The sequence below is a fragment of the Crinia signifera genome, chromosome 1 (genome assembly GCF_055691185.1).
Source record: "Crinia signifera chromosome 1, ASM5569118v1, whole genome shotgun sequence".
In the NCBI taxonomy this organism is placed as follows: domain Eukaryota; kingdom Metazoa; phylum Chordata; class Amphibia; order Anura; family Myobatrachidae; genus Crinia; species Crinia signifera.
The window spans coordinates 359,701,562-359,845,740 of NC_139217.1; the positions used below are offsets into that span (position 1 = coordinate 359,701,562).

At 42.1% G+C, this 144,179-nt stretch overlaps 2 protein-coding genes across 4 annotated transcripts; both read left to right on the forward strand.

Annotated features, from left to right (window-relative positions):
- Positions 1-286: 286 nt before the first annotated feature.
- On the forward strand, positions 287-71,672 carry ZDHHC8 (zDHHC palmitoyltransferase 8). Its single transcript, XM_083149802.1, has 11 exons — positions 287-583; positions 44,674-44,795; positions 46,125-46,282; positions 48,478-48,650; positions 49,803-49,905; positions 50,817-50,908; positions 52,652-52,784; positions 52,873-52,990; positions 59,727-59,836; positions 60,824-61,857; positions 69,986-71,672. Exons 1-11 carry the CDS (start codon positions 480-482, stop codon positions 70,164-70,166), a joined length of 2,328 nt encoding a protein of 775 aa, XP_083005928.1. The 5' UTR covers positions 287-479; the 3' UTR covers positions 70,167-71,672.
- A 44,044-nt stretch (positions 71,673-115,716) lies between these two features.
- On the forward strand, positions 115,717-139,207 carry PGAM5 (PGAM family member 5, mitochondrial serine/threonine protein phosphatase). Of its 3 annotated transcripts, none has more exons than XM_083149835.1 (6): positions 115,717-115,825; positions 130,584-130,762; positions 132,542-132,667; positions 133,550-133,638; positions 133,737-133,870; positions 138,530-139,207. In XM_083149835.1, the coding sequence occupies exons 1-6, from the start codon at positions 115,752-115,754 to the stop codon at positions 138,678-138,680; spliced, it is 753 nt and encodes a 250-aa protein (XP_083005961.1). In that variant the 5' UTR covers positions 115,717-115,751; the 3' UTR covers positions 138,681-139,207. The 3 variants fall into 3 exon arrangements, with proteins under 3 accessions (XP_083005961.1, XP_083005942.1, XP_083005951.1); XM_083149816.1 differs by lacking the exon at positions 115,717-115,825 and adding an exon at positions 115,832-116,038; XM_083149825.1 differs by lacking the exon at positions 115,717-115,825 and adding an exon at positions 115,832-116,038 and having other exon boundaries at positions 133,740-133,870.
- The last annotated feature ends 4,972 nt before the right edge of the window (positions 139,208-144,179 follow it).

Below are 144,179 nucleotides of genomic sequence, written 5' to 3' on the forward strand. Positions count from 1 at the left end.
GAGGTGCGTGCGTGTGTGTGTGTGTGTGTGTGTGTGTGTGTGTGTGTGTGTGTGTGTGTGTGTGTGTGTGTGTACATGTGGGATAAATGAAGTGAGATGCGTGTGTGTGTGTGTGTGTGTGTGTGTATATATATATATATATATATATATATATATATGCATGTGAGGGATGAACGAGGTAAGACGAGTGTGTGTTTGTGTAGAATATGATGACACAGAACCGTGTAACTGTAACTATCCAACTCTACCTTAAGCCGGCAGCTCCAGTCCCCTCTCGCAGTGGGCTGGGCTCAGTGGGGTGGGATTTCCTGTGCGAGCAGGTCAGCTGTTCTCTCCATGTCTGTCTCTGCTTCTCCCCCCTCCCCATTCACTCTCTCTCTCCCTGTCTCTCCCTCCTCCGTGGATCGTGCGGTCAGTGCCCCTCTCTCCCCCCTGGTGCCTCTCTCTTGGGATCTGACTAGTGATGTGTAACCTACAGAATGCCCAGCAGCACTGGAAAAAGGTTTAAACCTACAAAATACATCCCTGTCTCCACTGCAGCTGCCTTATTAGTGGGATCCACCACTTTGTTTTTTGTTTTCACGTAAGTACATTATATTTTATTCCGCTGTACAGTAATTGGGGTGGCCCGGCCGGTGGCCCCTTCCCGTGGATGGGTTGCTCGCAGTTTCGGGTGGGGCGCTGCATTAGTATTAGTGGGTCGCTATATATAATGTGGCGATAGCAGAGAATGTAGGGCCATAGGCCTTGGTTTAGGATGTGTGCTCTGCCGGTAGAGCTCCTGTGTGACTGCTGCTGATTCCTCTCTTGTGTCATTTATTGCTGTATTAGGCCATAGATTACCTTCATTAGGCCACATGCATATACAGTGTCAAGTATCTGAAGGTGTTATCCTGAAGGAACAAAAGACCCTTATTATAGCACTTCAAGGCCCTGTGCACTGGGGGAGGGTTTATAGAGGGCTGCTTAAGGATTATTGAAGCCTGAGTATCTGTGCTTGCATTGCTTATTACTGTCTCATTCCTTATTCAACTGTATGTTATTGTTGCTTGTGTAGTGTGCTGTATGTTATTGTTGCTTGTGTAGTGTGCTGTATGTTATTGTATGTTATTGTTCCTTGTGCCCCCTCCCCCCCCCTCCAAGGCAAAGTAAGAAGTTTGGGCTACAGTAGATGGTTTGTTGTGAATAAGGGGAGATGGTCTATTCACATATACAACACACAACTGTATGGCATTTATTCACTATTACATTGTCCATGGTGAATTTTGGGTATGTTCTATGCTTTCATGTAGAAATACTTGCTCCGTTCCTATATTCTGTCAAATTTATTTAGATGTACATTATAGAGTGCTGTTTAGCTATGTCCTTTCCAGCTCCCCTGTGTTGCACTTGTACCTGCCCTCTATTCCCTGGATTGCTCCGTTTTCTGTATTCAAATAGTTTCTTCATGCTGCATGCCCTTACCATAGTACACAATTTCTTGGGATCGCTTTTGTTTTTTGTTTGTTTTATCTGTGTAATTAGTTATTGTATGGTGCGGTCAAAATAGAAGATACATAACTGTAAGCACTAATGTCGTTTTTAAAAGCCCCATTGTGTGTTTTGTACTATAATAAAACATGTATCACATTAGCTGCTGTTTACATTCAGTCTGACAACAGCCCATCTTTTGTGTCATGAACAATACACATTGAAGCTGAAGGACTGTTGGTTTATTTAACTTGTGATCTTGATTTATAGTATCGGGTTAAGTTTTTTTTGTTTTATCTGTTGTAATATCAGATGTGTTCTGTAGATTATATTTAAAGATTTTGCTTGAATAGTACAAAAAGTTATTATCTAGTGATGCTCAAAATAGTATATTTTGCAGCTTATTCAGGTCTGTTTGCTCGAATGCGAGCTCGATGTTTATGAACTATGCATGCGCCGGGTGCGTGTGTACCCGGCAAACAGATTGTTTGCCGGGTACATACACCCAACATTGTGGGTGGTGGGTAGGGGGTGTGTGGGATGGTAGGACTGGGGACTTTTGCCCATGGGAATGCTCAGTATTTCATGGGCGTTCCCAGATGTCAGCTGCCCGCCCATTTCTTCCCAAATGTGCACGCATATCTCAGTAATTTGAGTCACTTTTGATATGCGTGCATACACTAAATCTTTTGATGGTCGGTGAACATCGAAAGATGTGGGAGCTTCCCCCTGGCCTGCGAATGGATTTTTATGTAAAACATCCATTCGCAGGCCGTGTGAATGAGCATGGCATGCTAAGGGGGGGGGGGGTCGTGCTACTAGGCATTGGCAGGGCGCCATGGGGTGGACTTACAAGCTTGCAAATATGCAGCCTTGCGAGTCAACCAAAATAGGGTCCTTTGGGTAACAGATGAAGACAAAAAGGGAGAGATACTGTCAAGCAAAGTGACTAATGTTGGTGTTGCCGATGTTTTTTCCAAATGGTCCAATTGTAAAAGTATGGTCCCTGTTACCCTAACTAACACACATTTTGTAACATTGTAACTCTTGAGCCAGTGGTTCCCAAACTGTGTGCCTAGGCTCCCTGGGGTGCCTCAGGACACTTGCAGGGGGTGCCTTGGGTTGGTGGACCAGGATCAATTCATATTATTAATGGTCAATGTAATAGGCAAAACCAGTGCTGGTGGCTGCCAATCATAATATATGTGGACAAACAGGAGCAAATCCTGTCCCTCACCACATAACTGTGACATATACACACAATGTTCTTAATTTCATTTTTTTTTCTCTCTAAATTTCTCAATAAGGAACATTTGGCCTAGGGGGGTGTCTTGGAAACATTTTGATGCTCTAGGGCACAGGTCTTCAACCTGTGGCCCTCCAGATGTTGTGGAACTACATGTCCCGGCATGCCCTGAGTTTTTGTTTTTTTTGCAAACTGTTATAGGAAAAAATGTGACAATGCATGTTGGAACATGTAGTTTCACAACATCAGGAGGGCCACAGGTTGAAGACCCATGCTCTAGGGTGACGTGATTCAAAAAAGTTTGGGAACCCCTGTCCTAAGCAGTGTTAAGGCTAATACATACAGGGCGACTAAATGTGCGGAGCGATTTAGCCTAGTCAGATTGCACAGCACACATGGCTTGCTAAATTGCCCATACATACGCCTAGCACTGTGTGTAAGCAATCTGTGCTAACCAGTGTTTTCAGTTTAGATCAGTTTGACTAAATGTATTCAAGATGTGATAGGGTGACATGCGGTACAGTGCATCTCCATCGCTATATGGCATACACACACAGCAATCCGTGCTTAATTTCGAAGTGATCTAGTCAGATAGCTTAGCTAATGGGCTGTTATCATCCAGTGTGTATGCAACTTGCTCAGTTATTTTATTGTTTATATGTTGTATTCTTTCATCTGTTCTGTGGTGAATGGTAGAAATCTCCAAGCCAACTGACTTAGTTTACAGTCTGTGATTTCCAATAGTGTGTCTATCTGCAGCCATAGTGTGTGACCCAGCGGCGCACACCGTTGCATGTGCAGGACTAATGACTCTGTCTTGCACACTGCTGGAGCATCACATACATAAGCGGGAACATTAGGTGCACATTGACAGCTTTCTGAGCAAACCACTGCTGTCTCAGACACAACAACGTTCAAATTCACAGTGGCTGACTATGGCTCACCCAGAAAAAAATAGTTTTGAAACATCTGCACTTTTCTAGCCAACCCACTTATACCACCCCCACTGCTCCCTTTGCCAATAAATCCTTGGTGCATCTGCAATCACTACTCATTAGCTGCTAGAAGGGCAGTGCGGATTTGGCACATGTGCAGTGGCAAAAAAATTGCTCCACTGCATCCGACATTAACATTGTGTGTATCTCTGTATCTGACTTACAGTGGGGATCGAAAGTTTGGGCACCCCAGGCAAAATTAATGGTACTTCTTTACTTTCACGGCGCCACTAGATAGGACAGGTAGGATACTAGATAGGATACGATTTTGTATGCGATTTGACATAAGATATCGCATAAGATATAGGATAAGATTTACTATCCATTTCATTACCCCACTAGGGCGTGGAGTTGATTTTATATAGTGTGGCGAGCGCAGCGAGCTGACACGGATGTTGTTTCAAAGCAAGTCCCCAATATTGCATGCCATTTGCATGCAATTCCATAAAATACATTCCGTGTCCCCTCGCGGGGCTCGCCACGCTTCGGGCTCGGTGGCTCGCTGCGCTCGCCACGCTATATAAAATCAACTCCACGCCCTAGTGGATAGTGGGGTAATGAAATGGATAGTAAATCTTATCCTATATCTTATGCGATATCTTATGTCAAATCGCATACAAAATCGTATCCTATCTGTCCTATCTAGTGGCGCCGTGAAAGTAAAGAAGTACCAAATTAATTTTAATGCGCAAAAAGAAGCCAAGGAAAGATGGAAAAACCTCCAAAAAGGATAAAATTACAGATTATACATTCTTATAACATGTCAAAAAGAGTTTGATTTTATTTCCATCATTTGCACTTTCAAAATAACAGAAAACAAAAAATGGCGTCTGCAAAAGTTTGGGCACCCTGCAGAGTTAATACATTGTACTGCCCCCTTTGGCAAGTATCACAGCTTGTAAACCCTTTTTGTAGCCAGCCAAGAGTCTTTCAATTCTTGTTTGAGGTATTCTTCCTGACAAAAGTCTTCCAGTTCTTTGAGATTCCTGGGCTGTCTGTGACGAACTGCTCTTTTAAGGACTATCTATAGATTTTCAATTATGTTGAGGTCAGGAGATTATGAAGGCCATGGCAAAACCTTCAATTTACGCCTATTGATGTAATCCACCGTGGATTTTGTGGTGTGTTTAGGATCATTATCCATTTGTAGAAGCCAGCCTCTCTTTAACTTCAGCTTTTTCACAGATGGCATCATGTTAGCGTCTCCAAAATTTGCTGGAATCTTATTGAATCCATATTTCCTTCTACTCGCAAAATGTTTCCTGTGCAACTGGCTGCAATACAACCCCAATGCATGGTTGATCCACTACCATGCTTAACAGTTGGACTCTTTTCATTAAATTCTGTGCGCTTCCTTCTCCAAACGTACATTTGCTCATTTGCCCGCGAAAAAGTTATATTTTAACCTCATCGGTTCACAGAACTTGATTCCAAAATGCATCAGGCTTGTCTATATGTTCATTTTCCAATTTCAAACGCTGATTTTTGTGGTGAAGACGTAGAATATTTTTTTTTTCTTCTGATGAATCTTCCATGAAGACCATATTTGTACAAGGTATCTCTTTATAATGGAAGAGTCTACCACAATTCCAGTGTCTGCCAGATCTTCCTGGAGGGATCGTGCACTCAGTTGTGGATTTTGACTTGCTTTTCTCACAATCCTGCGAGCTGTTCTGTCTGATATTTGTCTTGGTCTTACAGATCTTGCTTTAACTTTCACTGATGACTGCCATTTTCTTAATTACATTCCGAACAGAGGATATGGGCATCCAATAACTCTTTGCTATCTTCTTATAGCCTTCTCCTGCTTTGTGAGCGTCAACTATTCTCAGTTTCAGTGTTCTACACAACTGCTTAGAGGAACCCATGGTGCTGATTGTTGGGGCAAGGTCAGATATTGTTGGGGCAAGGTCAGATGAGTCTGGTCTTGTCAATCTCAAAGGTTTTAAATCACCTGGTCTTTCCAGATGATGATTGTGAACAATCCATGACACTGCCAGGTCTCAGCTGTCCAAAGGGGGCAGTACAAGGTATTAACTCTGCAGGGTGCCCAAACTTTTGCAGACACCATTTTTTGATAAATGATGAAAATAAAATCAAACGTTATTTGACATGTTCTAATAATGTCTAATCTGTAATTTGATGCCTTTTGGAGATTTTTCCATCTTTCATTGGCTTCTTTTTGCACATTAAAATTTTTGCCTGGGGTGCCCAAACTTTCGATCCCCACTGTATAGTTTGCTGACCTGAGGAGAGTGGCCGCTGCTGCTGACATCTAAGAAGTTTGCGTTCATTTATGTGTATTTATGTGGGTGGGGTGGGGGCTCAGGCTCTGTCCCCTTCCACAAAGCCTGGGTCCAGGTAATTACTACCCCCCACCTTCCTTGACGCTCTTGCAGATGATGGTCTGGTTGGCCTCAATTGTATAGTGTGTATGCGGAAGTTGAATACCTACTGAGATTATTCTGCAACTGTTCAATGGAGAGGTTATGGTATACGGCAGAGATGGGGAATTTTTGGCCCTCCAGCTCTTGTTGAACTACACATCCCAGCATGCCCTGCTACAGTTTTGCTATTTGGCCATGCTAAAACTGTTGTAAGGGTCGAAGGTTCCCCATCCCTGGTATATGACGTCAACAATACCATGGTAGACAACATCTAGTTAGATGCCTATACTTGGTCATTGGCGTTTAGATAGACAGTGCAGAGAGATCGACGGATGGTTAGCATCGATGGGAACCTGGTGGACAATAGCAAGATCGATATGGGTTATTTTTTGGTGCCAAATGTCAGTGGACATACACAGATGTGCACAGTGTTCCCTCGCATGGCTTGCCATGCTTTGGCAACACTATTATATTTCTACTGTCCACTTGGCTAGTAGAGTAGGAACCAAGTGGACAGGCGCAAAAAACCTGTGTTGACCTTGCTACTGTCAAGCAGGTTCCCGTTGATGCTTACATTCAGTTGATATCCCGGCACTGTCTACCAAAAGGGCAAGTTTAGGCGTCGAACTCTAGTGGTCGATCATGGTATAGTCGACTTCCACACCCTTGTTCCGCTGTCCGGAGGCCGGGTGGGTGATGCACATGCTATCTCGTTCCTGACCTCCCTATCCTGTTTAATGGATCAAACTAAAGTACACAGAGCAATAAGTTTAAGTGATAATTGCTCCATTGAATCAAAGAGGAAGGGATGCACATAATCTGTAGGCGTGTGACCAGATCTAGGTAGGATACACATTTCTCAGCAGCCCTTCACACTCAGTGTCTCCAGCTGTCAGGTTTAGCTGTGCATTAATGTGTACTTATTTAGCTAGTTTTCTTGGTACTATTGAATAATTGCTTAGAACAATAAGTGAATCAGATATGATACGTTCCAAATGCAAAGCTGTTTGACTGGTTTGGAAATTTTCAATTGTTTTAATCGTATGATCTAATAAAAGTAATTGCTTGTCAATCATTTTAGTAATGTCACTTATTTACTGTAGTATCTGATAAACTGGTTGGGGAAAATAGAGCGGCATACTAATTCATCTTTTTATCTTGCGTTACCAATAAATAAACAATGAGCCTTTATTTGGTTTATATTTCACCTGCAGCTACTGTGATCCACTTCGACTGCACTGAGGATTTTTCTCCGGGTACTTCTAAGCCACCGTGAATAATCGGCTGTGCTGAGTATGCCAGAAGTAACACTGGTGCTCAATGATAAGCGCAGTAGTATTAATGCAACATAATGACATCTGTATTATTAGTATCTGTGTCCATTATGCTGCTTTCCCACTGCCTAAACGGGTAAAGACCAGGTATTTTTTAAATGGGTCTTTAAATGGGTAAGCGCTATAAAGACCCTTTCCCACTGCAGCTCTTAAACGGTACCGTTTTTGTCACATTCACATATACCCATTTAAGCAACCCATTTAAACCCATAGTAAACATGGGCTGTCATATAGAATGGACTTTTCTGCCCCCACAGGCCCACACTGATGACGTTTGGAGAGAACAAAAGGAGAGGGTGGGGAGTGGTCTGATCAGTGTTGCAATAATGGCAGACAGAGCACATGTCTCTGCTGATTTCCTGCCTGATTTTCTTCCACTTCCTCATATTGAGTGCAGACTCCAGGGGTCTGCGGTCGCAGCATGTCCTCATTAAACAGGGGTGTGGATGTTGTGGACTGGGCTGGTTCCACAGGTAGGGTTAATGTTTGTTCTGCACATGACTGTGCAGCTTCATGCCGACTTTCGGCTGCTGCCAGGCTAGATGATAATGCTACTGGATTAGCAAGTGCAAAATTCCCGAAAACCGCCATGCATTGGTCGAAGTACAACCACTCCCTACGTGCAGAGCCGTTCTGGTCTAGTACATTGTGGAATAAGCATTTCAATGCCTTCAGCTTATTTATAATTTGCGTAGTGGTTCTTATAAATCCTGATGCTGCCATCATATTGCTGATATTACGGTATTTTTTACAGCATCCTTTACCATACCGGTCATCTGACACATGATTTCTTCTTCCCCACAATTTCGAATGAGTTCCCTGATCTACTCCTCTGTCCAACTGGGCATGGTAGCAGAATGTAAACAGCAGTACTGCACAAAAATGTTTTAGCTCTTCTCTGTCTACTGTCTGCTGTGATTACTTCCTGGATGTGGTGACTGTACAGTCGTCACAAGCAAGAAGCCAATCATGTTCTTAACCTTTTATTATTATTACTAAATACCATTTAAGACCCTTTCCCACTGGAAAAAAAACGGCTCTTAAATGGGTAAAACTCTGATTTTTACCCATTTTAAAAAAAATGGTATTTTTAAAACGGGTACAGCAACCTGGAGCATTCCCACTGCAGCTCTACCCATTTAAAAAGGCAAAAAAAACCGGCAAATTGCCATTTAAGAGCTGCAGTGGGAAAGGGGTATTAATTTGCCACTGCAGTAGTAGTCCATCAGTGTCAATATACATAACTCACCCTGCTGCTTCATTCTCTAAGGTGAACTTGCTGACCATTAATATTAGCGTTATTTACTCATTCATCATTTGTTGTGAAGATTTGCTAATTGTGAGCTGGCAGTGCTTTGTCCTACATTGTCATCAGAACTGGAGAATAAGCAGAGATGTTTTGGGCCCATGCCACCACCTGAAGTTTCACTGAGGTGCACAACGGGAGAGCAGATGGTCTGGATTTTGATCTGTAGGTGGATCCTAGTAGTCTAGCTCAGGTGTTCTTATACTCCATTCACAACAGACAATATTACTGGGTTGGTCCCTGGAACAACCCTGGACTAGTACTGGTGTGAAAGGGTCCAGGGCCAAAATCCAGGAACTGATGCCCTGGGATTTCAATCCTGCTAGCTACCAGGGTTGGTCCATGGACCTTCCAGGGTTACTGGCTGGTATGAAAGGTGCATGAACATGTCCCTCCTTCCCGTGTTGCCTCTGCTGATTGGCTATGCAGGGCAACGTTTTGTAGTTGCGAATTTCCAGAGGCACTTAGAGGATCACACAGCGTGCAAGAAGACACTTGTGCAAGCTCTGTAGCACAACAGACACCAGCAGTGCTATTTACCCCTAAAAGCCTACAATGTCTGCAAAATCTCTCTCTCTCTCAAAGTCAATTTCTAATGACAGTCTCATAGAAATGCAGGGTCATCCCAGGTTGAGTATGAAAGCTGCCAACTTGGGATGTCCCAGCTTCAAAAGTATGTGTTATAGAAACCTGTTGTATAGTATCCATATACTACAAGGGCTGATAAAAAAAAGTAATGAGGCTGCTTCCTGTTTTTCGGTCCCATAGGTAGACATGGCAAGGCTATGCTGCTTTTTTCTGAAGCTCAAACATTGATGTGTCTGAACATGTGGTTTTAATTCTGTTGTCTTTGTTTGGTCACAGCGAGTGGAAGATCTTTTACCTTTCATCATGGCAGATGAGGAAGTCATCGATGTGAGATTACGTCAGAGGACTGTATTTTTTTTTGTGTGATTAGCAGCCTCTAGACCAGTGGTAGCCAACGCCAGTCCTCCAGAGCTACCAACATTTTCCAGACAACCTAGCTGCTGCACAGGTGCACTCATTACCCACTGACACATTTTAAAAGCTCCACAGGTGGAGATAATTACAGCACTTGTGATTCTGTGAGGAGACATGGAAAACATGCACTGTTGGTAGCTCTCGAGGACTGAAGTTGGCTACCCCAGCTCTAGATGGTGCCCAATGGAGCTATTGAAATGTAGCTATGTTTGGGCTGGCAACAGCATTTGAGCTCACACTCCCCGGGGGTGGCGAGCTGAAATACACAAAAAGTCACTTTTTTTAGAGGCCAAACAGGACTTTTTGCTGCACACCAATTAGTTTTGTCTGGTTTAGCCGCTGTGTGTGTCTAAAACTGACCTTAATGAGCATGGTTACAAACATCAATTGCATATCGGCCTGCAATCTCCCTTTGTACTATATACAGGAGATCGGGTGCCATATGACGAATACTTCAGAGAGATGTGTGTTAAGGCCCATACACACTGGGTGACTTTGAGCTGAAAGCCGCTCAAAACAGGAGGTTTGAGCGGCTTTCAGCTCAAAGCCGCCCAGTTTGTATGGCCCAGTGATGAGCGCTACTGCGCGCTCCCGCAACATCGCCGGGAAAGCCGTTATAACCAGCAGATGAGCGGCATTCAGGATGGCTTTGCATAGCGCTCCGCTATACAGTGCCCCCCTCTGGTGGTGCCAGGCAGGGGGACACACTGAGCGGCTTTTCCCCCAGCGATGATAGCGATCATCGCTGTCCATACACGCTGCGCATAGTCGCCCAGTGTGTATGGACCATTAAACTTGGAAAAAAGTGGAAGTGAAATGTTACAACAAGCATATGGTGGTGAAGCAATTAGCAGTGCTGCAGTATTTCAGTAGTGGTAGCACTTCAAAGATTGTAATACGCAAGTGACTGACAAAGCACATTCTGGGGGAGACAAATAACCACTGTGGTTACAAATGTCAACATTGCCAAAGCTGCAGAGATGTTGCAAAATGACAGGTTAACTTTGTGAACTTTTGGCTTTGCTTGGCTTCTCATTCGAACAGGTTCAGCGAATTGTGACAAAGGAAATTACAATTTATTGTGTATGTGCCAGGTGGGTACCCAGAATTCTCACAGAAGAGCAGATGCGATGATGAGTGGAATCCTGCAAGAACATCCATTTGAATGTAGGAGAGGATCCAGCATCCAAACAGTCCAGTTTATGGAAACATGCAAATTTTGTGTTATCCTTTCAGCGTGTAAAGTCCACCACCATCGAAATACTGCAGCGCTCCCGGATTTTTTTTTCTTCACTGCTTGCCGTAACATTTATTGCCGCTTTTTCCAAATTTAACACAAAATCGAATCCCTTGTTTCTGACGTAATCTCACAGACTTGTTCCTCCTCCAGTACCTGATTATATAATTGGCTAATTAGGCTACAGTCTAGGCCAGGCTTTCCCAACCACGGTCCTCAGTGCAGGTTTTAGTGATATCCAGGCTTCAGCACAGATGGTTAAATCAAAATATCCCCAGTACTAATTAAGTCACCTGTGCTCAAGCCTGGATATGACTAAAACCTGCACTGTTGGTGTGCCTTGAGGACCGTGGTTAGGAAAGCCTGGTCTAGGCCCTTAGGACTGGGGGGGGGGGGGGGGGGGTAAAGTTCTTAAGGCGACTGACTGCCAGATGGCTGTGTTAATGTAACTTCCTGATAGAACCATTACTTTATGTACATGCCACAAGCATTAGATCCTACATGCCAGTTGTATAACATTTGTTACATGCACGTGGACAAATGCATGTTGTAAATAGCGCCACAACACATATTAAACCAACATTAGTGTGTTGTGGTGATTGGTAACGACTGGTGGCGCTATTTAGGACACACATTTTTTTTTTTTTGTCAATATTCTTGGAGTTGTATGGTGGACGCTCCAAGTGTCTATGAGCTGCAATCCGTTTTGATCTATTCTAAGCCTTGAAAAGTGATAAAATGGGGAGTGATAAACCACCAACCAATCAGCTCCAACCTGTCATTTTTCAAACACAGCCTTTGGCATGACATATAGCAACTAATTGGCTGGTGGTTTATCACTTTCTATTTTATCACTTTTCAAGCTTAGTACATCTGGCACAATAACTGTATCAAAAGAAGACTGGTCAGTCCAACAGCATGTTCAGTAACATCGATGTATGAGCTTCACAATACCCTACGTACATAGCATTGCCACCTCTACCTATGGGACAGAAAAACAGAGGTAGTCTCATTACTTTTCAGTCAGCCCTTGTACAAAATAATTATGTCTTATACATCCCGGGTCCAGCGCTTTCACATAAAACCTGGGTCCGCCCAATATATGGCGGTCGACCCTGGTTTAACCCTTCTTATGACTTGGGTCAATTTGCCTGGTTGGTCGACCAGGGTTATAAGGAATGGTGCTTTCACACCACACCTCCATCCGGGTCTATATATCATCAACTGAGCAATAACCCAGGTCTGAGTGTTACTATCCTGCAAGTCCCCTTTTTTTGTCAGCATTATATTTCTTTTAACAACATCACCTTTCATTACCCCGTGTCACCCCTGTCCTGTACCATATCTGTACTGTTTTACTGTCTACCTATCTGGCTGTTGTAATCACCAAGTGGTGCCGCTGAATGGCTGCCTGGGTGCTGTACAGCTCAGTAACCATATGTCGCCATGTCCGTTTCCAGTGGCGGCTCTTACCGTTTTGGAGGAGGAGGTCCTGGCCACTGGTTTCCTTCATACTTACTGCACATGCGCTGGCCCAAGTCTCCATGGGCTGCCTTTAAAGCAGCCCCCGGAGGCATATTCAGGTTCCCGGGTCCAGCACATGCGCAGTATCGTCCCCAGTACTGCACATGCAAAGAAGCCGTTTTGGGCGCTGCCGCACAATTGTGCACAGAGAGGCATCCCGGAGGGAGGGAACACTTCCCAATGGGACTGCCTTGAGTGACTGGCAGGTTGGACATCCAAAAGGAAGTCACTGCCAGTCACATTGAAGCCAGAACAGTCTCACATACTGCATCTGGCTTCACTTTAGGCAGAGACAGTGGCGGATTTTACCTGGGGATTTTAGCCCATAGGTAAAAGCCGCCACTGTCCGTGTCCCTCATCAGGATGCATCTAGTGCATATCTGTAAGTGTCCTATATCTATACTGTTACTGCCTACCTATCTGGCTGATGCAATCACCAAGTGGCGCCACTGAATGACTGCCTGGGTGCTGTGCAGCTCAGTAAATGTATGTTCCTAATGTGTCCGTGTCCCTCTATATGTCCCCATGTGCGTGTCCCTCATCAGGATACATCTAGTGCATATCTGTACGTGTTATATTCATCTGTACTGTGACTGTTTTTTACGTGTTCCCACCCTGGCTGTTGCAAAGCAATCCAAACCAAATTCCTAGTATACGTAAGTATACCTGGCCAATAAAGCTGATTCTGAGTAAGAGCTGTGTTGATGAGACAGTACTGCTAGTACTTTTATATGTCTTGCATTTTAAAGAATATTTACTTTTACGTGCAATAACAGTTAGTTAAAATATCTATTGGATATGTTACTCTTGCTAAACAGAAGTCTGAAATTACCTCAGAAATCATTCTGTAGAGATCTTGCCATTGTGCAATTTTTTTTTCATGTAGACAAAATAGTACAACTCAGGGATATAAATCACCCCTCCCCTCTGCCAAATACCATTGAGAATTCACAGAGCGGTAATTCAAGGCAGTTTTGCCTTTTTAAATGCTTAAATTATGCATGTGTTACCAATATCCAGCAAGACACTCAAAATGTGATTTTTCAACTATTTTATTAGTTTCGTTTGTATATATTTCTGAGAGACTGAAAATCATGACATCTATTTAAACTGGTATATACATTGCAATTATATCATAACAATCTGTACTTTACATGGTTTGGTTTCTGGCCTTTACTGAAGTCTTGATTCTGTTTTCTGAACTCTGAAATTGTACAGCCACTAATTTAATCTTGGCAGATATGGCTGCTATATAAAGGTCTGTGTAGAGTAGAGAAAATCTTAAGGGAGGAAAAGATTATTTAAGGTAAAGTGTCTGAAAAAGAAATGAACTGCAATCTTTTTATTTTGTCTTTTTTTTTTTTTCACTCAATACATATGTACAGTACTGATTAAAAGTTTTAGAAAATCAGAAGATACACAAGATATTCTGTGTTTTGTGTTTTTGAAGATAAAAATAAAGAATCTATAAAAATAAAAAACATTTTTTAGAATATGACCATTCTTCCAGACTTTTATTGAAATTTATGAAGTTTAATTCTTCAGTTTACTCAATTTGAAGCATCGAACAAATAAACAATTGGAGAAAAAGAGATCCCTGAATAATTTTGTTAAATAAAATTGAAACTAAGTTTTTAACACTTCAAAGTAGCCACCCTTTCGCTAATATAAAAGTTTGAACGGCTTTCAGCTCAATGCCGCCCAGTGTGTATGGCCAGCGATGAGCGGTGATGCGTGCTCCTGCATCATCGCCAGGAAAGTCACTCCTCTGCTGGCATTACCAGCATATGGACGGCTTTGCATAGCACTGCACTATTCAAATCCGTCCTCCCCCCTGCTGAAAGCACCAGGCTCCCCCCCCCCCTCAGTGAGGACAGTGGTCATCGCTGTCCATACACGATGGGCATAATTGCCCAGTGTTTATGGACCTTAAATGTTTCCTCCATACATTTGATGCTGCAGTCACAACAAACCACCCTCTTGGTGCTGATTAATGTAATGTGTATACCAGTTTTTCCCAAACTGGATGCCTTGCAGGGGTGCCTTGGATAGGTGGTCTAGGACAAATTCATAATGGTTATGGGCAAAACCAGAGTTGGTAGCCGCCAATCATGAAATATGTGGGCAAACAAAAGCAAATTTGGTTATAAACAGAATTTACAAAATTATAAATTTAATATTTTTTTTCTAAATTTATCAACAACAAACTTTTGACCTAGGGAAGCCATGAAAAATATTCTGATTCTCTAGGGCAGTGGTAGCCAACCCTAGCCCTCGAGAGCTACCAACAGTTCACATTTTCCAGACAACCTAGCTGCTGCACTCATTAATCACTGACACATTTTTAAAAGATACACAGATGAAGCTAATTAGCTCACTTGTGATTCTGTGAGGAGACCAGCAAAACATACACTGTTGGTAGCTCTCGAGGACTAGGGTTGGCTACCCCAGCTCTAGGGCATGGGTCTTCCACCTATGGCCCTCCAGATGTTGTGAAACTACATGTTCCAACATGCATTGCCATATTTTTTTTCTATAACAGCATGCCAAAACTGTCAGGGCATGCTGGGAAATGTAGTTCCACAATATCTGGAGGGCCACAGGTTGAAGACCTGTGCTCTAGGGCATGGGTCTTCATACTGTTGCCCTCCAGATCAGTGGCGGAACTTGTGGGTTGTGGGCCCAGGTGCAAATATATAATCTGGGCCCCCTCCTCCACCCCAACCCAGGTTCACAATAACTCATTGATAGTTTTATGCAGCAGTGGGCCCCCGTAGTTGTCAGGGGCCCCGGTGCAATGCACCTGCTGCACCAATGGTAGTTCCGCCTCTGCTCCAGATGTTGTGAAACTACAAATTCAGGCATGCCTTGCCACAGTTTTAACACTCCCTTACAGCAAAACTGTGGCAAGGCATGCCTGGATTTGTAGTTTCACAACATCTGGAGGGCCACAGGTTGAAGACCCATGCTCTAGGGGGTTTCTGTCAATTCAGCTGTATCCAATATGAAATTGTATCATACTTACCTGTGATCATGGAATCATACTGATGTTGGACTTCTTGAAGAATAATCTCCACATTCTGATTTGCCTTTTAAATTGTGATATATTAATACATTGTGAAGTTTTGTAAAACTATTTTTATTAAGATACACATTCTTGTTCAAATATAATCTAATACGCTGGGTGGCATTTCACTTACCCTTGCGCCCTCTGATAACTATATTTTTTTCTTGCACCCCTCACTAACAGGAGGGGTTATATTAGAGTTGCTGCTATTTCCCATCCCCCTATCTTACCCCAAAGCGCAATATAGAGGCTCTTTAAACATAATAATTATTGATTAAATAGTGCAGTATAAAACACCGTATATAATGCAATAACGTTATGTGCTGTCACATTACTAGATGCTGATGGTGGGCCCCCTTTAAATAAAAAGCACAAGGTTACGAAGGTAAAGAACTGAAATTAAAATGAACTTCTGCAGGAGCTTAGTCATTTATAATTTGACTCCTACATGTTCTCTAAAGGAGTCTATAAGTATAAAGTAGAATTTCAGGTTGTTGTGACTAGGAGGTACCAGCCTATTCTTTAATTTAAACATTTTGGCCATGAATCATGTCTTGAATGTATCTTTTGAACTAAACAATGGAAGAAAATAGACCCCGCACTGCTGTACCAGGGATGTGAAATCTCATGGGTGAATAGTCTAGTCAATGGAAAGACTTTGCGGGCGATTCAGCTGAGCGTGATATATCGGACGTAGGTAATTCCATACTCCAGGTAAAGTTTCACAGCAGAAATTTTTCCATCGCACCCCCACCAATACTAATAGGGAAACCAGTTAACATCTTTTAAGAATAAACAATACTTATTGTCACTACCAACATTCTTCTTCTGTTATGTGATTTGGTACTTATGAAAAGTGTTCTGGGTAATTTCTCCACTTTTTCATGCACTTGTCCCTGGTCTTAAATTGCAGAATTAATTAGGATTGCCACTGTTCCCAGAAATGTCTATTTACAATTGAATTGTGGGAAATGCAAGAGCACACTTCCTGGAAAGTAGTTACGATGTGTGCGATATCTAGGTTACAGATTTGTTCTCCCAAGCTCTCGTTGAATTAAATTGCCCCGTTGTCAGAATTTAAAAAATATATATTTATCTATTTTTTTAGACCTTGTTAAAAAAAAAAAATCCAAAAATAAGCCCTTTATAATAAAAACGTATGCTAATGGTGTGTATGTGTTTTGAATGTTCATTGCTGTGGCTGGAGAGTTGGAAGCTCTGGAAATGTCTGTATTGAATAATACTATAAAGAAAGATGGGTATAGATAAAAGATACACAGTAGTTGCTGTTAACCTCAAACTTTGATTTTCAATATACATCTCTTAAATGGTTAATTGGTCTTGTTAATGTCATCTGGTTATCCTCATGACTTATTGTTGCTACTTTGGGCAGTGCTCTTTTGCGAGCTGTGACTGCGAGCAGTGCTGTTTACTCTCCGTCACAGTTCGTAGGTCAGTAAAAAACTGTCCCCCCCTGCACACGCTATTTCCACTGCACTGGGTTTTTACAGAGAGGTGGAAACGGCGGGTGCGGCTAAATGCAGTGGGCTCCCTGCATTCGCCACGAACCTCGCAGTTTGGGGGAATCCTTGCCATCCTCTCACAGTGAAGAGATCCCCTGGAATGTTGACTAGAGTGAGCAGCTGCTCAGGGGTTAAAAGGTGAGGGTGGCTTGTCTTCGGCGATACTCGCCGTTTAACCCCCTCGTCGGCTGCATTGAATACGGCCCTTTAAGTTGGTCAGTCTTGTATTTTATTCCATTTTCAATTAAAATAGTTAACTCAATAAAAGGCAAAACTTTGCATTTACATTTTTTTGTACTTGTGTAGTTTCACGGCGCCCGATAGATCGTATGCGATATCGGCCGATATATCGATGCGATTTTTACCTGTTCATAACCCCACTATCCACTACGCATGGAGTTTTATATAGCGACCCCGAAGCGCGGCGAGTGGATGCGGATTACTGCGCTCGCCACACTATATAAAATCAACTCCATGCGTAGTGGATAATGGGGTTATGAAAAGGTAAAAAAATTGCTTTGGATCGCATCCAATATATTGGGCAATATCTCATCCGATATATTGGGCGTTATGAAACTACACAAGTTTTTTCAACCCAGGCCTATGTTTTCTGCTTTCCAAAAATTATTTGAATCTAATCTTTATCGATACTTGATTTAAGCAACAAGTTTTAAAGTCGTAGCTTTCCAGCCACAATCCCCGTCCAACGTAAGCCTCCAGTAATTGTTTTATGAACACACTATTTTAATAATGGATTTGATTTTATAAAAGTACTGTTCTAAATTTAATTAAGATTTATACTATCCTATCTTATGATTCATAGCGGGTGATTAGTGTAGCTCTATAATTTTCTATCTTTCTATCATGTGAACATTCTTGTGCTGATATTCTGAATGTCAACTTTATGAAGATAGTCTAAAGACATGTACACACGGGGTGATTTTCTTCCAGGCATCATCAAAATCACCTAGAAGGTTAGGCAGAATCACTCCATGTGTACGCTCCGGCGTCACTATCGCCCGACCAAATAGACAGTGTAGGCAAGTGTATTTCACTAGACACTTCCTGCATGGCTTATTTGGCCACAGCTCAGGAAGGCAGGATGTAGTTTAGTGTTCATTCTAGCACCCGCCATCTTTGAAAACCAATGCAGTTCCTCTTCCCTGCCTGGAGTGTCGCTGTATGTTGTAGTGCTTCTAGCACAGTGTGGTCTGTATATCAACACTGATATGCAAACCAGACCTGTGCTAGAAACATCACAGCGACACCCCAGGCAGGGAAGAGGAACTGCATGGTTTTTCAAAGATGGCGGGTGCTAGAATGAACCCTACCCCTTTAAACTGATTTTCCAAAAAGGACAATGAGTTTTGTGTCCTCCATTGACCTCCACAATCACCAGATCTCAATCTAATATAGCACCCTTGGAATGTGGTGGAACTGGTGATGTATAGTGTGACTGTTCAGGGAACAAATATGCAGCATCGGCATGATGCCATCATGTCAGCTTGGACCTTAGAATACCGGAGGAGTGTTTCCGGAACCTTTAATACATGCTTCAAAGAATTCAGGCTCTTATGGTGGAAAATGGGAGTCCTACCCTATAATTCAAAGGTGTTTCTAATAAAGTGTCCACTGACTGTATACTGTATATGCTATAATAGGACATCATTGGTTTGTGGTTATTTTTCATCTTTTCACCTTGCATTTGTTACCTGTCTTTTATTGTAGATCTCCAGGAACTGTGATAGGCTGTATATGACATTACATGATAATCGGTGTGATCCGGAAAGTGTGTTATGTAGATAGTGTTTTTTACTTATATTATTTCATGTATTTGTATGTATGCGGCACAGACATAGGCAGACGTGTTTACTCTAGCAACTTTCAAAATCAGTGTGGTTCTTTCCTGTCTGGGGTGTAGGTTTCTGCTTTGGTGCCTCAAGCACACCTTAGTCTGTATCTCAGCATTGAGATGCAGACCAGACTGTGATAGACGCACCACAGCAGAGAGTGACAGCCCAGGCAGGAAAGAGGAACGGCACTGATTTTGCAGGGTGCTAGAATGAACCCTCGGCAAGATAAGTATAGAATCATTTTCTGAGCATTCAGTACCATAATTAGAATTGTAGGAACGCAGAATTGTATCCCTATTCTAGAGATATATAATTGTTTCTGAGTTTGGATGTCAGGTATGCATCCATCTTTAGTTTCAGCCAGTAGTTTACTATGTTTTAGTTATATATATACTTGTACACGTGTATCACTGAATACATAGAATTTCCATATGTATAACAGGGTTGCCGACCCTCCCGAAATTTCCGGGAGTCTCGCGAAAATCGGGGCTCCCTCCCGGCCCCCCCGGAAGGGTGGGCAACCCTCCCGGATTCAGGGGGGACCCCCGCAGTCCCCCGGATTGTGGCATTAAAATGCCGCAATCCTCGGGTCTCAGAGGAGGGGGCGGAGCTAAAATGACACAATCGCGTCATTTTAGCCCCGCCTCCTCCACGGAGAACACTGAATTCGCTGGTTTACCAGCATGGGGGCGGGGCTTAGTGATGTCACGCTTAAGCCCCGCCCCTGAGCGGCTACTGATTCTCTCCTCTCCGGGCTTCTCCCGGAGAGGAGAATGAGAAAGTCGGCAACCCTGATGTATAAGTGTATACGTAACACTCGGCAAGGACCAGGGCAGTTCTAAAAATGATGTAACATTCTCAATAAACAACAAAATGTAATGCAGAAAAACAAGCACAAACCTAGTGCCTTAACCAGGCTAATAGTGCATGCAGAAGTTACCCTAAAACCCGTCGGGCCTGATTAAAACGGCATATTTAGGTTATGGATTTGTCCAACATTTTTTATTTGTGCTTGTTTTGTTGACATTAAATGGGTTAGACCAGTGGTTCCCAAACCATTTTCAATCATGGCACCCTGGAGGATCAGAATTATTTTCATGGCACCCCTAGGGCAACGTTTCTCAGTGATAAAATCAGAAGAAAAATGTAAAAGTAAATTGTGTTTATATCTCATCCTTAGGGCCAGTTATGTTGTAATGGGCAAGATTCACTTCTATTTGTCTACAATCATAAATAATTTGAAGTGGCCATGGACTACCAATCCAGGACACCCCTGCAATGGACCCCAGGGTGCCATGGCACACAGCTTGGGAACCACTGGGTTAGACTGTTGCATGTGGTGTGTGTCTGAAATTACTGTACATAATAAAATTGCGTTTCAGCATGGTGCAAAATAGTTGGCCATAAATGTTTAGCAGCACGCATTGTTTTCTTTGAGATCCAGTTGGTTTCTCCCCACCATTTGTAAACTGGATTTATGACCTTAACGTTTGTGTCACCTAATTGATGTAGTCTGCTCCTACCTCTAATCTCTGACTTCACAGCTCCCTTTGTCCATATCCAGCAAGTTTGAAACAGATAATTTAGCTTTTATTTTCTATTCAGGAGTAATTTGGTCCATCGAGTGGCCTAGTGGTCGCTGGCGGTACATCATCTCAGAGGCGAGGAGTAGTTAGAGATATTGGTTATCCATCATCTATATATATATATATATATATATATATATATATATATATATATATATATATATATATATATATGCCTAGTGTCTCTGAAACACTGCCATCTGTTGGCAAGAGTGAAACTACATCTCTCTCACACGTGCACAAACACAGAAGGAAGCAGGCTAGCTTTCAAAGTTTTTGCTTCGAGTGGGCTTACTAGCATATATGTGTGTGTATATATGTATGTATGTATGTATGTATGTGTGTGTGTGTGTGTGTGTGTGTGTAACCAAAACACTGCCATCTGCTGGCAGCAAGTGAAACTTAATCTTTCTCACACACACAAACACAGAGGCAATCCCACATATAGAAACAATCACAAGGTAGCAGACTAGCTTTCGAAGCATTTGCTTGGAGCAGGATTATGCTGGCCATACACTAGACCAGTGATGGCTAACCTTGACACTCCAGCTGTTGTTGAACTACACATCCCAGCATGCCCGGCATCAGTTTTAGCATTGCCAAATAGTAAAACTAGCAGGCATGCTGGGATGTGTAGTTCAACAACAGCTGGAGTGTCAAGGTTCGTCATCACTGCACTAGACCAACTTTCATACAACCATCCAACTAGTTGGTTGGTTGGACTGAAAATCTGGTACTGTATGGGGGCAAATGTCAATAAGCAATGTGCTCACAAACTCAGGAGAATGGACAAAAACATTCAGTGAAATTGTTTAAATCAAATAGGTCCAACTACAGTACATTGTCTTAGTGACAGTTGTCCATTTTCTGATTTGGGAAACAAATGACTTAATTACAAATTACATTTGCCCAGATTTTTATTCCGTCCAACCAATTAGTTGGATGGTTGGAGGAAAGTTGGTCTGATGTTTGGCCAGCATTAGCTAATATCCACGTACGGTATGTGCTTTTTGAGGAGATCTATAGAGGGCAAGATTTAGAATCTGTTTTCTAATTTAGATTTTGTAGGAGATTACTTTAGAATAGCTACTTATTAATTTCCAAATGAAGTAGAGACAAAAAATTGACTTCTCATTCATTATGAGACACTGTCCTAACTTAATACATTTGCATGTTTAAAATAACCGTTACGTTACTTCAGTTTTGGTGTGGAATTTTGTTCTTCCTTTTATCAATTAGTAATGACTACCATTCATCAAAAATATATTGGGGCAATGCCCAGAACCTGACAGGATCTGCAAATCAGCATCTTTAACATGTTTAATTTCCCTTATTACCCACAGATCTATGTTGATCGCTTGGTCGTTATGGCCAATATCTTCACTTTTGTAAACCCACACTTAATAAATACAATGGCCATAATTAAAGCCCTCTCCTGAGGGGTTCAGCATAGATGGGGAAAAAGTTGAGCTTTTTCACATATGTTCCCTGTCACGACCAGTAGATTAGATGGGTTTAGCCACTTTTAGGGCATAGTCAGCATGACAGTGGTGCTGGAAAAACAATTGCATATTGCTCTTCCTAAAGTGCCAGGCCATACTAAAACAATTGTATCTCCCTCCTGCCCTGTATTGTGGCTGCTTTGGATATACCTTGGACCTTTTGACCTGTTGCCATTTTTAGTGTGTAATTTGGGTGAAGGCCATTATGACAGCAAAGTATTGTTCTTTTGTGCTCTCTTTGTACTGTTCTGAGTTCAATCCCTGCTGCTTCATTAACTTGATCTTCTAATTGCATAAACATCTCCCGTTACATTAAACTAATAAGTAGCTAATCCTGAGTCTAAGGAAGATAAGTAGATCACTCTGCTTTTTATAGTAGAGTAGAATAGCCAATATCCATTCAGTGAGATTATTGGTGCAAATCACTATAAAAATAAAAGTAATATCTTGTACATTGAATTTACATAAAGGGTATGCTTATATGTGCATATGTTCAAATAATTCTTATTCTGCTTTTATAATCAATCGTAGTACAAAGATTCTGCCTAATTGATAGAAAGCTTCGTTCTTCATGATATGTTAGCCAGCTACTAAATTGGACTCAATGTAAGAAGTGTTACTTCAGTCCACCCCCTCCCAGTTGTATCCTGTTTTTGATGCAGTGGCCCTCCTCTTTGGATAGCCTGTTCAGTCACTTCAATATGACAGGAGAATCAAGCTCTCATGAGCAGGGCCCTCTTCCCTAATGTGTTTTTTCCTTTCAACTTAAACCATCTTTGGCAACAAATCTTATGGTTTTCTGCCATGCTGATACTTATTCCAGTGTCCTCTGCTGATGCAGCTATATTTATGTAGCCTGTACTTCTCCTCCTACTGTATTTACCTGTAAGTGACTTTTTTTTGCTTATTCATTTATGTACTATGTAATTGGGCGCTGCAGTTCCCTTGTGGCACCATATAAATAAAAGATCATATTAATAACTCTTGTGTTTTTTTATGTTAGATGTGAGCAAATAAATAGTACTAAAGTAGTAATCCATGACAATGGACTATCGGTTCAGGATATTGGGTTGCCACCGGAAGGGAAGAGCTATTAACTAGCTCTTCAAAAAGTTTAGAAAATGGAATGGTGCAGTTCCTAGTGCAAATAATGAAGCGCAATCTGGTAGTTTGTTGGGGTGTTCAATTAATGGCGGGTATGGGGGAAATAATGTTTTTACATGGCTGTAGAAAGTATACATGAGGGTGCTAGGAAACACTATACATCTGACACACTGCTGTGTTATAAGTCTCTTCTTCTCAATCGCTTATTTAAAAAGAAGGGAAAAAAACATGCACACAGGCAGCCAAAATCTAGAAATGGTGTAGTAATGTGCATCACATACAATACAAAACACATGTTGTTATACAGCACTTACATTTCCCGGTGGGATGGGAAGCTTTGTAAAGACATCGGTGCTCTTCAAGATGCTCTTCAAGATTAGGTTACGTTGGAAAGCCTCCAGTAAGAGAGATGGCAGTCTAATGTAAAACCTTTTATAATGCACTTTTTCTGTTGACTTATTTGCCAACACACACAACAAAAGACAAGGTTCATACATCTTTGTGCTTCACTCAGTTGATTAGCTCTCTCTGTACAAGTAAAAATAGACTTACAAGTCTACAATCTCCAGAGGGTCACTTTTACAAAGGAGGAAAAAAACATCCAGAGCTTGGAAATCAAATTGCTTAAAAGCCACCTACAGTAAGCGCTTGATTAGATTGTTAATGGATAATGAATCATATGGTTAAATCAACATCTAAATGAATAGTAAACTCACATACAGCACATAAACCTTCACATGTTTTAAAAATCAACTTTCAGTGAATAAGGATTAAGGAAGGGGCTACATCACGGGGCTTCAGGGGACTCGGCGGGGGCAGGGCTACATGGGGCTCGGGAGGTGGAGCTAGAGATGACTCGGGCAGCTGCAGCAGAGCTGCTGCTGTCTGCAAAGGGAGAGGACTGGAGAGGCTGCTGCATTTCCTGGCCCATCCAGCCAGACTGCACTGTCATTTCAAAGGTAAGAGTGATTATAAATATTAGGCTGAGGGGGGTTACAAAGTGCGTCAGTGTTAGAGTGCAGGCCGCAGGGTTAGGAAGCGAGTCAGTGTGATAGAACGCAAGCCGCAGGGTGAGGGATCGTGTCAGTGTGATATAACGCAGGCCGCAGGGTGAGGGATTGTGTCAGTGTGATAGAACGGAGGCCTCAGGGTGAGGGATTGCATCAGTGTGACAATGCAGGATGAGGGATTGCGACAATGTGATAGAAGGCAGGGTGAGGGTTTACGTCCGTGTTATAGAGTGTAGGCCGCAGGGTGAGGTAGAGTGTCAGTGTGATTGAGGGCAGGCTGCAGAAATAGGGCTGCTCCCAGAAATTTCCCAGGCTAGTTTTCCATCCCAATCTAACCCTCCCTCCCTGCTCCGCAGCAATCCAGTAATGGGCACAGGGCACTTCCAGTGTGTGTTCCAGCATAGGAGGTGGGGGCCAGCAGAGATATCAGTGTATGGGGCCCCAAGAATTCTGTTGCCGGCCCTGCATGGCAGGTAGGAGGTGATTGGCTGGTGATTTATCACTCTCCATTTTATCACCTTTTTTTAAAGCTTGATACATCTGGCCTTAAGTACGGCTTACAATTGGGACGTTTCACTAACATATTTGCAAGAGTCTCCTATACATGTGTCTAATGTCAGTGTAAAGTAGAAATGCTGCTGTCCTATGAATTCACCTGTAGCACAATCAGAACATACTTGCGGACAGATTCAATAGTAAAGGCGAGATGTAATAGGGTGGTAAAGTCCCCCAAATATAGGGGATAAAACTGAGGGGATCCCCTGAATTTAAGAAAAGACTAGGGTACCCCCAAAGGAGCAGCTCCTCTCCCGGTGCTCCTATTTGTCCCACATATTTTTAGAACCAGGACTGGTCAAAGAGCCCAGTGCTGGTTTTATAAATATGGGAATCTCCATTATTTTGTCCCCCATATTTGGGGAACCAGGTTATGCTTGGGAGGGGGGAACCCACGCCGTTGTTTTTTAAATTTATTTCAATTGTTAACACACTTTTTTTGACAGAACCATGCACAGCTCGCACTGATTTGTGCATGGTTCTGTGAAACGCCCCAGTCTGGACATGGTCTATTCCTTTAGCGATGTTTAGGGTGCGATTTTCAATGTGCTATTTTTTTTCGACATGTTTCCGGAATTCGCACCCGATTACATTTGATTTTGCCTAAAAATCGCACCCTACTACATTTCACCTAAAGTATCCTGCCATTGATTTCTTGTGTTGTGTATTTATCTTCCAGTTGCTGTAGGCAGATTCTATGCGCAGCTTCATAATCTGTGGGTCAAAGTGGTCTTCTACCATTAACAATCGGAAGCCATCAGGGCCCATTCTAATGGCTGAATCTGCACCGTAGTGTCACGTTCTATCCTGTGTGACAAGTGGTTAATCATATAAAATATCTAGCTTGTCCAAAATGGTAACTAGCCCCAATTGCCATCCCACTGTTTATCCCAAACTGTAACATACCAGATTTAATTTCAATCCTAAGGCCGTGTACATACAATACTTATTCAATATCAGCAGCTGCTGGGACTCGGAAGGTTGATGCCATCTCCCAGGATGGAGGGGAGTGCTGCATTTAGCAGCATGGAACGGCTTTTGATCTAGCACAGTGGTAGCCAGCTCCAGTCCTCAAGAGCTACCAACAGTTCATGTTTTCCAGACCACCTAGTAGGTGCACTCTTTACTCACTTACAAATTACAAAGATCCACATAATTACTTAACTTGTGATTCTGTGAGGAGACCTGGAAAATATGAACTGTTCGTATCTCTCAAGGACTGGAGTTGGCTACCACTGATCTAGCAGATCGAAGTAGAAATAGACTTGTCTAGACAGTGAATCAAACTGTGTATACAGCAGAACAATTTGTAGGAGATTGGGTATTTTCCCTCTTTTTTTTTTGGTACTTGTTTCCTAGCACGGCCACAAATCTTGGCCATCGAGGATAATTTTAGTGGCCTGCGACGCGACCGACGCAATGCCCCCGATTTTTCCATTGAAATGCATTGAAAACAGTGAAAAATCGGGTCGGTCGCGTCGTGTGCGCCTAAAAATGCTTAAATGGTCCACCCGCGATGGCCGCGATTTCCCCATAGGGAACAATGTTAAATGCCTCAATTTACCCGCGATGACCCCGATTTCCCATAGGAAACAATGTTAAATGGGTCAATTTACCCAAATCATCATAGGGAAGAATGGTAAATGGGCCAGAAAGCCCAAAAAACCCCCCTGACCAGTGAAATGTCCCCCCAAAAGTAGTTCACGCCACCCCGCGATGAACGTGAACCCGAAGCGTGGCGAGCGCAGCGAGTCCGCGAGGGGCGGCGGTACGCGTCCTCCGACCTTTTCATACCCCCACTATCCACTAGGGCGTGGAGTGAGAATAGAATAGTGTGTCGAGCGCAGCAAACCACCGAGCCCGAAGCGTGGCGAGCGCACGCGGATACCTTCACAGGTAAACGCGTCCCTTCGCGGGCTTCACAGGTGTCCGCGTCGCCATGGACACCTGGGAAGCCCGCGAGGGGACGCGTATAACTGTGAAGGTATCCGCGTCCCCTCGCGGGGCACGCTGCGCTCGCCACGCTTCGGGCTCGCTGCGCTCGCCACACTATTCTATTCTCACTCCACGCCCTAGTGGATAGTAGGGGTATGAAAAGGTCGGAGGACGCGTACCGCCGCCCCTCGCGGGCTCGCTGCGCTCGCCACGCTTCGGGTTCACGTTGATCACGTGGTGGCGTAAACTACTTTTGGGGGGACATTTCAATGTTCAGGGGTGTTTTTGGCCCATTTACCATTGTTCCTATGATAATTTGGGTAAATTGAGCCATTTCACATTGTTTCCTATGGGAAATCGTGGTCATCGCGGGTAAATTGAGGCATTTAACATTGTTCTCTATGGGGAAATCGCGGGCATCACGTCTGGCCCATCGCACCCGATTTTTTTTTTTTTGCGCATGCGATGCCCGCGATGGCCCCGATTTTACCCCCGATGACCGCGATTATGATCGTTGTGGCCGTGCTAGGAAACAAGTACCTTTTTTTTTTTCTTTGAGAATCACTGTCCTAAAGCAATATTTCTCAAACCTCATCCTCTCCTCATACAACATTTCTGTGCCTGGAGTACAGGTGTATTAATTAGTGATTTTTAATAGAATCAACTGTTCTTGGTTCCTGAGGGCCAGTCTGACAGTCACCATTCTAGATAGAGGGTTAAATCTTCTCCAGCAGCAGGTGTTGCAAAATTCACATCTCTTGCCCCCAGCTTTTTAATCCAAGAATCTCTTTTAATCAAATTGTTAAAGGTCAAAACAATATTTAATTCATTTGTTACAGAATGGGAATTGAATGAAACCACTAGTATTTTTTTTGTTATATTAACTTTATTCTAATAAGCAATTTGGCTTCTTTTCAAGAAGGCCTACAAATTAAATTACGTGTTTTATTGTGTTTAAAAAAAAAAACCTCTCATTATAGGTGCTATAATAAATATATTTATATATTTCTCCAATGCAGCCGGCTTTCAATGTAATTCAATTCAACATGCTCCCGGTGCCCGAAGAAAAATAATAATCCAATCCCCAGAAAGGAAAAACGGCACTCAGGAGACTGTATACACAGAATAAATTGTACTAAGTTACATGGGAAACGTTTCGCGGGGTTAGTCCCCTTTTCAGCTGTAGGTTGGGGCTGAAGACGGGACTAACCCCCCGAAGTGTTCCCTATATAACTTAATACAATTTATTCTGTGTATACCATCTCCTGAGTGCCGTTTTGCCCTTTCTGGGGATTATATATTTTTCCTATTGTTTGTCAATTGGTTTTTGCCTTGAACATTGGCAGATTTAATATTTTATAACGAATTCTGAATGTTGTATGAACTGTTCGATATGAAAAATGTCATAATAATCTGGTTAGGGGGCATAGCTTCACTTTTTGAACAATTAATTGATGGTGTGTAAAAATAGGTGACTTACCCTAGGTGTCTGGGGGAGTTTCTGTTCTCACTGCTGCCAGCAGACCTCTGAGTGGGATCAATTCAAACCAGTTGAACACCTGAATTAGGCCGCTTTTTATATAAGAAATGAGGGTGCAGCCAGGTTCAGCTTATTAGGATAGAGTTGGGGAGAGCTTATTCTTTGTAAATCTATGGCCCTGGCAGAGTGAAAACGCTGTCCATCCTTCTTAACCTGAGGGTTATTTAAATGGCCGATGTAGATGATACTTTCCTATATGCCTGAACTAAGCAGCATATCGCAGAAGCGTGCAGGCATCTATTTACCTAAAATGCCTCTGCAGCATTTTCATATTTACACACCCCAGCTGTGCTGTGTGTTCTACGTCCATATCTGAATCAGGCCATTGCCACGGATAAATTGTTTGTCAGTTACCTGCCATCCTGTCAAAGAAAGCAGACAATTACTGTGAGCATCATCTTGAAGGTGTCAGTGTCACAGTGAATGAAGTCAAAGGAGTCTCTGAAATACTTTTAGGGATTGACAAATAATGATCTAATATGTGGAAATTAAACTGGTTGTTTTTATAAAAGGTCTCTAATGTAAGACATGGATGGTTTTATTTATAGGGGAATTCTCACTTCAGATGCAGATGAATTTATTGGGGCCTTGTAACTTAGAGCCTTATTCTAGTTCACTCTTTCTGACAAAATCCTTCTTAGGTGGACAAAACCATGTGCACTGCAGGGGGGCAGATGTAAAATGTGCAGAGAGAATTAGATTTGGGTGAGTTATTTTGTTTCTGTGCAGGGTAAATACTGGCTGCTTTATTTTTACACTGCAATATAGATCTAACTTTGAAGTAAAACCCCACCCAAATCTATTTCTCTTTGCACAAGTAACATCTGCCCCACCTGCAGTGCACATGGTTTTGGCCATCTAAGAAGGATTTTGTCAGAGTGAACTAGAATAAGGCCCTTAATCTGGAAAGGTAGCAAAGTAATCCTGGTTGACGTTTGTTTCCAGATTCTATAGTAATGGAAATATCCCAATAGAATAAACCTTATATAATCAATGCATCTAGAACTTATCCATGTGGTTCACCTTGCAGAACTGTTGCAATTTGTTTGTCCTGTTGGTTCAAAATGTCATCTTTGATTCGTTGATGTATTAAAAATTCTTCTTTTTGAGACTATTGGTGAGTGCCCTGTCTGGATTTGAATGAGCCCGAAGATGTCTGTCTATCTATCGCACAGCGAGTGAAACTACATCTTTCTCTTTCACACATACAAGAGCACACAGAGACTAGCTTTCGAAGCTTTTGCTTTGAGCAGGCTTAGCTAGTTGAACATACCTTTCATTCAAACCGCATCATATCAAAATTGTCCACTCTTATTTTAGCCCTGCAGTAAAGAGTGTGACATTGGCCCTTTAAGAAGTGACAGTCCACAAGTACAGCTGAAACAAGGGCAAGCAATGTGCAGTCCTATATTATGGAATGCTTTCATACAGTCCTGGTATATTGTGTCATATTGGAAGACACTGTGGACAGTCCCTTTGTATATAGTAGTAACATTTCTGAGGACAAGTCTCAAAATAACCTGTCAGGAATGTGCCTTTAGACTTGCCATGCCAGCTCTCCCTTGTCTTCTCACCCTGTGTCAGCCTGGTTTAACGTCCTCCATGTATAGCTGCAACAGGTGCTTATTTCACTGGAAATCTGTCACCCAGACAGTTCTCAGTACTAATTGATAACAAGTTTGGAATCTTATTGACATGTTCCTTCTGCTGTGTGCAGATTTTCATGGGGGAGGATTGGAGAGACATAGCTGCCAGATAAAGGGTGGTAAATTGGAGAGAGGGATAAAGTACCAACCAATCATCATCTGTCATTTTTCAAATATCGTCTGTAACATGACAGTAACTTGATTGGTTGGCAATATTTTATAAAACACCTCTACATTCATGAATAGGTTAGTAGTGGAAGTGCAGCTGAGAACAGTTGGCTATACAGATAAAATGTAACCAAAGCACTAATCTGGTAGCAGGGAGATGGTTCTTATTTCTCCTCCATGTGAACATCTTTGCTAATACCCCTGTGTAACAGACACTAACCCCTCAGGGGCAGGTGTGATGAAGTGGAAGGTGATAACTTAGCAGTCAATAAGCCCCCAAATGTCAATGTACAGGTTGGGTTTGCAAAATGACAGTTAGTAACTGACTAACTGCTGTGTTACCTTCCACTTTATCACTTCACCAAGCTTAATACATCTGCTCCTCGGCCTGTTATTGCAGGAGGAAGTACACAGGAAGTCTTGTCCTGTGCTGGTGGGCAATTGAATCCCAATGTTCCTGGCTAGAAGGGAACATTGTTTAAAAGTTCTATTTTTTTTTTATATAATTTATTTTTATTGAAGCAGTGTGAAATTCACATAACAATAAATATATAACATCAGAGTGCTTATGTAATTCTGAATAAAGGCGCTCAATATTGTAAGGTGTGTACAGATTATGCAAATAAAGGTGAATTGTCAGTAGATAAATGCTTAGTCATTTAGGGCCTTATTTTGGTTCATTCTTTCTGACAAAATCCTTCTTAGATGGACAAAACCATGTGCACTGCAGGTGGGGCAGATGTTACTTGTGCAGAGAGAATTAGATTTGGGTGGGGTTTTACTTCAAAGTGAGATCTATATTGCGGTGTAAAAATAAAGCAATCAGTATTTTCCCTGCACAGAAACAAAATTACTCACCCAAATCTAATTCTCTCTGCACATGTTACATCTTCCCCCCCTGCAGTGCACATGGTTTTGTCCATCTAAGAAGGATTTTGTCAGAAAGAATGAACCAAAATAAGGCCCTTAATTACAAGGAGAATAACAATTACAATTCAGACTTAATAATAAAGAGGCATATTCAATGCTCTGACAGGGAGCAGTGCCAATAGCTCGCCGTTTGTATTCAACTGCCCCCCATCACTCGCCATTTCCACCTCACTGGTTCTTTTCCTCTGATGGCGAGCAATACCCTGGAACATTGAATACTGAGAGCGTCCGGTGAGGGGGTATGACGGCGAGGATAGCTTGTTTTTCGGCAACCCTTGCCGAAAACAAGCCATCCTCGCTGCACAAAACCCTTCGCCGGCGGCATTGAATACCGCCCAAACAAGTAAGTACAGGAATAAAAATGATGCAGAGTCTTATGTTTTCAAGTCCAATACTAATTTATTATCAGCAAAAAAAAAGAAAAAGGTTCTACAGATGAAATGACATTGTACAAAACATGCTAGTGCGGTGAAACAGTAATTTTTAACCTTTCAACTGAAGTAACAGAAAAAAATATATAATTTTATTTCAAACACACTTTGAAGCTTGTGTATCTGTTTTGTACTTTTCTGTAAATGTTTTGTAAAATGTTTGGTAGACTTTATTCTTGAACCCTTAAATTCTGAGGGTGAGGGGTTCATTCGATCGAAGAGCCGACATGACTCCAAAAGCACCTTGCATCTAAATCGCCGTGGAATTTTAAAGATAATATTATTAAGATTATAATACGTAATACTGATTCAGCACTGATCTTGAATTTTGTAAGAGATGATTTAAATGTATTTACTTTCATGATTATTTCTGTGCGATATCCATTACTACCATGTACTGATTCCTGTTTTCTCCCCATCTGCAAGCTATGGTAGTGACACACTGGGATGATTTCTCTCTGGACTGATATTCATAACAAACATTGCTGATCCTGCCTGTAGATACAGGTGTGCATTTTGTCGTGCTTTAAAACCATTTATTTAATTAGGAGCTCAACATAAGGGCCCCAATGTATTTAATGTTTTGCAATAAAGTGCTATTTGTGGTGCAGGAAGGAAAGAAAGGTAACAGAGCACAGTTGTTCTACACCTCAGAGTCCCCCTAAGAACCAACAGAAGATACTGTAAGTGTAAGTTAGGTGAGGAAGAGTCACTCATTTTTGAGGTGGCTTCCATTAAAAGTTACATGGTTGAGACTTTCAAATGTACAATGGCTTTCATGAGGGAGGAAATGAGACTTGTATACAAAGAGATGATTGCAATGAGAAAAAGGCTAATGCCTCCTGAAGTAATTACCACCCAGACAAACTGACTAGTGTTAACCTCCTAAAACAAGCACTTAGAGGAGAAATTAATACATACAGCAAAAATGTATTGGGTTATAAGGTTTATATTGGTTAATGGGGCTTTTGCTAAAGAAGAGATCCAAACAACTTCAACAGAATCTTTTGAATTGAATTGTGCACATATAGGGCCTTATTCTAGTTCACTCTGACAAAATCCTTCTTAGATGGACAAAACCATGTGCACTGCAGGGGGGCAGATGTAAAATGTGCAGAGAGAATTAGATTTGGGTGAGTTATTTTGTTTCTGTGCAGGGTAAATACTGGCTGCTTTAGTTTTACACTGCAATATAGATCTCACTTTGAAGTAAAACCCCACCCAAATCTAATTCTCTCTGCACAATTAACATCTGCCCCCCTGCAGTGCACATGGTTTTGTCCATCTAAGAAGGATTTTGTCAGAGTGAACTAGAATAAGGCCCATAATCCTGATTATATGAGAGATGATACCAATGGGACATCATCTGCTGTATTGTGAATGTTCCCCAAAAAGAGGAGGTTCTGAGAAACATGCGTAGCATTGCATCTATTCATCTTCAAGATGCAGAAGTACAGTCTGTACCGGCATCTTTCGGTTGATACCACTCAACAAAAAGACCTCTTATTGCAGTGACCATAAAGTCTAGACCCCAAAATACGAAGTCTTGTATTTCTATAAATGTTAAATATGTGTAATGTAAATGTAATGGAGGAGCTTGCCTTATATTTGATGTTTGGAGACATACACCACTAGATATGGTTAGTCAAACCTCCTTGGTTTATGCTCATGTATCCCAGCCCAGACTCGATTAGGGTCAGCCAAAAGGGCTGTGGCTATGTTCTGTCTGTCTGTGCTGCGGCAGCGTTGATGTCCCTATAGTCTGATAAATCCATTATCTGTCGTCATCCCCCCTCTCAGACTAGGCCAGTTTCAGTGCATTCATATGTGCCAAATAAAACAGCCAGCCGCCTGACCAAATCTTCAGAGGCAATCGAGTCTCTTAATATCTACTTAAGAAAAACATTTTGCAAATCATTGTGCACTTTGTTAGTTTAATAATCATCAACCGGTGTAATCAATATCCTTCTTTGTAAATAGCTGCAGCCTAAACTTTGAGATTTTGTTGACAAAATGGCCACATATTGTACATTTGCAGAATAGATATGAGCTGTACCACTGATCCTCAAAGCACTTTCTGCAGCCACTACCTATTTGGATTCTCATAGACCTCACTTTGTTTTAAGGAGAAACTATTAAATGGAGGTAAATGTAGCTCCTCACACATCAATAGTGAACAGTGATGATGTAGACAATAGATTAGTAATGTGATGTCACTGGTTCACTGGCCCCAAACAAGAAATGTAATGTCACAAACAGCAAACACCACCTTGATATCAAGCTGTGGCCTACGGTCGTATTGTCGACTGCATTTAGGTCGACATCGTTTGGTGGACTGGTGTTAGGTCGACATATGCGTTAGGTCGACAGGTTGTTAGGTCGTCATGGGTTTTTAAACTGTTTTTTTTTTGAGCCGACATTTGTCGACAGGTAGTATTTCATGCCCTACCATCCACTAGGGCAGGAGTTCCCACACTTTTTTGAATCACGGCACCCTAGAGCATCAAAATGTTTTCAAGGCGCCCCTAGGCCAAATGTTTCTTATTAAGAATTTCAGAAAAAAATATAAAATTATATTCATGGTGTTTATATGTCAGTTATATGGTGAGGGACAGGATTTTCTCCTGTTTGTCCACAAATGTTATGATTGGCAGCCACTAGCACTGCTTTTGCCTGTTCCATTGACCATTAATAATATAAATTGATCCTGGTCCACCAACCCAAGGCACCCCTGTAAGTGTCCTGAGGCACCCCAGGGTGCCTAGGCACACAGTTTGGGAACCACTGCACTAGGGCGCGGTGGGAGAATAAAATAGTGTGCCGAGCGCAGCGAGGCTCCGTGCCTGAAGCATTGCGAGCGATGCGAGGGGCTGCGATTGACTTCCAACTGTGTCCATGTGGACTGTGTCGACATTCGGGTAAAAAACTGTGGAAAAACCCATGTCGACCTAACACATGTCAACCTAAACCCCTGTCGACCTTGACCCATGTCGACCTTTCCACATGTCGACCTAACTATGGTCGATAAAACGATCCACACCCCAAGCTGTATTTCACCGAGTGTTTTATAGTGATAGCTAACAAAATATTCTCTGTATCTTCTTTATCTGCTTACAGAGAGATACAATGTTATTTTGCACAATCTTCATGTTGCTGCCTTTCCTCAGTCCTGAATGTGTAGAACAATATATAGATCACATATTACCATTTACTTGTATAGCAGAAGCATATTCTATTGTGCTTTATAATCCGAGAACAAAACCATAATATAACATGTTTGGGTAATAACATACAGTAGAAAAAATGAAAGCTTGCAGTCTATAGTGAAGTAGGCATTCATACACGATGGATAAATGCTGCATAACTCATATTGGTCTATCGAGATTGCAGAGATTCTTGGTGGACTGGATGATCCAGTCCCACAGAAATGTTGAACTGGGGTCAGGGGGATGGATACACTGTATGGAAAGGTTGATTATATAGGATAATAATATATCAATTAGGAAAGTACAACTTTAATGACCCATGTAGTGAATGCATCCTGTAGTGCCGCTTACACAAGATGCGTCCTGTAGTGCCGCTTATACATGTCACCCGTAGTGAATGTCCCCGGTACATAATTACAGGCCACTTGTATTGGAGGGTGACTCGCCACAGTCACTGCAGGGGGGAGAGAGAGGGCTGCTGCAGCTGGAGTACACTACAGTTCCAGGCTCCCCCTCAGCCATCTTCCTTCATCCACCGAACATGGAGCTCTTGCTGATAAACAGAGTTGTCTGAGGAGATTACGCACACTCACAAGCACAGTAGCACCACTTTACTTTGCGGGCATTACTGAGCCAAGGTAGTGCAGCACCTCCCCAGGTGGTCAGGAGATTGGTGGGCTGGACTCCCGAACACCCCTCCCTTCTGTGGGCTGGGGATTAGCGGGTCCTCCCTCCCTCCCTGGGTTGCCTAGTGGGAAATCCACCTCTGGATCCCATAAATCAAGCGCAAGATACGTGGGATTGGTTTTGAAGTCATCGGAGTCCTTCATCCAGCATGATGAAGACATACGTGCTTCTGACTTGTCCAGCTGCTTCACCAAGTGGTTTCAATTCATAAAACTTTTCCCAGACTCCTCTGGTAAATACTTTGAAAAAATGTAATGCTCACTTTGTACATAAAATACTTTTTTTTTGGATTCAGAAACTTATTGCAAACACCTACAAATGATCACTTATGGTGTTATATAATTATAGAAACTTGGTGGTTTGGATATATGGACCATCAGCAATATACAATGGCGGTTGTATGCTACTTGCTGTGGCAGAGAAAGGGTTAACGACTGCAGCGGTTAGCCATTTCTGTTTAACAAGCTGTGAAATACTCCAGACAGACTAGGATTGGGTTTCAATGAGATCACCGCATCTGCAAGGGAAAAGTAACCCCTTCATTGCAGCTGCTCTAGCCATAAAGAGTATTTCTGACCCAGAATTGTTCTCGTACTCTTTAATGTCTAAGACAACAAAAACAAAAAAAATGAGGCCTCCTTTAGGAATCTGGCTTTCTGCATACAATTTTTGTTGAAAAACAACCAATAATTGGATCTGTTTAATATGTCAAATATTCGTAGTCCTAACGTATAGGTGGTGGAGAAAAGAAATGCTGCAACGTGATGGTAATAATCACTCTGTACCATTAGGTAGCAGCTAGCAATTGACCTTGCGTTTTAAGAGAATGATTGCACTGAAGCTATGCCAGGAAAATGAAATGCACCCTACAATATTACAATGCCACCAGAACCGTCAGCTGTTGGAAACAAGCACTGTAATCTATATCTAAATCTGTCTACTGCTTGGCTGAGAGCGATCGTTGCTTTATGTATCAGGGAAAGCATTCAGAGGCAGATAGCTGGTGTAATTAGGAACCTAGTGGACTGGATCTGGAAGCGGAAGTACAAAAGTAGATATTTTCAATTGTAAACTATAGGACAGCGTTGTGTACCAAATGGTTCTTTAGTGTATTTAAAGCAGTAGTCCCTTTAAAAACACGTACACATACACATCCTTACATAGTATAATGCAAAGTGCATGAAGCATGTATGTCTGTCTGAACGCGCTAATTTGAAAAACCACTGGGCGGTTATTTTATTTTTTGTGTGTGGTTTTTCGCTATTCGGTAGTGCAGTTCTCCCGGAAGGTTTTCCTATATTCATTATTGCCTTACCCCGTATGGGAGATGAGCAGAATGAGTTGATCACAATCAACTGTCCAGCGATTTGCAAGATTAGCGTGTTCAGACAGACGCGCTTCAAGAACTTTTTGCTTTATACTATGTAAGGATAAGGAAGGATACACTGCACTACTACACCAGCAGTGGCAGCCAGCGCGAGTATACAAAGTACTTTATGCAGTGTGAGCAGTACATCACTGTGTCTGTTATGGACTACACCCTGTCACCATCACCCTATCTTTGTATGAGCTGAGCACAATGAGTTTGTCATAAAGCAGGGAGGAATGCGGCACTTGCCTATGTAGCCATGCTCGCTCGCTGTGTAAGTCATAGCCCAGTGTTAGCAGTACAGTTGCTGTTCTAAGCATAGGGCTGGAGATCCACAGCATTAAGTGATGGGGGAGGGGGGGCTAGAGTGGGGTGGCTATGGCAGGGAGTGTGTAATGGGGAAAAGAGGGCATAGAGTGGTATAGCTGAGGCACAATGGGTGTTTAATGTATCAGGGGGCATGCAATGGAACATGATTGCAAATTAAAACTAAAAAACTTGGTCATTGAGGGTAGTATTCTTACTGGATGTAGAACTGGAGAAACTGTTTGAATACCAATGATTGCCTCAAATCCATCGCAACCAGCGGAAGCCCCCCTTCTACAATGAGGTAGGAGCCGCTGCTGGTTTTGTCTACCTGCAAAAATTGCAGCCTTGCTAACAGGTCTGACTCCGATCCACTGTACCTGGTCCCAGAGGCGATTTGTTTCTGGACTTCTTTAAGTATGGATGTTTGTATGGTGATTATGCTCCTGGAAGTGCCAGATAGAAATCCCTATATTCTTTGTTGGATTGCTTCTTGGGACACTTTTCTGCTCAACCAGTTGTTCATACTCTTATGTCATATGGCATAAAATCATGCTAGATTTGAACCATAGTGCAATTTTCTTTTTTTGCACATTGTGCCGTATTCAAATCTGTTTTTGTCGGCAGCCACTGGAAAGCGCCCAACGGAGCTATTCAAATTCGGGCACGTCTGCCATTCCAGCTTGGGGGTTGGGGAGCTATAATCCGCGAAGAGTCACCATTTTGAGTGCCAAATTGCTACTTTACATTGCACACCCATTTGCTTGATAGGTTTTAGTCTTTATATACTGTATAGCTAAACACAACCTTCATCGTGATATGCGCAAAAATGTTTTTATTACATATGTTGTCTCTTTAGACTGGAGATCAAGAGCAATATAAAAATTTAATCTGACCCATTGTCTTCTTTTACAGTATTTGTTATTTGTTGAAGTCGTACAAAACAACACTTTATTGGTCAATCCTGAAAAACATTGAAATTTCCTGTTACAGATCTATTAAACACTTGTGTTCTTGCTGTAAATTAGGACTGGTTGACCACTGTGCTGTATGCTGAAGCCACTCTGCATCCTTACTCCGACAGTGCACCATTGAGGTTAATGGAAGGAAGTGACTGGTTACTACACCTTCTTGTGCAATGGCCCTTGGCATTAATCTGTTAGGCCTACTAATACAGTGAGACTGCACATCCCCATGCACATCTATTGTCTGCTGTTTTGTTCCATGTGTGGGTTGATGGCCTTTCAGAGGACTTCTCTGTTCTGTGTTCGAGGACTTTAACTCTTTCTGTACTCTTCAGGATCTAGGCATGAAATCTATAAAATGGGAAGTTCCAATAGTGTTTTATTTTTTATTTTCACTTTAGCAATAAAGTTTTTCATATTGAGGTCATAGATCCTTAAAAACAAAAAGATTGGAAAAAGCTTTTTTTTTTCCCAAACAGAAAATCGTGACCCACAATAATAAAGCAAAATGATCTTTATATGCGTTATGTGATTTTGTTTAATCATGTACTGCAATCATTGTATATGTAAGTAGTCTAATAAAAAAAAAAAAACTCGATTTACTGGATTGTATTCGATATTTCCTTGGCTGCACATCTATTTTTTTTCGATATAGAGGAAACGGGAGCGTGCATCGAATCGAATTCTAGTCGAAAGTGTCCTAAAAACAATTAGATTTCGATTAGGTTTCGATTTTGCCTCTATGCAAAATCGAATCGAAAACCGGGACAAATCGAAGCGTGTGTACACAGCTTTAGCGTTCTGTGCTATCACTTTTTATTAGTGATTTAATTTTTGTGATGATATAATTATTGCAGTTTTGTAAACCTTTGCTGTTTAATCTGCACTATTTCTGTGTTAACTAATTTTTTTGAGTATAATGTCACGCTAGAAACTGTCATGGTCACTAATTTCCATTCCTCTGAAAGTCACAAAGGATATTTTTGTTTGTAAAATACTACAACGCCTTTAAAATCTTCTTCTCCCACATACACTCATTTGTACAGAGTGTGACTGATGAAAGGCAGGAACAAGGCCTTCACGCAACATTTCTTAGACTTAGAAAAGGCAATCCATTGCAACATGTCCTATGTTACTGAATACTTAATACCCGCTCTATCCTCCTCTTTTTTTGTATTTGTTTTCCTCTCTCCCTTTCCACAGACCTTTTGTTAATCATATCTTATGGTGTGTACACACAGGTACAATCACCCTGCGATTCTGACTATATAGTCAGAATCATATTGGTATCGCACGCAGATCGCAAGGGTTTTAACCCTTGCGATCCCGATGTGCACTCCCGTATCACATGGCAGAAAGTTTTGGCTGCCTTGACTATATATAGTGCAGTTCTGCACTATATAGTCAAAATTGTATGCCATTGCATGCATGCCATGCGATCGAATCGCACGGCACATCTCACCGTGTGTACACACCATCAAAATCATTAGCTATGTTATTTGTTGAATCATAATTCAGACTTTCAAATCCTAATATTGCGTAAAAAAATAAAAACAAATGGACTACCACCCCATTATGCTTTGATTCTGTCCAACAGAACTATAAAACCCCAGCACTTTTTTTTAAATCATAAATTAGGTAATGTATGCCATAGACTTGAGTTACGACCAATAATTTCTTTACCTTCACAATAATGTGACAATATATCTGGCTATGTAGACTAATACAAATGTTTGTCAATGGTTCTATAAGGGCCGGATTAACAATGGCATGGGTGTAGATCTGTGCAGTCAGTTGTTGGGGATTGCAATGTAAATATATGTACAGAGGGGGTATTCAGTGTAGGATTCCGAATGTCAGAACTTCCCGACACTTGGAATCCCAGGCCGTTTTCGGTCCGCTTGCCTGCAAATCGACAGGCGAAATTCAATGTCATGCCTGTCGAGTGTCGAAAAGTAGACATGGCGAATATGGACATGGATTGTTGAGAAACGGCTGTGAATTCGACGAAACATATCCAACTTGTTGTAAAGTCCAGGGCTGTGGAGTCGGTAGATAAATGTTCCGACTCATACATCTACCGTCAAAATGTATTGCGTCATTTCAATTCCCTTACTCTACGACTTCGATACCCCCCCTTCCTCTTTCCTTCTCTTTCTCTCCTCACTCTTTCCCTCTTCCTCTTCTTACTCGAGCCTCTTCTATGGATGGATTGCCCCATGGATGGATCGGCGGCCTTGGGAACCGGGTAGGCGGCAATGGTTTGTTTTATTGAAGTTGTCTATATTGTTTTGTCCTCCGTTTTGGACAAAAGCCAGTTTGACTACACACACACATCTTTCTAGGTGAAACACAGAATATGACAAATTATTGTTATAAGGTTGTACAATATATATACGCATAATCTAAATCCGCTGTGAACCGCACAGCTTTCTTCTTACAAGATAGATCATCACTAAGTGTGTGTGGAGTGCCCTCACGATTCGAACTGTTATATTAAGTTTAGAAAAAGTTACTTGAAGCTTCTCATTGTTTCAGACCGCCACAAGACATACATGTACAATTTATTGTTGGACCACTCTTATGCATTATATGTGTACACAGTTTCATTGTATATTGTCTAATTATTGAAGCTTCAATAAAATATATATTGAAAAAAAAAATGTATTGCGTCCCCTTGTATGTCTTGCTGCACTTACCATGCTCCGGGTACTTTTCTATTCTCCCTCCACACCCTAGTGGATGGTAGGGCATGAAATACCGCATGTCGGCTCAAAAAAGTGCAAAACCCACCAGCGCAGCAGTGGGGTGGGGGCCCCGGGGCGACCGCCCCTTTCGCCCCGTGGGTAATCCGCCCCTGCTTAGTATATCTTGCCCTAAAATAGATGATCATCTGTGTTTTTAGTTAGTATGTTTAATAGATGTATACAAGGATGAAATATGCAAGTGAAAATGAGTGCAGATCTTTGCTGGTTTTGTTTAGTAACCATTATGTTGGGTATGTGAATATTCGGTACTTATGTTAGTTGGGCGCCCACTATAGTTAGTAAGCTCATACTCCCACTATCCATGTCGGCATGGAGTTGATTTTATATAGTGTGGTGAGCCACCGAGCTCGAAGCGTGGCGAGCGGATGCGTAAAACTAAGCAAATAGCTTAGTGGGCGCCCAACTAACATATATAAGTACCGAATATTCTTCCCATCTGTTTTAATGTGTTGTTAGTTTGTTATTTTCAGTACTTTAAGAGTAAATCCTGACAGTAAAAGTGCGAGAAAAGGTGAGATTTTGGCTTACAATTTTGACTATATAGCCAATATTGTATGAAAAGTTATTCAAAATCTCAGTGTTTTCACTGCTTGAAGGTCGGTATCTCAAGGAAAAATAGACTGTACAGGTAAGGCAATTTTGAATATGTTGCTGGTGATGAGTTTGGCCAAAGGTCAAATAGCCGAGTCAAAATTGCACGTGCATGTAGCCAAAATCGGCTCCATGCACTCCAAGGGGCAATTGTATAGTCGAAATCGTCCATAGCCGGAATCGCTGGCTATGGATCCAGAGTCGTGTGTTACCCCTTTAATAATCTGCTATTAGTTCTTCTGTGATAATTAAGTGATCGTTGTGTTTCCTGACATTTAAACATTGGTTATCTTTATCCATGCTGAATCATTTCTGCTGCTGGAGAACTTTCCTCCATTGTTTCATACTGACTGGCAGTATTGTGTTGTTTTTATATTATCGGGCTATGTTATCTTCCTGTCTGGCTGTCGCCATTCATATAATCTCAGTTCAAGGCGGGATTGGTCGCTGCGCTGTGTCCTTGAGGGACCATGAGGCATTTGTACTGATATGAGAAGGTTACAGTTGTCACAACTGTTTAATTCAGCTACTAGCCTCCTGGGTGAAGTTCTAATTGCCTTTTGTAGTAGTTCCTTGTGTTTTCAATCACCAGGTATATGGCTTATGACCAGTACTTGTTCAGGGTGTATTGAACTATATGGGTGTTAGTGTGTTTAAAAAAATAAAAATGTAAGAAAATCTAGTTATTGGGAACCATGGCATTATTTCAAATGGGAGGATTTCAGAAAATTTACAGGCGAAGATGGAGCTAAAACGCGCTGTAATTGCTTACAGTCGGAGCAGGGGCTATCTAGTGGTTCAGACATGTGACCAGTCCCAAAGATTGCTAGCACGAGTGGATAATTGAACATGCTATGTTGGTGACATGGGCATTGCTTTAGTGAGTGCAAAGGATGGGGAGCCCTCAATCGGGATTATAGAATTGTCCATAAAATTGCCTAAGAATTTGGATCCATCCCATTGCCCAGGCTTGAAAAATGGTATTTGTCACTGAAATGATCCATCCCCAATCTTGTTTAATGCTCATAGATACCTCTGGCATAAGTAAATTCTTATGACAGTACTGGACTTAGCTCCGAGAATTAGGACTGTTAAAAAAAAAAAAGGACAGGGGCTGATTTCTGTATTGGAAATAAAGCAAAAAGAATTGTATCTGAAACAAAGCATGATACAATGCAAAGGGTGCAAATACATTTATATTTTTTCTGTGAAGGGAAAATAATGGCTGCTTTTGCACAGACATTAAACAGCTTTATTTAAACTGTACTGGTTAGATTTCAGTTTGCGCACAACCCACCCAAATATAACTCTCCCTGTATATTACACCTGCCCCTCCTGCATTGCCACTTGGTCTTGCCAAGGTGCACAATTACTTGCTTTCTGTTTTGCTTTACTTTCAAATCTAATTGTTCCCAAATTAAGATCTATTCTCAAATTGGAATGTCCTGCATTGGGAAGTGTCCCCTATAGATAGGAGCTGCCCCCAGTGTGGCATAGTGGGAGCTATAGACACTATACGGCATAATGTGTGCTGTCAGTGCTACAGTGGGACATATTGTAACAAGGGGGATACATACCTCCCAACTGTCCTGCTTATCGCGGGAACGTCCCGGTATTTTGGGATGTTCCCACGGTGGGGGGGGGGGGGGGGGTGTGCATTTGGGAGTCCCCCCTGTAGTCCGTGAATAGATGCGTACAGTGTCTATTCTTTCAGGCAGAGGGGCTGGGGGCTGGCCAGCAGCTTACAGAGCTTCTGGGCATGCCCCCACAGCGGCGAAAAACCGTCCCTCCCCAGTCTCCTCCAATGTTGGCAGGTATGGGGATACAGTTTGGTATAATATCAACTGATGGCACTGTATGACATAATATAAACTAGTGCACTTCCATGGGGAATAAAATGAACTGGACACTACTACCGTAGGTTGATCTTCATATTTGGTGTATACAATGTACTAGGGCGATACTGTTTAGCATAAAATAAACTACTACTGTGGTGAGTGGTGTTTTACTAGAAGCATTGGTGATTTCCCCTCCCACTCCATCCATTCGTAGTCTACTTAGAGAATAGCCATTTCTGAAAGTGGATCCGTATCACAGTTCTGCCCATAAGGCCCTGCATTCTGATTAGTGTTAGAGTCATTTGCTCGTACATGAGGAGAGCAGATCATTGAAGAACAAAAACTAATTCTGGAGATGAGGAAATGAGCTGAAATTGTCCCCGCTAGTAGTAGAGGAGCAGTGAAGATTACTTCTCCTTCACCATCAATCCATCCCTTGGGGTATGTTCAATGCCGTGGGTGGGCTGCCTGCTCGCTGTCACCGCTCGCCCCCACAGTATTCAACTGACCCCCCTAATACGCTGATTCCCCCTCGCTCTGTTTTGGGAGCAAGGGGGCATCGATGTATTTTGCTGCTAAAGCAGCGAAACCCGCAGTAAAATGAAGCTGATTCACTGCAATAGCCATGGGTTTCAGTGTTTGAATGTTGAATAGAGTGAGTAGTCGGTGAGGGGGTTAAACAGCGAGGATCGCTGGTTTTCTGAGATCCTCGCTGTTTAACCCCATTGTCGGCCGCGGCGACCATCATTGAATACAGGCCCTTGAGTCCAGTGTCAGGCGTGTGATGTGGGCAGACGCTGGAGCACTAGGCATGTAAAATGTGAGGTAGATTTTTTGCACTTCCGATATGTCTGTCTTTGCACTGCTTACCAGGATTGGTAAGACCTCACTGGACAAGTTCGTTTTCTGAATAGATACAAAACATTACTGCATTGTACAATTTGCATTAATATGAGGCAAGGTATATAATGAGATTTTCCTGTAGCCAGTACACATCCTGCTCTAAATAGAGCTATAAGATTGTAACATACTCACATCCATGTTCAAAAGTATTTATGTAACCTTATGCATTGTGTTTGTTGTAAAATTATGTATTTATTACCAGTTTTTTATATAATGCACAAATATACCACAGCGGTTTACAGAGTACAGTACAACATTCACATCAGTCCCTGCCCCAGTGGAGCTTACCATCTATATTCCCTACCACATGTACACGCACACTTAGACATTCTAGGGTTAATTTTTGTTGGGAGGCAATTAACCTATAAGTATATTTTTGGATTGTGGGAGGAAACCGGAGTACCCAGAGGAAACTCACGCAAACACAGAGAAAATATATATAAACTCTGCACAGTTAGGGCCATGGTGGGAATCGAACCCATGACCTTAGTGCTGTGAGGCAGTAATGCTAACCATTACACCATCCGTGCTGCCCAAAATAATCATAATTAACTTATTTTTTTTGCGTGGATTCAACTTAAATCAATTTGTTTTTAAGCTTTTGGAAATGTCTTTATTATTATTGCAATTTGTTCTGGATCCAGCATGTGTACTCTACTCCTTACCCTGTATCCTCTCCTTTTCCTCAGGTGTCCCTGGCTAACTAGAGAGATCTCTCCAGCCATCCCAGTGTACAATGGGCTCGTGTTCTTGTTTGTGTTGGCAAATTTCAGCATGGCAACCTTTATGGATCCTGGTATCTTCCCAAGAGGTAACATGATTTTTTATTTATCTCTCTCCAGTGTGAATGTCGTAGTTAATCATTCAGCAGAAGGGCTTTATGGGATACCTCATCAGTATGCAGCTTATAAGAAAGGGCTGTGTATCATAACCATGAAATTCTCTTTCAAATTGTAGTGCTGACTCCTACTTTCTGTATAAAGCAGCTAAGATCACAGGGAAACCTTAAGCTGAACCCTACATTGGCTCATCCAATCAATATTAATAAGATGTTGTGGCTGTGGGATTAGCCGAACTGGGCAGGATGCAGCCCTTTACTCAGCACAAAGTGAATAACTCTGCCAGTTACATTGCATAGCACAGTCCTGGTTTGTGGGTCATTCATTCTCTGCTGCCACGCTGTATAATGATAGGTGGTTGTTGTTTATAATAAAATAACTTGGCCTTAATTAGTTCTGCAAATGTTTTGCATCTCTTTCTCTCTCTGCCAGGAGCATGGGAGGTGATACGTTTTGTTTGTTTGTTTGGGCATTATCCCTAATATAAATTTAGTATTGCTTAAGTGGATATAATGGGCCTGATTCAGAGTTGAATGCAATACTAATGTTTTCGCAGTTGAACAATTATTGGCAGACTGCGTATGCTCTGTGATCACACTGTGCATGTGTAAAGGTTTGTTTGCGCTTGCAGTGAGGATCTAATCGTAGAATGATTATCAGGAAGAGACCACCTTTTTGGGGGTAATGGGGAGTGGCTGCAAAAATGCAGGTGTGTTATGGCGATTGTCAGGGTCAAACTCTGAATTAGTCCCAATGTTCTTAACATACTAAAATATTCTTTTCATTTACCATTGATATTGTGTAAGGAATCAAAGGGATAGACTTGTGTCCTTTTTGGTGCCTGAGCTTTACAGGAACACTTCCTGGGCAGATAAATTATTTGCAGACACAAGCAATTATTTATGAAGAAAGTAGGTAATTATTAGTGTAAGGTTTTATTTGTTGATTCATCTTTTTTTGTTTTTTTCATTGTTACAAGTTATAAGGCATATCTTTTTGAAGTGTGATACAAGTAACTTTCCCATGTCTGTCTTGCAGTAGCGTAGTTGGGACTGGCTGTTCATTTCTGCATGGGCCTCATACTCTCACTGTGTAATAAATCCTATTCCATATGATAAGTGAACTGTCACACCCAAAAATATTGAAACGTGCCTAAAATGATGTGCTTATTGGTACTTAAGAAATGACATAAAGAAATTATAGTTGTTTACAAATGTTTATATATCTGTGTGTAAGGCGATTGCCTTCTGGACTCTGATAAAGTCACTTCTTTGAGCCTGTAAATTTTTCGGCCCCATAAGCTGATGAAGACGAAGATAAGGACGATGACTTCCGAGCCCCCCTCTACAAGAATGTGGAGATCAAAAGAATACAAGTACGGATGAAATGGTGTGCCACCTGCCACTTTTACCGCCCGCCTCGCTGTTCACATTGCAGTGTGTGTGACAACTGTGTGGAGGTAAGCCCAATGCCACGGCTCAGAGATTACATATAAGGGTGGTTTTGTTGATTTTTCTCAACAGCCCCAGAACCTACTTGATAACATATATAGCTGTGCCATCATTCACAATAAGGGGTATACTTGCCAAAGATCAATTTTAATTATACCCCTTTTACACCAAAACGCCGGGACGCACCCAAGTTTTTGACCCAGCTTCAAGCCGGGTGCGACCCGGCGTTTGGTCCCTTTTACACACACACACCCTCTCCCGGCGCAGGCGGTTCCTGAGCCGTCGCTTGGAGATGACATCTCTGAGCGGCGATTGCTGCCGCCGGGACCCGGACCGCTGCGCTGGGGGCAAGCCCAGCACTAAGGTAATCTGCTGGGTTGCCCCCAGCCCCGTACACCCCCCAGCCCTTGTCCAGGAGGTGAATGGATGCCACACACAGGAATCCATTCACCTCCTCAGCTGCTGCCACTGCTGTCTGCAGAGTATAGCAGACAGCAGCGCAGGCTGTCTGTGCCCCACCACCCCGTCCCCCCCCATCCAACCTGCAGACGCTGCAGTCCGCAGGTTGTACGTCCCCCATTGATGTAAATTTGAGCTGCGTCGGATGACTCGGCGTACCCATTTACACCGCCCTCTACCCAGGTCCTACCGTGTTCTAGGCAGGTCAGGACCTGGGTAGAAGTCCCATGTAAAGGGACACAGCGTGTCCCATCTACACCGCCGCTGACCCGGGCCTGGCTTGCCAAAGACTCAGGGTTTTGCGGCGGTGTAAAAGGGGTATTACTCTAAACATGTGTTTTGTTTCAGTGACAAAAACAGGCATTTACTAACAGACCATTTTTACATTAAACTTTTAAATGTTAGTAAATGTGAGTTTTAGCCCCTGATATATATTTAAATTGATTATTTAATGTGCACTTCTCGCAGTCTTTCTAAGTGATTTTCGCCGTGTAGCAAATCGCCATCTTTTCATGGTGAAGTGGAAAGTGAACTTTTAAAATAAAGTTGTTGTTGTTTTACATTTGGTGTAAAAAAATCAGGAATTTTATTCTGTGAAGGGGCATGTTCTTTTTATTCATGTGCTTATAGCACATGAATATATATTTAATTTAAATTTTTTTACACAGAGCAGGGGGCAGGGAGCCGAGAGCCGCTCATTAGAAATTCATATATTCACTGCACCCGATCATTACATATGCACGATCGGGTGCAGTGAATACCTGGTCCCCTGCTAGCTCTCCCAGGGGGCAGCCTGTGCTGCCTGGCTCCCAGGGAGCCCACCTACCCCCCATATACGTTCTGGGGCAGGCAGGGAGACTTCCATCTCCCTGCCTGCCACCGTCCTCAGGCTCGGGGTTCACACTCGCCGTCAGGGGCAGCGAGTCCCTGCGACATTGAACAGAGGGGACAGCGAGGCTCCGGAACACGGCGGGCAGTGGCGACTGTGCAGCGAATCCTAAACAGGATTCGCTGCACGCCGTGAATATTCTCATTGAATACGGCCCATTGTGATGCTAAATATTACTATTGGCACACTCTGAATGTTATTATGTTGGCTGAAGGACTCCTAGGAAAACAATGCACCCCATTAAAAGTATATGTTTGGTTAGGTTGATGTTAGCAACTTTGCTAAAATCCATAAAATCTGGTGCATTTGAGTACAAAGAAAAAATCATTTCATTTTGCACAATTTTTTTTTATATTTTACAGTCTTTATGGATCATTTCTAGTAAAATGAAAGTAAATAATTGACCAAATGAACGCTATTTGAATTCTTATTAGAGTAATTAACAATGATCTTAAAAGTGACAAAGTCTGACTACCAGTAAAATAACTGATACCTAACATTAGCAACCGAATAAGATGTAGGCTTAAATACTTTCTAGCAGCACTTAACCTGGTGGGTCTCTCTTCCATCAGAGACAGCATGAATTGATTCTTAGGGTACCATTACTAAAATGTTTCACAAAGAAAAGTAAAGTTATTGCCCATAGCAATTTACTAATCCTATTCTTGTTCTCATATGTACAGTACAATCTGGATTAGAAAATGATTGCTGGAATATTATTTGTTATGTACAACCTTCTGTAGCATTGTAATATGTGACCTAAGGGGATGCTCATGTCCTTTACAGAAATAGCCACAATTGTTGCAAAAACATAAATGATACATAAGTATTCTTTAACACTTTATCTTGTTGTAGGATTTTGACCATCACTGCCCTTGGGTAAATAACTGCATAGGTCGCAGAAACTATCGCTATTTCTTCCTGTTCCTGCTGTCGCTGAGCACGCACATGGTCGGTGTCTTTACATTTGGCCTCATATTTGTCCTACACCATCTGGAGGTGCTGGGAGAAGCCCATACCAGTATTACGTATCCTTTCTGGAATGATTTGATTTTTTTTTTTTTAACTATTCATTTGTGCAATTTGAATGGTCTGCTTGGAAATAGGGTCTGTTCTTGTCTAGTTTGGCCACTTTGACCTTTGTTAAATTAGACACTGATCACTGTTGCCAGTTTAATACAGCTCTTACACTATTCATTCACTCAGCCTGGCTCAGACATCATTATCCACTAATTAGTACTAAGACAGCCAATTAATATGTTGTTTTGGAAGGTTGGGCTGGGAGAGATGTACTTGGACAATAGTGTAATGTTTTCCATGGAAGCAATTTGTACAGTAAAAGCTAAACTTTATAAAACATAAATAACAATTACATTGTATTTAAATCCTATTGAAAAAAATTCTATTGAAGCACTTGTCTGTTCAGTTTCTGTACATTTTCTACATTTTACTGTGTTTTTGTACATTTTACTGCACTTTTATTTTTTATTAGTCTTTTGGATTTTTTTAAAACAAAACCATGGAACAGAGTATGGTTAGGTGTGTGTGTGTGTATATGTATATATATATATATATATATATATATATATATATATATATATATATATATATGTGTGTATATGTAGCAGAAAACAAAGTGAATAACGCAGTGCCCTTCCAAAGACAGCTGCTAGGCTGTCGGTATGCAGAGGGAGATGGATTGGCGGCACTCGCAGAAATAAATCAGACCACACCAGGCGAATATCAGCCCTATCCACCTGGTGTGGTCTGATTTATTTCGGCGAGTGCCGCCAATCAATCTATCTATCTATCTATCTACATAAATAAAAAAGGGATAGTGTGTATAATTCAAAGTATAGCTTTGTATTTAGAGGGATTGGAAAAGTGGTGGTTGTAGTTCGGGGGGAGGGGTGTTTGGTGGGGGGTTCTTTGTGATCACAAATGTCCACCGTAAAAGTTGTCTATGTTCAAGCCACAATAAATTCATAATATTTGCTTGTGACTTCAAGGCAGCCCTGAACCTTGAGAAATACAATTCACTAAGTTTTGTTGCATAGGACAGAGAAGAGTCCTGTTAGGATATGGTGGCATTACAATAAGTTGTCCGATATCTGCTAGATAAAAAAAGTAACACCGTATTATGAAATACTGCTAAATATTCCTTAATACCTATTGTGCAGGATATCGGTAATGTGCGTGGCTGGCTTATTTTTCATCCCTGTTATCGGCCTCACGGGTTTTCATATTGTTCTAGTTGTTCGGGGCCGCACCACCAATGAACAGGTAAGAATGGGTACCCAAAATGTTTTATATGATGGTAACCTTGACTTTTTGTCTTCCGTTATGCCTTACCTAGGGAACTGTGTATACTGAGCTACTGTATATTTTCTTATGCCCTGTGCAGGCTGAAAGCAATCCTGTAATGTTGGCTTACGCTCTACCCGTAATGCCATATGTTATTTGTATGGTCCTCGCCAAGCCCCAGTGTTGTCGCACACACATCTGTTGCCTTTTGCCTGAACCCTCCAAATATTGTCTTTTGAGAGATTTTTACACCTTAATTAGATTAACAAAACAGTTCTGTGAGGAGATAAAGGAATCTTTTTAAACAGGATATAATGGAACTGTCTGCAGGCCGACTTTATTAGAACATCATAGATAATAGGTAAAGTCCTGTAGAAGCTGTAAAATGTGTATGTGTTCATCCAATTTTATTTATATTTAATACAAAAGGTAAGAAAGGTCAACCAGTGAATAAACTACATCAGTGTTAACCCAGTAAACGTAATTGATCATATACATAGGCACCCTTCTAACCTTCAAAAGAGCAGCACCTTACTCTTCGCTTCCGCGGTAAGAAGTTACAGCAGTAGTGTCAAACTCATGGCCCGCCAGCTGTTATGGAACTACATGTCCCAGCATGCCCTGCCACAGATTTTATATAATGGATTGCTAAAACTGTGGCAGGGCATGCACCACTGAGTTACAAGAACACATGTAATCACAGAGAAACTCATTTATGTAATAACCTGTCAGTGGGTGTTTTAAACTGGTATAATAATCCAAAATAAACAGATCTCATAATAAAATTGAAAAGAGCTTGGTTCAAAGAGTGAGGACAAATGGTCTGTCTTTGGTTCCTCACTGTACTACATTATCTCATGTTTCTTAATTGTAATTGTCATCTTTCATAGGTGACTGGGAAGTTCCGTGGTGGTGTTAACCCTTTCACTAGAGGATGTTGTGGTAACATACAACATGTGCTGTGTAGTCCATTGTCACCTAGGTAAGTAAAGACAGGTTCTACCACTAGTCTAGCCCATCTTTGGTACTCTGCAACCATGCTACTAACACCAACATTTAGAATTCGTAAAAGGGTGGCTAAACAGTGTTTGCCAGATTGGAAGCGTACACCGCACTTTAGGCCTGATTTAAGACCTGATCGTAAATCTGAGAAGTCACAGTGGACTAGGAGGAGAAAGCTGCTGCCCAGTCTGAAAGTGAAGACACCTGCTTAATTATGAGAGAATTGCGAAATGGGTCTAATGAGTTTTTCAATCTGTGCAAATGTTAGTGCGACCCTTCCACAACTCTGACTGAGACAGGATGGAAGTGGTCATAGTTTGTCACAGCTCCTCCTCAAAAAAAAAAACACCTAGGCACGCCTGTGTTGTTTCCACCATACCCAAATAGCAGGTTTTTCACCAGAAACATTGTCTTACTGTCAATCAAAATGTGACCACTACAATTAAACCGTGAGTACATAGCAGTCAGGAATTTTGATATTTGCAGCCATACAGTTGACACAGTCGTTTTATAATTAACAAAATTGTGAAGTCGCTGTTCAGCGGCCAAAAAGTATTAAACCCAGTAAAAACATAGAAGTAAAAGGTTTGACACCTTGAAAAAGGGCTAAGTGTGAAAGCCTGAAACGCGGTGGTGAGAGGAGGGTCGCACATGAGGTAGTTTTGCTTCTATGTTTTTATTGGATTAAATACTTTTTGGCCGATTATCCTGTGATTGGAGTGTCTCTTATACTGAAGAAAAGACGTGGGAATACTGCAAAGATTACTTTCAAGGGATATAGGGTCACCCAACTAGGTGAGTCTTGATCCAAAAGGATCACTGTAGTTTGATTTAGTGTATGGACGGTGGTGGTGGTACGTGGAGAAGCAGATCCCTACCAAAGATACCTTTATGTGCATATAGGGCCTTCCCATTAGATCAGTGTACATCATTGGATGCAACATAGAGGGTCTGAGGATATCCTAATAAAGGGGGAGGAGTCTATCTAAAGACGGATCATTTCTGGCAAGAACAATTTCTGGAAAGAAAGATACCGTTACGTGTACATAGGGACCTTGCTTAAGGTCAGTGTCTTGCCAGAGGGATCTCATAGTGAATCAGAAGAGAGCTGACGATCTTTTGAGACCTCACATACCTTGAAGGGGAAAGACTGTATATTGATTTGGTTAGGATAGCGCTGAGATGTATTTCCATTTTTACACATGTATATTTTTAAATCTATACATTTAATTTTATTTAATTTATACAGTTTTTCATTAAAGATTTTCAGGTTGCGGGTTTTTATAGAGGGGTGGGGCCCACAGTCAATGAGGCGCGTGGCTTAACTTTGCAGGCCCAAAAAAGAAAATTGTTCTCAGGGTAAGTTTCTGGAGTACTCAGAAACTCAACCTCCCACACACACGCTGCACCACCAATTTCTACTACCTTAGTCCAAAATTACTGTCACTATAACCATAGGAAAAAAATATGGTGCTCCCAGGAGTAAACTAATTAGACACAGGACAGAACAGTACTCACTGAATGTTGCACACTTTCAAAAAAATGTATAAAATGTTTGCATTTATTTACTATGTTAAAATACAGAACTAGCAGTGACAAAAAAATGTATTAAGGACACACATATTGGTAAACAGTTATAAAGAAAAGCATAAATATGTCTTTGTTTATGCATGTAATAGTGTGCAGAAAGAGTATTTATGTTATTTTTGTTTTTTTATATAAGGTATGTGGTTGAACCAAAGAAGAAGCCACCAATCCTACTCAAGCCTCCGTTTATACGTCAAGATTTGTCTGAACGGCAAATAACTGTCAAGATCAGTGACAATGGCATCCAAGCTAATTTACACCGCTCTAAGGTGGCAAACTTAATGCTTTTTGTGATTATATGATAAAGATTGAAATGGAGTTCTTTTTCCTCACACTTGTCTTCCTTTTTCTTTTCAGTCCAAGGGCAGTCTAGAGGGTATAAATGACAAATCTTTGGAGATACAGCCTCCTCTACTCTCTAAGAGTGAACCCACCAAATATTCAGACATGAAGGGAACCCTGGGAAGTTGCGAAGGTAAAAACAAACATGCTCTTCATCTTTCTGGAATATTTTTATCAAAAATTAATTGGTGTTCAAATTTAAAAAAATGACGATATGCTATAAAACAAAGTTACTATAATCTGAAAGGAATAATCAGAAAGGTGTGGGTTTTTTACCTCCTTTTTTTTTACATTTTCATAGGACAGATTTCTCATAAAAGCAGTTACAGGACTTGCAATTAGTGACCATATTCTTGTAAAAAAAACATGTTGTGTGTCTAGTTTCCAAAGGTTTGCGGAGTGGAACATTTTATCCCTTTTCATCCTATTAGGAGTCGATACCCCGTAGTATCCCCTGCTTAGTGGGTGGCTGCACATAACTGTGACAGCTCCAAGACCCACCCGACGGGTCACATAATTCAGGTTAACCGTCAGGTGTGACTCAAGAAGTTAATAGTTATGCTAATCGTAGCATAGAAATAGGTCACTCAAACAAAATGCAATTATTCTATTAACCCCTTCACTGGTAATCCCAATCATTTTTTGGGCTATGCCTTAATGCCCAGACTGGCAAGCCTGGAAAATTCTTGGGATTGCCAGTGATTAGCGCCGGGCAGCGCTGCTGAGTTCATCGCTGAACTCAGCTAGCTTCATCGCCGCCTGGCTCCCTCTCCTCCGCCGCACCTCCTCCTCTACTTCCAGAAAACATGTACTGATCAGTGACGGGTACAGAGGAGGGACTGCAGCACAGTTAAAAATTCAAATAAAGGAGAAACACCCACTGCCAGTGAGTCAGGTTGGAATGGCAGCACCACCCCGAATCCTCCCCTGGTACTGAATCTATGAAGACATACACACCGTGAATAAAGGCAATACATTGTTTATCTTTTATTTTTTTCTAATCATTTCTACTACAAACACAGAAATATGGAATTTGGTGGTTAAAAAGCAAACTTCTGTTCCTAATATTGTATCCTATTTATGTGTTTGATTGTTGGTGATCTTATCTTTTTTATGTATTAACAATGACAATTCTTCCATGCTTCCTTGCATTCTTTAACTATAAAGGTTTCCCACCGTGGCAAAAAAAACCAACCTATATTTCTTTTTTTTTTATTTCTTCCTTTAATTTTAAAATGTGAGCCCTTATAGAAATCTCACTACAATCAAAATACTACCTTCCGGAACTTTGTTAATACAGCTGAGTGTGTGTGTTTGTCATATAATTCCTGATCCTTCACTTCGTTTTAAATGTGCAGCTCTCAGTCTTTCCCAATTTTCTGTCTTGTCTTAATATATTTTAGTAATATCATTTGGGTGTGGGTTCTCCACAGTACTAAAAGTATCTTACCACTGACCTACAAAGTGGCAATATAACTCTCCACTTCCTTCTGCTATAATACTTCCTGTTCTATCAAGTGCTCTGATAGTGCTAGCTGACCTTCATCTCCAGCTATAACTCAAGTTCTCTTTGTGTTGTTTTGTTTGACATTGTGCGTCATATATTTATATATATATATTTTTTATTTATTTTTGTGGAGGGGGGGGGGGGTGTGTGAACATGATGCATCAAATTGAGCATAAGTATGTAGACAAAATAATCTTAACGGTGACAATAACATTGAAGTACAACAGTGTCAAATTAAAACTTTACATTGTATTGCTGCTTTCCCACTGCAAACCCGTTTTAAGTACTGGTATTTTTAAACGGTATTTAAAACGGTATTAGCATTCCCACTGCAGCAGATTACCGTTTTAAATAGAGTTTAAGTACCATTCCCATTGCAGTGAACCATTTAAAATGTAAAGAGTGCCTACCCCCCCCCCCCCCCCCCCCCCCAAGTGTAAAGAGTGCCTAACCCCCTGTGCCCCCATCTCCCCTCCCCTTGTACCAGGGGCGTAAGTTCCTATCAGGTGCACGGAGGCAACATGGGTGTTGATGCCCCCCCCCCCCACACACACACACACCCCACCCCACCTTACCCCACACAGAAACACAATATAATAATAATAAAATGACATACTTTTTAAAATGCTTCTGCATCAGAAGTTCTGCCACTATGCTCGGTCCATCTGCCCCTGAAGTACTGTTGCGGTGGGAGGATGGTAGCATGCTGGCTGCCCGGACCCCGGAGTCAGTTGGAGGAGGAAGCTGCTATGGCTGGGCATGTGCAGTAGCCCTCCTCCAGGCGCAGTAGCCATATTCATTTGGGGCTGCCAGTTTCCAGGCCACCCCAGCAGCGCTGCAGAGTTCAGACACGCCGCTGCCAGTGCCCTCCTCCAGCGCTACTGATTACCGGCGGCTCGGCTCAGCTCTGTACAGTAGCAGAGCCGCCGGCGCTGACTGTCACTCCGGCTCCGCTGTCACAGTGCCCCTGTCCAGCGCTACTGATTACCGGCAGCTCGGCTCAGCTCTGTACAGTAGCAGAGCCGCCGGCGCTGACTGTCAGGTGCCCCGCGAACCACCACTGCACGGGGATGCAGGGCAGTGGGGAGGCAGCGGGGGTCCAGGCAGTCCCTGTGCCTGATGAGAACTAGTAGTTCCCACTTTGCGCATGTGTCATGAGCGCAGAGCATAATAATGAGCCGCTCATTACATATGCGCATATGTAATGAGCGGCTTATTATGCACTGCGCTCATGACACATGCGCAAAGTGGGAACTACTAGTTCTCATCAGGCACAGGGACTGCCTGGAGTTTAAATACCGTTTAAAAGGCATTCCCATTGCCTTAAAAACGGTATTTAACCATGTAGGACTCTGCTTTTTAAACGGGTTGAAATACCGGTTATCTTTAACCGGTATTTGAACTCTGGCGCTTTCCCACTGCAGCCTTAAACGGTAAATTGCGCTCAAAAATCGGCAATTTACCGTTTTAGACCTGCAGTGGGAAAGGGGCATATGTGTCCTATAGGCTTGTATTTTTGTGGACCAGTTCATCTGGATAATATATTGTCTTCTCAGGGGATTATTTAGATTAAAGTGGAGTTTTTAGAATTATTCATAGTATCTAGTACGGAGTACATTTTTTTTTGGATTTGTGTGAGCAGTCTGTGTGCTAATATGACTACAACATTGCAGCATGTAACTGAAACACTTTCCAAATTTATGGCATCTCAAATATTTTTAATATATACATTTATATATAAAATGTAACAGATCAACAAGTAAGTTTAATGCTGGGCACTAGGGTGATATTGGTGCTATAAATCGAAGGATTGTACAGTATGTACATCGAATCTGTCACCTGACAGGCTGCACATATTTATCGAGTTGCATGTGCTTTTAACCACATGATCATTCGTAATGTGATCGACGGGCGGCGGTGTAGCGGATTTGGCAGCAGAAGCCCTGGCAGTGGGTGATGGTGTAGCATAGTGGGTGGGAGGAGGGCTGGCATGCGATGTATAGTGTTCATTCTAGCACCTGCTATCTTTGAAAACCCATGCAGTTCCTATTACCTGCCTGGGCTGTCGCTGTCTGCTGTAGTGCTTCTAGCACCGTGTGGTCTGTATATCAGCACTGATATGCAAACCAGACCTGTGCTTTAAACACCACAGCAGACAGCGACACCCCAGGCAGGGATGAGGAACTGCATGGGTTTTCAAAGAAGGCGGGTGCTAGAATGAACACTAGTGGTAGTCAGGAGCAGGTGGCAGAATTTGAAAAAACACTGGTCAGCCCTCTGGCTGAGAGAGAGAGAGCTATCCTGCTAATTAGCATCCGCCTGAATTTGAGGCATTTAATTGCCTGGGTGCCCAGTGTTTTTGAAAAAAAAAAAGTAAATTCAGCCACTCGCCGCTGCCTACACCGCCACCAGCCCTCTTGGCATGCAACATTAGGCACTGGAAAAAAAATCACTTGGGTACCATAAGATGCAATTGGATGCGGTGTCCCATCGCATCTGATCGTACATGTGTATGGGCACCATAAGGGTTTAGGGTATCCTGATCGATAACATACTGTATATAGATATATACTGTTTAATAGAGATTCCAATTGAACCTATGCCAGGTTTCCAGGGTCAGAAATAAGATAAGGTCTGTTTCCTCTGTAACTATTGGTCTAATTCTAAAGGATCTTCTACTACTAGAGTGGTTTTCCATGTCAGATCATCTACTGGTACTTCAGAGGAGTGTACTAAACTAAGAGCAGACCTGGCAATTGGCATGTATTTGGAAGAATGGAAGGCCAGGAAGACTGAAATAAAAAGTGCTAACATATAGCACGTAGTCCTAATATGTCTTTCTTTTTTTGTTTGTTCGTCTGTATTTTTTTAACTCACTAGGTACTGGTTTTACCTATCTGAAACAAATATCATCCCTTGTAGATAAAACATAATATCCATAACAAATACTGTAAAAAAAAACAGAACACATTACAGAGAACCTGATCAGTGAAGTATCTATAATGCATGCAAGGTGTGTTATGCAGACAGCCCTTGGGTGAGGGGGTCAGGGCTGGACACCCGTCACCCATTGCAATGTCTTACTGGTGCTCATTTACAGAAATATAGCACCAGCACCATATTTAATAAGAAATCACTTAATATTTTCCACAGGCGCAAAAACTAGCTTAGGCTGGGCATACACCTGGCAGATCTATCTGCCATAGTGCCGACCAAGTGTCCAATTCAGGTAACCAAATACACTTTCCGATCGGCCGCTCAATATGTCAGTCCTCACAGCGGTCATTTCAATCTACCTGCCTAATTGTAACGTTAGTCTCAGCAGCTGGTGCACAGGTGGTCTGTACACACCGCCAGACATGCCAATATACCATATGGGTGAAAGGTAGGTATACTTACCAGACCCAGGTCGGGATTTCCTCTGACCACCGGAATCTCTTCTGCCTGTCACCTGTATGTATTCAGCTTTAATTCCTTATTCTTGTCTTTTATTAAGGAAAAGGCAATTTGAAGAACGATAGTAGACAAAGATCCATTTTGTACTGTTTACCCTCATATTTGACATAAAGGCCCTTATTCTGGTTGGTGCGGTAATGTCCGCGTGCGGTCGGTCCGCCGATGTTTTGTGTCTGCGCATGTGCAGAGGCGTCTCTGCGCATGTGCGAACGGGACGCACGTCCAAATTCCGCATGAAATGTGTACACTACGACACTCGGTCCTGCATTCGATGGTCTGCGACCATCGATTGATGGGGGAGGTTCCCTGAGATGGAGGAGATGTATTCATGAGAAATACACTTGCGGTCCGTTCGGACAGCTTCTTACCGCATTTGGACGGAGTGAGCGATCCGTACGAAAGGCGGGGTTTAGGACGCACGGTCCTGGCCGCATATTCGGCTCCGTCCGCACAGACCAGAATAAGGCCCAAAGTTTTTAACATTCCAGCCAACAACCTCCTCTACCCCCTCCAAAAAAAAAAAAATTTCAACATCTGAATCGTTTGTAAATGTCAGTTTTATTACAAAATGTAATTAGTACTTGGTTTTAATCTAATGTAATTGTATGCATAATTTACTAATTAACTTATTAACCTGCATATCATTAGAGTAATTGTTTTAAAGAAAAACCTAGCAGCTAAAGTAACCTTTTTAAGGTTAGACTTTTTGTATGCAAGTTTTGATAGAATGACCCCTAATGACCTAAGGAATTCGGATGATGAAAATTCAGAGCGGATTCAAGCCTTTCATCATTCAGTTGTTAAAATTATAAATGCTACATCACCAACCTTATAGAAGTTAGGAGGTGGTATTTAAATACTTGTTATACAATTGACATGTGACATTTGTACATAATGAGCAGGAGGATCAATCACATGAGACGGGGACTATGACTGGTCTTCCCATTTACACATACCTAGTTACACAAGAGCCACAAAAAGATAATTTGCATATGAACATTCACATTTCTGTCGTTTCTACCCATTTGAGTAATGCAGGGGAACTTTGTTGTGTTGAGTAAAGGGGAGGGGTCAATAATAAGATCAGATTAATTAGATTAATGAAAGCAAGGCATGGTTGATGATGAGGCAGAATTTATAGAATAATATGGAAGATTGGGGCTGACGCAGGCGTGGCGCAAATGATTGAGCTAGGGGAGGTTACGTGTTATGATGGTGCATGGTGGTAATACTAATTAAGGGGACATGTTCATGAGAGGATTATGAGAGGAAGTGAATGAGGGTTCAACTGCAGTGAGTTGGATAGTGAATGGGCTATACTGTCTATGGCTGGTGAATGAATGCAAGTTTGGTGAACAAGGTGTAAAGCGGATGTGGGCTATGTGTATGGTCTGCCATTTATCAGCGTATACTATATAACAATATTTAAACTTTTTTTATGGTTTCTAATTAATTAGGATGTTAACAGTTGATATAGTGGGGTTACTAGCATATCTATAATGGGTGCAATGGGTGCCTGGATCTAGGGGGGCCCACGTACTGCACACCCTGAACCCATTTAATTATACTCTATCCATTACCAGCAAAAACCACTGGGAAAATGACTGTCGTGGACATATTCCGGTGATCTGTGCATGCGCAATGATATCAGTGGTATCCTTGCCATGGTTCCGGACACATGCATAGAATATGGCACAATGCCAGAGTCTCCTGCACAGCCGGAGAGGAGGGGGTCCACTCTTAAAATGCCCCTGGATGGTGGTCATTTATTAAGCTTCCCTCGTAACCTCATGTGAAAACTCCAAATCCTAGAATGCACTATAGTCACAGGAAATGTTTTCCTCCTGTATTATAGTTATTGTATTATAGCTATTGTGTTATGTAACTATTCTGTGTTCACTTTCAGACATTGGATTGTCACCAAAAATTATCAGCCCCCCAACTCCAGCCATGTACAAATATCGACCAGGGTTCGGAGCAAATCCGAAAATACACTACCACCCAGCAACCGAGCAGGTAATATGCAAATTTATCATATTTATTCGCAAAGCCTTTTTTTATGCTGTATCAGGGGAGCTGAGACTTGTACTATTATGCAGGTGCATTAGGATAGTTATGATAATGTTTATAAACTCTTTAATTTAAAATGGAGTATAAGAGAATTTCTTCGAACATGTTTGGCCAAACATGTGGACCCATCCACAGTGTCACGGTGAACTTCAGATGAGCCACTAACATTTCTAAAGGCAAGTGCTGCAAAGGGGGCTCTTGTCTATCGGATTCATTTAACAGCATAGATGTAATAAAAGTGATCGGTTAATTTAAAATAATTGTTCATATTCAGAGGGCAGCATCCTATTAGCTGCGATAAATTACCAAAGATAATGAAGCAGTTATCTCTAGCCAATAGCAAATGGGTCCAGGAACTTATCCCAGATCCCATGTGTTATGGCTGGATAATGGGTTATTTGCCAGATGGTAGAAAAAGGCAATAATTGGATAGTATTCTTTTTAGCTCGATAGTACTATGAGTCTCTAAAACTTTTTTACCATGCAGTAAATTATCGCATGCAATAGAATACTGGTCAGAGACTGAACAATAATTTCTGTATGACTTGAAGTGGAAGTACATTACAGTACCTTTCTGTAAAAATATGCAATACGTTCTCCTTTGTATTGCAAATTTACATGAATCATAAATGAAAGTCATTTATGCACAATATTATGGCTGATGCCTAAAAACTAGAGATGTGCAGATCCGGATTTAACCAGATCTCGAAAGGATCTTATGCTTGATTATCAGCAGTCACATGTTTTGGCACATCTCTACTAAAAACACTTTACACAAATATATAAAAGAATCACATGGTTTCATCAACCACATTATTTACTTCTTGAATATTGCATTACAAATCGCAGAAATCTATTATTGTTAATGTAAGCAGCAGGTATTTATTATATAAACTCTTTGAAACTTGCAAAACTCTCTCTCTTTTACTCCAGATTGCTATGCAAGAAGGTCTAAAGGACAGTGTGTTCATGGAAGAAGATTGCCGGAACCATGATTACCAATCAGAGCCTAACCTAGATCTCTCCGAGTATCGCAAGAACTCACTACATAAGTCATACCAGTCATCTCCACTGCAGCTCGATAACTTCACTGCCAACTCACGTTCCCTGAGCCTGAAGAATTCTGTGCGTCGTGAGTCAGAGAAAGTTCCTCTCCAAATGGTAAAGTCAGAAGGTGACTCTACTACTCCATACAAGAGTGTGTTTTCCCCCAATACACTGTCAAACCGCAATGGAAGCTTATCTTATGACAGTTTGCTTAACCCCATGTCTCCAGCATCTGGTAAATGCACTGCACACACTGCCACTGGTTCTGTAGGATACCACTCACCATATATGTCTGCCAAAATGTGCCACCTACGAGGAGCAGAGCGGCAACCTATGCAGAATTTTAGCCCTGTATTGAGCAGGGCAGCTGCACATCAGAGAGAAGCTTCTCCTGTGCGTTATGACAACCTCTCCAAGTCCATTATGGCCTCAATCCAGGAAAGGAAGGAGATGGAGGAGCGGGAGAAGCTTTTACATTCTCACACGGATTCTGTGTTTGCAGACTCAGGGGTCTATGATACTCCGAGCACATACAGCTTACAGCAGGTTAGCTCACTCTCAGAAAACCCACGTGCAATTTCAGGACGGTATGGCTCAAAGGACAATCTTCTGGCTGGGGGTGCTAGTTTCAGTTCCAGGAACCCTATGCTCCAGTCCTCTGTATCCTCTCTTTCCAGTGCAGTCTCAAGAGCACCTAGGACTTCCACCACATCTTTACAGGCTGACCTGGCCAATAACAATATCCAGAGTCATCAACCTTTGCAAGCACGGATTAGTAATGGCTCATACAAGTCGCCTGCTCATCAGGCTCCATCTTCTCCTTCTGGAATTCCTAGATCTCCCTCTTATGGGGGAGCAAAAGCAGTCACATTTCTTAATACTATGGGATTTGTAGAAGGACCTTCCATGGCAGTTCAAAGGTAAAATTATATCTTTAGAGAATTCTGTATCTTAAATCAGAACAGTGTTTCAGACATCTTCTATGTATCTCAAAGTGTAAATATGATATAATGCAGTATACATAGCACGTATGACTGATTGTCAGATCAATCTGGGAACAGCAGGTTCATAATTTCAATCAAATATACAATACATTTCTAACTTTGAATATTTTACAAGTGTATTAGGCAGCTGTAAAAATACAGATACATATGTAGAAGTGGGAAAACTTACAATGTGCTTATGACACATTACATTACGTATGGGAATTTTGAGATTGTTTAGTTATGTAGCATTTCAGTTTAGATTTGACTACAGATAGTGGCTGTCATAGATGTTTAGATATTGGAAATACATTTTTGAAGGTACCGCTGAATAGGTATTGTAGAGTTTTATTCATTTTCCAATGGGATATTTAGAAGGTCGACAAAGTAGCAATAAACCACAATCTTGTAGCAAAATAAGGATTTTTTATTTTATTTAATCGGGCCTTTGATTTATGGAATTTCTCATTACATATTTTGTTTGGTATAATGCACTGGTTCTCAAAGTCGGTCCTCAGGACCCCACACCGTCCATGTTTTGCAGGTCTCCTCACAGAATCAAGTGAAATAATTGGCTCCTCCTGTGGATCTTTAAAAATGTTTCATTCAGTAATGAGTGCACCTGTAGGGTGACCTGGAAAACATGAAATGTGTGGGGTCCTGAGGACTGAATTTGAGAACCACTGGACTATAATGCACACAGTGGGTTACTGTGAAAAGAAGTATTTTTTGTAAAAACGGTTATTGGCTTTAATAGTGCATAGTAATAGCATCAAGTTGTTAATAAATTGACAGCAAAATAATAATAATACTCCTTCTTAAGTAACAATTCACAAATGTAATTTCCAGTTTATTTAATAAATTATATTCGGTACTTGTTTCCTAGCACGGCCACACCAATTTGCATCGGGGTGATCGTGTCAGAAAAATCGCGTCGGTCGCATCACATTCGACCAAATCGCATGCGATGCGATCGACCCGATTTCTACATTGAATCAAATGTGAATAGGGTCCCTGGGACCCTATTTTACATTGGATTCAATGTAAAGTATTCCCCAGACCCCCAATTTTACCCCCTCAACGCCACCCCGCGATTGACGCCGGTGCGCGTCCTCCGACCTTTTCATACCCCTACTATCCACATCAGCGTGGAGTTGAGAATATAAAGTGTGGCGAGCGGACGCGTATAACTTCACAGGTATACGCGTCCCCTCGCGGGGCTCGCCACACTTTATATTCTCAACTCCACGCCGACATGGATAGTAGGGGTATGAAAAGGTCGGAGGACGCGCAACGTCGCGGGCTCGCTGCGCTCGCCAAGCTGCGGGTTACCGTCAATCGTGGGGTGACGCTCACAATGGGGTTGCGTAACCCATGACGGGGTCATATACAATGTGAAATGGGTCATATTGGCCCATTTCACATTGTTTCCTATGTGAGATGGACTTAATCAAGTCCATCTCATCTTGTGCCATTATAATGGCACGAGACCGACGCGATGCTCCCAATTTCAATGTTAAAAATATTTTAACATTGAAGCCTATGGCAAAATCGCGGGCGTCGCGTCGGAGGCCATGTTAATGCACGCGACCGACGCGATGCCCCTGATTTTGCCTTTGCCAGCAAAATGGACCTGATTTCAAAGGAAATCGGGTCCATCGCGGGCATCGTGTACCTTAACTTTAAGGTACACGATGCCCGCGATTGTGGCCGTGCTAGGAAACAAGTACCTTATATTCCTCTTTTCTAAATGAACTATTTGTGGGTTGGGATCATTTGGTCAACCTAGACCCATGTCGACCTAATGGTGTAGACCTAATGACTGTCTACCATCATGATGTAGACTAAATGACAGCATCCCCTATTTGTAACTATATACAATATAACAATGCATATCACTGGGAAACATTACGGCAAACATAGCAGATGATTCAGATGTAACAGTCCTTGGAAAAGCAAATTTCCTGCCAGCAATCTATATTCCGATTCTTCTACACATTCATATAGTATAAATAGATTGCAACTGGTCACATAATACATCGTGGAGGCAACATAATGCAGATGTATCTTATATGATGTTATATATTTAACATATATATATATATATATATATATATATAAGTGGGCAATGATGGGCGGCACTCGGAGGTAACTTTCAAAGGTTTAATCAGGTGCTGCAAACGGGTCGTTTGCCGCACCTGATTAAACCTTTGAAAGTTACTTAACTACCTCTATCCGGGAGGACACCGGGGCCTGCTGCATCATTTAGGAGAGTGCCGGGCCGCAACAAACCAGTGTGTGTGTGTGTGCATATATATATATATATATATATATATATATATATATATATATATATATATATATATATATATTCATTCAAAAAATGACCACACTATAATCCTCCATGAGCTTTCATTTTCCCAATAAGGAACAGTGGACCAGATGTACCAAGCTTCAAAAAGTGATAAAATGGAGAGTGATAAACAGCCAGCCAATAAAGCTCCTGCCTGTCATTTTTAAAACCCAGCTTGAAACATGGCAGTTGGGAGTTGATTGTTTAGAAAATGAAAGCTCATGCTTCAAGTACAAGTGCGCCGGAACTATTAAGTACCATGTATCTATCTACCTATCTATCTATATATATCACTTGGGCCTATGTAACCCAATAAAATAATCACATCACCTTATTGTCTATATATCAACACTTATCAATAATACATACATAACATTACCATCGGTATTAAGTATCTCATATCTATAATTACAGCAAATAATCTACAGGCTCATTCTTGTCTATACAACAGCATTAGACCTGATTCTGAAGTGGGCTAAAGCAAAAAAAAAAATAAAGTAATTTAACACTGCATTTGGGAAAAACCATGATCTAGTGCAGGTGGGCAGATATTAAATGTGCTGTGAGAAAAAAACAACTGCCCAGCATTGTGGGCTACATTCATAAGTAGACAGTTTTTGCCCCCAAACAATATATTTCCAAACATTGTTTTGCAACATGGACTGTCTATATTTATTTACAGTTTCTTATATAGCGCAGCAGATTCCGTTGCGCTTTACAATAGTAGACAGTGATAAAACAAACTGGGTAACAACAAACAGACTTGGAGGTAGGAGGGCCCTGCTGCAAGCTTACAATCTATAGAGATATAGGAGGGAAACTGTATCAGGCATTTCCAAGCTCTGTCCTCAAGGCACATTAAAGCTGGCCATACATCTACAAATTCATTATCCGATCTGGCTGGTTGGAACAAAAACCTAACAATGAATCAAATGACAGTTGACAATTTGCTTCAAAATTCTGGAAAACTGACAAACTGTCGTTCAGAAATTACCAGATTTTTGTTCCAACCAGCCAGATCTGACAATAAATATGTAGCTGTATTGCCAGCTTTACAGTGCAGATTTCAGTGATATCCAGGCTTCTCATTGTAGAGGTCTCTTCTACCCCTTTCAGACCTAAAACGAAATTACCGGGTGAAGCAGTTCTACCCAAGTAATTTTGTGAATAACACGGGTCCTTTTTTCTGTGTGAAAGGGCTCACCTGGGTCGTAAATCCCGTGTCCTCGACCCCGGAATTTACCAGGGTCGAGGACACGGGATTTACAACCCAGGTTGACCCTTCCACACAGAAGAAATACCCGTGTTATTCAGCAAATTGCCGGGTAGAAATTTTCAAACCGGTAATTTGTTCTTCTGTGTAAAGGGGGGTCAGGCTGCTCCCGGCAAAATGACACGTCATTTGAAATGCTGTGTATTTGCCGGAAATTTCTGACTCTTTTGTCTGAAAGGGGTGTATAAATCAGTACCTGAGTTATTACACCATCTGTGCTGAACATGGCATGGAAGGGACTATGAGAAAATTGTGTCTCATTCCTCCATGCTGATAGGTTAATGGCAGTCTTTACAAATGTATGGAAGAGACTTGGTCACTCCCAAGAAATTAGACTGCATCTGCTGCAAACCAGTAGAAAGTTAATGCCTTCTATTTCTAACCATTGTGTTCAAACTTATCAGAAGGCTTAAGGGTCACAGCTACTAAATCTGACTTTGCTGTGCAAATATACTATGTGTATCATACACAATCTATGCACTCTGTTTTGTTATTGTGGATACAAATGTAATAGTGCCCCCTTGTATAATTAATGGGCACTATGGAGTTGAAGGGGAAACTGCCAAGGTGTATGATCATGTTATCATTCAGATAAGGGGAGTGTAAACACCCCGGCCCACCGAGCACACCGTGCATCAGCTTAGAGCGGACAGGCATGACTGGCTCCAGTGTGCATGGGCCAGATGTACTAAGCTTTGAAAAGTGATAAAATGGAGAGTGAAAAACAACCAGCCAATCATGTCGTAACTGTCATTTTTCAAAAAGTCTGTGACATGAAAGGAAGGAGCTTATTAGCTGTTTGTTTATCACTCTGCATTTTATCACTTTTCAAGTTTAGTGCATCTTGCCCCATGTGTGCGTTTATGTCACTTCAGATGTTATATGGCCCAGATGCACTAAGCTTCAAAAGTGATAAAATTGTCTGGCTGTTTATCACTCTCCATCAGCTTCTACCTGCCATAAGACAGATAGGCCAGTATTCAATGCCTCAGATTCGTCGGTTTTTTTCAGTGAATCTGGCAATTCGCTGGGTTTACGGCGAATTTTCTGTTAGAAAAAACAATTCTCCCTATTCAATGGAGGCAATTCGCCACAAATGAACAGCGAATGTCTGCCGATTCGCCGTAAATTATTCTCCACAATTCACCTGTGATTTTCAATGGGGTTTTTAGTGGAATTCGCCGACAGTGTATTCAATGCTCAAATGGAGAACTGCTTTCTCCACTGATTTTCGCCATGATTCTCCGTTTAGCATTCGGCAGCTTTTTTAGGTGAACTGTAATGTGATCTTTTAAATTAAAGCGTTTTTAATTTTTTTTTTTGTGTGCAAAAATCAGAATATTTTTCCTATGAAGGGGCATGCTATTTTTATTCATATACGTGCAGCACATGAATATATTTTTAATATATATATTTTTTTTTTAAACAATATATATATATTTTTTTTTACACATTCGCCAGCAGGGGGCCGGGAGCCGGAGCCGCTCATTAATATTCATATATTCACTGCACACTGATCCCGATGATCGGGACCAGTGAGTGCAGCGGCTCCGACCCCAGCAGCACCCTGCAGCCCTGGGGGTGAGGTGAGGGGAGGGAGGTGAGGGGACGGGACGGGAGGGGGGAGAGATATGCGGGGGACAAGGACCAGCAGCAGCAGCAGCCCGAATCTTTTGCAGATAGCAGCCACTGCTGCTTTCAGTGAGCAGAGGCGGGGGAGCTGTGCGTACTGTAGTGCTCTCCCGCCCTCCGCCATGCCACATTCGCCCGCCCCCTCCGCCATGGCACTTTCCCCCCCTGCTGCTGAGATTCTCCAGCGGGGGGCTCACTGATGTCGCAGGGAGCCCCCGCACAGCCTCAGAACAGGGACGCAGCAGCAGGCCTTTAGCTCCGGCAGCCACAGCACGGTGATGTCAGCGCTGGGGCTGCCGGAGACGGAGGACTGCTGCTGCGGGCTGTGCGGGGGGGGGACACGGGGATTCGCCACTAGACATATTCGCTTACATTCGATGTCAGGGGCAGCGAGCCCCTGACGCATTGAATAGTGTGGGCTGGGGGAGGCTCACGAATTAAAGAGCAGCGATATTTCCTGGCGAGCGCACAGCGAATCCAAAACAGGATTCGCTACCTTGCGCTCGCCAGAGCATTGAATACCCCTAATTGTGTTTGAAAAATATCAGGTAGGAGCTGGTTGTTTATCAATCTCCACTTTATCACTTTTGAAGCATAGTATATCTGGGTCATGCATTGCAGAGCCGTTCCCCCCACAGCCAGTGACCGTGCTGTTCCTGCTGCTGAGTCGGGGCAACGACACCTGTAGCTGGCCAAATCTATAGCTGCAGGTGTCGGAACAGTCAGTGCTGCTGACTATTTATACATTGCCCTGCATATCTTTCAGCATAGGGCTCCTATCATTGACCACACACCACCAATGTAATATATTGAAGGGAACTGGTGTTGGCGCACATAACGTGCACTGATATCCCCCCCCCCCTTCCCCCCATATCGACCCACCATACATCTTCCACTGAAATGACCTCTCACAACTACTGATGTTTCCATGGCTGAGTGTGCCGGCCAAGGCTGACAAGGTTCTAGTTAAACCCCGATGATGTGTTGCAAATTACACTACATCATATAAGCCTCAGGGGTGGACTGCAGCCAGATGTTTAGTGGTGAAGGGTTTTTGATTTTGTTTGTGTTTTTTTATTTTTAATATTGAGATTGATGTGTTGAAACTCTGCATTGGGGCTTATTTAATATAGTACTGCAAGTAGAACACAAATCTACCTCAATCTATTAAAGCTTGAATAGAGATAAAACACCAACCAATCTGTTCCTGCCATTTTTCAAACCCAACCTATAAAATGGTAGGAGCTGATTGGTTGGTTCTTTATCTCTCTCCAAACTCTGATTAATTTCCTACATTGTATGGATTATAATACAATTATTCAAACATGTGCACTCAGACTAATTCAGTCTTAACATAGCAAAGTTTATGCGTACCTTTCTACTAAATAGACATGTAAAATGGGGACAAATCTAGCCCCACCCTAATCCACCTAGAAACGCCTTCTATGTGGGGTGAAAATGTTGAAGATGGATGTCTATTCAAGATGGATGTTGCACATAGATTCTACTTATGTTTTCAGCACCTTCTAGAAGATAATAGATATAATCTGATTGGTTGGAATTGGCAACATCCCATTTTTATTAGTACTCCCATTTTAGTAAATTTAGCCCAATTACTTTTGACCGGTCTGAACAATGGGCCTGATTTAGTTTGAGTTGTAGTTTTATGAAGATTCACAAAACTACAGCTCTCTTAGCAGCATGCGGGTGACCAGCACAGGCCATTCCAGGTCTGCCCACAATGCTTTTGCGATTGTTTCATTACTATGCGGGCGATTTGCTACACCGCAAAGCATTGCCGGCTCCCTGGCTGTGCACCACCAACAGTTCGGATCACGCCCCTGCAACAATAAGGGGGTTATTCTGATTCACTCGGAAAGGCACAATCACTCTCTAATGGACAAAACCATGTGCACTGCAGGTGTGCAGAGAGAGTTAGATTTGGGTGGGATTTGTATTTCAAACTGCTATTTATATTGCCGTGTAAAAATAAAGCTGCCAGTGCCCCCCCCCCCATTTGACCCCTGATAACGGAGGCCCCCCTTCCCTCCCCCTTCCCATCCCCCACCTTTTCTCTCCCCCCCTGTCCTTCATTCAATATACCTCCCAAACGAGCAGTTTGCCACTCTGCCCTGGAGAGCCCCCCCTTTTTTTCCTTTCCCCTTTTTTTTCTATTTCTTTTTCTCTCTCTTTCTTTCTCTCTCTCCTTATTTCTCTCTACAAAAAAGGAAAAATTCTTCTTTTTCTCTTGGACCATGTTTAAGCTGCAAAGTAGAACTTGTTTAATGCTTACATTTCACTTTCTGATCCATGTCATTGTACCTGAATATGTTTGTATACTGACGTGTTCCAATTAATAAAATGTGTTTAAAAATAAATAAATAAAGCAGCCAGTGTTTACCCTGCACAGAAACAATAAAACACCCAAGTCTAACTCTCTCTGCACATGTTACATCGGCCCTACCTGCAGTACACATGGTTTTGTTCATTAGAGAGTGATTGCGCCTTTCCGATTGAATCAGAATAACCCCCTAAATCACCACCCCTACAATGTAGAGGTTACGCCCCCTCAATCCATTGTGCTATTAGAACACAAATTAATAGGCCACACATGCATGCTTCGGTATTCACGCATGTGCAGATTCACAAACATCCCCAAAGACCGATGTTTGCAAATCTGCAAACCATGCTGAATAACCCCCAATATTCTGCCTCCAATGCTAAGACTATGTAATCTAAACAGAATTGCTCTTATCTGGATGGTATTTTTTGTTTGTATTATTTAAATCTTTCTCCTTTCTCTTCAGGGAGGATCTGAAGCCGCCTCATAGTAAGATAAATGGACAGCCAAAGGCATTATCAAGGCCTGAGTGTCGGCTGGGATCCTCATCTAGCTCTCAGAGTACCACCACAGTGAGCCCTTCCAGGCATTCTAGTGTAAAGAAAGTTTCTGGAGTTGGAGGCACGACATATGAAATATCTGTGTAGAACGGTTTGCTATCAGTGACTTGGCACATGGAAGACTGCGAGGCATATTTTCTAGCCATACAGGAGAGTTAAACTAAGTAGTCCATGCATAAATGCTCAACAGGAATTTAAGCGAGACTCAAGAAGGCCTGTGGATGACTAGAACAATGGTTATTAATGGAAGGACATTGGATACAGTGATAAAAGGAAACAAAAGAAAAAATTAAGCCATTGTACGTGTGTCTGTCCATAACAAAAAAAATTGGAAGAAATGTTGTTTTAAACCTTGTGATGTGAGAGAAACGGGACAACTTTTAAGTTTTTTTTATATATTATGTTATCTTCTATTATAATTTGAAAGCTCTGTAAGTAGTAGGTCAAAAATAAAGAATCAACCTCTTGAAAGAGCATCCCAGCATCTATGGATCTGAACAGGAAACATGGAAGAAGAAAACAAAAACCCAGTCTGGACTCTTTCAATGGCAGTGTAGGGATAGTACCGTGTCACCCTGCGGGAGGATCCTATTTCCTCACATATTAATCATGTTACGTGTGTCTTTTGGAGCATCCAGATACAGTGAGGTTATGTAGTGCATTACATCTGTTTTGCTATGGAGGGTTTGTTACTGGGTCATTGTCTGTCTGTCTGTCCTTTTATTTTTATTTTTCACTGAATATTTTCAGCTTACATTGTTTATAGCGTATACATCTCCTACATTCAGTGGATGCAGCCACTCGATTTGCTGAGCCCATTATGCCTTAGGATGCAGGAGGAATTTGTGGTGTCACCAGAGTGTGATGTACTGAGTGATGTCACCGGTTACGGATGACTTCATAGGCTGATTATTGCATAAACTTGCAACATGACTCATTGCGGGGGACTGGCGCGCTCATAAAGTATAAATCTATGCTCTATATAAATACTTTATATAAACCAGATAAATGAAGTATATAGAGAGTGAGAGGTTCTCATTTTGGAGGCTATCTTATTATTGTTTATTATTTAGCCTGGTTATTCGTTACCAGTAGAAGATTACATTTGTATTTTAAAGTATTATGCGAAGAAAAAAAAAAACACAGCGGAAATGTTTTATCTGGGAACTGCAGCATATTTTTATCCTGAAACAAAGTTGGTCATATTTTACATTCATTTTGTATTTCAAGTTTAGGCAACATGTTCTTGTGTTTTGTCTTTGCTGCTCTATTGCTGTGGTGCATCAGTGTTATTATACATGCAGATGTTCTCATCTTGCCTTAACCATCACCTCTGAAATGAGGGATAAGCAACGTGGTGCTGCGTGGCTGCTGATTTGTGTAGCGTGTTGCGCTCCTATCCGCCTGTGTAACTATTCTGATGTTCTCACGGGTTCTGTCAGAAGGATCATTACCACGTGTGATTCTCTCCAGCTGCACAGATAGGGAAGTTTTTAACAATACTTGTGGGGAGATATATTGTGACGTATACAGAAGTACCACTCAGAGTGATCCTCAATTTCTTATCTATTAAATAAAAGTCTATAAACCTCGGCACTGAAGCAGAACTCCTATTTAGTATGTTTAGAAAAATCCCCTTTAATGTGTACCCTGTGAATGACAATGCCGCTGCAGGTGTGGCTGGTACAGGATGTTAACTGATGCAGTTCTTGGGGTTGTTCTTTTACCTGGTGGCTATAAGATATGTTGTAAGAACAGTGTATGTTTTAAAACTCATTTTTAACTAACAGTTTTCTATATTTATTTTTTTAATGAAGGAAATATCTTGTCTTTCTTCAGTGTGTGTGTTTTATATCCTCATAAGGATGTCATTGAAATTTAAACTCGTGTGCATATTGAGAATAATATTTTTTTTTTTTAAAAGGACAAAAGACCTGAGGGTGAAAAGAGCTGGGTTACTCATGTTGTTGTTCGCTTATAGCATGCTTGCTAATACCTAGCTGTGGAGTATAAGGGACGATGGATGCCTCCATATCTGATCTAAACTTTGCAACTTTTATCAAGCTGTATTTGCTTTGGACAAATGCAGACACTCTAATCTGAATGTTTTTCATTCGTCTTCATCATTTGCAATGGATTTAAAGCCCAGATAAGGCCGAAGTGAAATATGGAAGAGAATTAGTAGACGTAAGCCTTTTGGAGTTAATCCAATTGTTTCTTGCGACCCCTGCTGGGTGTCTATCGGATCTATTAAAAGTTTGGCTCTGATCAGACGGCCGTTAGCTGTGGCAGTTACATTTATTCTCACAGAACCCGGAGGTGCAAAAAAAAAAGTGTTAAAGTCTGTAGTTTTGGTGCCCAAACCCAGACTTGGGACCCAATCAATCTCTAAAGGTTCCCGCACATTGTGTGATTATGGTGTGTGCGATTTGATCTTTCTAGTTTAAATCGCATCGCGACTGGTTCAAATCACATATGTTTATTTTGCCATGCAATGTGCGCTCCCGCATAATCCATATCGCAAGGCAAAAGAATGTATTTTTGAACTAGATCACATGTACCCTGTAAGTGACTATTGTAGTGTAGTCAAAAATCACGCGTAGTTCAAATCGCACCCAGTGCATAGTCCAAATTGTATGGCTCAAATCGCACCTAGTACTCATCTCACCATGTGTGGACACCATAAGTGGCTAAACCGGAACCAGTCAGGTGTCTTAAATACTAATGGATTTCTGATTGGAGAAACACTTGGATAGCTCTGATAGATGCCCATTCCTATAGGCACCCAGCAGGGGGCGCAATAAACTATTGAATCGTCCACTTTGAGTTAAGATTTCTTTGTCAAGGTAACTTATTTTTACAATAATATTTTTAAGTTAGTATTATGAATTTGCTATTTCTTGGTTCTGTATCAGTCCTATTTAGTCTCTGGACCATGCACATTTTTAACACTCCTCCTTGACATACTATGTATCTATGGGGACCCTCGGCAGAAACTCTGGAGTATTGCCTTGCCATAGATCTATTCTCTATTCCAGAGGTGCCCCAACATTAAAGGTTCTAAGTATATCCATGCTTGGCCACAGGTGTCTTGTTTAAATCAAATTAATTAAGGTATTACTTATATGTGCTGAGCCATTGATATTCTTAAAAACTTGGACCGTTGCGGTGCCTTGAGGATCGTGTTTGGGAACTTAACTTCTGCCCCCAGGCCCTAGCAGTACTACCTCATACCTCCCATCTGTCTCCAATTAGCTGGATAATCTCATTCAAAGGACTTTTATCCTGACTGCCGGAATGGAAGTTGTATCGTGCTCATAAGCTCTCTACAGAGCAGAGGGCCCTTCCAAAATGTATGCACTGCAGCGCAGCGATGTAGTTAGAAAAACTGTTGTCTAGAGCAGCCCAACACTCCTAAAGACCTAGGCAGCCATGGGAAGATGGGGCCCCTATTCCCAATCACTAAGGTTGGGAGGTATGCTACCTGTCTCCGCTTCAAATACCGGTCGGCACAGCCAGCCATTCTGTACTGTCTATGCTTTCCATGCTGCTTGCTTCTATTGTTCTTAACACATGTAGTAGTTGTATACTGAACTATTACATGGTAAAATACATTAAGTTTTGCTTCGATACCTTTTTTTTTTTTTTTTAAAGCCACCATACAATTAATGTAAACATTTTATTTATTTTTAGGGATTTTGGGGGGTGGGCAGTAGACCAACTGTTAGGGAGGGGCATGCATCTTACATGCTTTCATTTAATTAGGGGATAGAGGCAAATGTGTTTTTTTTGTTTGTGTGTGTAAGGTACAATTGTCCTTTGCTTGAAAGTTATGGGTAGATATTTCTAAATCTCACAAAATGCAGCCAAATTCCTGTTTTCCTGGAAATGTGCAATGTTATTGTTACTGGGAATGTATTACATACAGTGATTGTATAGATATCACACAGATCTGTCGCAATGAGAACAACCAAACACTGCAATAGTTTCTTACATACAGTTATTTTTTGTTAGTGCTGCTTTTTTTGTAAATGATTCCTATACAATGGGGCGTCTCAAACCTTTTTCTAATTGTATACCATTTATCAAGCATCCATTCAGGTCTGTTCATGTTTCCCAAGTGCCCACTCGTTTTTGTACATTAATACTAGACTAGTCATTGTTTGAACTTGAAGCCCCCTCTGAATGTTGCTATCTTATACTCTCAGCTGTAATTGTACTCCTACTAAAAAAAAAGGCTAAAAAAACAATATGGGGAACCTTTACAGGTAGCGAAGGTTGAAAATCCCTGATTTACCTGCTTTATGAATAAGTATTTGTGCCAAAAATCTGGATTGTACAAAACCTTTAAGTTTTTTACCCCTGTGGGCAAGGTTCCATACAGGACATTGTAGTCCCCCAAAGCTTTTGTCTACTAACAAGTGTGCTGTTACCAAATGCATATGGTTTATTGCCTTTTAATCCTTTTCTGTTTTAGTACATTTGGCACGAACATGTCCGAAAATATACTCCTCAATCGCCACTCCCCCAAGCATAATGCCTCTCGTGAGGCCGTGTGGCTTTTTACCAAGGTTCCGATAGTTCAATATTTTAATTACAGCTTGTATTTGGCCCCTCCCACTCAGTCATACACCGATTTTATTCAGGGCTGTGAGAGAAAACTAGGATCCACAGGACAAAGCAGCCCCCAAGGTTTTGGTTAGTGGGCACATGCTCTTCCCAAATTCCTAGCAAATGTAATCTAAGATTTGATTTGTGCATATGCTTTTGTGACATGTTGCTTTCTTCATCTCATGGGCAGTGACGTATAGAATAATCTTTATGTACAGTCTTCAAGTTAATGTCAGAATGAGTCCTGAAGAATCCTAATGATTTCTCTTCCATGAGGTCCTATGCATTCAGTTGTTGGTTCTTATTTAAAGGTCTACTTTTACCCCTTTGCACGTGTATAAGGTTTACAGGTAGGAGTAATGCAAAGCATGGACAGGGACCCACATTAACATTTGGTGGAGACCCCCCTGAGGTCGTGAATGGGTGCAGGACCTGCATGCTCACTGAAGTTCCAAAACTTCACAAGGCTTCACTGCGGGTGCGGTATAACACACTGACAGTCGGGATTCCGACAGTCATTTTCCCGACATCGGAATCTGCACAGCAGGGGGAGCACAAGAAAGCCCTTACAGGCTCGTTGTGCTCGCCACACTGCGGCCACAGTGGCTCACTGCGCTCGCCACCTATTTTATTCTCTCTCTATGGGGGTCGTTGACCCCAATGAGGGAGCAGTCGGGATAATGACTGTCGGAATCCCGACTGTCGGTGAGTTATCCGGCAGCCTTCACTGCATGTGGTTCAGCACCCTTACATGCTCAGAAGGACAGAGTGACAGGTAGTCCAGTATTGATGCACCACAAAGCAGCCACGTCCTCTTGCAGTGGCTGTTGTTTTGCCACTTTTTACAGGAGAAGTTATTTTGTATTGTGAGATCTAAGTACTAAGCCTTGGAAAGAAATAAAGCGGTAGGAGATAAAATACCAGACAATCCGCTCTTGATTCCCATATAACATGCACTGGTGCAGATGTATTAAGCCTGGGAAAGAGATAAACTGGAGTACCAGCCAATGAACTGTGTTTGAAAATGACAGTTGGGAGTTGATTGGCTTCCTATCTCCACTTTATCTCTTCCCCAGGCTTAATACATCTGCCCCAGAGCTTGTAATACCCCGTTCTCATTGCCGCAAAAAGTTCATTGCATTGCTCAAAGAAACTTTTTAAACAGCCAATCAAAGTAGCTCTTAGATGCCACACACTTGATGGCAGGCAGACCAGGGGAAGCAGTGTGAACGGGGCAGACACGGGAATTTCCCGGGTCTAAGGTGCAGTATGAATGGGGTCTGTAGAGCTGAGATGCTCTGTGCCCTGCCAAAAACACGGGGTTTTGCAGGGGCGGCAATGAGAATGCAGCATAACGTGGGTGTCAGGAGCTGATTGTCTGGCATTTTATCTCCCATTTCTTTATCTCTTACAAGGGATTAGTACTGTACATAGACCCCTGTATGTGTGCTTACACATTGATGTGCATACGCAGTGTGAATAATTCTGCTTTGATGAACTGTAGCACCTATACCCTCCATCTGTACTAGCTTTTAATAAGATACTTTAACAACAATGGATGGTAATACCCATACATTGGTGTAAAGTTTGCTTGCTTATAAATTTGTCACGGAGTTTAATATTTCCCAGAATGCAGCCTGTCTGTGTACCATGAAGCAGTGGCATGATGAAGGGACTACATGGTGTTACTTTTCTTAACAAATTTAAAGTCTGGACACTTCAATGGGTTTCAGCTCAATTGGTTACTTGGAAAACACTTTTAAAACTGAGCGGTAGATGTGTGAAGCAGTGATAAGGGAGAAGTGATAACGTGCCTGGTACTTTATCACTGGCCAAGCAGCTTCTGACTGGTAGGTTACAGTCTGGGTTTAAAATAGGGACAGTTAGAAGCTGATTGGCCAGTGATAAAGTACCAGGCACTTTATCACTTCTCCCTTGCCACCGCTCCCTTACCACCGCTCAATTATAAGCTGATTCTTATTTTCTAATTATGACTGCTTAGGCACAGGTGAAATTGCTTGCATAGTGTGAAATATTTGCCTGTGGTCAAGCAGCGATAGTCCCTAAAGTTTACTATTTGTGTTCATGAAGGAGATGATCTATGTGAAGTTTTTCTGCAGTCTCAGATGTCTTCATTTACATCGGACCATTTCACACCTTGCCAGCTGGGTGAGCTCGCCATACATAACTAGTGGATTTCAGTTATAGGTGAATCTACCTCCCCCTGCTGGGGAGTAATTGTAACCCTGTTTTTATGGGTCCTGATGAGGAAAAGCAGACTTGTTTGCATAATGTGAACATTTGCAGCAGTTTTATGAAGTGGTGTGCCCTGCGATAGGGTTTCTTATAAGTTGTGTGTATGTGTAAATAAAGAATTTGCATGAGCTAATTTAACTGTTAAAGCAAGATATTTATTTTTTTCTTGTATTAAAGAGCAGAAAGCTTATTTGTCTTTCAGTATCTGTAATTACCCTGACCATGTAACTTTTATTTCTGATTTTCCTTGTAATTATTTTTTAAAATTTATAAAGTTCTTTGTATTTTCAGTTATTCCCACAAATAAATTGTTTGGGTTTTTTTTTTTTTTTTTTTCCTCTTATTTCATTAAATGTATACTTTTTTACTTAATACTTTTGGTATTGTTTGTCAAGATTTGTATGTTGCAACAAGAACAGAACCTATATGTGTCTGGTCATTATAGAAAGCTTCAGTCTGATGTGGTTAAAAAGTTTACTTACAGATGAATTCCACATTTAGAAGTGCTTGGCTTATTGAGAATAGTCTGCAGATGTGATGGTTTGTAGAATTCTCCGATGTTATCTGATCTACAGTATGCATGGGAGGTATCAGCACTGCATATCCAGATCCGTGAATGCGACTTTGGTCACAGTGCCACCAAAGATGCAGCTTGATTGTCATGCTGCGATCATATAAGGGCGGGCATAGCTAGCATTTCACAAAACTTTGGTGTGTTCAGTGGTGTAGCTAGAAAATTTTCTCCCCCCTGCCCAAAAAAAGTCTGGCGGGGCCCCCCTCCCTCCCAAGAAGGGGTGAGGCAATGGAGGGTGCCGTTGGTTGAGCTGACAGGTGACCCAGGCAGCAGTGAGTGCTGAGCTGGTCCCACTCAGTGCATATCTAATGAGCTGGGACCCAGCGCAATGCATATTGAATGAGCGGGTCCCCGCCTGTGCATATGTAATGAGCGGGAACCCGCTCATTCAATATGGACTGCACTGGGTTTCCACTCATTAGATTTTTACAGGGCGGGACCAGCTCCGCACTCACTGCTGCCTGTCAGTTCAGTCAGCGGCTTCCACCACAGACCCACTGGCGCCACTCCCCTAAGCCGCCATGGGGTCTGCCACATATGTAGCTACGCCACTGGGTGTGTTGGTCCCATTTTGTTGGTGTGCCAAAGCAGAGTTGGTGACACCAGTGTACAGTCCCCACCAGGGCTGGCGCCACCACTAGGCAGCTTCACTGCAGGGCGGGAATTAGTTGCAGGAGTCCCCCCATGGATGGATGTGAGCTGCAAATTGTTCTTTCCCCTACCTTAACTTTCAGAATTTGCCGTCAAAAAAAAAATTTTTATATTACCAACATTTGTTTTATTTATTGCAATTATTATATAGCTGAACAATATTACCTGGTTGTGTAAAAAATCTGACGCAACATGAACATTAAAAACTTTGGCTCTTATTCAGATCTGATCGCAGTACAAATTTGTTCTAAAAATGGGCAAAACCATGTGCACTACAGGTGGGGCAGATGTAACATGTGCAGAGAGAGTGTAAAAATAATGCAGACAGTATTTACACTGCACAGTAACAAAATAACTCACACAAATGTTACGCTCTCTTTGCATGTTACATCTGCCCCACCTGCAGTGTACATGGTTTTGCCCATTTTAAGAACAAATTTGTACTGCCATCAAATCTGAATAAGGTCCTTTGAGTAAGGAAATACACAGCGGTGGGGAATGAGGGAATAGGAGCAGGCTGTAATAATGATATGTAGGCTTTATGCAACCAGCTCCTGATTGGCGCTTTAAAAAAAAATGGAGATTTCTTACCAAATCTCTCTTTCTGAATCTCTCATCTTATTACATTTCACCCTTTATCTCTATAGGGTGAGCACATTAAGTATTACAAGCTTTTTCTCAAAACAATTTAGTTTGCCAAATATTTGCCATTCATTTTATTCACTCAAACAATAAACATGTTGTTTCCTAGCAATGGTTCTGGAACAAAACAACCAAAAAATGTAAACTAAAGATATATAGGGGAATTAACCATATATAAAGCTAGATGGGTCTCTAAAGCTAAGTACACACCTACAGATTTATCTGTACAATCTATCTGGTAGGAACAAAAATCTGGCAATGTGTGGGGGCAAATGAGACTCCATTTACTCCCAAATTATGGAAAACAAACAATAGTAATTCAGATAAATTGGTAAAAGTATGTTAATTTATCAAATGAAACCAATCATTTTAACCATTTGCCAGTGTTTGGGGGCAATTGATTGATTGTCATTTTCTCTTATATGTTACCATATTTTTTTACCCAACAGACAGATTGGACAGATACATCTTTGTGTGTACCCAGCTTTAGCTTAGTGCTGAATATCAGCTCATATCCTGCAAGAGAAAAACATTGCAAGGGCATGCCAGATAGTATATTTCTTCTTGTGGCTCTAAAAATAAACCTACAAAAAGCTTTTTGAGTTTTCTTGTTGTCTCAGACCTAGGGCCAGATGTAAAGGTGCGTACACACAGGCTATAATCACTGGCAATATGGTCACTGAGCGTCCATATTGCCAGCGATTGGAGTGTGTACAGCTGTGTACACATGGTGCGATTTGGCATAAAATAGCTCGGCAATATATTACGCAGTGTACTAGCAATATGTCTCAGCAATATATTGCTCAGTGTACTGTTTTCATCAGCAACCAGCGATTTTGGCTGAAAATTGCAAGCTATTCTGTCTGATGCTGCTTTCCCATTGCCTACACGGGTAAAGACCTGTTTGTTTTTTTAAACGGGTAAGATCCATAAAGACCCTTTCCCACTGCAGCTTTTAAACGGTAAATTACTGTTTAAAAGCCGTATTTGGCACATTCACACTTACCCATTTAAAAACCTGTTTAAACTAGTAAAAATGAGGGGGGGGGGTTTAAACAGCGTCCCCCCCCCTCAGCCTGGCCAGGGGGAGTGGGGACTCCCCCAATTAAGAGCCCCCCCCCCCTCCAGGACTTACCTGACCAGGCTGAAGCCTGGTGCTGTCCCCGGTGGTCACCGGGCTGATTGAAGTGTAAAAAAAAATAGAAAAAACGATTATCTTTTACTGTGGAACTATGAGTCCCAGCAAGCCTCCCCTGCATGCTGGGATTTGGAGAACCACAAGTCCCAGCATGCGGGGCACTAAAGGGCCCGCTGGCACTTGTAGTTCCACAGAAAAAAAAATAGTCAAATAAACACACTGACACACAATAAAAATAAAACTTTAATACATCCAAAGTTCATACATACAGATACTTAGCTATCTTGAGCCCGTCTGTAGGTCCCTAGGTCCGCTGCCGGTGTCTTGGTTCCAGGGCTGAAGAGTCCGGGGTCCTGGATCCGAAGAAATCCATGGGGGACCTGTGGAAGGAAATCCTACTCACCAGGTCCTCTGGCGAAGATTCCCTCATCTTCTCTGTCTCTGCCGGTACACAATTGGAATGAGAGGCGCAGAGATGTTTCATCTTCCGCGCCTCTCATCCGAATGATTCTATTGGCTGCCTAGCGGCCAATCCGGAGCCGAGAAAGTCGGCTCCTGATTGGCTGCTAGGCGGCCAATAGGATCATTCGGATGAGAGGTGCGGAAGATGAAACATCGGTACTTATGTAATATCTGGACTCCCGTTTTTCTTATGAGACCGCGTCCTCGCGGGGCTCGCTGCGCTCACCGCGCTTCAGGCACGGTGGCTCTCTGTGCTTGCCACACTATATAAAATCACCTCCATGCGTAGTTGGATAGTAGGGGTATGAAAAAATGGGGTGCATTTAACATGGGAGTCCAGATAATACATAAGTACCGAAATATCTCTGCGCCTCTCATTCCAATCGTGTATCATTCTATCTCTACCTCATTTTGACTAGAAATTGCTGGTCGCTGGTGCACAGTTTCTTATATAGCATACATATTCCGCAGCGCTTTAAAGAGAATATTTGACCATATACCTCAGTCCCTGCCCCAGTGGAGCTTACAATCTATATTCCCTACCACATGTACACGCACATAGACAGTCATTCTAGGGTTTATTTTGTTAGAAGCCAATTGACCTACCAGTATATTTTTGGATTGTGGGAGGAAACCCACGCAAGTACGGGGAGAATATACAAACTGCACAGTTAGAGCCATGGTGGGAATCGAACACATGACCGCAGCGCTGTGAGGCAGTAATGCTAACCATTACACCATCCGTACTGCATTGTGCACCAGCGACCAGCAATTTTTAGCCATAATCGGAGGAGCAGGCTCCAGCAACCAAGAAGGGCTGACAGCGGGAGCGTGCACCTAGCAATTTATCTCCCACAGCACATGAAATCACTGTCAATATGGTCGTTGAAGCTGTGTACACACGGGGGCGATAGGGGCTGAAATCGCTGGAAATATGGTCGCTGACAACCATATTGCCAGTGATTGGAGTGTGCCCCGGCGATAAATCGCCGGGTGCACGCTCCCATTTTCAGCCCCGTTCTAATCACTGGTCGCAGGAGCTTGCTCCTGCAACCAGCTGATTACCTCCGCGGCTCCCCCGGCAGAGGTTCCTTCTCGTCAGCGACCATCTCTGGTCGCTGATGAAAAGGAGAAACTGAGCAATATAGTTAGGATGTTTCCTATTCTCCCGCTCGCCGCTACCCGGACTCTGTTATGCGCCGAGCGCTCCCTGCTTGCCACTACCTCTTCAGTCCACCCGCTAGCCCACTACCCCTCCTGCAGCTGGACCGGACTGGAGCTCAGTGAAAGTCGGGCCAACATTAGTCCTTAGGAAAAGTCGGCGTAGTGTATGGGGGCCTTAAGTCTCAAAGCGGGCCCCCCTCCTCTCTGTGGGGAGTAGCAGAGTGAAGTAGACTCTGAGCACTAGAGCGTTCAGACCCTACTGCTCATGTGCAGGTCTCTGGGAAAATGGCACAACGATTTACACAGCAGTGCTTCTGTCTTTTGCTGGACTCTGGAGGGTAAGCATTAAAACAAAAAAATGGGTGTAGCTAGTAGGGTGTGAAACCTACCCCCCCCCCCCCCTCCCCTGGACTCGGGCCTATGTTCACTGCTGTGCCCATTATAAATCTGCCCTGTCTCAATATTACCTAAACTTGCTGAAGTAATCTGTGAGTTGTACACCTGTGTTCTGTTGGAATCACTGTCACAGAAACTTTGAATCGCTGTACAAACTTAATACACTTCTCAGTCTAATGTAGATTCTTGTGTACATTAAATATCTGATGTTCTAGTAATAAGTACACAGTGTACATTTCCATTGCTGTGAATATCTTTTCTGTATTACAAACGCTAATGTATTAAGTGCCCACACAAAGTGGGATGTGCTCCATGCGTTTTTTACTAGATCGCATCACATCTAGTTTAAAAGGCATGCAATATGCTACAACAATGTACGTTTTGAACTAGATGCGATCTGGTAAAAAAAGTATTGGCTGCACATACTTTATGTACTTTGATGTGTGTGTGGAAGTGCGCATCGCAAGGCAAAAACACACCATGTGCATAGCTGCCTACCCCCCTGCACAATGCAGGAGACTCCCTGAAATAACAGCAATCTCCCTCATTTCACCTAGACCACATAACACGTTTCCATGTTTGGGGGAAAAAAGGAATTAGAGACAGAAACATTTACATTGAATCATCAGCACCATTTCCCAGCACTTTACCAAGTATATTATCTCTTACTAACGGCTTTGGGAATCATCTACATTTGGATATAAGTAATTTTTAAAATATTCCTCTCAGATGTAGCAGTGCACACTAACGCTTCTAGGTGCCATGTTCACAGTCTCTCCATATATGGAACTAGATACGCCCCCTCAACGGGGCGCTGTGCAAAATTCTATTACCAACTATAATCTCCCTGAAACTAGTTTTCAAAAATAGGCAAGTATGACCATGTGTGGGCACCTTTACACCATCATGAATGTGTTCTAAGCACTGGTGTTTATCCATATAACATACCTCCCAACTGTCACGATTCCGTCGGGACAGTCCCGATTTTCGGGTCCTGTCCCGACGTCCCACCCGCGGCAGGCATTGTCCCGCTGCGGGGGGGTGGCAGTTGGGAGACCCCCCAATGTAGTAGAATAGACGCTGTGCGCATGCGCACAGCGTCTATTCTCGTATGAAAATGAGGTCGCGGCTAATTAGCATAAGCCGCGCCCTCATTTGCATACGCCACGCCCCCTTTTCGGACGCTCGCGCGGCTTCGCCGCGCGAGTGTCCCTATTTCTTCACATGAAAAGTTGGGAGGTATGATATAATCTATCATCAGCGGCTTTCAGTGCTTCAGATAAGTGCTGCACTCCTTAACTCGCATTAAGCTGGGTACACACACAAATATTTATGTCTAATCTAGTGGGAACAAAAAACCTGGCAATGTATTGGTGCATATGACAATCGACTATTTGCTCCCAAAATGCTGGTAAATGGATGAACACAATTGTTCAGATAAATTTGTTAAATCAAACAACTTTAACTAATTTGTCTGAATGACTATTGACTGTTTTCCAGTGTTTGGGAGCAGTTCAATGCTCATGTGCTCCGATACATTACCAGATTTTTGTTTCCACTAGATATATTGGACAGATACAACTTTAAGTGTGTACCCAGCTTTACTGTCATGGTTAAAGTCCAAACTCCTATCCTATGATCTTTACTACAACCTAGGGTGACCAACTCATCCCTTTAATCCGGGACACATATTAATTACACAGGTTCTGTGGCTGGCTTTCACTTGGTTTTAAACCTCCGCACCTCAAGACTCCATTTCACCTGGTTTTAAACTGCCACAGAACCTGTGTAATTAATATGTGTCCCGGATTAAAGGGATGAGTTGGTCACCCTACTACAACCTGTCCCAGAATACTGACCATGCCTAGTATACTAAAGTGTTTCCCATTAACCCTTATCTTTCCCCAATTAACCACTCCAGATAAGAATTATGTGGTCTTCAAACAATTGTGTAAGCCCCTACCATACCTCCCAACAATCCCTGTGATCGAGAGGTTTGCATGCCTGAAAAGAGACGTAACATCTGCCCAAGGGGCATGGCATCTCAGGGATGCCACACACAAATGGCCTTATTCTAGTTCACTCTTTCTGACAAAATCCTTCTTAGATGGACAAAACCATGTGCCCTGCAGGGGGGCAGATGTAAAATGTTTGGGTGGGGTTTTACTTCAAAGTGAGATCTATATTGCAGTTTAAAAATAAAGCAGTCAGTATTTACCCTGCACAGAAACAAAATAACTCACCCAAATCTAATTCTCTCTGCACATTTTACATCTGCCCCCCTGCAGTGCACATGGTTTTGTCCATCTAAGAAGGATTTTGTCAGAAAGAGTGAACTAGAATAAGGCCCAAAATCCACCCCCCTGTTTGTCATCACTATGGGGGCATGGCCAGTGCTGTATAAGCTGCTAGACATGCCCACAGCCCCCTATTTCACTGAATAGACACTGTGCACACATATATTATTATAAACCTCCCTCACTGCAGTCTAAAGGCCCCCATACACTAGCCGATTTTGGTCAGATTTCAGCCAGATCAGTCGGATCTGGCCGAAATCGGACCAAAATCGGCTAGTTCTGATGTCCCCTCAGATCCGATGCGCGGTCCCGTGCGCATCGGATCTGCGTCGGGTGGTCGGACCTGCTGCACGTCCGACCACCCGACTTGGGACCTAGTGGGGCGGCGCGGCGGTAGAGGGAGCAGGGGGGGCTGGGGACGCTGCGGGGGACACAGGCGGCATAGAGCCGGGCAGGGGGAGCCGGCGGGAGCTGTCAGTACGGAATAAAAAAAAAAAGCCCATACAATGAATGGGCGGCCTGTGATTGGCTGAGCGCTCTCTCAGCCAGTCAGCAATTGGCTGAGAGAGCGCTCAGCCAATCACAGGCTGCCCATTCATACATAGCAGCAGCGGGGACAGGCAGCGCAGTGGCGGCTATTATATTTTTAAAATACTTGTCAAATGACCGCCTGCTCTCTGATAGGCTGAGAGCTCTCCGGCCAATCAGAGAGCTGCCGGTCATTTGACAAATATTTTAAAAATCTAATAGCCGCCACTACGCGTCCCGTCCCCGCTGCTGCTATGTGTAAGTACACTGCCCGGCCAGGTCAGCAGCGCTCACCGCACCCGCCGCCCGCCCCCACCACCGCTGGCCGCCGCTGCCCGTCCCCACCACCGCTGGCCGCCGCTGCCCGCCCCCACTACTCCTCACCGCCCTGCAGCTCCCTGGGGTTTTTTTTTACATGGGATAAATCGCATGCAAAAAATGGCACATCAAGTGCCAAATTGTATGTGAGCCTCCCGGGGAGCTGCCGGGCGGCTCGCAGGTAAATTGGGTCCGACTTGTCCCTAGGACAAGTCGGCCTAATGTATGGGGGCCTTAACCATAAACTTCCCTCTGTACTCAGGCTCGGGACCTGCTACCCCCTCCCCTGTTGCAGAGAGCTGGGCAGTGGGAGAGACAGAGGAGAGGGTGCTGCTGCTGCTGCTGCAGCAGCAGCAGCATTTCTCTCCCCAGCCCAGCACGCTGTATGCGGAGCTGGGGAAAGAGGCACCGCCAGTGACAGCCTGTCCTCTCCCTCCATGAGCGATACCACCAGCACCCTGGTTTAGGCAGCATCCCTGCTTTTTTTGCTTACAGTAATGTTGACCACTCCCCTCATTTTATCAAGGCTCGGCAAAACTGTCAGCGCCCCTGGTCACAGTACCTCAATGTTGTCAGATGGCTGCTGCTGCTGGCGGCACACAGGACTTGCTCGTTGTCAGGGGGTTATCAAGACTGTCGCACCTAAATTGGAATAGTGGGTAAGTATATAATCTAGAGTCTGCTAAGGGTTCCCTGTTTGCAGGTTAATATACAATCAGATGCGACTTGTATCCTACGAAATAAACTATTCCTCCTGACAGAAGTGGAACTACCATTTTTGCAGAGGGTGCAATGCAACAGGGCCCCCTGACCTGAGGACTAAGGGGCCCACTGCTACACAAACCAGCAATGAGTTATCCCCTGGCCTTTCTGCAGACCATTGTGAGCAATGTGGAATGAATGGACCAGTGCAGGGAGCTGGGTGGAACCCACTGCCTAAAGGACCTGATGTTTTGGTAATTCTTTTTAATTCAAACAAGGGGATTTGATGGTGGATGTGCGCTAAAGTGGGCTGCCTTGTAGGGGTGTTATCAATAATGTGGTAACCCTAAAACCACAGAGAAAATCTGATGCGTAGAAAAGGTAATTGATAACTCCTCCACTGGCGCCAATTGTTACGTTCCTATATGAGTGGGAACGGTCCTCTTCTCCAAAGATTGGGAAAAGCTTAGGTATAAATACCGTACGCCCCTTAAAGTGTAAGAGGGCTCCTCTTCTCCGAATGGCTGAGCTCAAAAGGATCACACGAGGGGATACCCAATTGAAGGAACTGTATAGGTTCTTCCCACGGTCGTCTCAAACAATGGTGACCCAAAATAAAGATAATGGGGGGGTATAGTGTAAAATCATTTATTAATATAAAATAACATGAAATAGGAGGACAGAGAAACCAAATGGCATGTTACCGTTTCAGGTGGAGAACAAAGAAATAAATCAGAGTTCTCAAACAAGGTATATGTGGTTAGTCCAGGGGATAAAGACAGCCCACGTTCCCTCCAGATGAAGCTAGGTAAATGCCAGGTCCTTCCAGGAAATCCTCCACAAATTAGTCCAAATGACTCCAAACGCGTTTTCGACTGCTCATGCAGTCTTTCTCAAGGAGATAGTGTTTGGACACTCCACTATACCCTTAAATACCCCTCCCATCCAATCCCCATGTCCAGTGGCCTGATTGAGATCCTTATTGTCCAGTAAAAAACGAGTAAAACTTCCGTGTATGTCACTTCCGGTAAGCCGATGACGACTTCCGGTCTGACGGAGCGCATATCGCACGTTGGTGCGTTCCACAGGACCAAGTCTTCCTGGTGGCTCTGAGGTGTTCACTCTAGTGAGATCCGCGGAAATCTGACACTCTTTTCGCAGGTTCCGCTTGTTAGAATATGGTCTCACCGGTGCATACGCTTCCCCACTTCCGGTGAAGTGTGGCGGAAGTATGGTGATCTCATTCATAGCAGCGTCAAAGTTATTAGAATACTAGATGGAAGAAAACGGAGCAATGTTATTCATATTCTGATGTATAGAATGGCCAATGCAGTGCAAATGCACATATAAAGTGCATAATGCATGTCGACAAAAAGTATATAATAATAAAATGAGGTGTCGATAAAAGTAGATAGTGACATATAAATGGGGGCATTAAAATGTAGCATAAAAAGATAAAAACGGTAAAAAGATAAATGAAATGTTATAAAAACCATTTAACCTCGAAGTCGAGGTTAAGACCACCCGGTTTTAATGTGTTAAAATTATAAATACATTTCATTTCTTCCTGTGCCAGTCTAGTGGCCAGGTTCTTGGTCCGTACATTGCTATACATTTGTTTAATGCCTAAAAAACGTAAAATATGTCGTGTGGATGAACCATGTTTCAATTTAAAGTGCTGAGAAAGGGAATGCGATTCCAAGCCCTTGGTGATGTTATTGAGATGCTCTGCCAGTCTAACCTTAAATGGCCTAGAAGTGCGCCCTATATAGAAAAGGTGATATGAGCATTCAATTGCATATACGATGTTTTTACTGTTGCAAGTTATGAACTCCCCAATCTTATGCAGGGTGTCATTAATGGTCAATTCGGTGTACTTAGTGGTGCCACCGTAATCGACCGTTCTGCATCCCTTACAGTTACCACATCTGTGGAAACCTTTTGTTGCAATGTTCCCCGAAGTTTTTGTGGTGATGAGAGCACTGCGTACAAGTTGGTTGCTGATATTGGGTGCTCTCCTGTAAATAAACTTGGGATAGGTGGGGAGGTGGGCACCCAGTACAGGATCTTTTTGAAGGATGCTCCAATTTTTTCTGAACGAACGTTCAACCTTTTTATGTTGGGCGTTAAAGTTGGTGACAAAGGCCCATTTATGGTCATTATTCTGACTGGGTGGTATGACTTTATCGGTAAGGAGGTCGGTCCTATCAATTAGATTGGTAGCAGCTAATTTTTCATTGATGGTAGTTATGTCATAACCACTTCTTATAAATTTGTGGGACATCTGAGTGGACTGTTCGTTATAAACCCCATCATCGCTGCAGTTGCGTCTCACGCGTTTAAATTGACCCCCTGGTATAGCGTCCAACCATTGGGTATGGTGGCAGCTGTCCCTTTGAATGTAGGCCTGACAGTCAGTGGGCTTGGTAAAAGTTTTGGTTTTAAAATTTCCGTTTTCAACATAAATAGTTACATCTAAAAAGTCAATGGTACTATTACTGACATTAAAAGTGAGTTCGATATTTCTGTTGTTAAGATTAAGATATTTACAGAACTCACTGAGATCGGCTTCATTGCCTCTCCATAAAAACACGATATCGTCAATGTATCTTTTCCAGGACACCAGATTCGCCCCATGTGGATTATGGTCCATATGTTCTCCTTTTCCCAATGCCCCATAAAAATATTGGCATAACTAGGGGCGAATCTGGTGCCCATCGCGGTACCGGTCTTTTGGAGGTAAAAACAATCTTCAAATAAAAAATAGTTATTATTGAGTATAAAATCGACACTTTCAATAATAAAATCCTGGAGGTGGCTATCCATAGAACTGTCCTGAAGGTATTTTTTTACTGCATTGATGCCATCCTGATGTCGAATAACAGTATATAGAGATTTGACATCCGCAGTAACCATTATTAGATTCTCCTCAAATGGTGTGGTTGAAAGGACATTAAGAAGGTTCTTTGTATCCCTAAGATGGGAGGGATTAGTCAGGACAAGGGGTTGGAGGTGAAAGTCAATATACTCCGATAGATTGGCAGTTATAGAATTAGTGCCTGACACAATGGGTCAGCCGGGTGGGTGGGTGGTACTTTTGTGGACCTTCGGGAGTAGATATATAACCGGGATCGTGGGTTCTTGATTAAGCAAAAATTTATAAGTGTTTTCGTCCAGGACACCCCGTTGTTTGAATCTGTCCAGTAGACTAGTGAGTTTCTTGGATATACTCTCGGTAGGGTCTACTCTCAGCTTTTGATATGTGGTCCTATCTTCAATTTGTAATAAAACCTCCCTGGTATACCAATCTTTGTCCATAAGGACAATGCCCCCGCCTTTGTCCGCAGGTTTAATAATAATATTATTATTAAACCTGCGGACAAAGGCGGGGGCATTGTCCTTATGGACAAAGATTGGTATACCAGGGAGGTTTTATTACAAATTGAAGATAGGACCACATATCAAAAGCTGAGAGTAGACCCTACCGAGAGTATATCCAAGAAACTCACTAGTCTACTGGACAGATTCAAACAACGGGGTGTCCTGGACGAAAACACTTATAAATTTTTGCTTAATCAAGAACCCACGATCCCGGTTATATATCTACTCCCGAAGGTCCACAAAAGTACCACCCACCCACCCGGCCGACCCATTGTGTCAGGCACTAATTCTATAACTGCCAATCTATCGGAGTATATTGACTTTCACCTCCAACCCCTTGTCCTGACTAATCCCTCCCATCTTAGGGATACAAAGAACCTTCTTAATGTCCTTTCAACCACACCATTTGAGGAGAATCTAATAATGGTTACTGCGGATGTCAAATCTCTATATACTGTTATTCGACATCAGGATGGCATCAATGCAGTAAAAAAATACCTTCAGGACAGTTCTATGGATAGCCACCTCCAGGATTTTATTATTGAAAGTGTCGATTTTATACTCAATAATAACTATTTTTTATTTGAAGATTGTTTTTACCTCCAAAAGACCGGTACCGCGATGGGCACCAGATTCGCCCCTAGTTATGCCAATATTTTTATGGGGCATTGGGAAAAGGAGAACATATGGACCAATAATCCACATGGGGCGAATCTGGTGTCCTGGAAAAGATACATTGACGATATCGTGTTTTTATGGAGAGGCAATGAAGCCGATCTCAGTGAGTTCTGTAAATATCTTAATCTTAACAACAGAAATATCGAACTCACTTTTAATGTCAGTAATAGTACCATTGACTTTTTAGATGTAACTATTTATGTTGAAAACGGAAATTTTAAAACCAAAACTTTTACCAAGCCCACTGACTGTCAGGCCTACATTCAAAGGGACAGCTGCCACCATACCCAATGGTTGGACGCTATACCAGGGGGTCAATTTAAACGCGTGAGACGCAACTGCAGCGATGATGGGGTTTATAACGAACAGTCCACTCAGATGTCCCACAAATTTATAAGAAGTGGTTATGACATAACTACCATCAATGAAAAATTAGCTGCTACCAATCTAATTGATAGGACCGACCTCCTTACCGATAAAGTCATACCACCCAGTCAGAATAATGACCATAAATGGGCCTTTGTCACCAACTTTAACGCCCAACATAAAAAGGTTGAACGTTCGTTCAGAAAAAATTGGAGCATCCTTCAAAAAGATCCTGTACTGGGTGCCCACCTCCCCACCTATCCCAAGTTTATTTACAGGAGAGCACCCAATATCAGCAACCAACTTGTACGCAGTGCTCTCATCACCACAAAAACTTCGGGGAACATTGCAACAAAAGGTTTCCACAGATGTGGTAACTGTAAGGGATGCAGAACGGTCGATTACGGTGGCACCACTAAGTACACCGAATTGACCATTAATGACACCCTGCATAAGATTGGGGAGTTCATAACTTGCAACAGTAAAAACATCGTATATGCAATTGAATGCTCATGTCACCTTTTCTATATAGGGCGCACTTCTAGGCCATTTAAGGTTAGACTGGCAGAGCATCTCAATAACATCACCAAGGGCTTGGAATCGCATTCCCTTTCTCAGCACTTTAAATTGAAACATGGTTCATCCACACGACATATTTTACGTTTTTTAGGCATTAAACAAATGTATAGCAATGTACGGACCAAGAACCTGGCCACTAGACTGGCACAGGAAGAAATGAAATGTATTTATAATTTTAACACATTAAAACCGGGTGGTCTTAACCTCGACTTCGAGGTTAAATGGTTTTTATAACATTTCATTTATCTTTTTACCGTTTTTATCTTTTTATGCTACATTTTAATGCCCCCATTTATATGTCACTATCTACTTTTATCGACACCTCATTTTATTATTATATACTTTTTGTCGACATGCATTATGCACTTTATATGTGCATTTGCACTGCATTGGCCATTCTATACATCAGAATATGAATAACATTGCTCCGTTTTCTTCCATCTAGTATTCTGATAACTTTGACGCTGCTATGAATGAGATCACCATACTTCCGCCACACTTCACCGGAAGTGGGGAAGCGTATGCACCGGTGAGACCATATTCTAACAAGCGGAACCTGCGAAAAGAGTGTCAGATTTCCGCGGATCTCACTAGAGTGAACACCTCAGAGCCACCAGGAAGACTTGGTCCTGTGGAACGCACCAACGTGCGATATGCGCTCCGTCAGACCGGAAGTCGTCATCGGCTTACCGGAAGTGACATACACGGAAGTTTTACTCGTTTTTTACTGGACAATAAGGATCTCAATCAGGCCACTGGACATGGGGATTGGATGGGAGGGGTATTTAAGGGTATAGTGGAGTGTCCAAACACTATCTCCTTGAGAAAGACTGCATGAGCAGTCGAAAACGCGTTTGGAGTCATTTGGACTAATTTGTGGAGGATTTCCTGGAAGGACCTGGCATTTACCTAGCTTCATCTGGAGGGAACGTGGGCTGTCTTTATCCCCTGGACTAACCACATATACCTTGTTTGAGAACTCTGATTTATTTCTTTGTTCTCCACCTGAAACGGTAACATGCCATTTGGTTTCTCTGTCCTCCTATTTCATGTTATTTTATATTAATAAATGATTTTACACTATACCCCCCCATTATCTTTATTTTGGGTCACCATTGTTTGAGACGACCGTGGGAAGAACCTATACAGTTCCTTCAATTGGGTATCCCCTCGTGTGATCCTTTTGAGCTCAGCCATTCGGAGAAGAGGAGCCCTCTTACACTTTAAGGGGCGTACGGTATTTATACCTAAGCTTTTCCCAATCTTTGGAGAAGAGGACCGTTCCCACTCATATAGGAACGTAACAATTGGCGCCAGTGGAGGAGTTATCAATTCTTTTTAATTAATCGTTTTTATTGAAGTTTTATGAAGATAATAAAACATTTAACATGACAAGCATAATATCCAACATATCAAGGATCGATTCGTTTGCATAGTCAATGGGTATAGAGTGAGTGAGTGTGTGTGTGTGTGAGGGGGGGGGGAATGTAAAAAGGAAAGGAGAGGGGGGGGAGTATTGCAAGGTACATTACACAATAGGACTTACTCGTGTACATATCCTATTAATACAGACATATCTTTATTATAAGTTATAGAAGTAACGATCTGATATCAGTAACAAAAACAAGCACAAACGGGGGAGTGGCTTCCGATGTATCTATTACTATGAGGTAGAAGATGGGGAGTGTAGGCTATCGATTGTGAGGTTATGTGATTGCGAAGTCTGAGTAGGATCCGTGTTTTGGTGTATAAACCATTTAGCCCATTTATTTTTGGTAAGAGTAGAAGTGGGGTTATATGGGCTAGGAGTCGTTTCAAACATGAAGTGTTTATGGATTTTGGCTTCTATACTTTGAATGGAAGGGATAATTGGAGTTTTCCATTGCTGGGCTATAGCGGCCTTGGAGGCAATAAGTATATGGCCGAGAATGTAGCTATCTGCTTCAATAACATGTGGGTGACAATAATGAAACAAAGCAATCAGAGGACTCAGGGGGACATGATAGCCCAGTACCTTTGAAATTAGATTGAAAAGTGTCGTCCAGAGTACCTGAATGTGGGGACATGTCCAAAAAACGTGTAGAATGCTCCCAATCTGTCCACATCCCCTCCAGCAGAAGGGTGAAGATTCGGGCCAGAACTTATGCAAGAGTTCGGGGGTGAGGTAAACTCTGTGGATGAGTTTGAGGAACATCTCTGTGTGGGAGGCGCATCTCGAGATTTTAAAACAGGAGGAGAATATCTTCTCCCAGATTTCTAGGTTAAAAACATCAATGTTTTGGTAATTCTTAATTAGTTAATTAGGGCTCTATGGATAAAATAAATACCTGGGAGGGAAATGCTTTAAAGCAAAAATACGGTATTTTATCAGGGTTTTTCGCATGCCTTAATGCCCACACACCCCAGGTCAGCGATGTGGAGGGAATTGACAGATTTTGCTGGCAATCCTCTGTAGAAGCCTATGGGCTTCTCTCCACAGTGCTGTGTGAGGGATCAGTCACAGATCCCTCCCAGCATGCCCCGCAGCCGGACAGCGACTGCATTGCAAAGGACAGCTTTTAACGCAAGAGCTGTCCTTTGCTTTACTTGACACTTAAACATCAGGTATCAGCCACAATTAAATCCCCATTCTATAATCTAAGGAATATAGCCAGAATCAAGCACTTAATTCCCTTTAGAAGATCTGCCTAAAGTCATAAGCAGCCCATACACGCTGCGATGCGGGCTGTGATTTGAGGTGCGCGCTCCCGCGGCACCTCATCGCACAGTACAAAAAGTATGTGCTTGCACGTACTTTTTGTACTTAAGGTGCCTATACACGTTACAATTATTGTATCCAATATTGGATACAATATCGCATCTCATCGCATCTCAGTTTTGCGATGAGATGAGATCTAGTACAAAAAGTGTGTGCAGCACATACTTTTTGTACTAGATCTCATCGCATCTCATCTTATCGCAAAACCGAGATGCGATATTGTATCCAATATTGGATACAATAATTGTAACGTGTATGGGCACCTTTAGTTCTCATCACATTGCATCGCATTGCATGCACAACGCATGCACAGGCAATGCAATGCAATGTGATCCGTGCTTGTTAAGCACGGAACGCACTCCCGTATCGGGGCGTGTATGAGCAGCTATACATGCATTTGTATCATCTCGCCTTGACTACTGCAATGCCCTCTACCTCAGTATCCCAGCAAAAGAATTGCACCGCTTGCAGATGGTACAAAATACAGCTGCCAGGCTATTAACCAATCAGCCCCACTCCAGCCACATAACACCCATTCTGTACTCCATTCACTGGCTGCCTATAAGAAGGCGAATAATTTTCAAGAATGTCTTACTGACTTTTAAAGCTCTGCATGACCAGGGTCCAAGGTACCTGCAGCAGCTTCTGATCCCTTATTGCCCCACTCGATTACTGCGATCTGTTGATGAAGGACTACTAACAGTACCCAGAACTTCCCTGAATTCATCAGCGCTGTGGCTCCAACTCTATAGAACTCACTTGCCCTGATGAAGCTGGAAGTCCGGTGAAATGCGCATAGGCGCTCGATGTTTGATGTCCTGATGTGCCAATAGTGTCAAAAACATATGAGTACATGTACCCCAAATAGGACAGTTAACCTGTACCAACAGTGTCGGGCGGAGACGCCGCACACATAAGGGAGAGAACTACTGACGGAGCCATGTAAGCCTGCATGCGGCTAGACATAGACGCTGTCAGCGGGAGTGACCAGATATATCAGCTTGTGTTAAGACACGCAGCACCAGTTCATACACTGTAAGCGCAGCACTAGCGAGAGCATAACCGCTAATTATAGTATGAGACAGATACGCTGCATGACAAGGGAGAGTAGCTGAATGAGCTGTGGAAGCCGCTGTGGGGGAAACACAGACACAGAAGCTAATAACAACTCATACGCATAATAAACATATGCCTGTACGCCTGTCTACTGTGCCATATTAGTGAGGCGAAATAATAACTGACTGGCCTGTGAAAGCCTGCACGTGGCAGGACGCAGATGCCAGCAGTAGTGATAGGGGAAAATCTTAAAGTAAAAACGGCACGTTACACATACACATTACCCCAGATAAACAATAAGGAGAAGGCGGAATAATAAAAGTGTTTGTATGTTCAACATTATTGAAGAGTGTTATTGTAGCTGCTTGGCCAGTATATAAGGGACAGCTGCAATAAAGACATGCACATGAGAGACAGTGCATGAGACAGAGCGATCCTGAATATCTGTCCCTCAAATAAAAACAAGCATCTGAAATATTAAAGCTAAGATATCCCCTACCACCACAATAACTGATATCTCCACAGGCATTGTTTAAGAGCGTTTGAGAAATAAAAAGAAAAGAATGTAAGAACTATATGTCTCCCACAAAAGCCTATGCAATATAATAAGGTCAAAAGCTAAGTATCATAAAACAGTTACAATTGAGAAGTGTCAGTGAGCCCAGGAAGAAAGATCAAAGACTAATGCTGTGTACACAAGGTGAGATTTGACATTCGATTTTGACTATATAGTCAAAATCGCATGCAGATCGTATGCAGATCTCACAGGTTTTTTACCTTTCGATCCCGATGCGCGCTCCCGTGATAGCACAAATCGAAACCCAGATAGACAGGGCAGCAATGACTATATAGTGCAAATCTAATGCTGATTGTGAATTATATGTTCAAAGTACAGAGATAGCAAAGATTGTATAGCACTCAAATCTTAAGTCGAATAGCAAGGGAATCTCATAGTGTGTACAGACGGTAAGATTTGGCTTCCGATGTTCCCGATATAGGGAACATCGGAAGCCATATAGCATGCTTTATTTAGGGCTTGCGAGCCCGATGCACTGCCGATGCGCGCTCCCGTGTGAGCGCAAATCGGCAGCCAGATAGAGAGGGCAGGCAAGACTATGGGCCATATTCAATGAGAAAAATTCGCAGTGCATGGCGAGAGATTTTTTCTCTCGCCATGCACTCGCCCTGTTCCGGAGGGCTCGCTGCGACTCCTGCTCCCACTATTCAATGTGGTTAAGACTCGCCGCCACTCGCGGCGAGTCTTAACCCCTGCAGCGGACGAGCGTCCGTGGCAGGGAGCTGGCAAGGAGCCGGGGGACGGTGGCAGCCAGGGAGATTAAAGTCTCCCTGGCTGCCCCAGAACATATGTGGAGGGGAGGAGGGCTCCCCAGGACCCAGGCAGCACAAGCTGCCCCCCCCCCATAGCCAGCGGGGGACCCAGTATTCACTGCACCCGATCGTGTATATGTAATGATCGGGTGCAGTGAATATATGAATATCTAATGAGCGGCTCGAGAGCTCCGGCCCCCTGCTGGCTACTCTGTGTAAAAAAATATATATATAAAAATATATATAAAAACAAAACACAAAATTCCCAGATTTGCGCTAATTTCACAATTCTCTAGTCGGTCGCCAATAACACTTAGCCCCCTACTAGAGAGGCTATATCAACCAATACCACCACAATAGTGTTAAACAGCGCCCAATATCTTTTTTGTCTTTCCTTAGTTTAAATCATCCATAAACCAACAAATTTTTGCAAATATATAAAACATTTATTAAAAATACATTTTATCATATAAAACAAATAGCAGTAAATTCTTGTCAGAGGATTTTCTTTTTTTAGACAATGGATGAGAGTAATAGCCCGACGCGTTTCGTCTCACTAGGAGACTTCATCAGGGGTGCTTTACAAATATCTACAAAGGGTAGAATATATTGGTAAGCATATATAAACAGGAAAAGACATTTACATGACAATATGTACAACTTCATTTTGATACATGGTTTATAAAGAAAGAGGAAAATCAGAAAAGAGAACAGATGGAGGTTTTCTTGGATACCTTTTGGAGGTTATATTTATTAGTTTATACTATAAAAAATAATAAAATGATGAACTTTAAAAATTAATGAAAATTCAAATATTCATTGTGGACTATCGAAATGAGGAGGAAAAGTGGAGAAGGAGGTTCAAGTTTTAAACATAATATGAGCATATTGTATGGAGAGTGTTTCATACCTTAATGAGAATTTTCTCTTTATTTCAAAGATCTATAGTTCTCTATGTCGATTACTTGTAGTACCAAATGTGTGGATTTTTCCCACTACCAATAGAGAAATATACTTTAAGACCACTATGATCCAAATATTTTTATTTTAGTTGTATAAGGTTTAATTTATTTCTGTTACCTTTTATAAAGAGTATTCTAGCAAAATTTTAAGATGCTTTTCTTTTAGGCAGCGGCTTATAGGAGTACCTGTTGGATAAACAGGGATAAATATCTCTACTTCACCTGGAGCTTAATCATTATTGTTATTATTGGAATTAGCATATACATACCAAACGGTTCAGGACTCAAAGATTTAAGATTTTTACCAAAACGGTTCAAGACTCAAAGGTTTAAGATCTCCAGAATTGAGGACTTAATATTGGCCGGATGACCATATAATCGATAGAACCATTCTATTCTAGATCTGAACAAAAATTCCAGCTTTATTCTATAAAGAGGAAGGGGAAGGGGGAGGGGTTAGAGTTGTATAGCATAACTTCATTTGTTTTTCACATTATATTATTTTTTGGTCTTTTTACATACCTCCAATGAACATACAATAGAATGACTTCTTTGGGATTAAACTTAGTGGTAATAATCCCTAATGAGTGGGGGGCGTGGCTTGGCCGGACATGTGAGAGGACGGAGGTGAGAGAGCTCCGTATAAATCCTGAAATATATCCTGCTTGTGGGCACCCGGACACCCCTTGGCTCACCCAGCAACACCCCTAAGGCTCCCCTGCACCTCCTAAGCTGGTCGGCGCCCTCGGGCAGGCTTGGTGGGATCGGAGCCGGCTGCCTGGCCTGGTGCCTTCTGCTGTGGTCTGGACTAGTGCGGGCGCCATCTTCATTAGACGTCCCTCCGGCGCAGCCTGCTAACGGCGGACCCATCACTGACTACCCCTGCCGCCGGATCACCTGATTTGCGGGACCAAACTCTGCATTTCGCCCCGCTGTTGTGCCGAGGGATAGAGCAGTCTGTGTCCGGGTCCTGTATGTGCCTGCGCCCTGCAGTGACGGGCGCCATTTTGGATTCCTCCTTTCTCCCTTCATCCGTCTCTGGCCTTGCCTGGTAACCACAGCGGCTGAATTTGATGCTGGAGGGGTGCTGTTGCTCCCCTGTCTGCCTCCCTTGGCATGTGTTGCCATGATTGGGACCTTGAACTACAGAGACTACGCTCCTGAAGCCTGCTACAGAATATAAGGGGTGAGCTGTGTGTCTCCATTTACATTGAAGCATAACTCCATTTGACTTGAATGGTAGCTTGTCGGAGCATTGTATATCACTAACATCCTCCTGCGAACTATAGTGGTGTGCTAGCCACCACCTTGTTACTCCTGATTTTACTCTGCAACACTGATTGCTACTACTATTATGGCTGATCAATTACAGTTGCTACTTAGGGCGATTGATGCCTCTGCCCAGAGAATTGCAGCTAAACTTGAAAACGTGGTCAATATGCTTACATACCCTCTACATATGGCTTACACCATGTCTGAGTCTACGACTATCCTGGAATTATCCTGCCAGAAGGAGACGTCCCTCGCTGTCCCTGAGGACGCTACTCCGAGTCTTCAGGTTTCATCCTGTCAAAATGTGATTTCTGCTACTATACCTGTTGATCATTTGCTTCCTGGCAGACGGCACCATCTGGATATTTGCCCTATATTTGAATTGCCCGACCCATTTCTAGCTATGCCGTCCTGGTATATATCCTGCTGTACGGTCATTTCTCCTATTACATCCATTGTGGTTTCAGCTCCTGTTGGTAGGGACTCTTCACGGCTCCGTCCTCCGGCTCAGACAGCTATGTCGAAGTCCGAATACTCCTTGCTTGCCTACTCCTTCTATCTCGGTCTCTATCCTGGGCCTGAAGGGTTAATGCTGAAGACTCTGTTCCAATACTACAGTTTGTTCCGTGTGTGCCCAGGCGTGTATGACGGAGGGACCGCTGAACTTTTGAATCTGCTGCGGAGATGGGCCAGGCCGGACTAATAATCTAATAATTTAATTTTTATATTTTCCTTTTTTTCTGCTGACGTGCACCTCTGTATTTGCTTTCTCCTTTTTTTTTCTCCTATATATGGTATATAAGCTTTGTAGATTATACTGTGCTGCTTAGTCTTGTATGAGACCAAATCCCCCCTTTTTTTTTTTATTGTAACTAGACTGCAGCATCCTTGCTATACTAGTTAACGATAACCAGGTCATTGCCCCATCCAGTCCATTCGCCTACTATCCGACAATTGGGAGGGGGGGGGGTTAAAGGTGGGTAATATGGGAGGGGTAGATTAGTTTTTTGGCACAATTAGCTAACATAGAAGCTAAAGGCCACTAATTTCTTCTCTCTTATAGGTTAAGGGTAGGTTCTTTAAGGGATCCAAGTACGCCTGAGTTGGGGGTGGGTTGTACAGGGTGGAGGGTTTTATGGTAGGTTTGTTTTGAGGGTTTTTGGGGGGTTGTTTTGGGTAGATCTAGAGGGGAATTGGGTTTAGTGGGGAAGATATTTAGTTTAATATAGAGTTCCTGACAGACGGCAATTTGATGTTCACTCCTCCTTGAAGGGTCGCAATATACTTCTGAGTGTTAATATCCAGAAGATGTACTCCTTTTTCTCCTGCTGCTTTTACTGCCCGGATGGCGCCTTCGGGCAATAATGTTTTATTTATATTGATAAACGGAGGTGTTCTTTCATTCACTCTGGATATGCTCATTACCTTATGTTTAATTCAATAGATGCTTGATTCCACATGTTCAATGTACACTTTGTCTCTGTCAGGATATATTTTGTTGGGAATTTATTCCTTTTTTTGTATGAAAAACTTCAATAAAAATTACTCAATTTAAAAAAAATAATCCCTAATGAGTAACATACAGAGTAATATATTACAAGCATATCAACATTAGCAGACACCATTCGCAATATTGGATTCCAAATAGCCTAAGTGGCTAATAATTACCTGGTTATCACCAGTAGTAGTGTGCTCCTCTGTGTCCAATGTGCAAGTGAATAGTGTGTGTCCTGGTGTCTCTATTTATAGGGAGTGACCTGTGACATCACTTCCTGTGTTCTTAAAATAAAATATATTTTATATATAAATTATAAGTGTTAACCTTTATTAATTTTAGTTTCCGTGTCTATGTGTTATTTTGATTTAAATTCTCATATTTTTATATTTTTAGCCTTCCTACTTTAAATTAAGTAGTGTTACAATATTCTACATTAATGTGTTTATAGTTTTAATTTTTAACAATTCTGTTTTATTAACTACCTATTTCTAATAGAACCTTACTTATGTATAATAATACTTGGTGTTTTAAGTGGTGAAAACATATATAAAAGCCTTAATAGGCTTGTTTGCGTTCCACCTTCGTGTAGGTGGAACGCACCTCCATTTTGGTCATGCTTCCAATGTTACAATTACCGCTTAATTGATTTCCGCGTTCCACCTTATATCAGGTGGAACGCATACATGATGTTATCAGGTCACTGTGCGCTTCACCCATTCATCGGGTGGAACGCACCGCCATTAATTGTCGGAGATTTACGGCTCAGGTGGGACGTTAACATGTTGTCATCAGATCTCTGGTTCATAGCGCTATGCGCTTCACCCATTTAGCGGGTGGAACGCACCGCCATTAGTAGCCGGAAACTTGCTTCCTGGCTATAGCGCTATGCGCTTCACCCCTTCTCTAGGTGGAACGCACCGCCATTGTCCCTATCCCCGTCTATCGGAGATAAGTATTAGAATCACAGCGCTGGAAGTTATAGCGCTTCTTTTCGGGACATAAAATCCTAAGTTCCCCATTGGGCATTTTAACTTTCGAACTCCTGGGTATAGTACATTGTAACCTGTTATTAGAATATTATATTTAGTAGTTATTATGAAATAATAGTGCAATACAGCTCCATCTATAGAGATAAACTTATTAGATCAGATCAATTACATTCATAAATTTGTGTGTTATAATTTATTATATGATTCCTTATCCTAAGGGTATTTTAAATAATAATTCTTAAATAACTCCATTGTCCAACTGTCCCCTTATTTAATTCAGATATGTTATTAAGGATATTTCGGATATTAAGTTGGGAATAGTGTCTACTTTACAATTTCAACTTATGTCAATATTCCTTCCAACATATCTGTATTATAGATTCCAGACCAAATTTAACTTACAATGGCACAAAAGATTACATGGCAAAAAAAGATTACATTGTATAAAGAATCAAGGATATATTTTACATGTAACAGTAGAGCAAAGATACATTGTATGGCAGCATATGATGGTAACAAAAAATCACTTGTGTTTGTCTTATACATAGCCAATCATTCATATTTGCTTTATACATAATCATATATTCCTTACATTTTTACATAGTTAAATGAACATTATGCAGGATAGTAGCATCTACAAAAATATTCTTTGCCAAACATATTTATAATACACAATTACAGTATGAAATTTATGCGGATGAAATGTATCAGATGTGGTAGTTCAAAGGAATGGTGTGATCTCTATGGTTTCATTAAGACCATTCGGAGATATAGTATCCAAGGAATAGATCCAAAAGGATTCTCTCATAATTAACAGTTGTCTTTATCACCTCCCCTTGGATCATCTTTAATCTGTTCTAAGACCGAAAATTTGAAAGAGCTAATCTCAGAATTGTGTTTATGTTCGAAATGTCTGGGAAGACTGTGTGTCTGCACCTTTCTCTTTATATTCCGAAGATGTTCTTGGATTCTTATTTTTAGATTTCTCTTTGTTTTGCCCACATAAGATAAATTACATCCGCATTTTACAATATACACCACATATGTGGAATTGCATGTCACCACGCTATGCATCCTATAATCTCTTTTTAAATCTTCAGGGATATTAGGGCCTTTTCTATCAACATGTTTGCAACAAATGCATTTATTGCATGGATATAAACCCTTCCTATTAAACAAACTATTTGTCTGTGATGGAGGATCAGAGTTCTTTATCTGTTTTAGTTTGCTAGGGGCAAGTATACTTTTGAGGTTTTTGGCCTTTCTAAAGACTATATCGGGTCTATTTGGAAGGTGCGGCCCTAAAACGGGATCCATTTTTAACAAATACCAATGTTTTTCCAGACATTTTGAAATTAGTTTGTTTTCCTGGCTATATTGCGTGATAAAAGGTCTTAATTTCTTTGGGGGACTTTTTACTTTTATTTGGAGGAGATCTTGTCTGTTTAGTTTAGAAGCTCTTTCTTGATCTTTTTGGATATTCAATTGTTTATATCCCCTTTCCAGGAAATTTTTTACAAGTACATTAGATTGCTCCCAATATGTGCTTATATTGGTGCAATTCTTTCGGATTCTAACAAACTGAGCATAGGGAACGTTATTTTTCCATCTTTCTAGATGACAGCTATTAGCGGGAATGTAACTATTCGCGTCTGTTTTTTTTAAAAATGTCCTGGTGTTAATTTTATTTTCAGGATCAATAGTAAGTACTACATCCAGGAAATCTATTTCTGTCTCATGTTCCTTATGAGTGAATTTTAAATTGTAATTATTACTCTGTAGACTTAAAATGAAACTGTCTAGACTCGTTTTGTCACCCTCCCAAATCAGAATTAAATCGTCAATATACCTCCTATAAAATTTGATGTTGTTATTTTTATAATTTACGCCTTCATAGATAATTTCTTGTTCCCAACTGTCCATAAATATGTTTGCGTATGATGGGGCAAACTTTGTGCCCATAGCCGTCCCTTGCTTTTGGACATAATAGATGTTATTGAACTCAAAATGGTTATGGGTGAGAACATAATGTATACCTTCTAATATGAAGGTTCTTTCATTTTCAGTGATGAGCCCATCATTTATCAGTGTATTTTTCACTGCTTCAATACCCTTGGAGTGAGGTATGCAGGTATAGAGGGCCTGAACATCAATCGTGGCCCATCTGAATGAGGGCTCCCAAGTGATGTCCTCCAGCTCTCTTAATACCTGTGTTGAGTCTTTTAGGTATGATTTTTGTGCTTTTACATATGGCTGTAATTTTAAATCTAGGTAGTGGGAAAGATTGGCCGTAAGTGACTCCACTCCTGCCACTATAGGCCGGCCAGGTGGGTTGGTTTTATTTTTATGAATTTTTGGTATATGGTATAATAATGCGGTTTTTGGCTTATCCACATAAAGGTAATCCCATTCTTTTTTACAGATTACTTTCTCCCTAAGTGCTTTATTGAGTAAGCTTAGGAGTTCCTCTTTATATAGTTCCATTGGGTTCTGATCTAATTTTTCGTAAGTAGTGGGGTCATCAATTAGTTTATATGCCTCATCTAAATAGCTGGTCCGTTCTTGAATAACCACAGCTCCTCCTTTGTCTGCTATTTTTATAATGATTTCATTATCGGATTTCAACTCTTTTAGTGCTTTCTTCTCCTGTGATGAAAGATTGCTACATTTTTTATCATTAATCTTTAAATTTCTCAGATCATTTTTTACCAGATCGAAAAAGATTTCCATATGGTGTCCCTTTGATTCAACAGGAAAGAATTTTGATGGTGGGGCTACAATTGGTTTTTGGGTAACTGACTCATTCATTGGATTTTTTAAGAAATGCCTTTCTAATGTTAACCTTCTGATATATCTATTAAGGTCAATGAAAAGTTCAAATTTATTAGAGTGCTGGTCTGGGGCGAATTTTAATCCCTTGTTCAATATCTCGATTTGGGGTTGTGAAAGGGTCTTCTTAGATAAGTTGACGAGTCCTGTGTCACTGGGTCTCTCTGGAAATGTGCAAATCTTTTCTTTTTTGGTGAGCTTTCTGCCTCCTCTCTTTCCCCTTCTCCTAAAGATCTTTCCATGCTCATGGGAGAATCTAGTCTCGGGTATAGTATTTCTTTTCCCTGTGTATGTGGAAGAATAGTTTTTCTTTTTTCTAAAAAATGGTGACCTGGGGATGGGGACCTTAATGCCTCGTATCTGTTTGATGTTTCGGGGTAGTGAACTCTCCTAGGTGGAGTACGTTGTCTATATCTTTCTCTTCTATCAGGCTGATTCCTGTAGACCGGAGATCTATATCTATTTCTTTCATATCTAAAAGAAGAGTACTTCCTTTTTTTATATGAATTATATCTGGGGCGGAAATATTCTCTTTCATTAGAGAAAACCTCCTCATTATTTTCTCTATGATCATTTGAATATTTTCGCGTATGTGTAGAATACGGGGTATATCTTTTTTCTGGTTGTGCCCAATTGTGCACTTTGCCTCTTTCGTAGTCTTGTTTATCCCTAATGAATTTCTTTTGTTTTCTAGATATAATATCTGTCTCAAGAGTATCCAATTTTCCTTGTAGGTTAATTACATCTTTCTTAAAATCCTCATTTTCCTCAAATTTGGCCAATGAGGATTCTAACTTTTTTAATACATCTTCATGTTTAGCGAGTTCTTTTTTCCTTTCATTAGTGATGAGTGAGATTAATTTTAAGGAGCAATCTTCTAAAATTTTATTCCAGTTATTCATAAAATCCATATTATCCTGACCCATTGTAGGGTTTTTTATAATACGTAAACCTCTAGGTACTCGTCCTACTTCTAGATATTTTTCTAAGGTGATCAATTCATACCACCCCTTTAGTTCCTTAGAGGCTACTTTTTCCATTTGATTTAATAAATCATAATATTCCTCCTCAGTTCCTTCCATCTGTCTAATAGTCTCATTATCATCTAAAAATATAGACCTACATTTTAAGTTCCTATTAGACCTATCAGTAATTATAGGCATTTTTCAAAAAGGCTGCAATCTAGGAATTACTAGTAGATACCACAAAAACAAAACACAAAATTCCCAGATTTGCGCTAATTTCACAATTCTCTAGTCGGTCGCCAATAACACTTAGCCCCCTACTAGAGAGGCTATATCAACCAATACCACCACAGTAGTGTTAAACAGCGCCCAATATCTTTTTTGTCTTTCCTTAGTTTAAATCATCCATAAACCAACAAATTTTTGCAAATATATAAAACATTTATTAAAAATACATTTTATCATATAAAACAAATAGCAGTAAATTCTTGTCAGAGGATTTTCTTTTTTTAGACAATGGATGAGAGTAATAGCCAGACGCGTTTCGTCTCACTAGGAGACTTCATCAGGGGTGCTTTACAAATATCTACAAAGGGTAGAATATATTGGTAAGCATATATAAACAGGAAAAGACATTTACATGACAATATGTACAACTTCATTTTGATACATGGTTTATAAAGAAAGAGGAAAATCAGAAAAGAGAACAGATGGAGGTTTTCTTGGATACCTTTTGGAGGTTATATTTATTAGTTTATACTATAAAAAATAATAAAATGATGAACTTTAAAAATTAATGAAAATTCAAATATTCATTGTGGACTATCGAAATGAGGAGGAAAAGTGGAGAAGGAGGTTCAAGTTTTAAACATAATATGAGCATATTGTATGGAGAGTGTTTCATACCTTAATGAGAATTTTCTCTTTATTTCAAAGATCTATAGTTCTCTATGTCGATTACTTGTAGTACCAAATGTGTGGATTTTTCCCACTACCAATAGAGAAATATACTTTAAGACCACTATGATCCAAATATTTTTATTTTAGTTGTATAAGGTTTAATTTATTTCTGTTACCTTTTATAAAGAGTATTCTAGCAAAATTTTAAGATGCTTTTCTTTTAGGCAGCGGCTTATAGGAGTACCTGTTGGATAAACAGGGATAAATATCTCTACTTCACCTGGAGCTTAATCATTATTGTTATTATTGGAATTAGCATATACATACCAAACGGTTCAGGACTCAAAGATTTAAGATTTTTACCAAAACGGTTCAAGACTCAAAGGTTTAAGATCTCCAGAATTGAGGACTTAATATTGGCCGGATGACCATATAATCGATAGAACCATTCTATTCTAGATCTGAACAAAAATTCCAGCTTTATTCTATAAAGAGGAAGGGGAAGGGGGAGGGGTTAGAGTTGTATAGCATAACTTCATTTGTTTTTCACATTATATTATTTTTTGGTCTTTTTACATACCTCCAATGAACATACAATAGAATGACTTCTTTGGGATTAAACTTCAATTTTTCAAAAGTGGTAATAATCCCTAATGAGTAACATACAGAGTAATATATTACAAGCATATCAACATTAGCAGACACCATTCGCAATATTGGATCCCAAATAGCCTAAGTGGCTAATAATTACCTGGTTATCACCAGTAGTAGTGTGCTCCTCTGTGTCCAATGTGCAAGTGAATAGTGTATGTCCTGGTGTCTCTATTTATAGGGAGTGACCTGTGACATCACTTCCTGTGTTCTTAAAATAAAATATATTTTATATATAAATTATAAGTGTTAACCTTTATTAATTTTAGTTTCCGTGTCTATGTGTTATTTTGATTTAAATTCTCATATTTTTATATTTTTAGCCTTCCTACTTTAAATTAAGTAGTGTTACAATATTACGGGCTATTACTCTCATCCATTGTCTAAAAAAAGAAAATCCTCTGACAAGAATTTACTGCTATTTGTTTTATATGATAAAATGTATTTTTAATAAATGTTTTATATATTTGCAAAAATTTGTTGGTTTATGGATGATTTAAACTAAGGAAAGACAAAAAAGATATTGGGCGCTGTTTAACACTATTGTGGTGGTATTGGTTGATATAGCCTCTCTAGTAGGGGGCTAAGTGTTATTGGCGACCGACTAGAGAATTGTGAAATTAGCGCAAATCTGGGAATTTTGTGTTTTGTTTTTGTGGTATCTACTAGTAATTCCTAGATTGCAGCCTTTTTGAAAAATGCCTATAATTACTGATAGGTCTAATAGGAACTTAAAATGTAGGTCTATATTTTTAGATGATAATGAGACTATTAGACAGATGGAAGGAACTGAGGAGGAATATTATGATTTATTAAATCAAATGGAAAAAGTAGCCTCTAAGGAACTAAAGGGGTGGTATGAATTGATCACCTTAGAAAAATATCTAGAAGTAGGACGAGTACCTAGAGGTTTACGTATTATAAAAAACCCTACAATGGGTCAGGATAATATGGATTTTATGAATAACTGGAATAAAATTTTAGAAGATTGCTCCTTAAAATTAATCTCACTCATCACTAATGAAAGGAAAAAAGAACTCGCTAAACATGAAGATGTATTAAAAAAGTTAGAATCCTCATTGGCCAAATTTGAGGAAAATGAGGATTTTAAGAAAGATGTAATTAACCTACAAGGAAAATTGGATACTCTTGAGACAGATATTATATCTAGAAAACAAAAGAAATTCATTAGGGATAAACAAGACTACGAAAGAGGCAAAGTGCACAATTGGGCACAACCAGAAAAAAGATATACCCCGTATTCTACACATACGCGAAAATATTCAAATGATCATAGAGAAAATAATGAGGAGGTTTTCTCTAATGAAAGAGAATATTTCCGCCCCAGATATAATTCATATCAAAAAAAGGAAGTACTCTTCTTTTAGATATGAAAGAAATAGATATAGATCTCCGGTCTACAGGAATCAGCCTGATAGAAGAGAAAGATATAGACAACGTACTCCACCTAGGAGAGTTCACTACCCCGAAACATCAAACAGATACGAGGCATTAAGGTCCCCATCCCCAGGTCACCATTTTTTAGAAAAAAGAAAAACTATTCTTCCACATACACAGGGAAAAGAAATACTATACCCGAGACTAGATTCTCCCATGAGCATGAAAAGATCTTTAGGAGAAGGGGAAAGAGAGGAGGCAGAAAGCTCACCAAAAAAGAAAAGATTTGCACATTTCCAGAGAGACCCAGTGACACAGGACTCGTCAACTTATCTAAGAAGACCCTTTCACAACCCCAAATCGAGATATTGAACAAGGGATTAAAATTCGCCCCAGACCAGCACTCTAATAAATTTGAACTTTTCATTGACCTTAATAGATATATCAGAAGGTTAACATTAGAAAGGCATTTCTTAAAAAATCCAATGAATGAGTCAGTTACCCAAAAACCAATTGTAGCCCCACCATCAAAATTCTTTCCTGTTGAATCAAAGGGACACCATATGGAAATCTTTTTCGATCTGGTAAAAAATGATCTGAGAAATTTAAAGATTAATGATAAAAAATGTAGCAATCTTTCATCACAGGAGAAGAAAGCACTAAAAGAGTTGAAATCCGATAATGAAATCATTATAAAAATAGCAGACAAAGGAGGAGCTGTGGTTATTCAAGACCGGACCAGCTATTTAGATGAGGCATATAAACTAATTGATGACCCCACTACTTACGAAAAATTAGATCAGAACCCAATGGAACTATATAAAGAGGAACTCCTAAGCTTACTCAATAAAGCACTTAGGGAGAAAGTAATCTGTAAAAAAGAATGGGATTACCTTTATGTGGATAAGCCAAAAACCGCATTATTATACCATATACCAAAAATTCATAAAAATAAAACCAACCCACCTGGCCGGCCTATAGTGGCAGGAGTGGAGTCACTTACGGCCAATCTTTCCCACTACCTAGATTTAAAATTACAGCCATATGTAAAAGCACAAAAATCATACCTAAAAGACTCAACACAGGTATTAAGAGAGCTGGAGGACATCACTTGGGAGCCCTCATTCAGATGGGCCACGATTGATGTTCAGGCCCTCTATACCTGCATACCTCACTCCAAGGGTATTGAAGCAGTGAAAAATACACTGATAAATGATGGGCTCATCACTGAAAATGAAAGAACCTTCATATTAGAAGGTATACATTATGTTCTCACCCATAACCATTTTGAGTTCAATAACATCTATTATGTCCAAAAGCAAGGGACGGCTATGGGCACAAAGTTTGCCCCGTCATACGCAAACATATTTATGGACAGTTGGGAACAAGAAATTATCTATGAAGGCGTAAATTATAAAAATAACAACATCAAATTTTATAGGAGGTATATTGACGATTTAATTCTGATTTGGGAGGGTGACAAAACGAGTCTAGACAGTTTCATTTTAAGTCTACAGAGTAATAATTACAATTTAAAATTCACTCATAAGGAACATGAGACAGAAATAGATTTCCTGGATGTAGTACTTACTATTGATCCTGAAAATAAAATTAACACCAGGACATTTAAAAAAAAAACAGACGCGAATAGTTACATTCCCGCTAATAGCTGTCATCTAGAAAGATGGAAAAATAACGTTCCCTATGCTCAGTTTGTTAGAATACGAAAGAATTGCACCAATATAAGCACATATTGGGAGCAATCTGATGTACTTGTAAAAAATTTCCTGGAAAGGGGATATAAACAATCGAATATCCAAAAAGATCAAGAAAGAGCTTCTAAACTAAACAGACAAGATCTCCTCCAAATAAAAGTAAAAAGTCCCCCAAAGAAATTAAGACTTTTTATCACGCAATATAGCCAGGAAAACAAACTAATTTCAAAATGTCTGGAAAAACATTGGTATTTGTTAAAAATGGATCCCGTTTTAGGGCCGCACCTTCCAAATAGACCCGATATAGTCTTTAGAAAGGCCAAAAACCTCAAAAGTATACTTGCCCCTAGCAAACTAAAACAGATAAAGAACTCTGATCCTCCATCACAGACAAATAGTTTGTTTAATAGGAAGGGTTTATATCCATGCAATAAATGCATTTGTTGCAAACATGTTGATAGAAAAGGCCCTAATATCCCTGAAGATTTAAAAAGAGATTATAGGATGCATAACGTGGTGACATGCAATTCCACATATGTGGTGTATATTGTAAAATGCGGATGTAATTTATCTTATGTGGGCAAAACAAAGAGAAATCTAAAAATAAGAATCCAAGAACATCTTCGGAATATAAAGAGAAAGGTGCAGACACACAGTCTTCCCAGACATTTCGAACATAAACACAATTCTGAGATTAGCTCTTTCAAATTTTCGGTCTTAGAACAGATTAAAGATGATCCAAGGGGAGGTGATAAAGACAAACTGTTAATTATGAGAGAATCCTTTTGGATCTATTCCTTGGATACTATATCTCCGAATGGTCTTAATGAAACCATAGAGATCACACCATTCCTTTGAACTACCACATCTGATACATTTCATCCGCATAAATTTCATACTGTAATTGTGTATTATAAATATGTTTGGCAAAGAATATTTTTGTAGATGCTACTATCCTGCATAATGTTCATTTAACTATGTAAAAATGTAAGGAATATATGATTATGTATAAAGCAAATATGAATGATTGGCTATGTATAAGACAAACACAAGTGATTTTTTGTTACCATCATATGCTGCCATACAATGTATCTTTGCTCTACTGTTACATGTAAAATATATCCTTGATTCTTTATACAATGTAATCTTTTTTGCCATGTAATCTTTTGTGCCATTGTAAGTTAAATTTGGTCTGGAATCTATAATACAAATATGTTGGAAGGAATATTGACATAAGTTGAAATTGTAAAGTAGACACTATTCCCAACTTAATATCCGAAATATCCTTAATAACATATCTGAATTAAATAAGGGGACAGTTGGACAATGGAGTTATTTAAGAATTATTATTTAAAATACCCTTAGGATAAGGAATCATATAATAAATTATAACACACAAATTTATGAATGTAATTGATCTGATCTAATAAGTTTATCTCTATAGATGGAGCTGTATTGCACTATTATTTCATAATAACTACTAAATATAATATTCTAATAACAGGTTACAATGTACTATACCCAGGAGTTCGAAAGTTAAAATGCCCAATGGGGAACTTAGGATTTTATGTTCCGAAAAGAAGCGCTTTAACTTCCAGCGCTGTGATTCTAATACTTATCTCCGATAGACGGGGATAGGGACAATGGCGGTGCGTTCCACCTAGAGAAGGGGTGAAGCGCATAGCGCTATAGCCAGGAAGCAAGTTTCCGGCTACTAATGGCGGTGCGTTCCACCCGCTAAATGGGTGAAGCGCATAGCGCTATGAACCAGAGATCTGATGACAACATGTTAACGTCCCACCTGAGCCGTAAATCTCCAACAATTAATGGTGGTGCGTTCCACCCGATGAATGGGTGAAGCGCACAGTGACCTGATAACATCCTGTATGCGTTCCACCTGATATAAGGTGGAACGCGGAAATCAATTAAGCGGTAATTGTAACATTGGAAGCATGACCAAAATGGAGGTGCGTTCCACCTACACGAAGGTGGAACGCAAACAAGCCTATTAAGGCTTTTATATATGTTTTCACCACTTAAAACACCAAGTATTATTATACATAAGTAAGGTTCTATTAGAAATAGGTAGTTAATAAAACAGAATTGTTAAAAATTAAAACTATAAACACATTAATGTAGAATATTGTAACACTACTTAATTTAAAGTAGGAAGGCTAAAAATATAAAAATATGAGAATTTAAATCAAAATAACACATAGACACGGAAACTAAAATTAATAAAGGTTAACACTTATAATTTATATATAAAATATATTTTATTTTAAGAACACAGGAAGTGATGTCACAGGTCACTCCCTATAAATAGAGACACCAGGACACACACTATTCACTTGCACATTGGACACAGAGGAGCACACTACTACTGGTGATAACCAGGTAATTATTAACCACTTAGGCTATTTGGGATCCAATATTGCGAATGGTGTCTGCTAATGTTGATATGCTTGCAATATATTACTCTGTATGTTACTCATTAGGGATTATTACCACTTTTGAAAAATTGAAGTTTAATCCCAAAGAAGTCATTCTATTGTATGTTCATTGGAGGTATGTAAAAAGACCAAAAAATAATATAATGTGAAAAACAAATGAAGTTATGCTATACAACTCTAACCCCTCCCCCTTCCCCTTCCTCTTTATAGAATAAAGCTGGAATTTTTGTTCAGATCTAGAATAGAATGGTTCTATCGATTATATGGTCATCCGGCCAATATTAAGTCCTCAATTCTGGAGATCTTAAACCTTTGAGTCTTGAACCGTTTTGGTAAAAATCTTAAATCTTTGAGTCCTGAACCGTTTGGTATGTATATGCTAATTCCAATAATAACAATAATGATTAAGCTCCAGGTGAAGTAGAGATATTTATCCCTGTTTATCCAACAGGTACTCCTATAAGCCGCTGCCTAAAAGAAAAGCATCTTAAAATTTTGCTAGAATACTCTTTATAAAAGGTAACAGAAATAAATTAAACCTTATACAACTAAAATAAAAATATTTGGATCATAGTGGTCTTAAAGTATATTTCTCTATTGGTAGTGGGAAAAATCCACACATTTGGTACTACAAGTAATCGACATAGAGAACTATAGATCTTTGAAATAAAGAGAAAATTCTCATTAAGGTATGAAACACTCTCCATACAATATGCTCATATTATGTTTAAAACTTGAACCTCCTTCTCCACTTTTCCTCCTCATTTCGATAGTCCACAATGAATATTTGAATTTTCATTAATTTTTAAAGTTCATCATTTTATTATTTTTTATAGTATAAACTAATAAATATAACCTCCAAAAGGTATCCAAGAAAACCTCCATCTGTTCTCTTTTCTGATTTTCCTCTTTCTTTATAAACCATGTATCAAAATGAAGTTGTACATATTGTCATGTAAATGTCTTTTCCTGTTTATATATGCTTACCAATATATTCTACCCTTTGTAGATATTTGTAAAGCACCCCTGATGAAGTCTCCTAGTGAGACGAAACGCGTCGGGCTATTACTCTCATCCATTGTCTAAAAAAAGAAAATCCTCTGACAAGAATTTACTGCTATTTGTTTTATATGATAAAATGTATTTTTAATAAATGTTTTATATATTTGCAAAAATGTGTTGGTTTATGGATGATTTAAACTAAGGAAAGACAAAAAAGATATTGGGCGCTGTTTAACACTATTGTGGTGGTAAAAAAATATATATATACTTTTTTTTTATTAAATATATATTCATGTGCTATAAGCACATGAATAAAAATAACATGCCCCTTCACAGAAAAAAAAATCCTGATTTTTTGACACCAAAAAAAAAAAAAAAAACTTTTAGTTTAAAAGTTCACATTCCAGTTCTCCATGAAAAGATGGAGAATTGCTACACAGAGAGACACGGCGAAAATCACTTAGAAAGACAGCGAAAATATCACATTGAATAGGGTGGTTCACTTTTGGAGAGCGAAATGCTCCTTCCAACGCGAAAATAGCACAAACACCATAAAACACGGCAAATTTTTCTCATTGAATATGGTTCTATATAGTGCAGATCTGCACTATATAGTGTAAATTGTGCCCCTCTAGCATGCCGTGAGGCGATCAGATCGCATTGGGACTCGCATCTCACGGCAGGATCTTCCGTCTGTACACACCTTCACTTTGTGTAAACACCAAGAATACATAAATAGAACTGACAATGATACAAAGTACAGAGAAGTGCTAAATGAGATACATATTAACAGGGAATCATGCATATCTTTTGTTAGACAACAAAATAAAGAGAGAATTACCCAATTAATAGGAAACTAAATAAGAATAAAAATTAAGTATATCATCATTTAAGGGAAAATAGGTTTGGAAAACAACAAGGGGTACATGACGCGTTAATATAAACGTACAAATAACGGCACTAACAATCAGGACTTCACAATCATTCTTTTAAAGCACCATTTCTTACTTTAATGCACCTCTTTACTTTATTTTTTGTGGAGAGGAGAAATGATATACATCTCCCCTCTTTTTAACAAGAGTATAAATAAAGGTTAATTTTTAATAAAATCACCTTCTCTCAAACTAGTTAGCGTTAGAGCATATGCGGTTAGTATTGATGCGGGGGGGGGGGGGGGGGGCGGCGGATGTTAGAACATCCCGCCTCTGTTCTTTTATTTGTTTTTAGCACGAGACTTCTTAATAATAAAAAAGCAAGACGGCTGAGATCTCCACTGTTTTGCGTCAAGCTGCGTGTTTGCACCGGCCCATAGCTATCCATGCTGCAGCAGGGCAAAAGATCTAAAAATACCAGTCATTTGAAAGCTAGAAGCAGAGATTTTTATTTTGTGTTTTTTTTATTATTTCTTTATAGAACTGTAAGGGTTTGATTGAGTTGTGTGTGTGCAAACCTGATCTTTTACAATTATCGTCTGACTGCGCATGCGTCTGAGTCGAATATGTGCCACGAAGGCCTTGCATTGTGGTTGCAGAGGCAGTTTTTTTGCAAAGTGATTGAGAGGGAGCATTTGCAGGAGGTAAAGGAGAGTAGTGGACAAAATACAGGTGAGTTGCAATCGTTTTCTGGGAGTGTCACCCCTACGTCTGCTCGATCCTGTTCTATTTTCCCACGGCTATGCTGCAAAACTATATAGGGCATACTTGCAGAAAAAAATTCTCCTCTCCTTGGGCGGGATGTATTAACATACATCGCCGCTCCCACCACGATGCTAGCGCATATGTACCAACATATGTGGCTAGCATCGCGGTGCGTTGATGGAGGACCCTGCGATACCTGTGATGTGGTGTGCAGGGGTTCTCTGTCACCTCCTGGACTCTGCGGTGGTCCCCGGCGTCTCCTCCTGGGGTTTTACCGCATTTTCGCCTTAGTACATCCCTCCCCAAGAAGCCCGGAGAGGAGACTTTCAGCTGTTCTTAGGGGGCAAGATGGACCCCTGCATCATCAAGCCCTGCCCCATTAAAAAAAATGCGTTGATTCATGGTTATACATGGAGGGGACATGGCTATCCCTGCCCACTCTAGTCTGCATAGACCTGTATATGATGGTGGAGCAGGAGGGATTTTTGGGAGCCTCACGGCCATTCCAGGAGGGTAGGCAAGTATGTATTACTCAGAGTTCCCATTATTCGCTAATCTGCAAGTAACATACCATGTTTATATAAAGCTGCGGGGACTTGCTAAAGCCCCGAAGGTGGCTGGGGAGCCGGTATATTTCAAACTTGCGCCTGTGAGTGCATTAACATACAGCTCTGAATCGGTAGAATACCAAACAGGGTTCATTTTAATGTTATTTCCATTTTGAAGAGATGGTTCCTTTTTTAATATATTTTTTTTAAATCAATAGTTCATCTCTTATATTGTAAGAGCAATCCTGAAGAGTGGGATGCGGTCATTTGGTCGAATGCATTATGGTCGAATGTCATTACATCGAATCCTTTAGGTCGAATTGCTAAAAGGTCGACATGATTCTAGGTCGACATGGGAAAAGGTCGAAATGATTCTAGGTCGAAAAGTCATTAGTTCGACAGGTCATTAGGTCGACAAGGTCATTAGTTCGACATTGTCTAGGTCGACATTCACAAAGTCGACATGGGGTTTTTCACTGTTTTTTGAGCCGACATGTGCTGACAGGCGGTATTTCATGCCCTACCATCCACTAGGGCGTGGTGGGAGAATAAAATAGTGTGCCGAGCGTAGCGAGGCACCGTGCCCGACGCATTGCGAGCGCAGCGAGCGATGCGAGGGGATGCAGTGCACTTTAAACTGTGTCCATGTCGACTGTGTTGACATTCAGGTAAAAAAACAGTGAAAAACCCCATGTCGACTTTGTGAATGTCGACCTAGACAATGTCGAACTAATGACCTTGTCGACCTAATGACCTGTCGAACTAATGACCTTTCGACTTAGAATCATTTCGACCTTTTCCCATGTCGACCTTTTAGCAATTCGACCTAATGGATTCGATGTAATGACATTCGACCATAATGCATTCGACCAAACGATCCCAACCCACGCAATTTGCTCCTTGTAGATGACCCAAGGAATGGATGCATATGTAAGTGAAGTAGAAGAACTTCACTTCCCACAATGCAATGCCGGGGCAGCCTGCGGCTGTGGGCGGAGCAGCGAGCTGCACAGGGGGAATCTCCGTGTTTGGTTTTGGTTGGTATGTCAATTTCCTGCTCAGCCTCCGTCTATTCATTATTCCTGTTGTGGGCTCCAGGATGTTTCTGCGCCGGGCTCTGCTCGTCGGAGGGTCGGCGGCCGCCACGGCAGCCCTCGTAGCCGCCGTAGCGGTAGGGAAAAGTGGAGGAGATTCGAGTTCAGACACCCTGACATTGCCGGTAACCACCGGGCGCTGGGACCGCAACTGGGATCGGTGAGGGTACTGGTGCGCATGCGCAGGGCTATTGTAGTGCACGGCGGCGGGCAGGATGCTTTGTGTGTGCTGCATTCATTGCTGGTGCTGCACCCGCTGTGTTACTACCATGATGCGGGCTTTGCTGCTGTGCTCTCTGCAGAAGGGATACTAGAAGGAATGACCGCTCTGGTCTGCATATACGGAGTGCCAATTGACTTTAATGAGTGCAGATGTTTATTAGATTAGCGGTATATGAGGGCCCATATGGAGAGGGATTAGTGTGTGAGATTAGGGGATCATCACAAAATCGGAGCTTTATATGGCACATATGACTTATTTTGCTCGGGTATGGTGAATAAAACAGCTGTCATTTGTCATGTAACATATGTGTAATTGTTTTAGCAAGATGTGTGTTGCAGATAATACACATAGCTTAGTTAACACAGCAATGGGCCCCTTAAGTTCCACCATTGCTCCCATTCTAATCAATTGGCCTTGTGTTCTGCAGACCGGGACTATGTAAAAACCGGACCGGACTAAACCCCGGACCGCTGGACAGGACATCAAAATCTGCAGTCCGGAGCTTGTAGGGTCCGGTCCGGGGGGGTGTCTTGTCCGGGGGTCCCTGTTATAGCTATCACCAGGGACATGGGGGAGGGGAGATTACAGCCTCCCTGTGTGGTCCGGACCGTCCGGTTTTTGCTACATCCCCGGACCATACAGGGAGGCTTTATTCTACCCCCCCTCCTCTACCTGGTGACAGGCAGCCCCACCCGGACAGGACACCCCCCGGACCGGAGGCTACAAAATACAGAGTTTGATGTCCGGTCCGGAGGTTTTGTCCTGGTCCGGTTTTCACCCATACCCCTGCAGACCTGAGCTGTCATTCCGTTTCATTCGTCCCCTATGTGGGCCAGTTTCTGAGGTAGATCGAATTAAAATATTGGGAGCTTGATTTAACGCATATGTTGCAGTGGTTACTGCTGCGAAACGCATATTGGAATTGGAAGGAAATCCATGCAATTTGGATAACAATTCCTGGGTGGTGACTGGTGAAGGGGCGGCTAGTGGCAAAGGGGTTGTTGGTATTAGGGGCTGCATAAAAAAAACAAATAACGGTACTTGTTTCCTAGCACGGCCACAATCTTATGGATCGTGTACCTTTAAGTTAAGGTACACGATCCACACGATGGACCCGATTTCCTTTGAAATCAGGTCCATTTGGCCGGCTAGGACACAATATCGGGGGCATCGCGTCGGTCGGGACCATTAACATTGGTCCCGACGCGATGCCCCCGATTTCTCCATAGGCTTCAATGTTAAAAAATATTTTAACATTGAAATCGTGTCGGGAAAGGTAAAATATCGGGGGCATCGCGTCGGTCGGGACCATTAACATTGGTCCCGACGCGATGCCCCCGATTTTTCCATAGGCTTCAATGTTAAAATATTTTTTAACATTGAAATCGTGAGAAAATGTGAAAAATGTGAAATGGGCCAATATGACCCATTTCACATTCTAGATGTCCCCGTCGTCACCCCACGATAGACGCCAACCCGAAGCGTGGCGAGCGCAGCGAGCCCGCGAGGGGCGGCGGTGCGCGTCCTCCGACCTTTTCATTCCCCTACTATCCACGTCGGTGTGGAGTTGAGAATAGAATAGTGTGGCGAGCCACCGAGCCCGAAGCGTGGCGAGCGGACACGTATAACTTCACAGGTATACGTGTCCCCTCGCGGGGCTCGCCACGCTTCGGGCTCGGTGGCTCGCTGCGCTCGCCACACTATTCTATTCTCAACTCCACGCCGACGTGGATAGTAGGGGAATGAAAAGGTCGGAGGACGCGCACCGCCGCCCCTCGCGGGCTCGCTGCGTTCGCCACGCTTCGGGTTGGCGTCTATCGTGGGGTGGGGTTTACGCCGTTAAATTTGGGGGGGGGTTGGGAATATTTTACATTGAATACAATGTAAAATTGGGTCCCAGGGACCCGATTTACATTTCATTCAATGAAAAAATCGGGTCGAAGGTCGGTCGCGTCGATCGCATCGCATGCGACCAAATCGCATGCGATGCGATCGACCCGATTTTTCCGACACGACCACCCCGATGTAAATCGGTGTGGCCGTGCTAGGAAACAAGTACCCAAATAACAAAAGCCAGGTTACACTGCAGGTTGCAGCCATGTTCCAATGAACTAATGCTCTAAAGTCCGATGGACTTTGCGTCCGCAAAGGGGAATGATTTTTAGAGACTGCACTTAAATAATTGCGGGTGTGGGGCTGCGGGTGTCATCGGGCCCATGTAAAGGCCCAGCGTTTCATGGGGCGTTCCCATGGAAATTCACCCATGATGCAGGTGCTGGCAGCTGACATCTAAAGATGTCAGCTGCACACTCGCTTCCCGAACAGGGTGCTCGCAGATGTAAGACACCAGACAGGTCATAGTTACTTCTGCTGATTTGGAAACAATCTGCTTCAGACAAGGCCCAAACAGCGCAAGCAGGTAATTTAAATAGAATAAAACCATGAATAGTCTGACTGAAGTCTGAGAAAACTATGGGCGGTATTCAATGAGAATACCTGCGAGGTGCAGCGAATCCTTTTTAGGATTCGCTGCACATTCGCCACGTTCCGGAGCCGGCAGGCTCCGGTATTCAACGTGTCAGGGGCTCGCTGCCCCTGACTGGCGAATATGAGCTCCTGCGGCGTATGCCGCAGGGAGCCTGAGGACGGTGGCAGGCAAAGAGATGGAAGTCTCTCTGCCTGCCCCAGAACTTTGTGGGGGGTAGGTGGGCTCCCCGGGTGCCAGGCAGCACAGGCTGCCCCCCGGGGGTGCCAGCAGGGGACCTATATTCACTATACCCGATCGTAACGATCGGGTGCAGTGAATATATGAATATGTAATGAGCGGCTCGGCTCCGGCGCCCCCTGCTGGCTGCTGTGTAAAAAAAATAAATATTAAATATATATTCATGTGCTTACAGCACATGAATAAAAATAGCATGCCCCTCCTCAGAATAAAATTCCTGATTTTTTTGACACCAAATGTAAAAAACAAAACACTTTATTTTAAAAGTTCACATTCCACTTCACCATAAAAAGATAGCGATTGCTACTCGGTGAATCATGGTGAAAAAAACCTTGAAATGTATTCGCCATGTGGTCATTGAATAGGGTGATTCACCGTTTTAGTCAGAAATTCGCCAAACAGCACAAATTCGCCATAAAAACATGGCGAATCAGGCTCATTGAATACCGCCCTATGACTATTTTATTCTTTGGGCAGTATTCAATTGTTTGTGCCCATCCCTGCTGGCATTATTCAATTGACCAGCATTCGATCCAGGTCGATATCCCATGAAGTCCCTGGCAGCTTCCCAGACACACGATAGATCTTATGTGTTTAATTTCACATAAGGGTCCAGATGTATCAAGCTTCAAAAAGTGATAAAACGGAGAGTGATAAACAGCCAGCTAATCAGCTCCTGTCTGTTATTTTTCAAACCCAGCCTGCGACATGGCAGGTAGGAGCTGATTGGCTGGCTGTTTATCACTCTCCATTTTATCATTATTTGATACATCTGGCCCAAGATCTATTGTAAGATCTACACCTCACAGCATAGCGCTTGTCAGCAGCATCTTCAGATCATGTGTGCAGTTCATAAGAGCCACCTCATGACCCACGTAATTGTACTAAAATACCTCACAATGTGCACAAAAACACACACAATGCATCATATACGAGCTGTCAAAATTGTACATTTGGGCCTGGAATTGTTCTGATGTATGGCAATATGGCTTAAAGAGGTTTCCTATCCATTAAGAGGACTTCTTCCTCAATAGCTGTAATATTATCTGCCTTATATCCTTTTTTTTTTATACATCTTTTTCCCATATATGTAGTTTGGGTTTTGAGGTTATCTTTCTCACATCCTCCCCCCCTCATGCTCCCCTGCTGCGGTATTCCGAAACTACTCCTCCTTGTGCCCACATGTGACCCCTGCACCCACATGCTGCACTTAAATGGTAGAGGTTCTTCAGAGTCTGACTGCAGTCTGTCTGTTTATATGTAGGTCTTCCTACAACTCAGAAGCCCCAGAACTTGGGATATATGCACTTAGATGAGGAGTGCAGCCTGCTGGCAGCAGTGGAGGTGGAGTGAGACCGGAGAGTCAGAGCACTGGACTGCAGGCGGAGCTGTAGTGTTCATTCTAGCACCCGTGTTAATGGTGATTAAACTATGACCAGAGATACAATAAGTGGAAAGCGCAGGTTACGTAATGTGTCCGTAACCTGCTTACCCTTTATACCTAACTGCGTGCGAACAAAACGTAGCGCAGCGCAGCGTACAGTCTATTGTATGTTATACACCAAGAACCGATACCTTAATAAGAGATCCTTTCGCAGGACTTGTCTCCAATTGTGAGAATATACCTTAAAGGACAGAGTCCGCAATGTAAGGACAGAGTCCTTAATGTACCTTATCGCTATTATGCGAATAACTAGACACGACCACGGAATAGAAATAAGGAGGTTAGAACTCCATAAAGAGATTGTATTAAAGTCCCTAATGGACAAAAGGGGGTTACAGAATTAAGAATAAACAGGTATAACAAGTGATACAATACAATAACAATGAATACTAAACACTCTCTGCTAAGGGGAAAGAATACAAATACAAGACACAATGAGCCAACAATAACTACAAGGATAAATACCGTGATAAATGCAACCGTTTACCGTGGTCATCTAGTATGTGAAAAGCAGTCCGGTCAGAGCTCACTATCGTTCAGGAATGAGCGATAGTCCGGTAGGAAGGTCCAGGGAAAGTAGTTGTGCCGAAAAGACCCTGGCTGCTCTGTGTCGCCTATCTTATAGGGTCAGAAGGGGGAGGTCAAAGGCCATTCTCATTGGCCAGAGATCATATGTCCGGTCCACTGCAATTGGAGGTTAGACGCTGTACCTGGTCTGACCAGGTGCAGGGGAGTGAACTTTAAGAGTCCTTTGTTTGGTGGTTTCGGCGTCAGCAAGGATAAGAACCGGTTTGAGCTAGTTTCCTTTGTTAACTACTTACAACAGAAACTGTCTCTGGAATATGGATTTAGTCCATAACTATCGGACAGTGTACATTGCGAAATATTCGCAATGACCGGAATACTTTGCATGATGAGCTGAGCGGAACGGTACTAAACACGATACAGACAGCTGTGTGCAGGGCTAACTAAGCTATGTGTGGCGTTCTAAACCTTTTAACTATATTTCCTTTCGTGTAAGTGTGTTATTATGAATTTATGTGTGATAGTATGTCTACTCTTCTGGTCCACATTGTCACACATACTCGGGTATGGAACTTTATTTGCGCAACTCTGCGAACCAAAATGGCGGCCATACTATCACAAAAATGGCGTGTGTGTACCTAGACTTCCACAGTCCACCCTTTAACAGTAAATATAAAACTGTTACATTACAAAATATTTCACACGACAAGACAGAAATTCATAATCCTAACAGAGAAATTGGGATACATGAAATAAACATATAAGGGGAGTAAACCATCTGCTCTCGGCCGATCCAGGATCATGGATAAACGATGGGCCGCATTTATCGAACAATCTACTCAGGGTCACGAAGGATAATGTACAATTTTTGGGATAAAAATAAAAACAGGGGTGGTTACAACATATACACGTTCTTCAGATATGGCATCCTTTGGTAGGTATTGTTTGTGACAACAGACTCTTGAACTCTTTGTTGTCTCTCTTTTTGATATGCTTTTAAGTATGATGGTATTAAAACATCCGGTCCTGGGTAAGGTGTCAAGTTTATAGATTCTACCTTGACCTAAGCTGGGATGGGTAACACACTCTCAGAACTCTGTATCGTCCGTCCAATGCCTGGCAGCAGGGCGGCGGCGGTATCCTTGATTTGGAAGATGAGAACGGATAGTGGAGGGGGGAAAGACAAGAATAGGACCCACAACAGTAGAGAAAACTGAGAAAGGAAAAATTTTGTTAGTGATCCTTTCAACCTGTTACCAGTGGGGTGTGTCACAGTCCCTTTTGTAGCTTGTACAGGTTGCTTGACCTTAGCTGCTCTCCAGTCCTCCCGAAATGGTGCCTCTTAGCGATTTCTTTCTTTCGCCCTCGAGTGTAAGGACCTTCTGGTTTTCAGTTCCTTTGGCAGTAGGACGAACGTACCCGAATCTCTCTCTCTCTGCGACTTTGTTATTGAGGTAGTGCTGGTCAACAAGATTTTGGGGTGGTTCTTTCCAAAGGTCTATCAAGCAACCTGTATATGGCAAAGCAGGGGAAACAACAACAACATCTCCTGGTTCATGGTTATGACAGTTCACAACAGGTGTCAACAAAGTCCTTTTGCTGCAGTTTTCCAGGTGTGGATACATCACTTGCATTTGTGGTCTAGGATCTTCTTGTGGGATTACCATAACCTGTAGCTGCCCGCCAAGCAATGTTTCGATGGGGACAAATTTTGGTGGGGTTCTGAGAGTGATTCTACTATTACAAAAGGAGTTTTATGGGGTGTACCATCAGTCCCTAAAGGTTCACACATGACTTAAACCTTTTATATATATATTTGCATACTCAAGGGTGCTTCTGGGCTGCCATATCTATACACACAAACGTCAACACCTACATATATATATACATAAAAAAACTAATAATAAATAAATAACTATAATGATTCTAGAGTGGACTGTGCAAAGCCAATTTTTGTATTACCTGCAGAGGATCCTGCTGGAGGAGGGATGTGGAGATGGCTCTGTGGGAACAGCCGTTGCAGTTTCTTTCCTCCAGACAAGTAAGGCATGATTCTGTCGTCTTACCTGTCTGTGGCCACACCAGTAATTTCGGACTAATTTTTTTCCACATACCTTCCCTGTCAAGACAAGTCAGGCCATGGGCTATCTCTGTCCTGACAGTTTGGCATGTTCTCAGAGTCACTGGTTTTCCTTGTCCATCTTTCTATTCCTGTCCACATCCCTTCGGCTTCCAGACTGCTTCTCCTGCAGGGGACACAAATCTTGTATTACTATGTGAATATACTGACATTTATAGGGGGAACACAAACATTATCCGCAGAGCGCATGGCTCACCCAGCTGCCTTGCCAGCATGTTCATTATCAAGTGACACTGAATCCTCATTGAGGATGTGGTTTTTACACTTGATAACAGCCACTCTGTCCGGCAGCTGTATGATTGTCAAGAATCTTTTAAACTTACAACGCTTGCGCCACTGGAGTGCCAGCTACTGAAACAGAACATCTGAGGCGCCATAGGGCCTAAGATCTTTTGTATTACCCCAACAAACATACTTGGAGTCGGCATGAATATTGACTGTTTTTTTTTTTTTTCTCTCAGTTCGCAGTACTATTAATGAGACTGCTGCTGCTGAGTGAGATGTCCAATGGGTTCAGCCTCTACTATGCCTTTTCCATCTATTACAGTATAGCCAGTGTACAATTTTCCCTCTCGGTGTTGTGGAAAGAACGAGAAAAAAAAAACAAAAATGAATTACCTCTTCCAATGGGTTGTTACCACCCTTTGGGGGCATGCTGCAAAGGTCTGATTCAAACATGTCATGCAATCATATTCATCTCGGCTCCCACTAAATTCCACTATTCCAGCAACCTCAGCACCACTCCACCCTTTGTGCCTTAGTGGGCACACCTGGTAAGAGTGTTGCTGGGTTTACAATATTACCCATTTTTCATGGTAACATCAATGCAAGTTCCCATTTAGTGAACTTGGCTGATGAATATTTTTCACATGTTTTGGCAGAATTTTAGGAGTGTCCAGACTATACGAGGAGCATAAACAGTTAGAACACACCCCAACACCACATTCTCAGTTTTGTTTACCAGTAGTGCTATGGCAACTACACTGTGTAGACAAATATGAAGTGCTTAAGTAATAGGGTTTTAATTGTACACTGCAGTACGACATTGGTCAGGCTGGCATCACCAGGTTTCTTACGTCACTATATCTGTCGCCCCCTCAGCAGGTCTAATACTCTAAATCACATGGTCTCTTGTGTCAGTTTTACCCATGGCAAAAAGCTGTAATCAGGCCTGTTTCTCCTTCTTTATTGTCCACATCTGTCTGTGAAGACATGGGTATTGTGATTGCACCTATTTATATGTAAATGCGTTTTACAACCCTTTTCATTCTTTGTAGAAGGGAAATGCTTTGTGTATTACTTGGACTGCTTTTCACAAGATGGTGGCTGTGGTTGCCCTGGGTAACATTAGGAGTAATGCTTACAGTTATTGGGACTTTGTTCAAAATTTACTGAAAAATATCTATATTGTGACTACTTGCTTTACAGGGTACCGCATATTCACAATGGTATTTCTCTGCTGGGGGTGCGACAGATTCTTCGAACTGTTTTTCTATGATTTGTGGGTCTCTGGAACAGAAGGGTAGGGGAAGGAGAAAAAATTGGAAAAAGAGAGAGAGAAAAACTCAAAAAAAAAAAGGGTAGAAGATATTAATGACAGTAATGTGTACATTTATTTTCAACAGAAACATTTTTCTTTTATTTTTGAGGACGCCAGGATTTAGCACTATGGGGGAATTGGCTCTCAACTATTTGGTTCTTACCCTTTTCAACTCCTGTTCTGCTTCTTAAGCCCTCCCTTTCTTTCTGTTTCCCAGTGTGGTTGTGACTATAGGCTGTGTCTAGGGGTATTTAGCTAAAAGTTCTCTTTTGGGAACCTTGTTATTTCACTGGGTATTTTCCCAGCTCAACCTCAGGTTTCGAATGGTGAAGCTGTACTTTGGGGCGCTATACTTTCTGTTTTTAACAGGGTTTCTATTGAAGCTATGGTTGCCATTGATCCTGTGTCCTTCCCATCTTTAGTTCAAAGGGAACTCGGTATTTGTGCTGTAGTTTTTAGCTACCTTAGATGGATTTGACTCTATAACAGTGGAATACAACATTAGCCTCTGAGGACTGTCCAGCATATCTTGCACTTCTTGTGTAAGATTTCTAGGAGTGTCCAGAAATACCCCATCAGGGGTGCAATAGATGACACATCCCATTTTACATAGTAAATCTCTACCCAGGAGGTTAGTCGGGCCGCTGCAGCCAACAGAAAAGAGTGTTTGGTATGCAGAGGCCCGCTTGTAACATCTGCTGGTTTCGTCAGTGGGTAATGCTGTATTTTTCCTGTTACCCCAATTGCTGCTACTAATTGCTTGACACAACCTAGACCAGGAGGGAATGTTGTTAACGGGTTAGGTACAAAAAACTTTATATTTAAACTATTCCACTTACCCATATCTGAGGCTCCTCCCTAAGGTATTGAATTAGTCCCACTGGTTGTAGGATGCAGGTATGACCTGCTTCCTATTGTCTGACCTGGGTTGCCCTCAGCACAGTGTCAGTCATCAGATGGGGAGGAGGCATGTTGCGTGACCTGTCTGTCTCCTCCCATTGTCTAGGGGCTGGGTATCTCCGTGTCTCACCTTTGTGAGATTCCCATTCTCGCTTATGTGTCTTGATAACTCCTGGGGTTTCCTGACCTACAATGAGCTGAGTAATGACCTTTCCTATTGCAGTTGTAACAGATAATTGGCTTTCTACCTGTGTCCCTGGTGTTTCGTTGGTAGGCAGCTTTGTTTGGGGCATTAGTAAGGGCTTGGATGCTAACCATCATCAGTTTGTCAGTTTGCAGTTCCCTGTGCTTCTTAATGTTGCGGTCGTGGTCCACAGCAGATTCCCGTAGGGCGTCTACTGTCATTCCACGCCAATTTGGAAAGGAAGTTTGGACTCTGGCTCTCAGGTTTTCGTTAAGCCCTTCCACCAGCACAGACACAATCAGCTCCCTCAAGTGGGGGTCGTCCTTAGGTTTATAGACACCAGTGTATTTTGATACCGCCATCAAACTCCGGTTGAAATATTCGCTAGCTACTTCACCATCTTTTTGTTTGATAGTGAATATCTTGCTATATTCCACTGCTGCAGGAAAATACACTCCCAACTGTAAGTTGATTTGGCGTATATTTTCCTGGTTGATGTCATCATTTATCTCCTTGTCCACTTTCAATCCACTATCCTGAATGAATTTCAGGATGTCAATGTGAGTGGGGAGACAGGCCCTCAACATGATTCTCCAATCCTTGTTGGTGGGCTCATCAGAGTTTCCTAGATCCCTTACAAATTTCCGGCACAGAGCCAGATTTTTCCTAGGATCAGGGAAATCTGTAATGATGGACCGCAGCTCTAACCGTGTCCATGGGTTTAGCATGGTCATCTTTCTGGTAGGTATCACACCCTCTCTGTCTGCCTTACCATAGGGAACCTCCAGTGTGCGTACAGGGTATGTTTGTACCACCTCTGCATTACTGGGACCTGCTTGGGAGTCGTCTGTGTCTGTGCTGTGTAGTGCATCCTTACCTGAGTCCACTTCTATGCCGTTGGCACCAGCTGCCTCCTCCTCCTGTGCTGGAGCCCCAGCAGTGGGTTGAGCTTTACCCTCAAGCATATTAAGTGCATGGGAGACGGCCAGTGCCAACAGCTGCTCGTTTTCCTCTCGGGTTTCCTTATAAGGGGATAAAACAGGATACAAGTTAGTAACTGTTGCATTATTACTTAGGTCTTTCTTATGAGACATTAACCCCTTCGGCACATATGGGGGTGGGGGAGCTGATTCTATTGCGGCAACGGTTGCATTTTTATTGTGGCTGATTGTGTCCGGTATTGCCAGACCTTTGATTCCCCATTGTTCCTGTCCTTCCTTCTGCCACAATTTAAGAATATCTATATGCTTCACTCTCTCCTTACGACTGGAGAGTAGGCATATTTCATCTTTTACTGCCGATAAGATTTCTGGATCGAAGCTACCAACACTGGGAAATTCTAACTTGCTGCCTTGTGTCATTTTTCTCCATTTATTTTGGTAAACAACTGCGAGTTCACCGTGCTTCTTGCACATAATAAAAGCAGCCGATCCTCTTGGCCGGCTTGCTTTCCTCCCTATCCTGCACGTTATCACAGCGTGACCCGTTATTACCCATAGTTACAGGAATAAACGTTCACAGCTTAATAGATAATCGGTGGGTTATTAATTATCTGAGAGCTCCCCAAACACTCACTTCTCCACACAGCGACACTTCGACGCAATCAAGCAAAGAGCCCACAATGCGAGGTATGATACTCAATCACCAAGCTCTCAACTAGCAGCGAACTTCTAGCCAACTTGCTTGATGCGGCACAATTTTTCCAGGGTATAACAAACTTGCTTTCCTATACCCCCAAAAATCGGATTTCTAAAGTAGCTAATCGGAAACAAGTGCGTTCCGATATATCTTCTTGTACCCTCCTAGCGGAATTAATTCCACTGAAGGGGCAGTTCCTATGGGCACGTCGTCACGTGAACCCGGTCCTAACTGGACTGTCCTACACTGGACTACACTGCGCTGAGTCGTGCCGTCACACACCCGTTCGCCTCAGTTATTTTTCACACTGGGCGCTAGTTACACCTTGGTCTTATGCTAATTTGTGAAATATTTCTGTACAGAAAATTTTCCCAGGCTGGTAGCTTTTCACTAGATTCTTATGCAGGTATAAATCCCTTATAATAAACTATAGGAATCTATTAAAATAATGCTTGAGTTGCTTGCTTATGAGAAAATGAACAAAAAGAAAACCTTATTTTCTTTTCTTAATCACCGCTTCATTCGCAGTATATTACTATACTGTTTAAATAAAGCTAGTGGTTTAAATACTGTTCACTTCTTCCTATGTGTGCTGCGTGTGCAGTACCAATGAACAGCCACGTGTGTACGTGCGCTTGTTCACAGGCCGCCGATGAATCGGCCACCCACGTGTTCTATAGTGTATTTGCAAGGTTGCGCTCGGGTTTCGATATACGCAGTAATTGCGCCTAAATGTGGAATAAATCCCTTAACTCTGTCCGAGAGTTACGTATCAAGATGCGAAATAAATCCCGCACTTAATCCGTAAACCACGTACAAAGATGCGAAACTTTCCCGATGTGGGCACGTGCGCGCGCACCTTGCGTAATACACAATAGACGCTTTACGTTACTGCAAAAAGGCCCAGGACTTGTCGCCACGTGGCGGAGTCCCTGTTTTTGCGGTAGCTAACAATAAACAATTATAGTTTTTGCACAGAGGGGATCCTCTATGTACTATAATAAACACAGATTCCACGTGTGCGAACCTTATCGCACGTGGTACATATACTGTAATAAACAAGCAACCCAAGACACTATACCCCGTTAAACTACTTGTGGCAGGCAGAAGTACAGTTTACTAAACACTTAGGTATGATATACTTTAAAACACGTGGCTTTCACCTATTGTACTCCGGGTTCAGCGCTAGCACTTCCCGAACCCCGCACCGCCGCGGACCTGGCCTATCCAGCAATGGATAATACTTCCACCCTTTTGCTGGTATAGGTCGGGTCGCACGCCTGGTACTGAGTTCTGGAATGTGGAGCGGACGGACGTGCCCCCAATTGTTAATGGTGATTAAACTATGACCAGAGATACAATAAGTGGAAAGCGCAGGTTACGTAATGTGTCCGTAACCTGCTTACCCTTTATACCTAACTGCGTGCGAACAAAACGTAGCGCAGCGCAGCGTACAGTCTATTGTATGTTATACACCAAGAACCGATACCTTAATAAGAGATCCTTTCGCAGGACTTGTCTCCAATTGTGAGAATATACCTTAAAGGACAGAGTCCGCAATGTAAGGACAGAGTCCTTAATGTACCTTATCGCTATTATGCGAATAACTAGACACGACCACGGAATAGAAATAAGGAGGTTAGAACTCCATAAAGAGATTGTATTAAAGTCCCTAATGGACAAAAGGGGGTTACAGAATTAAGAATAAACAGGTATAACAAGTGATACAATACAATAACAATGAATACTAAACACTCTCTGCTAAGGGGAAAGAATACAAATACAAGACACAATGAGCCAACAATAACTACAAGGATAAATACCGTGATAAATGCAACCGTTTACCGTGGTCATCTAGTATGTGAAAAGCAGTCCGGTCAGAGCTCACTATCGTTCAGGAATGAGCGATAGTCCGGTAGGAAGGTCCAGGGAAAGTAGTTGTGCCGAAAAGACCCTGGCTGCTCTGTGTCGCCTATCTTATAGGGTCAGAAGGGGGAGGTCAAAGGCCATTCTCATTGGCCAGAGATCATATGTCCGGTCCACTGCAATTGGAGGTTAGACGCTGTACCTGGTCTGACCAGGTGCAGGGGAGTGAACTTTAAGAGTCCTTTGTTTGGTGGTTTCGGCGTCAGCAAGGATAAGAACCGGTTTGAGCTAGTTTCCTTTGTTAACTACTTACAACAGAAACTGTCTCTGGAATATGGATTTAGTCCATAACTATCGGACAGTGTACATTGCGAAATATTCGCAATGACCGGAATACTTTGCATGATGAGCTGAGCGGAACGGTACTAAACACGATACAGACAGCTGTGTGCAGGGCTAACTAAGCTATGTGTGGCGTTCTAAACCTTTTAACTATATTTCCTTTCGTGTAAGTGTGTTATTATGAATTTATGTGTGATAGTATGTCTACTCTTCTGGTCCACATTGTCACACATACTCGGGTATGGAACTTTATTTGCGCAACTCTGCGAACCAAAATGGCGGCCATACTATCACAAAAATGGCGTGTGTGTACCTAGACTTCCACACCCGCTATCTTTGAAAACCCATGCAGTTCCTGTTCCCTGCCTGGGGTGTCGCTGTCTGCTGTGGTGTTTCTCACACATGTCTGATTTGCATATCAGTGATGATATACAGACCACACTGTGCTAGGAGCACTACAGCAGACAGCGACACCCCAGGCAGAGAAGAGGAACTGCATGGGTTTTCAAAGATAACGGGTGCTAGAATGAACACTAGAGCTGCCTGATGACATCTCAGCTCTAAGCCAGTGATATGAGGAGTCTGAAGTAACATACAATTCAACAGATTTTTCAGACTCCGTGGACCATTAGGTGAGACATCACAGGAGTCTTTAGCGTCATGTGACCCCATGTGCAGATAGTCAGGACCTACTTTGGGGTTGCGACTAGAGTTTGGGACCTGGTTTATATAATCGGACAATAATAATTTTCATCAGATTGCAGTGCTTGGATTTTCTGTTTTGAGGTAGCCTACAAAGTCACAGCAGCTAGGATCATTTCTTAAATGAAAATGGTCCAGTGCCCAGGGATTGGGATTGTGTGTGTGTGTGTGTGTGTGTGTGTGTGTGTGTGTGTGTTTTTTAACTAGTTAGTGCATTGGAAATGAAAACCCACCTTTCATATTTATCTTGAGGAAAACATGTAATACACTGAAATGTAGGCAATACCACCCATCCATTCAAATTGTTCCTCTATAACAAAAGCACCCTCATGAAAACTTACAATACAATCAGGCAATTTCTCCAACATACGAAAACAAAGTAAGGCACAAATTAAACTTTTACATCACTATTTTAAACCGCATTATGTATTTGTGTACAGTATTAATGTATTTATTTTTATCCTCTTGTCTTGTAGCCGGGAACCAATATCTTTGGTAAACTTACGCAAGATCAATGGTGAGAGTGGAGAAGAGGAGTTGAACTTACACTTAAATAAGCACAAGGCTAAAGCCTCCCGACACGTCTTTCTTATCCGACATTCACAGTACAAATTGGATGGAAAGACTGATGCTGAAAGAGTTCTCACTAACCTTGGTGTGTATCTTCTGGATGTTCTTCTACCAATCTGTCACTTAATATGTAGTATGTCAGTATTTTCCATGACATTTATCCGGATGTATACAAAAATGAAACCAACATTTCTGTCATGGCCACATGCAGTTGGTATGGAACTCAGCGGTAGATTTATTCAGCTTGGTGAACTGATAAAGTGGTTGGTTTTGATCACCGGCCAATAAGCTCTGTCATTTTTCAAACCAAGCCTGTAAATTCACAGTTAGGAGCTGATTGGCCGGTAATAAAAACCAGAGCTTAATAAATCTACCCAACAATTATTTATGCAGATACTTCCAGACAATAGTTAAGTGTTTGTAATAATATATATATATTTTTGGGGGTGGTGTATATTAAAATTTGAATTAGAGAGCCTATAACTAATTTACATTTATGCACATTCCCCCCCCCCCCTTTCCCCTATGTACTAATTATGAATTGTATACATAGTATGGGCAGGTAATTGACTAAAGGTGGCCATACATCAGAAAGACCTGTCACAAATCACGATTGTGTCCAATTTTCCCTTCAACTCCCTGGCAGTCCTTGGTTGTTACTCACAATCTGTCATACAATCCGCCGTACAATCCAGCTGCTGCGTACGACTGGTCATCTCACAATCGATTTTATGCACCTAAACTGCCACTCAAATTATGCCGATTGTATGACCAGTGAAATCACCGATTGCATGTGCTTTAAAGCACATGAAATCAGCTTCCAATCCCAATTGATCAACTGATGCAGCATGTCTGATCAGGGGACCAATCCTTCAACCCGTGGCACCGCACATTGCTCGATTGTGTGCACATCATGTGCACACAAATCTGTAATTTAACCAATTGAGATTGTACGATTGGTACAATATCTTTCTGATGTATGGGGGCCTTCAGTTAGACATGGCTTAAGGTGTGTACACACAGTGTGATTTTGCTTGCAATTCGAGTGAAATCGAATTGAACAAAACGCATTTGATTTGGACTATATAGTACAGATCTGTGCTATATAGTGTTACCTGCAGAGTCTATTTCTCTATTTGATTTCGATGCCGTGCATCGGGATCAAATGTGGCTGGAAACAGTTCGATGTCCATTTCTGTGTGAAAGGGGTATTACATTGTATGTACAAATACCACAGTATATACATACATTTTTGGTGACTATCCCTTTTTCTCCCTTCATCCTTAACCAAAATGATAAATGAGGTACCTTTTTAAAGAGTACCGTAAATTCTCCGCTACTGAAGAATTGTTATTTTACAATGTAAAACCATTTACTATTGACATTTGGCTCATTTGCATGCAACATTTTTGCATGGGTCATTTAGTTTAATAGAATAGTTCATGTGTTATGTTCTATATAGATTGATTACTGCAGATACTCCAGTTGGCTCCATAGATCAATATACTGAGTAAATCCACAACAGGTACTTTCTCCAGCACATCAATCAGTGGTTCCCAAATTCAGTCCTCAAGACTTCTAACAATATCCATGCTTGGGCAAAGCACATGTGATTCAAATAATATCTCAGGCTGATTATAATATCTGTGCACAAGCAGGGCTATCCTTAAAACCTGTGTGGTGCCTTGGGGACCAACCTAGATGGTACAAGGTGCAAGTTTCACCTAGATGTTCTCAGTCTGTCATTTTGCATTCCCTTTTTTTCATTTGTAATGCCCATACTGTTGTTGGGCCCTAGAGGCAGTACAGTAAGGGCCACAAGAATGTTGCTGAAGCTAAGTGATTGTCCTCTTTTGTTCTGAAGGTCGTGAGCAGGCAGAGCTAACTGGGCAACGTCTTGCGAGTCTAGGACTGAAATACAGCCAGATTGTTCATTCATCTATGACGAGAGCCAGAGAGACAACGGATATTATCAGCAAATATATACCAGGTGAGGGCATGGTTCTGGCACTGTAGGTTGGAGACTGATGCTGCCTACCCTCCTATTGCCCATCTTCTGCAGATCCATAAATGAAATGTCTGTGATGAGATAATGTATTCGCACAGCAAACCATGTCTGAAATTGTATTGTGCATTATGGGCCTGATGCTGGTTCACTTGCAAAAACAAATTTTCTCTCTAATGAACAAAACCATGTTGCACTGCAGGGCGGCAGATGTAACGTGAGTTTTTTTTGTTTCTGTGCAGGGTAAATACTGGCTGCTTTATATTTACACTGCAATATAGATATCAGTTTGAAGTACACACCCCACCCAAATCCAACTATCTCTGAACATGTTACATCTGCCCCACCTGCAGTGCACATGGTTTTGCCCATTAAAGAGATCATTTGCTTTTGCGAGTGAACCAGAATCATCCCCTATATCCGTTATTGTTTAGCCACTAGAAGAAAGTACAGGGTAAACATTGCCTGTTGGTGCCTCTTTAGTACTCCATGCTGTGTAGATTGGTTAATATTATACTGCTGTATCCACTCCTAATAAGGGCTTTGCTTATACATATTGCTCATTTTGCTCGCCATGCTTCAGGACAGGTGCGCTACTGCGCTTGGCACGTTTTTCAATTCCCCATTGGAGTCCACATGGATGGCAAAATATAAAAATCATGTCGACCCATTGGCTGTCAACTGTACAGGTTCTTTACTTTCCAGTTAGGTTCACTTTTATTTTAATATCTTTAAAACATGTCATGTATTTTGGATGTCACACAGGTTGTCACAGGCCAGAAAAATGATATTATCTTATTATTTGAATGATTCCTTATCCTCTAAATTGTCTGTTAAATCTCAAACTGTGGTGCACACCCTCCGCAGATGTGAAAAAGTCTAGCTCTGACTTGCTACGTGAAGGAGCTCCCATCCGACCAGATCCCCCTGTCTGTCACTGGAAGCCAGATGTGGAGGTGAGATGTGTTCTCCAGTCATGACCTATAGGACTGTCCTGCCGTGCTTATTATTAAGTTACAATTTGCATCGTTCTTGATCATGAACCTGTCTCCAGCAGTACTATGAGGACGGAGCTCGCATTGAGGCTGCATTCAGGAATTTCATTCACCGTGCAGATCCTAAACAAGAAGAGGACAGTTATGAGATCATCATCTGCCATGCCAATGTTATACGCTACATTGTGTGCAGGTAATTTTTTTTTTTTTTTATTATTAACAGTTTCTTATATAGCGCATATTCCGCAGCGCTTTACAGAGACTATTTGAACATTCACATCAGTCCCTGCCCCAGTGGAGCGTACAATCTATATTCCCTACCACATGCACACACAGACATTCTAGGGTTAATTTGTTGGGAGCCAATTAACCTACCAGTATATTTTTGGATTGTGTGAGGAAACTGGAGTACCCGGAGGTAACCCACGCAAGTGAGGGGAGAATATACAAACTCCGCACATTTAGGGCCATGGTGGGAATCGAACCCATGACCTCGGCGCTGTGAGGCAGTAATGCTAACCATTACACTATCTATTTATTATGACTTGTGTCCTATTCACAACATAATCCTGTTTTTTTTAAATAATAAGTAAATTATAATAAGTAAAATACAGCTTACATATACAAAATATATGATGTGAGTAAAATGTAAGTAATATATAAATGATCAATGCCCTAAACACTTAGCTGATTTGGACTTCTATGCTCTGTCCGGGATATGCCAAGTGTTCTGGCAGGACTCACTCACTTTTTGGCCTCATCTTAACATGAGGCCAAAAAATCTGATAAAAGAAGTGATGTGCGCTCCAAGCTCTACTACAGGGCACTTTTTTTTATTTTTTTATTCGATAATTTTTATTGAAGATTTTTTTTGCACAGACAACAATAACACCCCAAACATATAAAAAGATAGCCAGTAAAACAATGAAGTCAGAGCTGTACAATTAGTGAATCAGGATATCTCAAGGGCACATACACTTAATAAAACAGTAAGGGTTAATGTATCACCTGCAAGATACAGATAACAGCACAGTTTAAAAGCTGTAGTCCACCAGCACCCGAAGGCGCCAATCGGGCACAGATACACACAGCATATGTCCTAACTAAAGCATACAATAAAGCAAAAAGTATGAAGCAGAGCGCTTTGTTTCCTCCCATTATGTATATATAATGGTTGCGGTGCTCTTGAGGTCCTTGCAGTGCCCGTAATGACTAAGACTAAACTAGGATAGCATATATCTAGCCACCTAAAGAGGAAGGATATAGAAACAATAAAAACAAACTAACCCCCAAAAGCAACCCACCTGAAAGACCCCCCACCCTGTATTACCTACACCCAACTTGAGGTATACCTGGAGCCCTAAACCTTACCCCTCCCCGCTAACTACAAATCCTACCTTCTACTACTACAGGATATTTGTCGGATGAAAAACTCAGGGCAATGGAAGAAGGATCTTAAGCTAGGATAGATGGAGGCCAGCACACCTACAGGAGATATGCACAGTTTGCATAGAATCGTCAAGTGTATGTTATACATATATTTTCTGTGACAACAAGAAAATACAAACAGGATATGAATAAGACAGTATAATGCTGAGAAAATAGCAAATTAGGACAAGAGATAAAGTGGGCACTCCAGAGTTTTATAGTACAGGATCTAGTCCGGCCAGTTTTCGGTGCCATGAATGGGCTGCGGTATAGTAGAAGTCCTTGGGGACTCGCAGGAGTACAGCCAGGGTAGTCAGATAACAAAGTGTAGACTTGTAAAATTGTCAATAGAAGAGAAGTGGGAGATATTTGGCAGGACATAGCCATAGCAATACGGATGTGTATGGGCTACCAGGTACTTTCAGAGCCAGCAGGATCCATCCTCGGAAATGCCTCCAGGGTGCGAACAAGTATAGTAGTCATAGGGGTTGCAGACGCAGGATATTGATGCAGAATTTTTTCAGCCACAAAAGGATATTCTTCAGAGACATAAGAAATAGAAGGGGTTAACTTCCGGACATCATCAAGCCTGCCAGCAAGTCTATCAGCCGAGGCAGATATAGCCTGAAGAATTTGTTGCAGGTGTGCTTCCATACCTGCGCCAGCAGTGCACACCTCCAGACTATCCGTCAGGCGATGAGTAGGCAGGCTGCTGTAAAGGAGGCTTAATAGGTTTAAGTATGGTGGTGGCTAGCACACCACCTAACCTTTATGCTGTGTACACACGGGGGCGATAGGGGCTGAAATCGCTGGGAATATGGTCGCTGAGCGACCATATTGCCAGTGATTGGAGTGTGCACCAGCGATAAATCGCCAGGTGCGCGCTCCCGTTTTCAGCCCCTGAATGGTCGCTGGTCGGTGGAGCATGCTCCTCCGACCAGCGACATCCCCTGCCTCTTCACCCAGCAGTGTTTAAATTTTCATCTGCGACCATCTCTGGTCGCAGATGAAAACGGGACACGGGGCAATATGATTGCTGAGCAATATATTGCTAGCAATATATTGCCAGCGATCATATTGCCCTGTGTGTACGCACCTTTAGGGATATTGCTAACAGCAGGATATCTGGCTGTAGCCTCCCCTATGCAAAACCAAGTAGTGTGTAATAGGTATAGAACTGACCCCGCAGGCTCCAGAAAGCAGACACCATATGTAGCCGCTGCACCCAGCACAGGATCAAGTCTGTATAGATACCGCAGTCCAGGAGACAGGCAGGCAGGGCAGCGTCGTTCCCTCCGTGCAGCTGAGCGACCGGTCTCAGTAAGATCAGCTGTCACTCTCTCCGCTACACCGCGGAGTACTTCCAGACGCCCCCTCCCGCTGAGTCCCCTGACCAGAGGTAAAAGCACAGCCAAATGTCGGAGATCGCTGACTGGGGACTCCTCCGTTCAGCCAAGGCAGCCGGGGAATCCAAAATGGCGCACGCTGCTGGAGAGGATACACGAGGCACAGCAGGCCAGGCCAGTCCACCAGCACTCCCCGAACGAGCCAGGAGAGATGCAGACAGCTCAGGAGACACAGGAGCGGTTCTGACGAAAGCTGAGGTGCATAAAGATCATCAGCAGGTCCCAGGGTAGGATTTACAAACAGGATTTCTACGGAGCTCACGTTCCCGGCACCCGCTCTCAGTGCCGGCCAAGCCACGCCCCGTTTATCCTATTACAGGGCACTTACATCAATATCAGGAGGACGCCTTCTAATACCACAAGCTAAATACTGTGGAAGCTCCTCCTCTTTTACTGACAAGGGACCACACTGCACATGCTTCCCCACAAAGCTGCTTGTATAACCTGGCGACCCCCTTTTTATACGCTAGGTCAGAGGTTCCCATTCTTTTTAAATTCACGGCACGCTAGAATATCAGAATTTTGAACGGCATTCTAGGCCAAAATAAAATGTCGAAGAGGAAAAAAAATATATATATATCACATTAAGGGGGTATTCAATATGGGATTCCGACTGTTGAACATCGAGCAGTTTTCATCTGATCCAATAGTAACTCGACAGTCTGAATTCAATGTTCCAGCTTTGGAGTGTTGGAAAGTCTGTATATTGGTGAAAACCGCTGCGGATTGCTAAAATAACTGACGTGAATTCGACAATCCGCAGCCGTTTACGACAAAACAGATCCAACTTTAAAAAAGTAGAATCTGCCACCCTTCAATGCTGTTGGTAACGGCAGCATTGAATAGGTGTGTGCTGATATCGGGTAATAATCGGCACATATTGAATACTGCCCTAAGTAGATTGTGTTTATATGTGATCTTTAGGGTCAGTTTTGTGGTAAAGAGCAGGATTTGCTGCTGTTTGACCATATATTTTTATGAATGCCAGCCACCAGAACTGGTTTTCTCCATAAATCATAAAGAAGTTGAATTGGTCCAGGACCACCAACCCCCGCGCTGGCCGCTCGCTCTATTCAACGTACTGGGGAAATCCTCGCCGTCACAGGACGGCGAGAATTCTCCAAAACAGCGAGACCCGCGGCTGCTGCAGAAAACTCACAGTTTTTAGCCGCGGGTCTCGCTGATTCTGGAGCCGCATCCGCCAATTCCACCTCGCTCAAAAAACGGAGCGAGGGGGAATTGGCGGATGCAGAGGCTGTGTTGAATGCTGTCGGGGTGAGTGGTGACAGCGAGCAGGAAGCCCTGCTCGCTGTCACCACTCGCAAACAGCATTGAATACCTGCCATTGTCTAAATCATTGTTGTTCATAAATAAGGAACTACTGATTTCTGGATATTACTACTAGACTTGTCAGGTATTAAAGAGTTTGTGGTTCGTTGAGCATAAAGACGTGCAAATGTCAACATTTGGAGCTACTGCTATAATTGTTTCTATCTTTGCACCTGCAAACAATAGGCACCCATAAATCTTTGATTTCCTTTTCTGGTACAAATGATTGAATACATTTTCTAAATGCTGACCCATCTATAAAAAGCAATACAATTATGGCTTCCTGGCAGCAATTTTGTTCTCTTATAACAAATAACTTTTATTAAAGACAAAAAAATGGTGTGTTGGAACTTTACCCAATACATCAGTTTTGCCAGTCTTGTGACACACTCAAACCATGTATGTTTACAGCATTTCTCTGATTGGTGAAGAAAGAGTTTTTTGAATGGATGGTGTTCAGGGATTGAAGTGGCTGGGAATAACAGGGAAAATGTCTGTGGAACTGAGGGAAAAAACAAATGTCGATTTTTAGTTAATCTCTTTCCAGATTATTGATTATAATATTGAGTTTATCCCGATTAGTTGGAAATATTGTGATTTAATTTGTAATTGTCCTAGATATTCCAGGAACTGCATCATGAGTTAGAACAGTATTTGAATTTGTTTCATTTATGTATTTATTTCTACAGAGCACTACAATTCCCACCTGAAGCATGGCTTCGCATGTCGCTCAACAATGGTAGCATCACCTACATGGTCATCCGCCCCAGTGGTAACGTCAGCTTGAGGATGCTTGGTGACTCTGGCTTTATGCCACCTGATAAAATCAGCCGGACTTGAATTTTGGCAGTTTGTTTCTACCAGCAGCATCTTCACTGCCTACCATGAAGATACCTGGAAGAGATCTATTGCTGCATTGTAACCAGCGCCCACTCTCTCTGTGCCTTCTCCTGAGATTGACTATTTGATCAAGATACAAATTTTTCGAAAAATCAAAACACATTGAACTGAATTTTTTACCTAATCTGTAAGTGCAGGACAGCCAACTATCTGACGTGAGAGGCCGTGTCCACTTCCGGCATTAAGACCGCTTTCTAATAAAGATCTGATTTAATTAGAGGAGTGAAGGAACTGGGTTATCTGGAACTTTGAAGTACTTGTAATACAATAAGTGAAGTGCTGGATGAATCAATGAATTCCCCAATTTTTTTTTTCTTTTAAAGGTTATCTGCATGTCTGTTTTCCAATTGTTTTTATGGAAGGACATTTTTGTACCATACTTTTAAATGTGAATTCAAGTGTGGAATTCTAAAAAAAAAAAATGTTTGTAGTGAATGTAACATTAAATACACCCATACTTATCCTGATCACAATGTTACCTAGATGACTGTAGAATTAATTATTGTAGATATCCAATTAAGCTTGACCAGGGCTCGCCAAACTGGTCCTCAAGATCTACAAAAGGTCCATGTTTTCCAAATCACCTCACTGGTGCACAGCTGTAGTCATTACTAACTGTCACATTTTCAAACCTGCTGAATCATTCCTACTATAGATCCATAGGTTACCTAAAATATATGAACTGTTAGATCTTGAGGACCGGTTTGGCCACCTCTGGTCTAGACAAACTTCAGTTGACACAAATAAATTGGCAAATATATGTTGTGTATAACAAGAAATGATGGCCAAAAATGAAGATTAATTAAAAAGTGATCTTCCTTCATCCAGCTGAAGCGTCACCATAATTTCTTCTAAGATCCCCATTGCATCATAACTATAACTCTGGGTTATCTTCTCTCTCCTCTAGTTTAGACAGGATTTGTTTCGAGGGACTACACACTGGGTAGTATATAAGATTGTTGTATTGTTTATTTATATGGCGCCACAAGGGTTCCGCAGCCCCTGACAATACATAGAGGAGCAAAGAAAAAGCGAGGCAAGAGGGCCCTACTCGTTAGAGCTTACATTCTAAAGCAGGGATCTTCAACCCATGGCCCGCGGGCCACGAGTGGCCCGCCGACTTGTTTTTACTGGCCCGCCAGTCAAAAGATTCTTGCTGTATGAAAAAAAAAAAAAATCCTTCCGCGCTGTCCTCTTAGCAGAGGGACGCGGCGGAGGATGCTGCTGGGTGACGTTGAGGCTGGGGCGGGCGGGACTGTGTGCAGACATGCGCATTGTCTACTTCCTGACGCTGCGCACACGTCCCGCCCGCGCCCTTCCAGACAGCCGGGAGGAGACTGACTGACAACCGCCGCCAGCCGCGCACTGCACTGCATTGCACCTCAGCACCTGTCCCTTCTTAGCAGCAAAGACAGACCCTGACACCGCCAGCAGCAGCCCTCTGCAAGGGACACTGAATCAGGTGCCTCAGGAGAGGGTGAGCTGTCTGTTTGTTTTTAGAATTGTTTTGTTGAAGGTGGGGGTGGGGGTGAGGTGAGCTGGCTAGGGTGAGGGTGAGGTGAGCTGGCTTAGAAGGCTGCATTTAGAAATGTTGTTGTTTTTTTTTGGGGGGGGGGGGGGGTGAGGTGACCTGGTTGCATTTAGAAATCTTTTGGGGGTGCTGACTATGGGGGAGGGGGGCTGGCAGTGCAATGTGGCCCTGTGTATGGGGAGAGTGCTGACTATGGGGGAGGGGGGGCTGGCAGTGCAATGTGGCCCTGTGTATGGGAGGGTGCTGACTATGGGGGAGGGGGGCTGGCAGTGCAATGTGGTGCTGACTAAGGGAGGGCTGGCATGCTGTGCAATGCAGTGCTGACTATGGAGGGCAATACTAGGACATTTTGTGAGGGACACTACTGGTGGCATTTTATGAAGGACACTACTGGTGGCATTTTGTGAGAGGCACTGCTGGGGGCATCATATGCATAAGCAGGAGTATTGGGGGCCTTATAGTGCAAGGTGGAATGGGCATCATGGTGCGAGGCATGATGTGCAATGGGCATCACGGTGTGTGGCATAATGTGCAATGAGCATCATGGTGTAATGGGCCTTCATGTTTAGATGTCACTGTGCGGCCTTTAGACAGCCAACTTAAGCATGGAAGGACAACAACTATTCCTGCGGTAACCAATGTCTGGCCATGCAGGTGTCAGGTAATTTTTTTTCCTACTAGTTCACACTCTTATAATTAGACCACGCCCCTTATAATTAGGCCACACCCCTTTTTGGGAGTGCGCGCCTACGGCGCGCGCAATTTCTTAAATACCAAGTTATGTATGGGGGGCTGCATTTTTATTCTGTTTGCACTGGGACCCTAATTTTTTAGAAATAACCCTGGTGCTGACTATATATTGGGGGCAGGGTTTATGTGTATGGGCAGCTGTGCCAACTATCTATGCAGGGGCTGTGCTGTCTATCTATTAAGAGCTGTGCTAAATACCACAGTAGAGCTTAGTGGCCCTCGGGCATCGTTGAATTTTTTAATGTGGCCCACACTGTCTTAAAGGTTGAAGACCCCTGTTCTAAAGGATAACTTCACTCCTCCCATTCTTCCTTTCTTCTAAATAGTTTGGCTAGGTAGGGAGTGTTATTTTTATTTCCTTCATTTATGGTTTCCCACCCTTTATTCTGCTTTAGTATGTCCCAGAGTTATGGCTCCCATGGGGATCGTAGAAGAAACTAGTGAATTCTACTCACCAATAATTCCATTTCTTCTAAGAAATCCCATTGCAGCCATCAGAATGCCCTCCTCTTATAGTGTTTTTCCAGGGGCCTAAATACAGAGACACTCGAAAGACAAGGAGGAATGGGAGGAGTGAGGTTATATACCACCAGGTGGGTGGTATCTAGCAAAACAGCCTGTTGATAGTAGAGGAGAGGGAGGATATCCCAGAGTTATGGCTGCCGTGGGATCTCTAAGAAGAAATTGAATTATTGGTGAGTATATTTCCCTGTTTTCTCTTTCCTCCACTAGGTGACACTGGAGAGTTACAGTGGGGAATAGAAGGCGACCACAGGGAGCTTGGGCACTTTAGAATAAATTAACAGTGACTAACTCCTCCCCTTCTACTTCCTCTCCTAGGCAGTCTTAGCATGTGCCCTGCGGGAGCTGGGTGCGTTCAAGGCTCACTCCTGAGCGTTTTTATTTTTAATATAAATATGATCTGCAATCAGCAAGAGGACAGGCAGGTAGCTCCCTGCCCCTACCTGCCTGCGACGAGGGCGCTGTCGGCGGGTCCGGTCGCAGCTGCATGCAGCTTGCCTCCGGTACCTGGCTGCAGGATCCACAGATCCTGAGGTCCCGTCGCCGCTGCTTGCAGCGCGCCTCGAGGACCAGTCAGCACGCTGCACCCGACAGCCAAGGCAGGGGTAAGTATAGCACTGATCTCCCGTTAGCGGGGGATTCAGTGTAAAAAGCCGCGGCAGCGCACTTTTTAAATACAGCGCCATTACTGAGGAGCGAGAGCGCGGCATGCTGGGTACTTCCGCTTCCTCCTTCTTTGTAGGAGCGGCAGCCATTGAAGCAGCAGCGTGATCCGCGGCTCCCTCGAGGTGTTTGTGAAGTGCCGGTGACCCTGGTTCAGTGAGTCACAGCGGGACATAGGAGGTCAGGGCAGCTTGGACTGTGTCCAAAAAGGTCCCTTAGACGGCGCAAGTTATATTTATATACAGTGCGCGTATCTGGCTTGTGGCAGACTCTGCCTTTGTTCTATACCTCCTCTCCTGTCCGGTATTTCCATCTTTCTCTCCTCTCTGTGAAAGATTGCTGAGTGTATGATGGCTGGTGGGGCTGCTAAAAAGATTGCGTGCAAGAAGTGCAGCAATAAATTCACCCCACACGCGGAGGGTGCCATTTTATGTCCCTCATGTGCTGCATTCCCAGCCCCCCCTCCTTCAACGTCGGGGCAGGATATGCCTGTATGGGCTTCCCAGTTGTCTACAGTGATTTCTCAGCTAGCCTCTGAGTTATCTTCGGCCAGACAGGATAGGGATGCAGCCAGGGATCAGCATGCAGAATTAACCTCTGCGGTGGAGGGTCTGTCTAGAGCATTACATGCAGACCCCTCTACACCCCCTCCCCCTAGACTGGCTTCTGCTAATAGGATGTTTCCTCAGGTCCCTCTGTTAGATGATACAGATGATGACATGCCAGCTCTAGAGGAGGGTGAATTTCATGAGCCTGATGCTCCGCTTATACAGGACACTGATGTCCCCTCTCAGGGTTTAGAGGACTTAATACAAGCAGTCCGGTTAACCCTCAATGTCACGGAGAAGGAGAGACCTGCTGCGCGTCCCTCTGTGTTTGCTAAAAAGCAGAGACAGTCTGCATATTTCCCAGCCTCAGAGGAGCTGGGTGAACACTTGCAAAAAGCTTGGTTACACCCAGACAAAAAGTTTCAGGTGTCTCAGAGATTTTTCACTGCCTACCCTTTTCCTAACAATGCTAGGAAGTCATGTGAAACGCCACCTGCTGTTGATTCTTCGGTATCACGCTTGTCCAAAAAGACAGTTGCAAATTCCAGGAGCCTCTACCCTTAAGGACGTGTCTGATAGGCGGTTAGAGAGTGCTCTGAAGAATATTTATTCAGCCGCTGGTCTTTTACAACGTCCAGCACAAGTGGGCTGTTGGGTCAATAGGGCCATGGAGGTATGGGCATCCCAGGTGGCCTCCTCTCTGGACCCAGGGGCAAGTGATATGTTGCTCTTAGTGGAACACATACGGGAGGCTGCAGGTTACTTGGTAGAAGCCTCTTCAGATGTTTGTATGCTTGCGGCTCGTATTCCTGCCCTCTCAGTTTCTGCTCGCCGTACTCTTTGGTTGAGACAGTGGAATGCAGACGCCGACTCCAAGAAGGCGGTGGAAGCATTACCCTTTGCTGGTGAGGCGCTCTTTGGTCCAGAGCTGGACAAAATGATTTCACAGGCTACAGGGGGTAAGTCTCAGTTCCTGCCTACAGCAGCCCCTCCCCCACGCAGGTCATTTCCTACTACTGGAGGGCAGTCCTTTCGGTCATTTCGGCCCACCCCCAGATTTAGGGGTAGGTCTAGGGGAACGGCTACCAGTTCCAGAGGCTTCCGAGGAAGAGGCAGAGGTTCAGCCAGCGCTCCAATCCTGGATGCTAAGGTTACCTCAAAGCCCTCGGCATGACTCTCCCAGCTCCTGTCCAGATCACAGGGTGGGAGGCCGGCTGCTGTTTTACCATCAGGTTTGGGCCAGATCATGCCAGGACGCATGGGTAAAGGACCTGGTAGCAGTAGGCTACAAGATAGATTTCTTGTTGCCTCCTCCTCAACGTTTTTTTCCCACAGGTTTGCCAGCTTCACAAGAGAAGGGCAGGGCCTTGCAGGCCGCCATTCAGAAGCTCAGGAACCTGGGGGTGGTCATCCCGGTCCCGGAAC

Coding starts and splice junctions, on each gene's coding strand:
- PGAM5 (XM_083149816.1), top strand. CDS start 115,884: ATGTTTCTGCGCCGGGCTCTGCTCGTCGGAGGGTCGGCGGCCGCCACG. Junction 116,039..130,583: donor TGGGACCGCAACTGGGATCG/GTGAGGGTACTG, acceptor CTTGTCTTGTAG/CCGGGAACCAATATCTTTGG. Junction 130,763..132,541: donor AAGAGTTCTCACTAACCTTG/GTGTGTATCTTC, acceptor TTTGTTCTGAAG/GTCGTGAGCAGGCAGAGCTA.
- ZDHHC8 (XM_083149802.1), top strand. CDS start 480: ATGCCCAGCAGCACTGGAAAAAGGTTTAAACCTACAAAATACATCCCT. Junction 46,283..48,477: donor TGTGTGACAACTGTGTGGAG/GTAAGCCCAATG, acceptor ATCTTGTTGTAG/GATTTTGACCATCACTGCCC. Junction 61,858..69,985: donor CCTTCCATGGCAGTTCAAAG/GTAAAATTATAT, acceptor CTTTCTCTTCAG/GGAGGATCTGAAGCCGCCTC.